The sequence below is a fragment of the Neopelma chrysocephalum genome, unplaced genomic scaffold, assembly GCF_003984885.1.
Source record: "Neopelma chrysocephalum unplaced genomic scaffold, ASM398488v2 Primary Assembly neopelma1_44, whole genome shotgun sequence".
NCBI lineage: Eukaryota > Metazoa > Chordata > Aves > Passeriformes > Pipridae > Neopelma > Neopelma chrysocephalum.
Window position 1 is genome coordinate 25,549,922 of NW_020897703.1, and position 143,396 is coordinate 25,693,317.

The following is a 143,396-nucleotide window of genomic DNA, read 5'->3' on the forward strand; positions in this document are numbered from 1 at the left end:
TGTCTTCAATGTTTACTCAACTTTTTCCTCAGATTGTTTGAACGGATACCTCAATCTGTCCTTTCCCACCCCTCCACCACTGTAGCTGGATGGAGTTTCCCAAGCTTTTCCACAAAAGGCTTTCCTAAAACAAAAGTTTTTTACAAGTATGTGAACTGTGATTTGTCCTCTGAATAGGACTGATTTAAGATTTGTTTTCTAAACCCAAAGTCTAGTTTAGATGTAAAAGCATGATTGCATGCTGTAAGGCACAGTCTGTTTCCCATTAGGGTATGGTTTTCTTATGTTTACTTAAGATGTACATTAAGATACATACCTTGTATCAATTACACTTGCATTTGCAGCATGCACATACTGAATTTTTTCTGATCCGTATCAGTGATATGATGGAAATATTTATGTGAGGCTCATGCAGGATATCATAGTTCATACTAAATATTTTTATTATGGAAACAACATTATCAATAAAGTACAGTAATATTTTGTGGGTCTAACATTCTATGATTTCAAAAACTATTTTCACCTTTGAATTTTCTTTGTAGTAATAAAAGTTGTGGAGAAGAGTTAAAACACTATGGATATAGAAGGAGGATAGTGATAGAAGTGCCCAAATCAAGTTGATCAGCAGTCTGGGTAGCCCTTATGTACATTATAGCCTGGGGAGCTTTAGAGGAGAGTGAGATGTCCTGAGAAACTAGTGTGCAATGGAGAGGTCTTCAATAAGCACCAAAGTCTCCAGCAAAGTGCTTTTCCTCAGCCACATTTTCCTACCTCAACCTGCAAAGTGGGCTAACAGTATTTTCTCATAGCACAGTATTGCTCTCAGGAGAAATTCCAGGACTGGTGCTACTTTGGTCAAAATAAGCTTTAGTGTTTTCCCCCTAAGCTAGGCACAACCATTCATGCAGCCAGGCCCTCTTTGGATCCCCTCCGGTCAGGATGTGAGTCCAATTTCCTGCAGGTCACTCTAACCAGGACACTCTCCTCCTCTTCAACATCTTCACTAGGCAGCATAACCCTTGTTCTTCACCCTTAAGAAAGCAAACTCAACTTCCTACCTACAAGTCCCTTCAGTCTCTGAAGCTGTCCTGACTCCCGTCACAGCCTCTGTAAAACAGGGAGCTCCATCTTTTTCCATCCTGAAGTCTGTTCTTTTTAATATTACTGTTACTCTGGATAAACTGCTTTTTGGCAGAAGATAGCTAAGGAAGGTATATTACCTTATAAATTAGATTCCTAGTGCTTTTTGTATGGTTATGTGTGTTTCCTTTCCTTGGATCTTTTGACAGTCTGTGTTGCTCTAGCAAATAACACACCTTAAACAAACAAACAAACAAAAAGCCATATTAATGGGAAATATTTCACAACAACTTTGTCACAACACTATTTATCAGTATCTTCACTTAGAGTTCCTCATCCCTTCAACCTCTTAGAAGTAGTTAGAATTAAAAGGCAATACAACTACCATCAACAACCATCACTTTGCTACTGAGAACTTAAATGAAAACACCTAAAGCAGTGGCTCTGCTTTGCATCTATCCTGCAACACCCATGGCCTTTCAGTAACCTCAGGAAGAGAGAGTAAACCAGCCAATATTCCTTCTCACGAGAGTCGCGTATCCTGTGCAGTGTCTGGCTGTGCTGGCGCTTGAAAGCAATGGGGTACAGTACAGAGTAGATTCATGGAGCAACACAGCTGGAGCTGGGGACCCACCATCCACACCACACATATTTTAGCTGATGATTTTTAGGGTGCCTCTAGCCCACTTCCAGGAGCTGGCCACCCTTCGCACCTTCCAGTTTGGCTGCTACCAGAAAAAAAAAATCAGTGTGTGCCCTGCCTTAAGGCTGCCTTGTAATGTAAGCCAAAGCATTCCTTTGGCCAGGAGTTTCTCTTCAAAAGCACATTCCCGATCCATGGTTCAGGCTCCTGGATCCTTTCATAGTTTTACTACTACTAACAATAGTACAAAGATCATGAGTCAGGCTGTCAAACTGCTCCTACGGGCTAATTCCTCCAGAACCAAAGGTGTTTGCTATCTGGAGGTGTCTGGCAGCTGAAGTGATGCCTGCTTGTGCTGTTGGTCTTCAAAGGCTGATCCTCACTGAACACCCTGGCATCTGTCTGCATGTGATGTCCTCGGTATGATGGATGCAGCAGAAAACAGTGCTTGCTTAGGATCCTTAAGAAAACACAGAAGAGGAGTGAACATCAAGGAACTGTCAGTAAAATGCATGAGTAGCTGCTTCAGCATGGAATACTGCAGGAGGAAAAGTAGGTGAGTTCAGGCTCCTCATAAACATATTTCTATCATCTAAATATCTGTGTGAAATGATCACTAAACAGTAGGAAAATCAAAATTTTGTTAATTTTTCAGAAGAAAAAAAGCTCAAGGGCAGATAAGCAGAGAGTGGAAAAGAAATATGGGTGCAGGAAATCACTCAATTCCACTCAATCTGAAATTGGTAGCAGTGGTTTCCATCCATTTCAGCTACGGCAGATCGAGTTCCACAAATACAAACACAAAGGCCAAAACTAATCCACATTTTTGAAAGAATCTGTACAAACACATCAATAGTATGAATGAAAACTTAATGAAAGTGGCTTCAAAAGCAGCTTGAAGTGAGCTGTGAGAAAAACTCAAAACTTCAGAGGAAGAAAGCCAGAAGATTTGGTACAGCATTTAAGAGAAAAAACCCAACAAACCAACTCAGTAACATTGTAAGTTATAGAGGGGTACACTTTTACTTAATCTTGATGCAGCATTGATCAAGGAACCTGTTGCATGCCATCTGTGAGAAGTTAGAAGTTAGGCCACTGTTTCTGGACTATGCAAAGACTCCAATAAAAGTCAGGTATCACAGAAAGTGCAATTATGCTTCATGGCTACCAAAACGAGCATTAACTGAGAGGCAGGAGCAGGGGAAGTTGGCAGGGCTGAGGAGAATTGATTGAGGCAATGCAGACAAGGCTACCTGTGGCCAGAGAAGGTATGGCCATGTCCCTCAGGATGCAGTGCTGGCTTTGATTGCTCATGCTCCTCGTGCTATCTGACCATCAAAGGTTGCCACACCATCCCTGGGACAGGCTGTAGCAAGAGAATGGAAAATGCCAAAGGTATTTTTCATAGTATTTTTCCTTAGGTGAATGCAGGATGGACATGATGGCTGGATTGGATCCACCCCACAGGATGCACATCTTTCTCAGGCAACTGTTGCTGATGGCACAGTGAAACCAAGGTCATGCTTACATGATGCAGAAGTGATGACATTTCCGGAGTTTAATTAACTGCCAGGATAACTTGAGAGAAGTTCAATATGATCACACAATAAATGCACATAAATTAAGAGTACGGATTTGTGCTGCTCACAGGTAGAAGCTAAGTCCCAATCCTATCAGGTAGCTGTTTTCCTTAGACCTGTCTTTTAATACTTCAAAGTATAAAATTGATTCTCCTCATGACAAAACCACTCATGGAACTCATCTAAAGCCCAATATAACTACTGATATAAACAGATTAATAAAGAACAATGTAGAAGCAACAAATATTAGTCCAGTCATGTAATGTGCAGGAAATCAAGAGGGCCAAGGGAACATCTCCTGATTGCACAAGTAAACCCAACACTTTTTGTTGTAGTCAGTCATTTTAAACTCAGTGCTCCTACTATGATCTCTGGGGTCTAGAGGGCATGGAGGAGGCCTAGGGAAGCTTGGGAGCACTGGCCCTTGCATTAGCACTGTCTGGGGCATGGTTACATAGTTGTCTTCTCTCCCTTCACATTCTCTATCACATGAAGGTGATCTTCATCCCTGGGAAGAATAATAAGTTTGACTCACCTGGGTCCGGCACATGTTCGTTGTGACTTTACCCTGCACAGGGGTATTTAGTGCTCATGTTGGAGCTTCAGATCTCTTGCTTGATTGCTGAGCGTTGCCTCCCACGGTGGAAACCCAGGCTGTTTGCAACCTTCGTTTAAATATATGTTATATTGTTTCAGGTGTCCAAAGTTTTATTTTACTTCTCTAGTAAATATCTTCAGCTCCTAAACGAGATCTTTGGGAAAACTTCTCCCACAATGCAACTTAAAAATCACCCTGCAGAGACCTTACGTTCCTCAGCTTAAATCCAGCCTTCAGTGTGCCTTGAGTTATGAGGCTGTCCAGACCACTAATAGAGGAGCAGGGGAATTTACACCAAAAGGAAAAAACAAGCCAACAATAAAAATAACCATTTATCTCTTCTTCCTCCCCAGTGTCTTACTCAAAAGGTCACTGTGTTCTTTCGTGGAAGCAAAGCTCTATAATGTGAGTTTAGACACTTTAGGCTAAGCCCCAGAGTTCTTACTCACTTTCCCCCGAGTAACTTTGGCGGATTTTTAGTTTGAATTTTTTCCTTGGATAAGATCTAAGAAGTAACCAGGGTCTCCAGAACAGAGCTGTTAGTCAGAGAAAAGCCAGGTCAGTGGGGCACGTGCTGCAGGGCTCCCCGCTTAACTCTGCATGACTCACGGCACAGTGCAAGGAAAGAAACAAGCTCCTAGCCTCCCTTTCCTCCTATTTTGCAGATGAGGTTTGCTTACAGTAGCCTCAGCTCAGTGGACTGAAAATGCAGGCTACAGAAGGGTATATCTAGCTCTGTGCAGTCTTACACAAGGGCTGAACAGACAGGTTCCCCCTGTGCAGAAAGCAAACTCCTGCCCATGTCATCATGGCACCATGTTTTACCAAGCAGCAGGTCTAACACGATCTAGAAATAAGTACAACTGTTTGGAAAGAGTGGGACATGCATTGCTTCGCAAAATTTTCCCCTTGCACAGCTTCCTGTAGAAACCCCACTGTCCTGTAAAGGTGTCATTGCATAGGACATCTACTGCTTTTGTTCTCATTTCAGGGAGGTCTGGCCCCAAATCTCTCCCTGAGATTATTCTGCAGAAAGGATGAAGCATTTTACAGGGTTCAGTTTGGCCCAAAAGTTATTTGGGATTGCCTGGAATTTTGGAAACTGCAGCTCCCACAGCTCGGGGTCCCTGGCTGCAGTGACATTGTGCAGGTTTCCTGCTGCCTTCCCAAGTTCTGCTGCTAAAAAAATAATACCCCATGCTTCCCTTGCACTTCCAAATCATACAGTATGTTTTGTCAATGTCCACCATTGTTTAAAGCCCCTCTGGGCTCCTGCTGGGGACATTATTTCTCTCCAAGTTTTATAGGCAGTGGGAGATTCTTCCTGATTTTAAAGAGGGCTCCCATGGATCATGAATAATCTGTGACATTGCTAACACAAGCCTTATCCAGTTGTCTTGTAACTCACAGAAGGGCTCACATCTGAAAATCCAACTGGCAGCCTGAGCATCTGTGGGCATTTTGAAATGCTCTGAATCCAAAAGAGGAGAGTTGGCAGGTCATCCCAAGAAACCACTGTGCACACAGCAGTTCCAATATGCTTATTGGAAAATAATGTGTTTCTGAAAGTTTGCTGAACATCTGCTTGTCCTTAGTCCTCCAAGGCCGTACTTCATCTGTGGTAACTCAGGCCAGCCCATCTCTTCTTGACTAATAGTACATAACACACAACAAGTTGCCCAGTTGGATGCAAAGACAGATAAGTGAGGGAGGGCATTGTCACACCTTGCCTGGAGCTGGAGCCAATGTCCTGTGGGGCTGTGGGCACAAGGCAGCTCCCCTGGTCAGGCAGACCTTCCTAGGCTTGTTTTTCCAATACATTCTCTGTGTACCCCTGGTGGTATCTTCCCTTGGGGTATCCACCTAACTTTCTGCTCTGTTATCCCAGGGATATACAGCCATTTCCCTGTGGAGGACAGGCTGAGCTGACTTGCACCTGGGCACCCTGAAGCAATCAGTAGCAGACCAAGCATCTCTCTGCAGAGGCCAAGCAATTCTCTGCCATGCTTGTGTCGCTAAGGCATAGGAGACACACTTTATGTTTATCAGCTGTGTCTGTACCTCATCTAATGTCTCCCCTTTTTCTTTTTTAAACATGGAAGGGAAAAGAGATACCTTATTTAACTCCATAACAGAATAGTTTATATAAATATTTTACAAAACAACTGGGTGCAGATTATCAGAAAGGTGGATACAAAGAAAGGGCCTTCAAGTCCAATGGAACAAAAGTTTCACCTATAATGAACATGCATGCACACAAGCATGTATAGATACACAACATATCCACCAGATACTGATTAATGAACTAAAAGATGAATTGTAAAATGGGTAAATAAAAAGCTGGAGATTTACTGAATTACAATCCAGTCTATATATTAAAAATTAGTCAATGCATTTATCAGTACCTATAAAACTTTTTTTTTCCTGCATAAAGCCTTAATAACAGCATCTCTTTCTCTGCCACACTCGAATACATTGATCTGAAGGATTGGGGTAGATCATAGGGCAAGAGTTTGAGGATTTTACTCCACCTTTTGCCACTGATTGATTGTGTTAACAACCAAGGCAAGACAGAACTCTGCTACATTTCACAGTTTCCCTTTTGCAAGTGGGATAATATTTCTTACAAGTTTTTTATAGCAGTTTGGATTTTGGGGAGAAATGCTCTATGTTATTATTTTAGGCCCTGCTTCAGGAAAACATGTATGTTTAAATCCTGCTGCTTTAATGGGTCAAAAGCACCTACTTTAGGCTAAGCTCATATTGATGTGGTCTTTCTGAAAAAGCGCCCTAAAACTTCTAATTATTTTTATTAAAAATGTAGCCCACTGAAGCTTACTTAAAAGATAATTTCTAAAAGAGAAAAGTAGTGAGTTAATTGCAGCTCAGCATACTGGAGCGTTACCTTTCGTGCTTTATTCAGATGAAAGAGTCGTGCAGGAGTACCCATGCCTTTTTGATTAGATGCACACAGCAAACTTTATGTCCCCTTCAAAGATCCTTGGGCCGTGTGAAGCCAGGAGCAACTCCGCATTGTCATCAGAAAAAAAAATCAAACTCTTTTTCTCAGAGCCTGACTCCTTTGCCCAGCTCCCCCCTCCCATATTTGTATATATTTCGAGAGGAGAGTCAGGCTTAGTTTGTTCATAAACTGCAGTTCCTGGGCGGACCCCACGCACAGCTGGGCTTTAGCGGCTGGATCCGCCTTCCCGGCAAGCCTGGCTGGGAGCCTCGCAAACTCGGGGCTCCGGGCTTGACAGCAGAATTGCAGGAGACTGGCTCCACCGAGGGAAGATGAATTGGTCAAAGCCGTGAAACCGGGTTTCTTGTTGCTAGTGGGATCCAGAAATGGGTTACCGAAGGAGTCCGAGTCTGCTTCCCTTACTGCTGCTCTCCTTTTGTGAGTAGAAAAATGTTTCTGGTTAGGCAATGTTAAGCAACATACTCTGAGAAGTCATTTATTTTTCCTTCCTCCAGCAAAACAGCTAATCTTTGATTTCTCCCCTGACAGCAATTAGCCAGAGGATTGGAAATAGCTGAGAGTTTAGTAGAATACGCTGCTGCAACTGCATCAGCTGTGTGTTGCTCTTATGGCGAAGGGCGAGCGATCTCTTGGTGGAAAGTGCTGCGTGCTCGCTTGGAGCAGCTCGCAGATGTCAGTGTTTACAGTGCAAAAATATATATAGGTCAGCATTACTTGTTGGAAGTTTTTATTTTATTGTGGGAGATTAAAAGCAACTGAAGTGCGCCGCTGAACGATCTGGCTTCGACAGTGTCCAGATGTGGTGAAGTTTGCAGCTTAGAACTTTTATCAGACCTGGTTTATGCACGGAATTAATCGAACTATTAAAGAAGGGAAGAAGTGGGGAGAGGGGGAGGAGAAGTGTCTTTGCAACAACATCTGGTTATTCGGCAAACCTTTCCAGCACTTACGTAAAGATTTCTTTGTAATAAATGCCCTGTTTCAGTTTTGATAGCACTTCTTCAGTACCGTAGATAAAACCCTCCAGCAGCACTTGAAAATGTGCCCATCCGTGGTTTAACTTTTCTTGTTTATATCTTGATGATTGTTTCATAATGGGGAATGGATTTGTGTATAAGTGAGTGTTATATACACATCTCCTAAGTATGTGTGTGTGTCTTTCTGTATATACAGAGCCTATGTATGTGTATACACGCATATATCCCTATATAGTGTATATTTATATATTTGCATGGACACTGACACTTTTTAAAGTGAACTCTGACCAACACAGACCTGTTCCCCTTGTTATAGAAATTTCAAGGCAACTAGAATTGCTTTTTTCTCCAAGCAATGAAGTAGGAGGATTACAACACCAGTATTTTTGCATCCAAATGAAATAACTGGGGGCAGGGATCTGTATCTGTATTCACTTTATGTGGGTCCCCCTATCTACAAGAACAGGGAATAAAAGAATGATCGGTGAGTAGTTTGTGTGTAGGCAAACACAACCCTGGGAGCAACTGTTGAAGCAGAGAGAACCAGATGGGGAGATTTAGGACACAAACTCTGGTTGATTTTTCAAAAAGTTATGGAGATATATAGTATTCATTATTGTAGATAATACCCAAAAGTATGGTTTGAAATGTAGGATGCTATACCGATAACATCCTGCTAACTTAATTGCAGTTGGAGCAGGAATTACTACAAGGTATTATTTAAAGCACAGTCCTGAGTTGTTTTTGGTAAAAAAGAAGACCACTAATTATCCTTCAGAAATACCTAATTTTGGAGTTATTTAACTTATGGTTTCCTTTTTCTGAAAGGCAAGGTTTTAATCTGAAAGAAGCCAAACCAAAACATATCATGATTACTAAGTTCATCTGAAAGGTTATGTGAGTGATATGATGACAAAATTTGCCTCTGCATGGGAAAAAAAAAATAAGCCAAGGCTTGTTCTCTGTGATTCAGTTCATCAGTGATAGATGTTTTCTGAGACTACATCCACTTCCCTTGCATTTAGTGATAAGGTTGACCCTACAGTCATGTTGAGACAGTAAAAGTACCCTGGGAGCCCACTTTGCGTTGACATTAAAAGAGAAGGGAACAGCAAGTTCCCCAAAGAGACAGAATATACACATTCAGCTGTTCTTCAAGCAAAAACCCATATCAGCCTCTCTTTTAAGAGTGACAGTGCTAGCCTGATGACAGCAGCAAAGTTGCTTCTCTTAGCACAGAGATTTAAGACTTGCCATAGAGAACATGGTTCAGACTCCAGCTGAGCATCTTTAGGAACTTTGCTGCTCTCCCTAAGAGTTTACACCAGGGCAGCAGAGACCCCAGTCTGTGCTCCATGCTGCCTGTCTCTATGCCTTGAATCACCAACATGGTGAAGTGGCCATCACACAGCACCTCTGACCACTTTGGTCCATACACGATGGAATAAAGGGCTGTAGTCTGACAGACCACTGTATTTCCCTAATTCTCCCCGGCCAGCCCCAGCAAGGCTTCAAAATATCCACCCTTAAACTCCTCCCTGGTGGCAGTGGCTGCTGGAGGGCAGCATTTTTGCATGACTTTCTCAGCAGAAGGTGCAGACAGGAGCTGTAGTTGCACTGCTGCTGACACAAACCCTCACACAGGTGAGCAGAGAATCCTTCCCAGGCAGTCCTGGACTTACCTGGCCCGGGACAAAAAAAATACAAGGATCATTCAGAACTGGGAAACTGTCTTACGATGTGGGGGACTGAGGGCTCAGTTTGGCCAGGAGGGAGCTGGAAGGTGAGTGAGCCATCTACAGCCAGGTCCCAGGGAGATGCTTTCTGGCAGAGGGCTTCCTCTTCTATGGAGCAGTGGAAAAACAAGATGTACACACTGGAAGCTAAAATGGGGTGCATTTGTGTTGGAGCACAACACAGTAAAGTTGTTCCAGCAAGTAATTACTCAGGCTGGGGACATGGTGGATTTTTGTTGCTCAAAGCCTTCAAGACTACAAGACTATCTGCTTGGAACTATAACCCATACAGAAGCTACAGACTTGATATCAGGATTACTGTATTGTGCACATGGAAACACTCTGGCCTTAAAGTTAAGAATTGGGAGTTTTTCTGCCCTGTTTTGTATCAGTATTGGGAATGTCTCCCTTGTGCTCCATCTGTTAGGAACAGGACTCACATCTGGACAAGCAGGCATGGGGCTGAACAGTCTCATCTCACAGAGAGGACAACAAAGCACCACAACCCTCTGACCTGTGGAGACAACCTCAAGAGCGTGAGCTAAGTGTCACTGGTGTGACGACAGCTCTCAGGACGTGAAGAGCCCCGGCAGAGTGTCTTTGGGCATCCAACCTCCAAAAGAGGAGATGAAACTCAAAGTCTGCCGAGGCACATAGGACTTCCATGGCAGAGCAAGCTGTAAGAGAAAGAAGATTTTTGAACTGAGGGGAGGTTGCAGGTCTGCTGCCCCAAGTCTAGATCTCCCAGTTTCTGGGATTTGGGTCTGCTTCCCCATAACTCAGTCTCCTATTAAAATGCTGGTCTACTAAAATATCCTAACATTTTTGCCTAGTCTCCAGGGGTCCCTTTGTCATGGTCCCTCATGGAACTTTGATGGCTCCACAGAGAGTACATTTGAGGGTTATCTCCTGGTAGATGGTGGCTCTCTGAAGCCATATGCTCTTTCCTGCCTACACAAACTGTTCCCCCAGTGAGCCTCTTCAGCTAAATATATAGAGTGTATATAATTCATAAATCAGGACAGGGAGCTCCAGGGCTGTCAGAAAAACATCTCTGGCTTTTGATCTGCCCAAGAAATCTCTGACCTATCCCAGGCTCCTTAGGCAGCTTGTTCAAGAAGTTGGCTTCCTATTTCTGAGGTCAGCAGAGCTAAAACCAGGAGTCATAGTGCCACCAAAATGCCAGCCCACTCTTTGGGCAGGGGAGCTGTTGGAATTGCACCCCAACACTAATGTATGCACAATTCAGGAACACGGGGTCAAATGTGAGCTGGTGAGGGGATGGGGGAAGAAATAGGGCAAAGGAGGAGTCACCCTCCATTTCACAGGCAAATACATCCTTTTGCAGAAAGGGGCTTTGCAGGTCCAAGGCTGAGCCGGGGCAGCTGAGCAAACCTCTTCTCCCAGTCTCTGCAGCGTGTGGAGGTGGGTGCTGCCTACCCCAGGACGCAGGACTGTGGGGTTGGTTGTTAGAGTCCTTCTCAAGTAGCACTATGTTTTGCTTTAGTGTTGATTTAAGCCAGCCAAAACACCAAGGAAGAAATTATTCCCTCAAAACAAACCAAGGGGCTGCAAGAGCCCCACATTGGCTGGGTGTAAGTAGCTGGGTTGGGAGCAGGCAGAGCATCCCACTGCCTGAAGGAGAAACTTGTGTGTCCTACCATGAGGCTAAATAAGAACAAAGCTGGAACAAATTCTCCAGCTAGGAAATGAAAGGGGAAAACACAAGAAAAACCCTGACAATGCAGAACTGGAGTCCTCTGCAGTGTTGCAAGTGGCAAGAAACTGAGCAAGGAAAGCAATGTATTATTTTGAATTCAGCTTTACACTTCTCCAAACCCAATACTACTGTTTCAGTCTGGTGTAACTTAGATTAACTGAAGGTTAAGAAGATTGGCAGCGTACAGCTTTGTCAGATTTACAAAAACTGGCATTTCCTCTCCCCTAGCACCTCCAGCTTTTCTCAGACTTGAGACAGGCTGGTCATCATTAAAGCTGCTCAAATCTGTGTTTTGGTGGGAGCTTTGTGGAGGAAAGTCCTTTTTGAAATATAATTCCACAACCCCAAAAAACTCCCAAACAAATAAAACCACAAACCAACAGTAAAATTGATGCTTACTGGTGTTTTACTGGTGTTATCACTATTTATTAATGGTCACAAAGACATTTTTGTGTACCAGTAGTAAATAAATTCAGCCAGCTGCAATCATGATACTTGTTACTCTCATTAGAGATGGAGTTCTGGACAGTTGTATCCCACATATTCCCTGAATATGCAGAAAGCAAACACTGGTATTAAAAACAGGTGACTGGGGGCTTTTATTCTGAGAAAATATTCAGCTCTACTGCCTGTACTCCATGGCTTTATATTGTTCCGTGTTTTGCTCTGTCGAGTTTATTTCCTCAGGACATTGTTTTCCTCTCCCCTTAGTGATAACTCTTTGCAATAACATTTGCTTTCTGTCGGGCTCCACAGTGTTACAACTTGCCATAAACTAATGAACTCTCCCATAGATTGTCGTGTTTTCAAGGAAGTGCAACATCTGATCTTTTTATTAAAAAAAACAGTCCCACCAAGGAGACAAAATCAGCAGCTCCCACACACTTTGCTCTTTCACATCCCATGTTTAGAGCTGTGTGCCAAGTGAAAGCCTCGTGCTGGAAGGGGCCTCCACGCAGAGGGGAGATAACACCACTGATGGCTGGCTGCCCTATCAAACCTGGGGATTACAGCTACATTATCTCTGTGCTGGACCCCAACTGTGGGATAACATTTCCTTAGGGATCTTCAAGGGGAAGTGAAGGGATGGCTGAAAGCTGTCTTGGCCCTGCTTGCATGCACATCCCTGAATTCAGAGTCAACTGTCGTGATCCTGCCTCCGGAAAGGATCTGTAGCGTCCATCAGAGTCTTATTTCTTCTTCATCAGTTGGTTCATCTTTTTACTACGGTCCATGTAGGGTTGAAACTCTCCTGCCAGCTGCTAGTAACTGTCAAAATTTTAGGAGAAGTGGGAGTGCCTGCTTATCATGCGATCCCCTCTGCAGCCCATGCTCCCGCCAATTACACCGCTCCAGGACTTACCCTTTCATGGAGCTGTTCCACTGCAGTGTTTTCCTTCCCATTGATAAGCCAGGAACATGCCTGACAAACGACAGCTGATTTATACTACAGCAAATGCATCCTGGCGTTGGGGTAATTAATGTGTCCAGCTGTGCACTGCAGCCCGCCAGTCTGCGCTGGACGGGGGGCTACCGCCCGTGTGAACTCCAGCAGACCAAGGACATGCCTCAACTCAGTGCTACCCATGACTACACAGGGTTATTTGGACTCGAGACTGAAACTTTTTTTTTTTAAAGTACCTTTTCAGCATTTGCACTCTGTGATTAGAAGCTGTCGTGGGGACCTGATGTGCAGCTCCAGCGGTGGCAGCTGCCAAGTGTCACTTTGCAAAGCCCTGCGCTCCAGTTCCACCCCTGCCACTCTCAAAGCAGGCAACAACTCTCAAAGTGGTTGAAGCAACATCATACTGGACATGCTCTGTCTGTGGGAAGACCTCTTATCTTGCCACATTGGGGATGGAAATGTTCCCTTTAGCTCTATGTCATTTACTCTCCACTGGATCCAGAACTCCAGTCCTTCTAAATAAGTAGATGTCCAAAGAAAACTGTGCTCAGCAGCTTCCACGCTGGCTCCAGAATCAGTTCTAATGAGGCCTGAAGGTTTCTGAAAGAAATGCCAGCCTGCCTTCATTCAGCCTGCAAAGAGCTGTTGTCCTGCCCTTGCAGCATATGATGGCACGTCCTCTGGCCACGCCTGGGAGCTGGAGAGTCCAGGACCATCACACACACCCTAATGCATGCCCTGCATGCAAAACAGTACAGATGGGTTTGTACCAGCAATGGGAACTAGCACAACCATGACAGCCAGCAAACAGGGCTGGTTTATTACCATGGGCTGGGGTCCAGGCAGGGCTGAGCCCTGAAAAACCCCCTGAGAGCTAACACTGACTGATATCTCTCCAATATCTGAGTCTCTCCTAATCTTTTCAGTTCCTCCAACACCCCTGTGAAGATGTTCACTCTGTGAATAACACTTATATCTTTGCATCTGGGAGGCCCAGAGACATCTGCTGAAGTTCCTGGCTACTAAGAGGGGACTTTTCCTTAGATCAGCAATGCAAAACCCTGGGATTTTGATACTGACCCCTTCTAATTTCAGCCATCCCAAACCAGAAGGCTTGGCTGTGTCCTGCATTGCCATAGTGCACCATGCACCCCATTAGAAAGATGCTATTGCCAACGTGAATTCATGCTGTGTCCAGCACTGAAAATCCAGAGAAGAATTTCTCTTATTTTCCTGCAAAATCAGTGGCTCAGACCCCTTCCTGGAAACAGTTTTTGGGAGTGCCATGACTGCAAGTGCTTCTGGTGTCTTTACAACTAACACTGGTATAGCTATTTCTTTAAAAAGATCCATTGCTGTTTTCAGGTGGATTGTTTAGTAAAATGCTGTCCATGGAGAATGAATGCCTGTGTCCCCAGTGAGTGTTTGACAGAGCAGGTTGCCAGTCAATGCAGCTGGGACAGGATGAGGAACATCTGTTTGATGCTGCTTGATAAAACTTCCTGCCTGGGAGACTCTAAATATCAGCATCCAGCATGGAAGAAATGGAATCAGCTGCTGTCTTGCTGTGTAAAGCATTTTTTCCATACTAGATCTGTCCCAAAATTAGCCCCAACCAGTCCATGATAGAAAACAAGACCCTTCTTCTTACAATGGGAAGTGACACACAGAGCCATAAGCTCAAGAAGTTGAATGAATCATCCTTCTTCAAATAGACCCAGGGTACAAGCATCCACAGAAATAAGACCAATGGATCCCCTGGGAGCTCAGTTCCTGCCATGTCTTTAATATGTCAAAAGGCACTCGATGGAAGAAAATGGTCGCAGATGTTCCCACCAGAGGCAGAGGCCGTTCGCTTGGGGGTGCGATCTCAGCACGCGTTCACTGTGGGTTTGTGTCTTTGCCCTGTGCTCACCTGCTGTAAAACAGCGTCACAAGCCTCTGAGCTTTCCTTTCACCCTCGCCAGGGCTATCAGCTCTGCAACAGGCTGTAGCTTGGGAGGCAGTTCTGGGGCAGAAGTGCTGTTCAGCAATATTCAGACTCACCATGTTTCAGAAGGTGTCCAGAGGCAGGATGCTGAGTTGAAAAGGCAGTGCACTATGCAAAATGATGAGATCTCGGAGCAGAAGATGGTGAATAGAGAAGCCACTCTTCATCGTTTCCTCCATGTTGGAGGAGCGGCTTTGCCCCCTGCACCTCATCCCCTCTAGCTGTCAAGTCTCTCTGAAGCTGTGCTGCAGCTCTGCTCAGTGGCTGGGACTTGTGGTAATCTTCTCCTTCTCCTGCAAGTGGGATCTCTTGAGAGGCATCACAAAGACAAGAAAGCTCCTGTTACTCTTATGTGCAGAGGAAAAGCACTTCGGGCTCTGTCAACAGAAACATACCTGAAAATTTTTTTCCATACCTCAAAAAAATTCCTTTCCAAACCCCTGCTCCTTCTGCCCTCCTACCATAGCTCTCTTCTGCTTTAGAAAATGGAAAATGTTCAAGTTGAATTCAACCCTATTGTGCAGTGCTTTTTAGTAGGTTACAACACAAGCTCTCTAAAAGATATTTTTAATAGATCAAGAAAGGCATGAAAGAGAAGAACACACCGTCTATTTACACGCTAAATGTGGGACACTTATGAGAAGGGAAAAAGTATTTTGTGTCTGTAATCCAGGCTAGCCTCAAGTTCAAGTTCCCTCTGACAGCACAAATTACTTAATTACTGCTAGATCCGATCTAAATGAGGGCAAAACTCAACTCTACATAATAATTTTAGCAGACATAAAGAACTGGCAGTGCTGGTACAAGTTGATGACAGCACATGGACGGAAAATTAACAGAGCATCCCTGCCCCAGCAGCTTGTCACAGAGTCCCTTGCAAACCCCACTTGATCTGATTCCTTGGGAATCAAAGTAATATAAATGCAAAAAAAAAAAAAACAAACTAGTCAATCACGAAAAGTCCAACCTAGACATGAAGAGCAGCTCCAGTCTAACGTCTCTTTGCGGGCTCATCAAAGACCTTCTAGCAGATGGCAAACCAAACGTGTGCCAGGAATTTCAAACACTCCTCAGGAAGTTCATCTAAATCATCAGTAAACCATTTGCACTTAAAACAGAGTGAACTCCATTGCCCAAATGTGACCCAGATAATGTTTCTGATGTGTTTACCTATTTGGATGATATCTTTAAATTTCAATTCCATCTATTCACAGAGATCCAGGATTCCTGCAGAGCTTGAAAAATGTACACAAAACTGAATTCCAGAGCATAATATGATGATAATGGTAAAAACCCCCTGACTGCCATGCAATAGTTTTACTTGAATTTGTAGGTTAGACAGAGCTATGTCTGCTACCTACTTGCAGCTCATGTGCTTATTCTCCTTGGTCCTTGCTGCAGCTTTTTAAGTGTAAAAAGGGGTACTCCTCTTTGCAACATCTTCCTGAGAATGAGCTGCAGAAGCTGCAGTTAAATGGGATATAAGATAGACTCTTGGTGCCTCTGCAGAAACAAGAGCAACAAAAATTATGGCAGCAGCAGTGTGGAGTTGGTTGACTCACCTTCTGCCATTCACCTCCCAGTCCTGAAAGTGCTCTAAAATACTCAGCAATTTCTGCAGCGACTTGTGACAAGATGAGCTCAAACCAGCTGCATGTGACCAGGCTGTGACTCCTTCTCCCAAGCAGTGTGGGAGGTGGGAAAAGGGACTTATTTTTAAGAGAAGAATTTAGTCAAAACTGGATCACTGCAAAGTGCTCTTCAAAGGGCTCAAATCTCAGAGCTCTCTGAAAACATGGCATGCAAATCCACCAATATCAGAAGGCACTTTCCACAGGGGATGTGGCAGCTTAGCCCTCTGCAGACCCCACTGGCAGCCCATGCACTTCATGCCATGACATATGCTAATGCATTGCAAAGCCCCAGACAAGCAGAGGTGCCGGCAGAGCTGCTAAAACTACTTATGAACTGCTGAAACTCAGCATTTCCCCACCTCCTCAGACCCTGAATAAGTTGCTTTCCATCTGACAAGGAGAAATGGCATGTTCCCATCACACGCTGTCTGGGCTGGTGGGAGTTGCTTGGGCCATGGGGCTGTGAAGTGATTCTGGTGCAGGTAACCACACGGGACTGCCTGAATACATGGGCTGACCCCTGGCTGTGGGATTTTTTCCTCTCAGACCCAAACTTGTTAGGCTGTGCTGCTGGCTTGGCTTGCTCTCTCAAGGCTTTTCCAATACAACACGTAGGTAGAAAGGACAGCAAAAGATAGGAAAAATAAAGGAATGGGGTCATAGGTGCAATGAGGGGGACTTGTTGCCAGCTGAGGTCTTGAGTTGCACCTTCAGGCACAGGATGGCCATGAAGTTTGGATTGTGTCATGGCTCCTCACATCTGACTTTCAAAGCCCAGTCTTTAACCAGCTGCTGCCAAACACCTGATGGGATAAGTACAGTTACTACTGGGCAAACTCACAACTGCTTTTGTCTGCCAGGGAAGTTTGTGCCTGGTGTGGTAATGGCTCTGGAGGTACCGGCCATAATTATACAGCGACCCACAACAGCCAGCACTCGGCACTGAGGGAGTGAAAAGTCCACTGTTAAGCTGATGTCCTGTGCAGTGTGAGGGACTCCTGTGCTAGCCTCCTGTCCTGTGCTAAACTTCAACCCTCCTTTGAGCCACCTTTCTAAGGCAGGATGCAAAGCATCCCTGCTCATCTACCAAAGAAGTAAACTAGCCTCTAGAACAGTGGACAAACCCCTAACTTCCCTGTTTGCTTTGGGACAACTTTGCTCGTCTAGAGAGTCAGCACAAGGCTGACACCCACATGGAGCTGTGAATTTGCACTTTCAGGGCTGTCCCATCCTGCCCTTTCACAACCATCATCTGACCCTGGATCATGACTTTGTGCCACTTTCTCGTTCAAATTGCAGCCCAGCAAGTGGCACATGTTCCATGTGGCAAGTGTCCCATGATCCATCAGCCCAGCCAGGTCTGATACAGCAATTCACCTTAATTGGGCTTAGCTTCTTCCCCAGGTGAAGCAGGTGCTTGGCTGCCATAGGGGCTTACTGAAAAATAATGCAAATAACACACAACCAGGAAACCCCCAGCCACCAACTTTATATTGATGTTTCAGTGAAGTGTGTTGGTGAAATGGATCCAGAAATACACAAAATTTTCAGGCATTGCTGAATGTTTCAGACACTGAGGAACAACAAATGAAATAGTGCCACTAGTGGCCACTAGGCCACTACTGTTTTATCCATTCCACATTCCCCTATCCTCAGCTCAACATCTCTGGGTGCAAACTGGTGTTAATGGGAAGGATGTTGCCCATAAAACCAGAAAGAAAGGGCTCCCGGGAGAGAGCTTGAGTTCAGAGTCTAATGGGGTATAATTTTTGTCTCACCTGATACTTCCAAAGCTCAGCAAGGGAGAACATCTTCCTGGTCATGTTGGGCTGGGTCCTGCTGGGCTTCAAGACCTCAGGATTTGCCGTGTTTTTCAAACTTTCATGCCAAACTTTCTTCGGTGAATAATTTTGACATTTGAAGGAGTTATCCAGCTAAAAGACAAGCAATAGGCAATAGTAACACATTTCGAGGGGCACCAGAAATCCACAAAGTTGCTTTAAAAATGTTTACGTAAAATAAGCTTCATCTTAATAATTTTTGCTTGTAACACACTGTTGTGTTCTGTGTGCAATTTTTCCATAACTCTTTTCTAATGGGTTGCATGAGAGCTTGGATGCAAAGTAGCCATGAGGAGATGGGGAAGATCCTCCAGGAATTACTTTGCATGTGGAAATGGATTTCAGTTCAGCCACTTCAGAGCAATTTTTTGTTTACTTTCCACTGACATGAAATCAGCCACGATTGCATCGCATGCGGGATTGGTTAGCCAGTTACATAATGCTTAATAAATCCAAGAGAAATAATATAAAACACATCACCCAGTCTGGAAAGTGGAACAGTATCTCAGTCAGTGTCACTAACCCGCCCGGGCCTGGCATCGCCGAAGCATCTGAACCAGTGCTGGGGGGGTGCAGGGTTGTGCTCTTGCATGATAGATGTGATTAGGAAAAATGCTTGCGGCATGTGTAGGAGCCTTGAAGACAGATAGATTGCGTGGGCAGACTGTGTGTGATGGTGAGGGTCTATCAAAAAGCAGAGGTCACACTCCCACAGGGAGGGCAGCTCACCGCATCCCGCAGGGCAAGGCAGGCACGTGCTCACCCAGTTCCAGCTGTATCTGCTGCTCATGTAAGGTATTACCTCACCCTAATAATTTTCCTCTGAGTACTTCATAAAATCATAACGACCCTGTAAACAGAGAGACCAAGATTAGGTGATTAATTATTTACCACAGATTATTTCTGCAGTGGCATGTGGAAGAGAGAGAACATTTCACTGGTGGTCCCCAGGGAGTGAGAGGGAAGGGAGGCGACCCAGGACAGGGTTGCCAGGCTAAACACAAAACTGTGGTGCCCGCTTGCACCCGAAAAATGGGGTGTGCAGGAAACTACAGGTACCTCAGGGTCTGCAGTGCCAGTGCCCTGGCTCTCTCAGAAAAGCTGTCCAGCCCATGGGTGTATCTCTCCAGCCACAATCTACTGCTCTGCACAGAGCAGCTTTTGGCCTCCTTTCCCACATATCCCTGCCCTCTCTGCTCCCCCGCTTTGCCTCTAGTCCCAGAGGAGACCTGCTGATGTCTTCACCCACGCTGTGGCTAACTTCCAACAGAGGAAAAGCTAGGGATGAAGGGGTTAATTACTACAGGCGCAGCACAAGCCAAGCCTGTAAGTGACTCCCTATTGCTATTTCGAAAAAAGGCTGCCTGGAAAGGGAAAGGAAAAAAAAAAAGAAAGAGAGGTTTACTTTACAACCATCATTATTTCATCTGCAGAGTTTATACAATGGAAAATAAAAGCCAGGCTACGCGAAGTCGAATCATTTCTGTTTCATTAATGGTATGGAAATCGTTTTGTTTTTATAGGGGAAAAACAAATGTGAACTTGATGTGTGTGTGTGTGCGCGCGCGCATGCAGCTCCCTTCATTGCAAAGGGCAGAGCAGTGGAATCCAGAAATAAAAAATGACTCAGAGGCCGTAGGATCTATGAGTCAGTTGAGCTGCTGTTGTTTTTAAACACAAGCGAGAGCACGGTATGGCAAATAATTGCCCCTGCAGCTTCCCCACCGCAGGTGTCCAGCCCAGCCCAGCCACCCTAGGGCAGTGTGCTGCTCTCTGCCAGCCCACAGCTGGACACCAGCTGGACCCGGGCTCAGCACCCCCAGAGCCCCGGGATCCAGGCAAGGGCCTTAAGGGATGGAGCAGGAGCTGTCTCCGCAGGAGCAGCTTTGGGGATCAGAAAGTGAAATCTGGGAAGGAAACTTGAGATCTTGTCAAGTGGATGGAGGAGACAAGTGGCTCTATGGGCGGACAGAGGAGCCCTGTCATTGCCCACAGGCACAGACATCAACTGACCAAAATCAAAGGGAAACTGCTCTGACCAAATTCTCCCTGCCAAGTGCCAGGAATCACCTCTCTGGCCCCTGGCACTCCAGCTTGCCTGGATGCTGCCAGCTTTGTTGAGGTGCAACCCTGGGATGTGTCTGTATGAAATGTCCCAACACCCCAAAGCAGAGTCATTGTGCTGACGCATAGAAAACTTGTGAAAGGGACCCAAGAAATGTCAGAGATTACCAAAGCAGAAGTATGGACAATAATCTGCAGAGCTCATCTCTCCCCAGGGTGAAGTTAGATCATGAGGTAATTTAAGCATCTGAAGGAGATTGGAGGAGCCTGCTTGGTACGATCCATACTCAATTTACTTTGTAATGGGACTAAGCAGTATTTGCTAAACACTTAATTTAAAGGGATATTCTCACAAAGGAAAAATAAGTGGTGGAATAAGTCAGTTACCAGCCTGTTTGAAGAAGGTCCAAGCAAACCAGAAATGTATACTGCATGTCTTCCTGGCACTGGGAAGCACTGATGTCTAATGCAATCAAAATCAGTCCTCTTTTATTCACCAGGAAACATTTCTGGCTCATTCCTTGCTCCATACTGTACTCTGCCAAGTACAGTATTTATAATGCAAGGAGATGTGGGACCACATACCTGAGGGCAGAGCCTGGTCCTCTTATCCGAAGGCAGCCTGTGAACTGCTGGGTTTCCTGGCAGAGCCCGTGGCTTACGCCTTGCAAAGGCAGAAAATAGGATAATAAGTTTTTTCAGCTCCATTTGGTCTGCTCTATCTCTCCTATGAAGATAAAGAGTAAAACACATGGCTGGAGAAGAGCAGCCCAATACTAAAAATGTCTTTGGTTCAGCAGCGGAAAGTAGCTCCAGACCCCACCACTGGAGAACAGAAGTGTGCTGGAGGAAGCCAAGCTGCTTCTGAAATAAAAGTACAGCATTTTGAGGTCTGGTTCTGGGGAGATTCTGCAGCACAGCAGGATGCCACAACAAGACCAGGCGCTTTCCAACAGCTCAAGCTGGACCTGACTGCAGGAAATATGGGACCTCTGATAAACAGGTCATGCCGGGCAACTGCAATGGGAGCTTCTGACCCTGTATTGGATTTCCTGCCAATAGGGACATAGGAATTACCCTGATGCCCATCCGTGGCACTGGGTGTTGCTTCGTGGAGGAGGCAACTCAGGAGTAAGCTGCTGATGGAGAACACCAAGGACCTGGTGCTCTCACATGGGTCAGCGAGAGAGCAGAGCCCATCAGCTCTGCTGTTGGCTTAGTATTATAAACAAAATACTGCATTTATGAAAGGGAAGGAATTTGTTTGTTCTCATAATAATTTTATGAGAGGCTCTGTTATTGCGTAGTTGTGTCATTACCCGTGGATGAAAGCCCAAGGTAAAGCCTAATCCTAAACTTGGCAGCAGACAAAGGACTCACCACTGATCCCAGGCTCACCAAGGTGGGAAAGCAGGTCCCAGCGCAGGCTGGATTTCCATCAGGACACCTACTCAGGTGTTTCCAGGAGCAATATGTCTGCAGCGTCGAGGTGGAAGTGCTCCCCAGTCCTGCATTTTCGTGTGTTGCTGGTTAGAGAAAGCTGCAGATCACCTCAACTAATCTCTGTGGCCTTAGTCTCTCCATGTGCAAAGCCTGGGGATTACAGGTTAACTGACCTGCATAGAAAACATGATGCAGAGAGCTCCCAGAGCCACCACAGTAACAGCAAGCTGGGCAGCCCTCTGTGACTGCTGAGTTAGTGTCAGCCCCATTCCGGGGTACTTGGAGATACACACAAAAGAGGGACTACGTAGAGCATTTATGACTTGAAAACTATCAATTTTTCTTTGTCATTGAGAAATACAGGCAATGTAAGGGTAATTATCATGGCAAGACAGAGCATAATCTGAAAGTTGTATAATGGAGGTCCTGGGTGGCAGAGGCCTTGGTCCCCTTCCACCTTGGGAAGGGGAAAGCTGGTGATCTTACACCAAGCACCTTTCCTTAAAGCCTGTATGGTGTTTAGGTGTTCTGAAAAAGCCTGTCAGGGAGAATACGTGAGAACTGAAAGTGTTCATTGCCTGCACATGCCATTGCTTGGGCTACAGAGCACTTTCTCCTGTGCTATAAAAATGCACTGTGCCTGCACCTCCATGCACCCCAGGCTTGCTCCTTAGTGATTTCCCCTCCGTGGGGACCACAGCATGCAGAAAGCTGGAGCCAGAGTTGGGTGGTGGATGACCTACCTGCTCTCTGGGAAGGCACTGGTACAGAGGGGCTCATAAAAGCCCCCTGCTGTATTCTTACAGCTGCAGTAAGAGCAGCTGAGTCCCTGGCAAATGAGCAAAGAGCTCATCTGTTGGGGGCTGACTACTTCTGTGGCTGCAGCATGGGACCAGTATGAAATTCCCTTGGAGAACTGTTTTCAATGACTCTTTTATGGGGAAAGAGGATGGGTTATTGACTACAGCAGTGGTGCTTCAATGGGCTTTGCAGGTGGCCAAGCAGAGAGTGTGGGCAATGAGAGGTGGGAGTGTTTCCCTGACACGCATGAAAAAAATATCCCGGTGTCCTTGGGTGGTGATATCACCCCCACTGCTCCTGCAAGAGAGACACAGGGACTTCTGGCGTCATTTTTTCTTTATTTCTTGACTTGAAAATCATCTCATATGCTCTCAGTAACCTCTCTGGGGTCCCAGTTATAGATACCAGAAGATTTGATCCCGCTGTCATGCACAGGAGAACAAGCCTTCCTATTGATGGTAAGCCAAGCTCGCTGTGAGCCCACCTATCGGTGACTTCAAACCATCTTTCCAACTGTTGTTCCACAGTAACTTTGACTAACTGTACTATTTATTGGCTCACATCACATCCTTATGGCTTCAATTTATTTTTGGAAAACTCAACCCACATTTAATTAGTTTATAGTTTGTTCCAAGTTTTGCTTATCCAGATTTTTTTTTTTTAGTTTTTTTTTCTTGAAGTTTGTATTTTGATGTTTAGCATTTGCCTTGGCAACATCTGGAACCCGTTTATGGAAGTGTATTGTTACTTTTACTGCTCGTGCAGCTTTATTAAATCATCTGACTATTAATATTGAAAGTGTTCATCTGGGTCTAATCAGGGCCAAGATGAGTGATGTGGCAGTTAAATTGTACCTACGAGCTAATGGTTCAAGGACACAAAGTCCTGAAGAAGCTTGTAGTGGGCTTTGTGCTCTTCTTTCAACTTCCTAGGAGAAGAATGAAGGGGGGGGCGAGAAAAAAGAGATATTCCTGCTCTGACCTTTCTTGCAGAGCAGATAACAGAATCACAGCCTGAGCTAGTTTAGAACAATTTGTCTCCAAAGAATTTTGTCCGGTTACCACTATATTTCTGGATCTCGTTTCCATATTTAACTCTTTCATCTGCCCTGGCTTCTCCGCTGCACAGCGCAGGGGGCTGCCAAGTCAAGATCCCCACCAGACACAGCAGTACAACACTGCTGGGGATCGTGTTTTCCTCTGAGATCTCAAGTAAACCCTTGAAATAAATAGGTAAATAACGTATCTGGTAGGTATAAATACATAAATAACAAACCTCATCCTGTACCAGCAGCATCCACAATCTGGATTTGTCCTTTTGCTGCTCCTCTGCAGGGCCCCCAGTTATCCCTAGGTGATGGTGCTGAGCCCACAGTCCTGCACAAGCCTGTTGCAAGCACAGCATGAGCTGTGGCATGGATGGGTTGAGCTGAAGGGGTGAAAGAAGAACCATGGCAGTGGCACCAGTAGAGCATAGACCTCGCTGTGATAGGGTTTGGGTTTGGGAGGGGGAAACCAATTTACCTTCAATTCCTTGTTCCCATGTAGAAACACCAACAGAGTTTGTAGGGCGTAGCGGCTGCTGCTGTAGGTTAAGAGCTGCACACAAATGCTTGGGCTTGATTTCTATCCCACCCCCAAAACTCTCATCCTCCAGAGGAGTTTTGCCTGAGATTCTGCAAACTTTGCCCTGGCAGAGTGAAGCGGGGAGTTGAGGGCAGCTCATGCTGGCTGCAAGTGCTTCAAATCCCAGCTGAAGCCATGGTTTTGGTAGCTAACCCTTGGATGGATACGGGGCATTGGATCTGTTGAGATAACCCACAAAATCACAAGGCACTTCAACAGGGCCAGAGAGGCCCCCTGGATAGGGGGATGCTGAACAAGAAGTTGTGGGCAATATCTTCACCCACTCTGCTCTCAGCTCCCCCACCACCTGGCACGATATGAACCCTGCTGAGCTGCACTTTAAGCCTGGCATGGGTCATTTAAACCAAAATTTCCTCCTTCCAGCCTTTGGATGTAACAGGCTTTTCCGCTACAGCCAGGTTTCCCCTCTGCCATTAACCTTGGCCCTACGTACGAGGCCACAGGAGCTTGTAAATGGTTTATTTCTGTGTGGGAGCCTTCCAGCAGCTCTTTACGAGGGTCGCAGGGAGGGGGGTCTGGGCCATTGAGGGAGGCAGAGCAGGCACATGAGATGCTGTCAGAGCAGGCTGTGTGCTCTGGATTTGGGGACAAGAGTTGTTAAAAACCCCTTTTTGCTATTGAGACAGTATTAAAGAGGGTCCTTAGGCTTGGCCGTGAACCACAGGCAGGTGACAGATGTGACCACCAAGGACACAGGAGGTCCTGCAGGTTGCTCACAGACCTGGGGGTGCCCGTGGGTGTGTTCCTGGATCAACAGGGTCCTGCTTGCAAGGGCTGAGGCTTCGCAAGCCACAGTCAGGGATTTTGAAATTTGTTTCTTCTTTAGACTAACAGCTGGTGATGGAAAACCCTGTGATGGCTGTTGCAGCACAGTGAGCCATGACTGGCTTTTCCATAGGGGCTGGGAGCACCCAGCACTGCTGGGTGCACTGGGGACATGGCAGAGAATAATGGATGGCCCAAACCTTCAAAAAATTAGCTGCTGCAGTTCAGGTTCATACCTGAACAATTTGGAGTGTATATATTTAAGTAAAAAAAGTATAAATATACATTTCTACATAAGCCACTTAGTGGCTTGTTTGGCTTTTCTTTTTTTTTAAGACATTTAGCAGCCTTAAAACAGGAAGTTTAAATTTAGCTGGGATTTATCCCTTAACCAAGCATGGTTCATGCGCCCTTTCTATAAAAATAGAGATAATGTTATGCCTGTGAGATACAGGCAGAGCAGCTCCCCACAGGCAGCAGTTATTCCTACTGCTGCAGCAGATCCATGGCTCTAGGGACAGGAGAGCATCTGATGCTGGGATAGGGCAGAGCAGGCAATGGAGGCCTGGAGGGAGCATCTCCTGTTGCCCCAGAGCTTGGAAAGTCTCAGCCCATCATTTCTTGCAAAAACAGTGACACTCAGTGTGGCAAACACGCTTCCCAGGTGGCAAACACACTTCCCAGCTTGGGCTCATTGAACAGGCAGAGGGAGGACGAGGAGACAGCAGGAGAGAAGGGAGCTATCCCAGACTGGCCATGCCTCCCTCCCCAGCACCTCTCCTCCTGCTGGGAGGGGAATAAATGAAGTCTTCAGGCGTGCAGAGAGCCGGGGATGTCCCTTTTTGAACACCGCATGTGATCAGGATGAGGGGAAATGCCAATCTGAGCCTAGGATGTAGAGGAAGAAGTAAATTTCCCCTTGATGATAAAGGGTACAGGAAACACAGAGGGAAAATGCGGCTTTTCTGCGGCTTCCCAGGCTCTGCAAAGCTCCTGTTCAGTGGGACCTGCCTCCGCACCAACAGCATCCCCCCATCTCCTCTAGGCTTTGGCATAATACAGAGCACATTTGACTGAGCAGTGGAGCAAAATTGCTCCAACCAAAATAGGTTGGATATTAGGAAGACATTTTTTATGGAGAGAGTAATCAGACATTGGAATGGGCTGCCCAGGTAGGTGGGGGATTCACCGTCCCCGGAGACTTTTAAAATGAGACTGGATGTGGCACTTTGTGCCATGGTCTGGTAACCACAGCGATGTTGGGTCAAGGGTTGGACTTGATGACCGTGGAGGCCTTTTCCAACCCAATTGATTCTATTCTATGATTCTAAAATGAAAGCTTAAAAAAAGTGCACAGAGAAATAGGGTCTGTTCAGACTCCTTCTCCACTGTATGTGTGAATTACTGAAAGTGCCTCACTCTGGGCCAGCACGGCCCCACTCACCCTCTGCCCCCTCTCTGCCCCTGCAGCCTGCAGTGCCAGCGCTCGCCGCAGCCTGAAGACCAACCTGTGCAAGTGGTGTGACTCCACATCTCCTGCCTGCGAGGAGAAGGTGTGCTACAGCAACTGCAACCTCAACTCCTACTGTGAGGACCCCTACGAGATCTGCGTGGCCATATGGTGAGAGGAAATGCCCGTTGTCAAGGGGAGATGTGGGGGAAGAAGGGGTTCGCTGGGTGGGAGCTCATGGAAATGCACATGCATGTGCCCCTCTGCTTGGATTATTGCCCACTGAACTAATTCAGGACTTTCTCTTCCTCTTCTTTGACTTTACTATAATTAAAATTACAATTCACTGTAAAAAACTATTTGGTCTGCCCTATAATTAGTACCAGTTTATTTTCTAAATAAATTAAGCATTTAAGTACCCGACACAAAGAGTGGCAAGTTTGCTGCGGGACCTCTAAAGCCCCATAAACCTCTGAATTTAGCTTTATGAGCTGAACCCAAGGGCAAACCAGCAACTCTGACCTCCAAACCTATGATGTCCTCCTGCATCAGGCTGGTAAAACCTTGGTTCACATGCAGGGGCGCAGCGGAGGTCTGTCCCCATCCAGCACATGGGTATCTGAGCTGACACCAAACTGGGGTTTAACACACTGGGTTTAACCCACCTCCTTCCTATCTCCTGGAAAAACCCTTTTCTGCTCCTGTGGGAGGTGCCTGGAAAGGAAATACAATCTTGCATTTCAGGCTGAGCACGCACTGCATGGTTTGGCCCGGAAGAGTGCCTCCCTCAGCTTTTTGGTCCTCATGAGCAAAACTAAAAAAACACCCATTTTGGGTCTGCCCAGAGTGATTTTCCTCTTCTTTCCCTTTTAATTTGGCTGCCAAAGTGAAAGCCAGCCAAGCACTTATCGCTAGGCTTTATCTCAACCTGCTAATTAGCGTGAATGCTGAACGCCAGCTTTCAGTAGGAGTTTGCCTCAAGATAATTGTTGCATTATGGACTTTTAAAAAAGCAAAACACAACAAGAAACCCAAACAAACAAACAACAAAATCCACCCCCTGCCTCAAATTCCCCTACACACATGGAGAAGCCACCTTAAATCCTGGGTAGGCAATCCAACATCTCCATGGGTTTTCCCATTGGCAGCCCACAGGAAAAAGCAGCATGAATCCCCACACCAGGAAAGCAGCCCCACTGCATGGGATGCAACTGCACCCTGCATCATATATCAGATGGAGTGAGGCAGCTACAGAGTCACAAATATCCTGCCTACCCCTCCCAGTGTCTCCCATCCCATTCTAAGGTCCACCCATAGAATTAGATCCCTGCAGACAGGACTCACCTCCAAGCCAGCCTTGTTGTTCCTTGCTCACTTGCAGAGGCATATTTGGATCATCTGAACTTGTCCTGTGTAGGGATTGCAGTCACAGCAGCAGCTTTGCCTCCATGCTCTTGAGCAATGTGCTCACATCCTCCAGGTGCCCAAACTTGGCAGTTCATAGAGAAGGGATTACACCCTCCTAGGGCTCTTCAGCTGAAAGTTCCTCTGTCAAATTACCTGGTAGCTCCAAGAAAACATGGAGAGCACTGAAACCAGTGGACTTCATCAGGGAGAGAGTGACAAATTTAGGTTCTTTCCCTGGCTTTTATATATGACTTCCCAGCTGACCTCAGAGACATTGTGAAACCTCTCCATACCTTCACCCTCTCACTTTGCATGGGCAAGTCAGAAAGCAGGAGCTGCCCCTGAAAAAGTAATTAATGGTTGTAATTTCCTTTGAACACCCCCAAGAGTAGCTGCACTGCTCTCCAGCCACCCATAGCCCGTGCAGGGCCAGTCATTCCCCATCACTGCCTTGGAAACATGAAAAGTGCTGGGTTACTCTGCCTCCTCTGGGGAAGGCTCCAATGGAAGAGGATGTCCTGTGTATTATCTGTGGCACAATTCCCCTTTTACTAACACCAGTCCACACCTCTCCACTGCACAGGGGAAATTTGGGCATCAGAGACCCCCAGCCTCCGCTGAGGCACAGGTGTTGTGACTTGTATTGCAGCAGAGGTGACATACAAAGTCATGTATGACGGTCCTGTGGGACCGTCATTTTGGTGGGTTTCCTTAGGACCATACAGCCCCAAAACCTACTGGTCTAGCAGCTGGTGTTAGTAAAAGGGGAGTTTTGCCCCAAAAAATGCACAGGGCACTCATCCTTAGCATTGGCACTACCTGATCCAAGATGCGATTATGAACCGGTGAATTATCTACTGGAAACAATCAGAGTCTCTGGCTCTCATCCTACTATTGGTGTGTGCCAAATGTTTCTCTTTTCAGCAAAGAGACAAAGGGTTTTAGCACAAGCCCTCCAAAAGCATGTGTAATTAGAATTACACCAGAGCTGCTGCAAACAAGTCATTCCCTATGCAGCTTAAAACAAATGATCTCAGAACCAGATTTAAGGTGACAGGCAGGTGACACAAAGGCTGAGCTGCCAGACTAATGCTGTCGGTTCATTTGTAACACGCAGGAGACAGGACAACGAGAGCATCAGGATCAGCACACTCTGCCACAACCCCCACCGCCCCATCGAGAACTTCATGGTCCCCAACTACAACACCTCTCGCTGCATCATGGCCCCCCAGCCCAGCGAGGACGGGGTCATGTACATCTGCGGCTGCGTGGATGAGCAGGAGTGCAACGACAAACTCATCTTTGAAAACCACACCAACGGTGAGTGCTTTCGTTCATGTTATTATGGGGGGAGCAGCACCCAGTGCCAATGACAAATCACTTGTATTTCCAGCAGAGTGGGAGATGCAATGGCAAAAGGGGCTCTTTCAGCACCTTCTTTGAGCTCCCTGTATAAAAGCCAGTTAAAATCTGTACCCCGTTACTGAGCGTAGCTTTTTGCCTGTAGCCAAAGCATCCTTCCATGCAATACCTCCAGTCTTTGTCTGGAAACATTAGGTGATGGAAAATCCACTGTATCTCTCGGTGGGCTGTGCCCTTCAGCACAGGGTGAATCAACTGGGGAACCCAAGGGCTGATGTAACCCAGTGTGAGTCAATGCTCTGAAAGCTTTAAATAAATCATGTTGGAGCAAATCTTGCCCCAGAACACACCCACGGGAACTGCTGGCATCCACCATGGCTGCAACCCCAAAAGGTGGAGGTGCCGGGGCACAGGGCTTGGCACATGGTGGTACCTCCCGTGCTGCTCTCCTGGGGATCCCTGCAGTGGAGTTTCTCTTGGGCAGGGACAGCTGGAGCTGCATACACATGTTAGTGTGGCTTGGCACGCCTGTGGATGCTTCTGCAGATGGCTGGAGATCCAACAGGAGCTGTAAATCCACAGGAGGGAAAACGAAGAGGCAGCCCATTTCTGTACCTCAGGAGGGTCATATACTTTGGAAACACTTCCAACCAGATCCTGAGCCTTTGGGGGCTTGTCCAAACCTCCCTCAGTCCAAATGAACCAGGTTTATCCAAGTGTCCATCAAGAATCTGACCTGTAACAAAAGCAAAGTAAAACTCCTCCAATTTTCCATTATCACAGAACAAGGAGATGCTGAAAATGAGCCTCAGCAGAACCTGCAAGCCAGCAGCATAGCTTTCCTGCAACACAAGGAAAAAAGAAAAACATCACATAAAATGCAAATTCTCTGAACAAACAAGCCACTTTCAATGGAGGCAAATGATGCTAAATTTGGCAGTTCTTTGCTGCTTCCCCAGCCAAACATAACAGGTACACACACTTCTAGGGAGAGATAGTCAAATCCCAAAGCTGGGATATGTAATTTCACACAAAAATGACAACTGGCTCATTGGAAATGCCACCCCCAGCAAAGGCTCCATAACCAGCCTTCTCCTGCCAGCCAGCATGGAAAAGTGCTGAAAGTCATAGAGGGAGCAGTGCAGGTCTTAAACAATTCTCTCCTCTTTGATTTGGGCCATGGGGCCAGCTTGGCAAGCCCCAGGCTCACAGACCCCATTCTTTACATCCTTTTCTTCTGCTTTAAGGAATCATTTGCATTTTAAATATTAACTTCTGATCATATTCAATAGTATAGATAACACCTGAGCAGAGAAATATCTAATAGAGACAAGCACTTTTTGGGTGGCTGAAGCAGGCAGGTTTTTTCCTGTTTCTTGATTCCTTAAGCCCTGCTTTCAGGCCTGGGCTGCTGGGTGGCATTGCCCTCACACTGAGGTTGCAGGGGACTCCATCAGGCCTCAGAGACCACCCTAATGAATACACAGAGGCACCATTTCCTAAAGCTGCACATGCAGGAGCCCAGCGGACACCCTGAGGAGGTGCTGGGCAGGGTGGAGCATGCCAAGTCCTTTCCATCTCTGCTCCAGCTGAGCCTGGCCCTGGAGCTCCATCTCCCCTCAGCAGGGATGAAAAGACCCCCGGAGAGATGCTCAACAAGATGTGAGTTTACAGACCTGTGGTTATTGCCAGAGCAGCTACATTTGCTCGCCGTAGAAGAGGTCTAAGCCCTGCTGCAACCTCTGTGTATCAAAAGACTTCCATCAGGATGGGGCATCCTCATGAAGGAATTTCCTGAAGTTGTGTTAACGTCCCCTTTTCAGGACTCGTGCATGCAACTCCCTTAAACTCTTTCTTCAGAGTTTCAAAGATGGGATCTGAAGCATCGGGTAAATCCATTAAAGCAGTAGGTGATATCCAGGCCTAAAGCTTTCCAAAATAAACATATTCCTGAGTTAGTTATTGATTTATATCAGTTTAGGTTGATCTTGTGGTTTAAACCTGATGCCTATTTTAGAAACGCTTTCACAGCCTCGCAGAAATTAGCTGCAGCACAATTTTTTGAAATTTGCCAAGGAAAATAGCTAAACGCTCTGTTTTTCCAGAACCTGAATTATGATCTGCACACACTGAGGTCAAGCAGCGAGAGTTTTGCTTATGGAATGATTCTTATCCCTCTTCCCCTGGGTTATTATACTTGGCAGAAAAACCTCTGAGTAAGATTTTACTTGAATATCTCTACTGAAGTCAGCATGCTTATTCCAGGAATTGTGAACATCAAAGGATCAGACAATTATATGTTGTGTGAGGGTTATGGCTTTGTGTGCATGTCACCCCCCACCACCCCATGAAAGGGTTTTAAAAGAAATAAAACAAAAGCAGCCATGCCCTGGCAGATGATGGGGTTAGTGTTGTGACAGAGTGAGGAAGGAGATGCCAACACTGGCAGACAGCATTGAAGAGATGCTCCTTTAATTATCGTGCAAAGCAGCACAGTGCTCTCCTGGGCCGGGTGGTCCTGCCCACCCCCAGCATCCCTTCTGGCTCTCTGTGTGTCACAGAGGTCCAGCAAACCTCCAGCCCCCAAACCCCCTCAGAGATTTGCTGTGTTCAAGGCTTGCCTTGGATTTATCACTGTTATTTCCACCCCAGCTCCCCATGCCGTCAGTGCAAGTGGTGCCTGGGACCCCCAAAAGGCAGCGGAGCCACTTAGGTGGCAGCAGCAGGATCTCAAGTGCTGCACTGCCCAACCCAAGCGATGCTGGCCTGCATCCCGGACCCTCTGTTGATAAATTGAGCTAAATTTGAGACCAAAACTAAGCATTCCCCTCACTAACTGCCTACATCTGGGTTCTGTGCTGAGATGGGTTTGTGCGGCCCCGCAAAGGGCTGCGCTTCATTAACAGCTTCGCATATTTTCCTCCTCTGCGTGATGAAAACGAGCTGTTGCAGACCCGCGGCAGCAGCAGCACCTCGCCTTTGTTTTCCTCCCCCCAGGCTACTCCATGCTGCAGAGCAAAGAGGTGATCCCGGTGGCTGCCATCAGCCTCCTGCCCCCGCTGCTGGTGGCGGTGATGATCACGGTGATATTTTACCTCTGCCGCACGCAGAAGCGGCGCAAGAGAGCCAAGGCGTGGGGTGGGAAACCGGGACAGCCCCCGGCGCTGCCGGAGCCAGGGAGGGCGACGGAGCGGGAGGAGAAGTTGTCCGTGCTGATGGATGAGAGCCCGGCCGGCGCCAGCCCCAGCTGCACCAGCAACCGCCCCACGGAGCTGCTCCCCATCGAGCTGGACGAGATGGTGGGCAAAGGGCAGTTCGCGGAGGTGTGGAGGGCCAAGCTGAGCCACAGCCGTTCGGGGCAGTACGAGACGGTGGCCGTGAAGATCTTCCCCTGCGAGGAGTACTCCTCCTGGAAGAACGAGAGCCAGATCTTCACCGACACCAGCCTCAAGCACGACAGCGTCCTGCAGTTCCTCACTGCCGAGGACCGGGGCACAGGGCCCCGCCGGGAGTACTGGCTCATCACCGCCTACCACAGCCGGGGCAACCTCAAGGACTACCTGTCCCGCCACGTCCTGAGCTGGATGGACCTGCAGAAGATGGCGGGCTCCCTGGTGAGTGGGGTGGCCCACCTTCACAGCGACTACACCACCTGCGGCCGGCCAAAGATCCCCATCGCCCACCGGGACATCAAGAGCACAAATGTCCTGGTGAAGAACGAGCAGGAGTGTGTGCTCTGCGACTTTGGCATCGCCATACGCCTCGACCCTTCCCTCACAGTGGACGACTTTGCCAACAGCGGGCAGGCAAGTATGGCTCACCAACCCTCTCTGGAGGACCCTTTGCAAGCCACCCCTGGTTGTCATGTGGCCACGGTCCTCGCCCACCCTGCTAATGTCTCTCTCTTCTTTGTGGGCAGGTGGGCACTGCCAGGTACATGGCCCCAGAGGTCCTGGAGTCCAGGGTGAACCTGGAAGACCTGGAGTCTTTCAAGCAGATGGATGTCTACTCTATGGCCCTTGTTTTGTGGGAAATGGCCTCCAGATGTGAAGTGGTAGGAGGTAGGAGCATTGCATTGTGGTTGCCATGCCCCTTTTTGCTCCCTTACTCCCACATCCCCACTGATGGCACAGGACCTGATTTGGGGTGGCTCAGGTCCCTGCAGGGGTGCCGAGAGCTGGTGGCAGATCCCTGCCACCTGGCTGCCTGCTCTGTGTGCTGTGGCTCAAGGGAGTGGCTCAGTGGTCAAGGAGCAGGATGGGTTCCCAGGGGTCACCTGCTCCAGGCCCTGCTCAAAGCCACTGTGTCACACCCAAGCCTGTGCCAGTGATGCAAACCAAACCAAGCAGGAAGAGCCAAAGGTGCCTCCACCTCCTCAACCATTTTTTTCTTCAGACAACACTAGAAGGTTTAGGTTGCAATGGGGACTCACAACAAGACTCAGGCACTTCCCAGAGCTGCATCCTGGCAACTGAAATTGAGTGTAACAAAACAGTTCATTAACTGCCCTGGTGTTGGCCCCTAACCTGCCTTCTGCCTGCTCCACTCTTTCTCTTCCTTCTGTATCCCACTTACCTGCAATACAAACCTACCAAGCTGCAAGAATCTCCAATCCTTGGCAAGAAAGCTGCCCCAGCTGCCCTGCACACCCCATGCCCAGTAGTGGGGGGCCCTTGCCTGGCTCAGATGGCCTGTGCATCCTTTGTTCCCAAGCCAGCATCCCAGCCATTCCTCCCCACTCATCTCTCACCTGCATTCATATCCAGGGAGGAGCTAGCAGAAACCAGGGTGGCCTCTCACCTCTGCAACAGGCAGTTTCTCCTTGGCCTCCCACAACATAGGGCTGATCTTCTGGAAGGGCCATTTCTCCTCTAAGCCAATCCGTGCCTGCAGCAGGAATCTAAATGCTGGTATCGTAGTCACTCCTCCCATCTTTCACCAGCCCAACACTTTTTACCTGCTCAAAATATGTCTCACCCAAAGACAAACTAGGTCCTTTGTAGTGCATCTCTTGAGTTCAGGGAGGTGGTCAGATGGTTCCTCAGTGCGGTCTCTGAAAACAACCTTTATGTGAAAACCCAGCACTATGTTTCTGTGTTCAAATTCTCAATTTTTTCCAGATCTGTTTATTTTTGCAGATTGCAAAAAACAAGCGTATTCTTATCCGGTGGACCATACCAAAACAAAGCAAGGAATGCACTAAAAACATCCTGTAATGCTGCTTTTGCTTCCTTGCAGAGGTAAAGAATTATGAGCTGCCTTTTGGGTCGAAAGTCCAGGAGCAGCCCTGTGTGGACACCATGAGGGACATTGTGCTGCATGGCAGAGGCCGACCCGAGATCCCGAGCAGCTGGCTGGTGCACCAGGTAAGCTGGGAGCAACGAGAAAAGAGCAACCCCTGTTGTCCCACTTGACCAAACCAGCCTGAAAAATTATTAAAGTTATAATCAAAGGAAAAGTGGGCAGAACTCCTGGGCTCTGCTTTCAGCTCCATTGTAGCTGGCTGGGCCCACATAAACCCCACTAGACCCATTTCCCTGGTGTATAAAAGCCACCAGCCAGAGGTACAGCAAAATTTGTTGATCAATAGCCATGATTAGGAAGCATTTTGAATGCCAGGAGATGGGTTCTAGTTACCTTGAGGATAACACCAAAATGGAGCACTTCAGTGCAGGCTCTTCTCACAGAACAGTAAATCATCTGAGTCCACCCCACTTCTCCCCTAAACACCTTATCCAGAAGGCTCTAGCTCAAGAAACATGCAGTCCCTGGCACACAGCCATTCACAGTAGGTACAGGGGGGAAAGGAAGCGCATCCAGCCTTCTGTCTGATTGGTTGTGGAGGTTTCAAGCTCAAAATCACCTCTAACATGAGAGAAGGATTTCCATTTCTACAAGGAAAGCAAACCAGGAAGCATCTCCTACATGTGAAATACCCAGGGAACACACATTAAGCTGAGAGCAGGGACCCTGCTAGGCTCAGGTTTTGCCAAGGGAAGTCTTTCATCAGCCTTCAGAGGGTCTGAAAGCAAAGTGTGTCAGCACAGAAAACATAACCCAGTGCTCTAGAACACCAGCACTTCAGCAATGATGAGATGTGCTCTGTTAAAACCACCAACAAGTACACCCAGACCAAACAGCTACAGAAACACAGTTCCCCCCTGGCCCTGACAGGACCCTCTGTTCCAGGGCCAGTGCCTTCTTCCAGGCACCAAGGACATGAGGGGTAACAGGCATGCCGGCCCATGACTTTAACATCTTGTGAAAACACCATGATCAACAATCCCATTCACCTGAAAAACAAGTTGAAACATCAAGCCTGCTGGCTTTCAGAGCCTTGCAGTGTTCAGTGCATCATTTTGCAATGTCCACCCATAAAATACACTGCCACTGCCTTCACTCTGCCTGGGTGGCACTCAGAGGCAGACTTTTGAAAGGGAAACATACAGTTTCTTGACCTCAGGAGGCCACGTGTTCCCTACAGTGTCTCCTCTCAAAACCATGTTTGTCCAAAGACTCGCAACTGACCTGACTGACCAAAGCTGCAAACAGCATCAAATGAATCCGTGGTTTCTGCTGCACCCCCAGGGAGTTTATCAGCCAGCTAGTCCATGTCAGAAGTTCACCCAGCCTGTTTCCCAATGAAGGCAAATACAGGAACTTCAAATCAGCACTGCCACATATTTGAAGCCTTTGAGTATTCATCTCAGACATTCACCTCCCAGGGTCTCTGATAAACTTTGAAACCACAGGAAAAATATACAGAGGCTTGGGTTGTGAAAAATCACACTCTGATAGAGCCTGACCATAACTGTGCTGTTCCCTGGGCTGAGGGGAGACTGACTGCAGTCACCTCCCAGAAACAACATTGCTGTAGTTGGGTTGGTTCAGCACACAGAGTAAGGCTTTTAAGGAGGGAACTTTTATTAGACCAGCTGATAGTCACTGGGGAAGAGGAACAGAAAAGTTATGTTGTCTTCCTGAAAGTTTGCCCCTGACTAATCCTGGCTAATCTAATAAACATCTCCTTTCAAGCCTGGCTTTACAGCATTTTCCAGGCATTTTGCAGCCGTTCTTCCCAGGATGAGGAATTGGGCAGCACCATCTGCTGGGAAGCTGCAGAAAGCCACCGGCTTGTGCCACTCCTGGGGTCAGCGCTGGCTTCCTGTGGGAGAAGGCAACGGGTGACACCAAGAAACTGTGACAAGTCACTTACCTGAATGGGCAGCACCCTCAGATGTTCCTAACAATGAAAATAAGTTTGCTGCAGAGATCCAGATGGTACTCCCATGTTTCAACCATCAGGATTGCTCTCAGTCAAGCGAGGACTTATGTGTCTAGCCATGGTTTGATTTTTAGCAAGAGTCAGCATTAACTTCCCTGACAGGGCTGAGTCACCCAGCAGCAGCTCCAGGGCAACTGTTTGCAAGTCTGCACAACAAAGACAGCTGAAGAGATTTATCCCAAAGTTTCCCAGATAACTCACTAATGCCTTACGCCCATGCTTTTACCTTGTTTCACACCCCAACACATTAGAAAAAAAAGGAAAAAAGAAAAAAAAAGAAAAAAGTTATTTAGGCCAGGTGAATTCCTGCATCTGGTTCACAAAGCAGCTGAAAAGACAGATGTACTGGCCACAACTGGAGGGCTGGTGCAGGACAGGAAGGAGCAATGGAAGCTTAAGTCAATATTGCCACTAAAAATCACTTGTACAACTCAGCAACCTTTGGAATCTTGGAAAAACAGACATCAAATATAAAAGCCAAACTAAGTCCATTTGTAAGTGAAACAAGATGCTCCAGTTGTACCATTCAAAAGCATCATCACGACTGACAAGGCAAACTACAAATAACTGTCTTGATTCCAGGGTAAAATAACCACAGAAAATCTAATGACTAAACCATTTGACAGTGCCATGCTCTGTTTGAGAACAGTCTTACTTTAAAAGCTTCGCCTAAGCTAGCTCATTTTTGCAAGTAATCAATTATCCTCAAATCCTTTCAACTAAGCTAATAAACGAGTGACGTCAGAGGTACTGAAACACACCATCTGTGAGTTTTACTGCACAATCCTGTTCTCTCCAATCTGTGTCCATTATGGAAGATTGAGTACAATGGACCTCAGGAGAAAGGTCCAGAAGGACAGATGACAGTGACCCTACATGTCTGTAGGACTTGCATTTTCCTCCTGTCTGGGTCCACATGACGACTTCAGGGTTCTCTCAATTGCAAATCAAGAAATACACAAAACCCACTGAAAAACGTGAAGCTTTATTTAGAATAATGATTTTTCCACTGTGTTCCAACCTTAGTTGACAATGATGCCAAAAGCAATAGCACATGATAGGAATTACATGGGCAAAGGAAGGTTCAACACAGCTTCTGGTGCTAGCTGTGTTACTAACTTGAGAGTGGGAAAAATACCAGCTGAATACTACCATTTATTTTGTTTCTAAGCCCAAAATATTGACTCTTTTCAGAGCACTACATAATTGGACCAAAAAAAATATATTTCTGGGAGACATAAGCATTGTAACTGAGAGGAACTGCATGTGTTCTGCAGCACGCTGGGAAGCACCCAACCACACCTCAAGCAAAACACTATTTTGTGATGAGAGAACAAGGTTCAGCTGCATAACGCAATGAGTATTTGGCACGGTGCACCCTTTCAGAATGCCACTAAAACAAAAGTCAGATCGAGGAAATTTAATTCCAAACTCACCTCACCCATACCCTCCCTCCAGGTGTAACAGCCAGGGCACAGGCTGGAACCTAGAGGCCTGGACTTACCCACCATCCTGCAGGTCACCATTTGAACCTCCCCTGTCCCTCCTGATTTTAGGGTGCTCTGAACGGGCAAGGCTGAGACAGGAGATGGAGGGCCTGTTTCCTTCCAGCCCTTATTTAAGTCCCACAGCCAACACAAGCCAACTTCCAGCAAGGATTTCCAGGGAGCTTGGGAAGTGCTTGGGAGCAGATCCTGGGTGAGCTGAGGCTGGTGCTCTAACACAGACAGTGCCAGTAATGGTGGAAGCACCAGCACTTGCCACAACTTACCAAGGCTGTTTCCTCTTGGCCAAAACCAGCCTTCATGCAGGAGGCTGTCAGAAGTTGCAGCAAAACACTGTTAGATCAGCTCCTCTTCCTCCTGCCTTCAGATCCTAATTTGAGCCCTTCTGCACGCAGGGGATGCGCTTTCTGTGTGACACCATCACGGAGTGCTGGGACCACGACCCCGAGGCTCGGCTCACTGCCCACTGCGTGGCCGAGCGCTTCAACCTGATGGCACAGATGGACTGCGACGACATCCTCAACAACAACATGGACAACGAGGCCAGCAAAACAGCTTCTCCAGGTGGGGAGCACCAGGACAGCGATGGGAGCACGAATATGCAGTGACACAGCAGGCAAAAACCCTCGTAACGAGGAGCAAGAGGATGAGGGAGAAGCATTTAGCCCATGAGGGGAAAAAAAAACCTCGCTGTGTTTTTCAAAATGGAACTAAGATCTAGTACATAACTTATTTATAAGATCTGTTTCCTCCCACAGATACAGTGACCTGTGGAATCAATACTTTGGTTACAGTGCAACATTATATATGAACTGATTTTGTACTTACTTTAAATGTATAATGATGCCAAAGCATTCTTTTTATTATTTTTTAAAATAATAATGTTTAATCTTTTATTAATAAGCACCTGAATTCCATGTCTATCTTTTTTAAGTCCTTCTACATTGCCCTCGTGAGTTTCTTTTCCAACTGCTTAATCTGCAGAGAACTAGACAATTTGCCTTTTTTAATGGCCTAAACACACACACACAAAACCCCTGTTGTAGCAGCAAAAAAAACCATCTTGAAATGTAACATACCCTCAATGGAAGAAACACTGGCACACAAGAAAATTATTCATTGATCAGAGTCCTTAACATTGTGCAAAGATACACAATAATCCACTCTGCAAAAGCCTGATATGCTGCAACTCCAACACACCTCTTCTCACTGGTGAATTCCTCAGTGTCCTTGATAATTCAGGTGAAGTTTCTTTGATAGAAATCTAAGTCATCAGTGTAGACACCGCTGCTTCACACTAAAACCTCCCCATGCAGGGTATCTTGACAACTCCCTCCCCCATCAGACCAGTTTCTAGTCTCCTCTAGCCAGATCTGTGCTACAGTAACAGTGTCAACACAAAAATGTTGGCTAATTCTTCTTGCAACTCTCGCACCCCTCTGCTGAGTTACCCCCCCGAGGATTCCTCAATAAGACAGAACTCAGAGCTTTATTCCCATAATCACCACACCAAGCCAGGCTGCCTCTATTCTGGAAAGCAATTAAGGAAAGGTAAGTCATAATTTGCTCTGAACCCTGGCACTGTGCAAATTCCTCCACCCTTGGGAGCAAAAGGGAATAGAAACCGTAAGTGATCCTAAGCCCTGCACGCCCATACCTGACACCTACACAGAGGTGTATCTTTCAGGATAGCACTGGAGAGGAATTCCTTGCTTGCCACCACGCAGCTGCATGGATCAGCCCTGAAAGAGGGGAAAGGAGCAAACTGTACAGCAGCCACGAGCTTTCTACAGCCGAGGTTCCCCAGTGTGGAGCAGGGAAGCAGATCTGCAGGGCTGGTTTGGTTTTCTAAAATGCTGTGACAGCACCAGCCCATACAAAAAGCTTTTCTTCTCTAGTTATTGTTTCCACCTCTTTGGACTGTTTCCACAGCTCCTAAATTAAAAGCCTAGAACCAAATTGTCCCTAAATCCTTCAAAGGACAGAAGGGGAATGAACTAGGTTACATGAAATTTAAATAACAAAAAATTTGCTTAGCTACCACATATAAATCTCCACCTGCAACTGTGACCACACCCATCATTCTCAGTAATCTTCACCTGGCTGCTACCTCCTGTCATCTTACAATTTTTCAAGTTAACCCTTTTCTCTTGAATCACATCATCCCCAGTTCCCCACAAATACACTTTTTCCACCCACCTAACTTCAGTCTCATTTCCTTAATACATTAACCACTGCTCTAGCCCATGGGGTAGCTTTTCTGTCATGAATATAAAAACCACAGGAACACACGGAACTCCCCTCAGGCTGTCCAATCTTTCCTTCCCATAATATTTCATGCAGAGTTTCCGTACCAAGTTTTGCATCAAGTTGTTTGGATACACTGATAAATACGTTTACTTGGTCTTCCAAGTTTGGCTCAAGAGGCTTTAAAAGGCACTCTGACCTGTTCTTCCCACAGATGACAGGGACAGAGGGACCAGCCTGTGCAAACCAGACACTGAAAGCTGCATCTGATTCTGATGGCTGAAATCCAGATTTTCCTGGGGAGACAGACTTCATCCTAGGCTTCATAGTTTACACTGTAAATATGCTGAAAACTTAATCTATTCCCCTCCCTTTTGCCTAAAACCTTGAACAACCCAATTTGCATATTGCATTTTTTTCCATAAAACACAAATCCATCAGGATCACATGCCTGAATGCCTGCATTAAATAGGAGTGACTTGTCACACTCTGTTTTCCATGAGCAGCAGGCTGCACAGCACCTCTGAAGATTATTTAAGCTCCAAGATCTGTTTACAATTCAGGGAGCCTAAAACCACTGAGATCAATCAGAATTTTGCTCTTAAATTCAGTGGAGCCCAATCAGGCCAAAAAGACAGAAGGGATCATAAGCCAAAGTTCTACATTTTGCCATGCTCCCTGTTGAACACACTGTGGTTCTAGCAAATGCCTACATAGGAAGCAGCAGTGAGCCCTTCCCTGCGCTCCAGAAGGTACAAGATGGAAACAACAGTAGTTATGCAAGAGAATCAAATCTGGTCAGAGTTAAAAATACATCTATTAGTCCACAGGGTGCTTGCAACTCCCAGAAGAATCACAATTACAATTTAAGCTGGATGTACGGTGGCTAGTTGTTTTTTTTGAAACTGTTTTCAACTATGTCCTTTGTTTTGAGAAGTAGAAATCTGCATCCTAACTAAATCCACATCAGGAACCATTCCAGTTCTGGTGATCATCTGAGCAAAGGAAGGTTTTACCTTCTTTTTTCTTAGCAGCATCCTCATGTTAAAAGAAATAATTTCATGTGTTTTATAAAGCTACTTCTTCACCATTGGGTCTATTTTTACACAACAAAATTAGTAACAGCTTTCCTAGTGTGAAACCACAAGCATACCAGATGAGGGAGGAAGAGAAATAACTTCACTAATAATGTTATATAAGGAACACGAATGGGTTTATGGTCAACATAGGAGCTTTTCAGTCTGATTTACAGCCATTACCTTGACAAATTCCCAAATCAAAATTTTAAGCAGAGCTCAGTGACTGAGTCATAAGTCTCTATTTTAGTAAGCACAAGTTTGATCCCTGGAGTATGCTCAGCTGAAAAAGGTTTATTTTTGCTCTGGTCACTGCAATATTAAAAGCTGGACCTTGCACCACAGCCCTTTCTGTTTGTTTAAATCAAATGTGCCAAGTGACACAGATAAAACAACTATGAAACATATATTTATTTTTTTTCTCTACCACCCCCAGTTTGGCGCAGGTACCAACAAACCACGGAAGAAATGATTCCTACCCCAAATCCTGGAATAGGCTAGGAGTGCACCCCAAATGTGCCACAGATGCAGAAACAAGGAGGAACTAATCCCACTGTTTTAATTTTTATTTTTATTCCTGGTTAAACATGAAAATGCCCAGTGGATATCCAAAACTATCATAACAGGATGGTTGGAAAGAATATCACAAATAAGACAAGTAGGGCCTAAAACATTCTCCTGCTGGAGAATATAGTTCCTACTTGAGCACACAGTGCCAAAATATCCCACTTTTGGGACCAAGGAAAGCCCAGACAGATCTCCAGCGTAAAAGATAATAACCACCTACTCTTTCCAGTCACCTGATCTCTAGGAAAGCAGACAGAACAAATGAATCATTTTGTAGCTTTATTATCCCCCCCCACTTCTCACAAACGGACTATGACTCGCATTGAGATCTCAGTGCATTTCACAGCAAAAAAAAAAAAAAAAAATGTACAAGAGGATCAAAACAGTTGTGCATAAACCCAACTCCTTTTTTTTTTTTTTTTTGCATGATTTACAGTTTGTGTTGAAAGTTAACATGGTTATTTCAACCTTCTGATGCATTCTTACACTTGCATCTCCTCTATGGAAAACATCTTACCAGATCACACACTTGTGAGTTCTCACGATGCTGGATCAGGTGCAGCCATTGCCATGGCTGGGAAGTGGCAGATAATGTTATATACACTGATTGGAAGACTACATCAGAAGAAAAAACAGAGTAAGGCACCACTGTTGGAAAAATTAAGGTAGCTTGTAGTTACAACAATAACGAAAGCCATAATAAGTACTATTCTTAATTGCCAGCAATTCTTAGACTTCAATAAAATAGTTATTAAAAAAAAAAAAGGATGTTTGTACCTGAATACAGTTTCCTGATATCTGATTGTGTTTCAAATCAATACCCAGTCCTCAGCATAATCAGTTGTTTGGTTTTTTGTTTCTATGGTAAGATGAAAAATCAAGACCTACAGTCCATGTATTCAAGGTCACATTTCACTGCTTTGCTCTGAACAACACCACAGGAAAAAAACCAAAACAATCCAAGGGACAGTTTGTAACACTGATACTTCATCTCTGAGATGATTAGACGGGCAGAAAAATTTAAATACAAAAATTGTACATTTTCTGTTCATTTTGAAAGCCTTAGTCCTCGGGAAGAGAAGTTGGAGGAGAAAAAAACAGGCCAAACCTCATTACTTTATAACTTGAGAAAAATCAGTCACTCAAAGAGATTTAATAAAATTAGAGTTGAAAAGTGTTCAAATTACTTTTCCAATTCAAGTCAATTATTTCAAGTATATTAAAACTTTTCAGAGGAAAAATTTCTCCATGGTTACACGTCTAATTGCTTTTATAAATCCATAAAAAAGAAAAGTAGTCTCTACATATATTCCATATTCCTCCAATGCATGCACACGTTCTCTCCGAAGAAAAGGTCGTCATGATCCAGTTGTTTCTTAATACTGATTTCGGGCACATCTTCCAAACACCCCTCCAGTTTTCGCCAAGAAGGTTAATTACTGGGCATAAAAGCAGCAATATTTTGTTGCTATTGTCTACATGGGTACTGAGAAGGTTTCAGTTATTAAAGGGCTTGATGCAGATTCCAAAAGAGTTCATATGTCACTCCAAAATCCAACAGGTCTCTCTTCTCTTAGGCAGCTTTTGCAATCAGATCTACTTAGAAGAATCTTACACAATGCAGATAAAATCTCTTGGGTCATACAAAAAACAAGGTGGTTGAATGTACCTGCCAAGTTTGTCTCTACAACTTGGATTTTTACCTTTTTTTTAAATAGCTTTAAAGTGCCCTAGTATAGTTATTTCTTTATGCTCATTTAAACTTGTACAATTACATAAAAACGGGACACTCAGTGTGATTACTGGTTTTTGAGAGACAGAGGAAAAGGAGAGGAAAATCAGAAAACTCATCTTAAAGCAGTTTTTTTTTTCTAGTTAGTGTCTGTTTGCTGAGTTTGTGCGGCAGAGACTGTTTTCCACAGGGGTTTATGATAAACCCAGCCATCTCCCTGCAATTTGAAGAGAAAACATGGTTATAATAAAGACACTGCCCTGAGAGAATTCCCTTCACATAACTATTAGGCTGATAACTGTGAAAACCAGAGAGACATAGCTTATACCTTCAACTCCACAGACTAAGGCACAGAGGTGAACACTGCAGGCTTCTGACACTACTTCAGAGCACGTGCAGGCTCTTGCCGAGCCACAGCACTCTCTGGGAGTCGACTGCACTTGTAATTGACCCAGTCAAAGAGCCACTCTTCTCCACTCCATGATCCAAACTACTTTAGGAAGCCAAATAAGCAGCCAGCAGAGAGGCAGCTACCCAGGATTGTCAGCTCTAACACAGACCAACTGCTCACCTAGAAATGAAGTAGCTCAGGATTAAGTTTAAACATTTTCTGAGTACGTCTGTGTCTTGGGTTAGCAACAAAATTTCATCTTTTCTAAATCTGGATACTAACAATACAACTATCTAAGTCTGAGCTAATTATACTAACACAGCTTTAGAGAACATAAACCTTTATTGGAGCTAACAGATAGTCCTGAACCTTACAAAACAGAACTGGAAGAAAGCCAAGAAAAAATAACTTTTTGGACTATGTTCTAAACCCTTACTAAATCATAGATATAGGAAGAAGAAGGTGGAATTACATTACTGCTGTGTTACAGATCAAGCTTTCATTGTAAGGAGAATCTAAACTACTACAGCATAAGTTTCAGTCAAGTCCTCCCCTCTTGCAAAGGGCTCAGCAAAGCTCTCCACACAACAGGATCTCATCACCTGGGTCACAAGAAAAGCCTGTTTTAAAGTTATCATACCAGCAACTCCCAATCCTCCTGGGCAGGCTGCAGTTCACCTTGTTAAATCTTACTATATTATTGCTACTAACATTGCTGAAGTACAGGCTAAGCCACAGATAAGCTATATCCAAAATCTAATGTAGAAGAACAAAAAAATAGTGCAAAGGTGAGAATAAACTCACATTCACTCTTTCTAGCAATATGCTGGGTGCATGCACACAGAGCCTAAGCAAAATTAGTACTACTGATTATTTTCTTTGGATATTTACTGTTACACTCAACTTACACGTCTATATGCAAAGCTGTTTTCTGTATGCTTGGTAAAGGAAACTGGACCACAAAACAGGCAAACATTTTGGTGCAAGGGAATCACAGAATCAAAGTGTTTGGGAAGTGAAGAATAAGGTCACACCCTTACATGTTTAGGACTCTTTATGCTATCTTACTCCTATGGATCCCATGGACCTAAACTATAAGATCTAAGGCCAAATTCTCTATTTGGACAGGACACAGACCCACATGTGCACCTGCTTTCATAATAGATCTGCTCCTGTCTTCATCAATAGCTAAATGCTTGGGAACTTACATCTTTAAGGAAGTATTTAGTACACCAAGGTGTTTCTGTTTCAGCACGAAGTCTCTCTTCGTTCCTCTGTCGTTCTTCAAGGGCTCGCTTGTGCTCTGTAGCCTTATCAATGTCTCCATCCCGCAGAGACTCTGTCACATGCTGCCACAGCCTCCTGCAAAACAAATGGGTAACTTTACTGTTCAAAAGTTTCCTCAGCCTGTCCCCTCAAATTACAGGATCACTGCAAGCAGTTCTCTCAGAACAGGAGCATTCCCTCCCCTTACACGTGGAAACCAGCCCAGGTCCGAGTGCAGGTAAGGGCTCACGGCTATGCCAGCAACTGGGAGCAGGTAGGAATGGCTCTGAGGTTTTGGCAGTACCAATCTAGTGTCTGTTTGCCAACCCTTTAAAGCTGCTATGGAAGTGTTATTCAACAAGCAGTTTCTTGTGAGGATGTCCCTTGTCAGGAGCTGCCCTGCTGTGCAGCTGACGGTTAAAAACAAAAAAAAATAAGGAGGCTCTGTTCTAGCAGGCACTTCTTGAACTCGAAAAAACATCTGTTCATGAATAAGAGACGAGATAAACAACTATGTGCCTGCACTTGGTTTTTGCACTTTTTTCTGTGCTCTTGACTTTTATTTTTAAAAGCATGAAAAATTAAGATCACTGCTGCTAAGCACTGTGCACAAATCATTTCTACATTTGCAGGTTTTCCTAAGGCACTCACCAGACTGCTTAGGGCAAAAAGGATCAAGCACGAGCAAGCACATACTCTACCTAGATTCAAAGGGTCCTTGCTTCTCCAGGGGCCGGACTCGTTTTCTTGTCACAGTCAGCTTTGTCAAGTCCACGTATTTTGTCTCCCCGTTGCTGTAGGTGAACTCAAGCACACTGTTCCACTCCCCCTGCACTCTGCACACCACTGTGTTCGTTGCATTCTGCTTCACTTCACCAGTGACTCTAGCAAAAAATTTGGTTTTAAAAGGCCACGTCTAAAGACATCTGAGGACTCTTAGTTGCATAATCACTCAATCCTGAATGAGTTTGCAAACTTGCCACATTGCCTGGAAAAATGTTAGTTCCATGAATTTCATTTGCATGGAGAAGCTGAAAGAGCAAAGTGACTTTCACTCACTGCTCTAGTTCTCTTCAGGTTACCCAGGAAACTCCATTTTTGGCTTCACCTTAAGCTTATTTCAAACCTTTTAAGGGAATTGAAAATGAAAAAGAAACTAACACAGGCCGGTTCACATGTAACAAGAAGTTGATCATTGCCACTTGAAACATCACATCAGATACATAGTTCAGATTCTTTTAATAAAAATTAAACTTTCTAGCAAGAATATATCTCATGACCTGCTGGCACTTTATCTCAAATCTTTATATTTCAATGTTCTCCATATGTAGGTGGTCTCGGTTTTATGTTGCTCATATAAGCAGCAGACACACAAAGGCAGAAGAACAAGGTAGGAAACTAGGAATCAGAACTGCTTTTGTTTCCTGTCTCATCCACAGAAACCTCTGCCAATAACAAGATATGAAAAATGTCTTTCTAACATGCACTATTTCATTCAAGGTGCTGCACAATGCTCAAGTATCACCATAACTAAACGCACAAATGCACATTTTTCTCCTCAACATCAAGACCTGTCCAAAGACCTTCTGACACCCACTCCATCCTGACCCGGTTGTGGAGCACTTCTCGGCAATTACCACCCTCAAACAGAACTTTTCTCCTAGAAAGAAAGAATCAAAAGGGTTTGCACATTATGCAAACCAGATTTGAGACATTCTCAGTTGTAAGGGGCTGCAGGATTCACAAAAGACACTATCTCCAGCTCCAATTAAACTGCAATTACCTGTACCCAAGCTCCCTAAAATACGCCACTCTCCAGCTCCCCTTCCTGCATTTCATCAGCACTCACAAAAAGCACAGGCTACATCCCCTTCCACACTTCCATCCTGAGCAGCTAGGAACAGCTGACTTGCACACCACAACTACATACAGGAGAGCAGGAAAGCAGCACTTCTGTGTTCCCACCCTGTGTGTGGTGCCACACTCAGAGGAAGAAGGGAGCACAGGACACCAATCCCACTTCCCTTCTTCCACATGCACTGGTCACCCCCTGCTGTGTCTGCACTGGCCTGGCATCAAAATAGAGAAATTAATCTCTCAAGCAACAAAACAAGGATAACAAGTCAGACCTTTCAGCACAGAGACATTGGATGCCAGTCAAATCAGAGCTGCAGGGAATCTCTGGGGCAAGCGGGGAAAGCTCACAGCCAGCTCACAGCAGGAGGCAGCAGTCAGGACTTCTGCCACATCATGGTCCAGCAGCTTAAACCTAATTTAACCTCACTAGAAATATCTTTAAAAAATCCCAAACAGACTGATAAATATGTGCTGCTCACACACAGTTTTCCATCACAAAAATTTAAGATTCATCATTTTAAGAATAAAAGCACATTTACAATTTTTGGGTTTTTGTGGAAGTTAACAAGCACTAACAATTACTGAAACCAACTGAAAGAGCAAGTGACAAGCAAGCAGCCTTCATTTTGTGCTGCTTTTCATCCTGCGACTTCCACACCTCACCAAAGCTACTACACATGGTGGAGTCCCTGTTCTCCTCCCAAGAGTTCCACAGGAATCCACAGTATGCCAGAGACCAGCCCAGTTTGACTCTGCAATTACATCTTCACGACTTTAAGACTTGATTTTTTCCAAGCATTGTGTGGTAACAACAGAACACTGACATCTACTATTTTAACATCAATCATAAAATTACTGTCTCTGCTCAGCTTAAAGTAAACAAAGCCATATAACTCACTACTAAGGTGCCGTGTTGACCTGCTCCATTAAACTCTCATTACAACTTGTATTTCTCCAAGTTGCTTTGCTCTGTGACACACATCCATTCCCAGCATTGCAGACCACAGTATCTGCCTGAACTAGTACTAGTGATAAAAATCTGGTAGCAGCTATTTGTAAGCTTGGCATGACTGATATACGTCTAGCTGTTCGTCATCATTATCCTCTACTTCATCCAGCTAAAGAGGTACAGGACCAAGGAGCCAATATCCAGCTGAGGTCTAACAAGAAGGGTCACTCTACAAAAAAATCTATACCATTGCCATAGCAACTCACTTGCACTCCAGGTAACCATGACAACACTGCTGCTTCCCCATCAAGAGATTCTTTTGGCAATGTCCAATCATCACCATGTCAAATTTTCAATAGTTACAGTACCTTGAACAGATCTCTCTTTAAAAAGCCTCTACATCTGTGACTAATTTCAGAGAGACAAATAACAAAACAGTTTCCAAAATTAAATCACTGAGGTAAAATTACATCCTATCACTCATTTTCTATGGCACAAGAGGAGCTATCCCAAGGTGGAAGATACATTGTAATCAATAGAAAAAAAATTCCAAACGATGTATCACTTTCAAATTGCATCAAGTGAAACAGAATTACATGAAAGCTTCAGTTCTCCAGCTGCCATTGGGACAGGGGAGCTATACTTCCAAGTTAAATTCCAAGCATGTATGGGAATTTATGGGGCAAGGTGAGGTTTTTTGTATTCTTTAAGCAACAAATACAGCCTTACTCTACTGTTTCAGGAAAAATGATTTAGAGAAGACTGCTGATTTTTTGCAACCTGAGAGAGCAACCCACATCTAAGAAATTCTGATGCTCTAGGCTGTTACATATTTCATATTATGATCTCCAACATTATTTAAATAAACACGATTCAGTAAACAGTTGAGGGCAAAATGCTCTGGATTCTTTGCGTTACTACCACCCAATTTGTTCCTTCCTCAATTAATTGCCTATATTAGCAGAAGAGTAATCTGCAGCAGTCTTACTACAAAATGTCAAAAAAAACCCTTTTGCACCAACTGTGCAGACACTTCCTAGCATTTGCTAGAAGCAACCCCAAACAAATTTCCCCGGATCTTCTTTCATTTACCTGTTAGTTTCAAAACATGTATACGAGTGAAGAACTACCATCAAAAGAATTACCACTTTTGTCTTCAAAAAAGGTAATTTTACCTAGAGATTTTCTGTAAGCTGCTTAAACTTGATAGCCTTAAGGTTCTTACACAGAAATCCTAAGACAATGATCCCTGCAGTGCACTTACAATGCATGTTGCAAACAACATGTAACCCTTTAAGACAGTGAGATCAATCTCAATTCAAACAAACAAACATTCTCACCGATGCAATTTGCCACCGTAGAAGGGTTTGGTGTGGAAGTTAATACTTGCAGAATACCCAGTCTTTGCACAGTTTATGCTGACTTTTCCTCCCAGTTCTACCCAGGGAACAGTTAAAATTGACCGAGCGTATGCGCAGGGCAGAGAGAACGTGTATTCTTCCCCATGTTCCAAGAGACTTAGGATACCTGTATGGAGAAATACAAGAATCCCTGAATCAGCATCATTTCAGAAAAGGCCAGGTTTTTGAAACATAGTCAATTCAACTTCTGACTACTTTTCCTCACAGCCCCTCACACCAAAATATAAAATAAAATTAAAAAAACCCACAGAAGTGACATTTATTAGATTCTAGATACAAGCATTTCCCTGAAAGTACTAACCTGAGTAACATGCACTTATGTTTCTTTTGGAGAAAAAACACTTATCCCAGCAATATTGCTCCATAAAGCACAATACTGTGCTGCGCAAACACTCCTCAGTAGTACATAAAAGGGCTGGTCACTCTCTTACTGATGGCTCTGGAGCACAGCAAGACAAGACTTGCACTGACAAAAGGAAATAACAAATGAATTCCCTGAACTGCAGATCCTGAGGAAGGCTAATACTCCCGTTTTACCTCCCTATAATACACCTTACCCTATCTGAAGGCAGGTAGCAGAGACAACTCTCTTTACCGCACCTCTGCCAGGATAAACCCAATTCTTGCCTGACAGTAGCTTTTGCAATAAATGTCAAGAATCTCATAAAATAGTAGAATTTTTCTTTGAGTTTTAAGATATGTTGGTTTGTGTCATTCCTATTAAAAAAAAACAACCAAAAACCACAAGGTCCACCTCTTGCCATCACAAGACTGTAGCACAACACCTGGTTGCTGCCTGCCTCAGCCTGTGTCTCCGGAGCACAGGATCACTGGGGCGCCTGACATCAGTAAGAACAACACGAGAAATTCTGAAAACATATAAGCTGATTTGAGAAAGGCCCTAGAGGAGGTATCAGCTTCAGAGATTACCTGGTACCGCCAAAGCATCGAGATGTGCCTTCCACATCCCCTGCCATTCCCTTGGTCATTCCCTTGTCCAGTGAGTAGTTTACATGAAAGTGCCTGGAATCCCCAGTTACTGGGCAATATACACAGGGGACACAGAATGGGAGAGGCTGTCTCATCTCTTGCAGTAAATACTAGTACTAAAGGGAAATTACAGTTAAAGGGCGGTTACCCTTCTCTGTCCCTAAAGGATCCAATTTTTCTAGTTAAAGAAAATCAAAACGTGCATAGTAAGATACATTAACATCAATGCAGGGAGATGTAGCAACACTTCTTTTAACAAACGTCTGATGCTAATTTATTCATAAATATCAGTTTACATCACAGTAACTGTCCTTTGGTTTAAAAGTCAAAATTTTATTTCCAAATATAATCCTGATTTTTGGCAAAGCATAAACCTATCTATTTTTCCACCCCATATGAAAATTCGGTGTTTACAATGATGACTTGCAGCATCTTCTGTAATATGTAAACAGTAAAAATAAAGGAAGACATCACCAATGATTATATATTAAGTCTTGCAGATCACAGAGATCAGAGGAAAACCAGAAGTATGTGGAAAAAAAAAAATCTAAAAACCCACTGACATTTTTTGCAAGCAGAGTATTATAATTTTTTTGAAGTCTTTGAAACAAAACTACTGAGCACTATTCCCCTACCAGAGGAATATAACATCAAATCTCCTATCAAACTAATATTTTAACAACCTTCTAAAACGAATAAAAGACAGAAGTTACACTTACCCTCGCCAACCATTGTCACTCCTATTGACATTCCTAAGAATTTGCTTTTTGTCCAGACGTGGGCATTGACACACATCTTTCTCTCTACACACTCAGCATAAAACCCTGAGACAGGAGGATGGTGGGACACTTGCTCGGCTACAAATTTTACTGTATAGTAGTCCAGCTCTGCTTGGCCTTCCACATCTTTAGACAGATTTACTTGTTCCGAGGGGGAGTGAGCAGGGACGTTACTGCCGGCATCAGCAGCTACGTCACTCTTCGGCATCCTCCAGGAGCAGTGGAACGTCTCCCCGATGATGGGATTGTAGGGTTTCTTTGCAATGGCTCCTTTGCGGCCCTCGTGGAACGAGGTGAGATAATACTCAACAAAGCGGATCATCCTCTCCTCAGGGGTGGTGCCGTTCGTGATTGCGATGAAGAGATCCGGATGGGACATGAAGTCCGCATACATCTCCAACAGCGACCGCTTCTCCAAAATAAATGTGGGAAGAACCACCTGGAATAAAAGAAAACACAGAAGGCTCTAGTAAGTAAAACAAAAGAGACAGGCATTTTATAAGGGAAGTTCTTGAGAGGAGGATTCTGTCCTGTTTTGGACACCACACGTTCAGATTGAACTTTGTTGTCCCTCTTGTAAGATGTGAGCAAAGTACAATGATCAGAGGTTCCAAAAACGCAATTTGCAAGGCAAAAAAGCCCAGTGAGTACTATTAGGACTGAAGATGTTGAAAGGGACTGAGCATCAGTAAATAAAAACAACCTAAAAAACCAAAACATAAAACAGCTACAAAGAGATAATGTGTCCCATATGTCTGTGGAGGAGAAAACAAGCATGAAGGAACTCAAACAGTAGCAACGAAGGTTCAGAGCAGAGGTTAGGAGAGGATTTGTCTAATGGAGAGAAAAGCAGTGAAGTTATGCCAGCTCTGGAGAGCTTGCAAATCTCTCTCACCACAGCAACTAAAACAAGCATCCATGAGAAGCAGCATAGTATAGGTTGATCCTGTACCTCTGAGCAGAGGCACCTTATACTTTCCCAGTTACATTCACCACTATAAAAAATAGCAGTTCTGTCCTTTGCTGAGCCAAGAGCAATACTGTGGAGTGAGAGCCTGTGGGTATCATCAGCCTTTTCCTTCCCTGTAGTGGGAACTAACCCCACATAACTAACTACTGTAAATAGCAATACAGGGTGTCTCAACCATGACATCAAGACAACCCATTTAAATCAGCTGCACTAAAAGAGAAAGAGCACAGACCTAAGATTCTTCATAAACATGCCTGTTAAACTGAATACACTCGCCATGTTGTCACAACACCAACTTGGAGTATTAAAGTGGCTTTTCACTTCAGTACCCTGATACTCTGCCTGCTCTGAAGTAAAGACAATTATACACATCCACAAGTCACAACTGGGAGATGGGCTTGACAATTTGTTCCAACTAAGAAAAAAGCTATCCCAAATCCAATCTTCAATATAAGTGAAATAATGACTTAATTCCTGGTTAAGCAGCAAGGGTTTAAGTTTGACCCACAAACAGAAGAGCCTGTTCATACCACCTTTTTTTCCCCTCTCAGGTTGTGAAATATAAGCTGCCCAGTACAAGTGTTTCTAGGGGCTATGTAGCTAGTGCCCAAAAAATAGCTTCAAAAAATAATTATAATGCAAAATTCCAAGAGAGAGAGTGTTTTCCTCGTTCCATGGCACTCTAAAATCCATTTTTTCTTTAAAAGTGCCTAGTGCTTATGGTAAGAAATCTTTACAGCAGTGAATTGAACTTAAGCTGGTAGCTGCCCAAGTTGTCTAGTAGGAAATGAGTGTTAATTTTTTCAAGCTGCTTGCTTTTGATATTTGCACTCAAGTGTCAAGTCCAGTTCTCTCCAGTGTTAATTTTTTTGTGTCTGCTTGTGAGGAAACACAGAAATGAGAATAGCAAAGAGGCATAAACAAGTGTCTGAGGATCAATAAGGAGGAACCAAAAGAAAACTTCTTTTCAGAAGTAGCATGAATACAGCTGTAGGGTTATGCAAGTTGTGTGAAAAAGCATTATCAAGACAGAAAAGAGATCATGGAGGGAAAGCAGAAAGAAAAATATGAGAAGGCTGCAGAAAACAGCAAGAAAAGACTCAGGTGCAATCACAGGAAAGAAAAAAGGCCATTACAGGAAAGGCAACAAAAACACAGTAGAAAACACAAAGAAAAGGTAATAGAAAAGATATTGTCAGTTGCATTAAAGAAAATCCACCTCCTCAGCCCATTTCTCTTAAACCTACCTCAAACTAGGACATCACATCTTGGGACCTGAAGTGGCTACAGGACACAATTTAATATAAAACACAACATTGTTCAATATAGAAGTTGAGTTTAAAATGATACTTCACTTCTACTGCAGCCAGTCTTCACACTTCAGTTATACTTACTCTTGTTAAGTCCATGCCAAGTTTCAGCTGAGACAAGAGATGCAAGATAACGCTGCGCTGCTCTTCCACCGCTCCTAGATCATCTTCTTTATCATCACAGATATCCTCCAGCTCCTCATCTGGGTTTATTTCTTCAGGTTCCTGGAATAAGAGCCATAAACTCAGCTCAAAGATGCGACTGGCCAGAGAGTATTCAAAAAGGACTTCAGATCGTATTTAACTGTCCATGTATGAAAAAAGACTAAATAAACCCCTGCAGAGAGCTACACAATGGAATCTACTCACAAGATAAACAACTGCTGAAGAATTTGAAGGGATATTAAGATAACTCAGTGCAGATTCCATCTAGAGGATACAGGCTAAGATTTCTCACCACCTCCCACAATGGGTCATGGAAAAAAAAACTTAAAAGAAATCATGACCTGTTTTCCTGTAAGTTTTATGAGCTCACAGAATGGCAAGAATCTGGCACATACACAGAAACAGCAAAGCAAAAACTACCAGAAATTCCAATCACCTCAATAACATCCCTCCACCTCCACACTATTTCAGCCTTTCCAGTGTTGCCATCATTATTTCAGAGGCTGTATCAAATGGTAGTTCCTAGTTACGACTACCATCCTGCCTGCTATCTCACAAGCTGCTCTACACAAGCATTATCATATTGCTGCTAGTGCCAATATGTAACAGTGAAGGAAACGGAAAAGTAACTTATAGTAGTTTTATAAAGCAACACCAATCCCCACACATACACACACTACATGTGCTGGTTGCCTGTATAACGAAAGCAGATAGATTAGTAGAAATTATATCAGCACCATTTTAACAACCCTCACACCACAAGCTGAGAGTCAGATGCTTCAGGCAGAAGGGATGGTGGTATTCCTAGGGCTCTGAGCCGCATCCTCGGGGGGCAAACAGCTGGAGGGAGTCAGATGCAGAAGGGAGAGGCTCTAAATGCCACAGGAAGGCAGCAATATGCCTCTGCCTAAGCAAAGCCATTTGTCCTGGAGCAGCTGTCCTGGCTGGAGGCAGATTTATGAACACTCAACTACCCAAAACAAGGGGCCAAGCCCTCACACAGCGCTCAAATCCTGATGAAAAGTGCAGTATCACAAAGGTGACTCGTTTCCAAGGATGCCATGCTGTCTACTATCATAACTACGGGAGGTGAAAATACCTACAGGCAGTGATAACACCAGTCATATCCCATGTATATATTAAGTACTCAAACTGTAACTTGCTTAATTATTGGAAGGAAGGAATTATGTGATTTAGTTGAAAGCTCCTAGCTTTGTTTCATCTTTTCTTTTTCTAACTTAATAGTAACTACTCTGAACCATTTAAAATACTATAAACTGCAGCAACTGAAAAAATTATTTTCCATTTCGATTTTGCTCCAAGACAGCCCAGTGCTAATGCAGAGACATAAACCAGCACATTATCTTTTCACAATGACACAGCCTCAGTCAAACATCTGTGTGAAACCAACTAGCATAAAGAGAATGTAATTATGATTTTCTAGCTTAGTTAGGAAAACATGTTCTTCATCATAATCCCTGCTGGTTTTTTACTTTAGTATTTTGCAATTCAAATCCATTTTGTCAGTTATAACGATTCAGACTGTAGCTGATAATGATACAGACTGTAGCTGTATTTCAAATACATTAAGCCATCCTGAAGTCAAGTGATGAGAGTTGTTCAGATTAAGAAAAAAAGATGCAGCAAGACCTAGGAAAAAAAGACAGGGAGATGTAATAGCTGGAGACCAGCAATTTTGTCTTTTGTCTGCTTAGGCAGTTCTTCTTGGGCCTATTTTGAGAGTGTCATGAATTGCAGTTAGGTTTTTTGCACTTCATTATTTACTTGTTTTAGATCAAAATGCAAGGCAATACTGCCTATTTCAACACCTTGCATTACCATCCCAACTGGCTCCCTCCACTTGATGCTTAATTATATAAAGCAGCAAAAAATTGTTGAAAAAACAAGGTGGAGAGTTTCATTTACTGCAACTGGACTCAATCCTCCTCCAGCACAGCTAATCAAAAGTATGAGAATAACTGTCATTAAATCATTTTTCCATAATATGACTGAAACATTCACAGATATTCCTCTAAATAATTCCCCACAGAAATGGGATGTTCACATTACCTTACCCTTGTTAGCTGGCAGGGCTCTGCAATGGATTGCTCTTCTCTGACAGATGCTGGTTTGTTTATCTCTGCTGGGAAATTCTGAGCTGCTCCATTTTTGAAGTGGTTTGCCAGAGAGATCTTCGGTTCCAACCAACTGATTGTCGTTCCTGAAGCAAAAGAAAGTTTGCGCTGAAACTTGCTCATCCCTCTGCAAGGTCAGTAAACAGCAGTTTTTCAAAAAAGAGCTATTTTTTTATGGAATAAGCTGAAAGCAGCCAATTCCTCCTGCAGCCAATGCCTCCAGCAGCCACTAAACAAAGGTGGTGCAATGAGACACCACCTTCAGTGATCATTAGCACAAACACTGCGATTGGCGAGCTGTAATACATGCAACTTGGACTGGAGAAACTAGTTGGTGTCATGAAAGGTGTAATCAGACACTACAGGAGGAACCCAGTATCACAGGAATGTTAAGTAACCCTTGGAATTTTCTTTAACTGGTACCAAAAAAAAAAAAAAAAAAGCTGCTTTTCACTTATCAGCTTCTCAAACCCAGCTCAGTTCTACATTAAAAAGAGATAAAGTTTTTTTGTCAGTGTTTTCTCTAGAGAAGGTGTTTGTCTTTTCTCAGCTGCAGAAAAGGTAAGCACACGCTGTTGAATAAATAATAGTTGTCAAAAAAAAAAAAAAAGGCTGCAGGACTTGGAAGGCTATTACCCACCTGATGATTCCAGCATCTCCAGTTACTCCCAGCTAATTTATCAGAACATATCGGGTTCCTCATTAATAATACAAATGTTCCATTCTTTTTCAAAGGATAATAAATGTACAGGTGATTCCAATCAGTTTTTACTGAAGAATACAGAAACTGACAAACCATCTTGGCTGTGTTGCAAACACAGAAATCACTAGGAAACCTGAATTTCTACCACCAGATAGAAGTTCCCTGTGCTTGGGAACCTATATTAAAGCATCTGTTTCCTCTTCCTATATGATACACATGAAGCTAAACTAATTACAGCTCTAAAATAATATGCCCTGGCAAAGCAGGTACCACTAATATGATAGGAATATGGGAAAGATAAGGCAAGAGACAACTCATGAGTATACTCTGTTACATACTTTCCATATCTACAGATCTGTTGTGCAAGAAAAGCATTTGAAAATCCTCAAAAGCTTTTTGCTCACAAAAAGCCACAAAGTAAACACATAAAAAAGGCACAATAAAATGTAGAATTTACAAACAACGAACACATTCAGTTCCATACACTGCACATGAATTAGGTAGAACAATCTGCTAAGATCCTACTTGCATAGAAGTGATCAATTGTGCAGACAGGGCAACATATTTGTCTGCTGTCTGTGAATGGACATACTCTATACCCATGAGCAGTAAGGTTTGAGGTTTGTAGGGGGTTTGTTTGTTGGGGTGGTCAGTTGTTTATTAAAAGAAATTTTCCTTTTTTCTTAACCTTTAAGCAATTTGCATTGGTCTACAAGTCTGTTCTGGTCTCAGAATGGAATGCAACACTTGTCTCAGGCCATGGTTTAGACTAGGACAGTAACTCAAAACAAGAATACTGATATATTAATGACATTAATAATAACCTGTGCAAACGTAGAGCTGTTTTAATGTTTAACTAGAAATGGAAGCTACACACATGTAAATGCTTATAATAGGTATTTAGTGTGCAATAAAAAAAACCAAACAAACCTATGACATTTGACAGAATTGTATGGGACACTATATATCCTAGTTTCTGCAATCCCACAAAATTCCCACTCTACTGTTACTTTTCCTGAGAGGTCAGTACATGCCTTTAGTCTTCGTGATGTGGCGCCTTGTGTAGTTTTATTCTGCTGCAAGATGCTGTACAACAATTAGATGTTATATTTATGCAGCTGCTGCCACAGACTTCTTGATAGAATATACTATACATATTAAAAAAAAAAATACATAATATGCATGGAGTTCCACCCAACACAAGCAAGTTAGGCTCTGGAAAAACCTCACAAAAAGCCAGTTTTCTTTGCCCATGTGAAAACGGATTCAGTGGAACGAACCTTTCTGCAAGAAGGGAAGGGTTTGTATTTGGTACAGAGTTCTGCTCTCTGTACGCACCTATACCCACCTGCTGGTAAGGATCCCTTTTGCTGAGAAGCATGTTGTAACTGGAGAATATGGAAACAGTCATTTAAGCAGTTCATGGTTGCCATGGAAGTTGCTTTGAGCATCAACAGGTCTTGATCCAAGGACGTAAGGTGACCGGAGACAGGAAGGCATTCTATGCTCCTGATCAAGTCTCTCTGCTGGCCCTCAGCCTGAGACATCATCTGCCAAACAAAACAGTCACTTACCAGGGGGTGGAAGTGCTGTGTGATACGTGTTCAGCTGTGCACACAGAGGATCCCAAATGATTTTATGACAATAAAACTACAAGGTAACAGATGTATGCCAAGGTAACTGTACTTCGTTTTCTTGATGCAGCTACTACAGAGTCATTAAATGCATAATGAAATTCCCATGGCAATACATGGCACCTTATTAACAAGCAAAAGAATAATCGAAGTCATTCAAAAAAGAAGGAATTTGAACATGATACTTGCTGCAACAAACATCAACACTTTCATGCCTAGTTGATAAGAATGAGGGGAACCCCACATGCACTCTGTGTGAGAAGTAATTAAACTCTGTGCTCTGCACAGACTGGAAAAGCCTCTACTATCTGTGGGTATAAAGACCTTTTCACTCCCTACAAGAAGAGATGCAGCACTTTAAAGGAAAAAAATACATTACTCATTTTGGCTCAAACCATAAAGGATTATCATTTATTGCCTGCACTGACACCGCACTCAGGATCACTATCTTACCATGTACTTTGCAGAGAGGGGAAAAAGCCAGCAGGATTTTCACCTTCATTATGTGTTCAAATTGCAGCTGTCCTGTTGTCATTGTCCACCTTGCTTTCCCCCCAAGCTCCTTTCCGCCCTCACACAGAGCTCCACACCCCTAAATCACAGAATCTGCAACACCACATTTGCCCACACGAAGTATAGGGGCAAAGCACACCAGCCACCAAGCAGCACCCACAGAAACAAACCTGATCCTTGAATCACAGGGATGAAAGTAAACTCCTACACATGCTAGTCCCCTTTCTGGGGCAGAACAACAAATATCAATGTAACTGGACAGCACTGCTCTGTAATCATTACGTGTTCTGGCAGTTGAGTTAAATGTAAAGTCAGATTGATTTAGCAAAGCAGCAGCAGAATTTCTTTAAAGAATCTAAGGTGCATTAATGCATTTAACTGCTACGGCACTACGTAGCTTTTTAATTCACCAATCCTAGCAGTATCTTACTGGATTTTTTTTTTTCAGTACTTCTGCCTGCAATCCCTTCTAGGAACTATTTTAAGATTTTATGCAATACTTAAGGAACATGTATTCATCCAAGGTCACGGTATGTGGTATTTGGAACACTTAAGGGCTTGGCTACGTAGCATGTGAATGTGTGAAGGTACAGAGCACTGGCTCTTTGGAAGTGTTTAAATGTGCAGAGTCAGCCTTAGAGCTGACAGGGCAGAAAGCTAGTAAAACAATTATATACAGCCTTGCCTATGCAAACACACCACTGCTATCACAACATGTGTCTCCTTTTCCTCCAGTCACGAACGTGATAAAAGTCTTCGTGTGCAGTTTTTTTCCAGTACTTCGAAAAAGTGTGTTGGATTAAAAAAACCAAAATCTATGGATAATCTGTTGACAAATTACAACAATCCTTCTGGTGATCTTCACTGTTAGTAATTTACTATGTGGTAGAACCCAAGCACTTCATTCCAGCATCAGGTCAGACAATAGGACAAGCCATGCTATGCTGAGCACTGCAGTTCAAATAGGCACATCTCCCCTTTCAACCAACACACTTTGAACAGTCCTAAGTTTTTTCCCATTTATACACTCAGATTTGGAAAAAAAATAAAATAGTGCAAGAAGAGGAAAAGCACTGTGACTAAAAATGCAATATCAATGAGAAGTTTACAGGCAATTGTTCTCACTTTGCAAACACATACACCTGCATTTAGTGCAAGTCAGCATAAAGATCCTCTTAAATCTCCTGCTTTGCAAGGTATTCAAGTCAGCAGCGTGACACATATTCAGCCAAGAACAAGGGGAAGTAAAAGGGAAAGAGACTGACAGAAGGCCCAGCTATAGTGCAATTCATAGGAAAATCAAAAAAGGTCACCATGCAGCCAGCGGATCCTTTGAAAGAGAAGTTGCTCTTCCCACAGCTTCTCAAACAGAATTTGTAAGTATTGAAGCTGTATCATGCTCAGGTGTAACAGGCACGTACCTGCCCTTGAAGTATTTCAACTATATCTTTAAATAAAAAAGTAGGCATTGTATCTAATAAGCATTTTAGCTTTAAAAAAAAGGCGAGCAAACTAACATTGAGAAAAGCTGTTACTACTGAGGATTCTTCATCTGTACAGCTCAAAAATTTTGAAGTTGGTAAATAATCATGCTGTGTCTCCCAACTCAGTAGCAATCAAGAGAGAGCATAAATAGTTTCCTGTGCTCTTTGCAATGCCAAGAAAAATCATTCCACTTTACTTCCCACCCAGTGAGAATCCCAACCAGAGAATGCAAGCCACTGCTTCAGTGCTCCAGCTCACACACACGTACCTTTCCTCCCTAAAATTTGAATGCCATATCGCCTTTCGAAAAGTCAAAAAGTGAAAAAGCCATTTCTGAAATACTACCTCATTTAAAGGCAGCTTCTCAAACACTCAAATACAATAACAACAAAAAAGAAACACTGCTCAGAGAGCTATTGGCATCAATTCTATAAATATTAATGCCATATTCTATATTGTCACTGTTTTCATGCAATAGGTAGGAAAGTGAAAGTATTATTTAAGTTCACCAAATGCTGTAAGTGTTGCATCACTCTACTAAGAAGTTTATCACAAGTAAGAGGTAACTTGAAAATCAAATTGAAAAACAACTGCCTGTAAGGCTTCAGTTCTAAAATGAATTTGGAAGACAAACTTCTCTTTCACAAGATAAAGCAGATGAAACAGCTTACAAAACACAGAAGCCAGAGGAATGCCAGAATTTTTCCTGAGTACCTGGCAGGATTTCACATGTCTCTGCATTAGTACTATTGGAGACTTTACTGCTATTAGAGGATAAAAACAGGTTGTCAGCAGTTACCCTTTTGCAAGACATCTGCAAGAACAGTCTGCTGTGGACACAGAGATTCACAGATTCTAAGGTCTAAGATCTACCCCGTAAATATTCACAAGTTCAATCAACCAGTAGTCCATCTGTTCTGTCACTCAAGACAGAAAAGTAATTATTTCTGTTTTGCCCCCCAAAATAGACTACACCTGAGTGTGTAGTGAAAAAAAAAAAAAGCAGGCTTCTGAATTGCTCTCTCTTCCCTAGACAATTTGTCCAGATTAATCAGCATACCAGAAAGTGGTATTAGTATTCTTAAACATCAATCATGACCGACTTCTCCTCAGTCATAGAAGATACAAGCACAGCTTAGTTCTTCTACAGCTTGACATGGGAAGAAAAGTGTATAATAGCATCACAGTACATGATGTCATACTTCCTCCTTAACGATATTCCCTTGTCACTTGTAGTGCCAGGACTTGCAAGGAAGAGAACATGCATAGTTCTATCTTCAGCATCAGGATGCTGTTGCAGAGCACAAAAATCACAGAATAAACACCACATACTTCTACAATTAGCCAAGGCAAGTTCCTTATCCTCATACAGCTGTGCAGTAATAGCTTAGGACATGCTACTGACAATACATCCAACTAAGACTAGCAGGTTTCTCCACAATCCTACAAATAAAACGACAGCTCTCTCAAAAAACTGTAAGATAATTTAAAGCATACAAACCTCTCTAACATCTACAAGGTGATCTGGCTGCATAATGGGAACTCTTTTTCCTGCTGGCAATCTGTGATGTCCAACATTGAAGAAGGAAACTGCATTTTGACTGGGTCTTCTCTGCACACCAGGAGAGTTGGCGCTTCCTTGGGATGCAAGAGAGAAGCTGCGAGATTTCAGAGGAGGGTTGTTCTAGTGAATAAATAAGCATATTGAGAAACATTTACAATTAATCCTAATAATCAACAAATGTTCTAATATGAAAGATACAGCAGAACAGCTTTATTCCTGATTCTTTAAAGAGCAAGGACAGATGACAAAGCCCTAATAATGTATTAGTAGCAACTGCTAAATATTTTGCACTGTCTGCTGCCAGTTGCCCTGTTTTACAGTCCAATTACGATCAATTTGTGAAATTGGATTGATCAATAAGTATCACTTCTCTGACTTGAAAATTAGTCCTTGATCTGCAACAGTACCAGAAATTGACTCCTAGGAGATCCTGCAAGGATAGAGCTAACATTTAAGAGAATGGAATTTTGTTTAGAACTACTAATTGAACTTATCTCTCACAACAAAGCCAGCTACAAGATGTTGATTGTAACTTAAAAGCAAGGATTTGTTCAGGTATCAGAACAGGTGTTATGGCAATCAGGAGGTTCTATAAAATACACTGTATTTGCAACCACCACATTGTTGGTTAGCAACAGTACCCAGATATAGTGTTGAGGACTTGCTTCTCAAACATGGGAATTCATCCTAAATTTATTTGTGGGCTGTTGAGTGGTTTTTAGAAGAAAAGTAAAGGTTAAAAAAAAAGTAAAGCTCCCAAAAGGGAAGGGCTCCAACAACATGAAGTCCTGTTTCCTCATCCATTAAAAAAAAAAAAGCACAAGGCCACTGGAAAAATACTGGGCTAATACTCTGATCTTTCATCTCTGCTCCCTGTTCAAACACCAGCTCAGCATCACCTGCTCAGAGAGGACCACTCAGCTCTTCAGAGGCTAATGGATTTCACTTTGTTCCATTCCTAGAGCATATGTCTATTACAAGTCATCTATTACACAGAAACACGTTCTTTGACATAAATTTCAAGCCCACCCATGGGCCCTTTCGTAATATTTGTCTTAGATGGCAGGATAGTTGTGTTTGCAACTACTTCTACCAGCCTAAATTATTTCTGCCCATGAAATTATCAGTCATACCTTTCCAATAGCTTCCGTGTGATGCTGTGTGCAGATCTGTAGCCTGCTAACCCAGTGCTGCCGTTCTTTAGCATCAGTAGCTAACAAAAGCAAACCAAAAGGATTATGATTGAAGACATTTCGAAGTAGGGACAAAAAAGACTGCTTCATTCTTTAAAACACTCACAAGATTTTAACAGTGCAAAATAATATGTTTTTAAATCTAAAACCTGTTCACATGTAATACCTATAATACTAAAGCAAGTTCAGCATAAACAGTATATACTTTTTCTTTCTTTCTTGTTGTTTTTTTGTTACAAAATTCATTGGGGGAAAAAAAATCAACAAACCATAACTCCCCTCACACATATCGTCATCTAACAACATGAAACACTTTCCTGGAATAAGAGTAAGGTACCCTGAATTAGAAAATGACAGCAAACCTACAAGGAAAGAAATACTAAAAGTTATTAGCCCAGATTTTTGTAGCCTACAAAATCAGAGAATGGGATTTTATAACCACCACAAGGCAGTTAACAAGCCGAACATTAGAAATAATACAGTTCTCTGCCAAGCATCCACACAGTGCTGTCACCTACAATGACTTAGAAACTTTGAATCAGGACAATTTAAGGACATTATACATGGAGATTAAACCCCCCTCTACACATATGAAGTTCCTGGTCTTCTGAAGGTCATGAAACCCAAATATTATGGAACTAGCCATAAAGACAGAGCGGGATGAAAGTTTTGCACACAATTCCCACTGCAGCAGTCTGCAAACAAGTTCTCCCTCCTGGGCCGAGCAGCCAAGGACAGCCAAGCAGCCACAGGTGAGAGCCAGGACTGTCCCCTAGTGGAAGAATCCCCTGCCCAAGAATCCAGGTCCTACCTCTTAGTTTATACTGCTCCCCACTGGCAGCGTTGACTGTGAAGGTGTGAGAGTCCTCGTCACTGGGTGAAATGACAGCCCCAGCCAGCTGCAGGGTACCCCTGGGCTTGAAATGTCTGGACTGCTCATTCACAAAGTACTCCAGCAGGCCAGCATCATTGTTTAACACAAAAAACCTGCAATGACAACAAAGCAAATACACTAAATAAAACCTGCTCCTTTTCCTTTTTTTTTTTTTTTTGTGGGGGTGGTGGTACTGGGAGAAGTCAATACTTTCATTACAAGTTGGCACAGATGGCATTGGGACTTAATGACTTGAGTCAGGCAATTGGCCAGTGTAGTATGCTAAGGTCCAATATTAATTTGGTTGCATTATGTTGGTCTAGTAACAGGACCAAACAGGAAACCTGACCAGAGAATTTCACCCGACATAGAAAATCAAGTTATTGCAGGTCAGACAGACATCCTGTAGAACTAAAGGGAAAAGCTTGTTTGAATTTGAATTTGCAGTAAAGAAGTCTATAATATTTTTTTTAATGATGGCATGACTTAGCATAAAGCTGAAGACTCAAGAGAAAACACAAAGACAATATTTTTTAATGGAAAAGGACAAAAAACCTAATGCTGTAAACGCTTTTTACACATACAAGCTTAGTTACAAGCCACCAAATGAGTTAACTGCTTCCTGCTTCCTATGCCTTTTTTTATTCATGTCTTAATACAAATATAATTCACGTACACATTAGCTTAATCTATACTGAGAAAAGCATAAGACTCTTGCAAAAAGTTTGTTTAAGAGAAATAGGGAAATCCAAGTACTATTAAAAAAATCCGAAACCTGTGCATTTAGATGCTGCAAAGACCAACATTACCAAAAAGCACTATAAAAGACTTACCGATATTGCCAACCAGTGACAAGATTGGTGTATTTCATTAAGTAGCCATAAATATTTTCCATGTGATCACTATCAAAAGAGAGAGAAAAGCAATCAGCCAAAAGTAAACATATTTTAGATCTTCCCAGCTTCTGATCATCATCATCTATTCTCAGATGAGAATTTTCATCTCAGAATTTTCATCTTCATTTTTAGAAGGGCACTATCATTTTAATAAAGCTACACTTAACAGATTTTCCAGTCTCGTTCCTAAAATAATTTCTTAAAGACACTTTAACTATATTTACTGAATTCCAAATAATTTCAAATCATAATTAGCTTCAGCAATACTTGTTTTATTCAACAGGCACTTCTGGACACATTTTTACAAGTTTCAGGTAATTAAAGACTTAGTATCCATGTTGCTTCTGGTTCTTGCTCCCTCTTCTAAGCAAGCTTTCTATTTTTGGACTCCTGAACAAAATTCACTTTCACAAGCTTTTCAACAGAACCTTGATCACCAACCCTAACGGTCACCAACCAAAACAGTCCATAGGTGGTCCTACACCAGTGTGGTGTTATTAATCCCTAGTGCCCAGCACCCTTCTCCCTGCACAAACAGTCACACTCCCAAACAGATGTTCTACAGAACACAACATGCAGGTGCAGGTCACATCAACATATTCTGAAATCTAAAGCAGGAGCCAAAACATCTCCTCCTCTAGCCTGACAGGAAAATCAGGTAGTTTCTTTTTCAAAGACTGAACTTGCAACATCCACCAAAAATGAGAATCCATCGGAATAATTTTGGCATTGCATATCGCTACAGGCAAAATACATCACTGCTTCTGAAAATCAGTTGCCCTAAATAAGGCTTACAAGTGCTATTGCTACAAACTACTCACTTTAAGATCACAGTTTAAAGACCTGTTTTTTGCTGTATGTTCCCACAGTTCTAGAAATGCCACCTCAATGCCCTCGCCTCTTACAGCAGGGCATAATCCTACAATGAAGAACACACTCTTGATAGACAATTCAGGTCTCTAGTATGAGGAGTTCCTATTATTCCAATGACGAATTGAAACAATGACCCAAATATCAGACATTATTTGCTTTTTTTTAAAAAAATTGTATTTAACTAATCTTATTTAGATTTTAAGTTAAAATTTTGGTAGTTCATACTATGTTGAAGATCAAATGAAATTATTCAGAGTCCAATGGAGCAGCAGCCTGTCTTGGTCATAAAAAGGTCAAAGTAGCCCCATATCAGCAAAAGGGAAAGGTGGGGAAAAACAGGATTGCTACAGCCAAGGGATCATCTCTATTAGTGGGTTTTGGTCGCAAACATAGTTTGACTAAGCATGGAAGTAAACTTCAAATAACAGCTGAAGCTGCTTTCTACACCTCACAGTGTCAGTATCACCAGATTTAGATACCTGACAATTTGATAAATGTAATGTTACACTGTTTCATCCTAAGGGAAGCCATTTAAGACTATGCTAATGAAAATAGCAACAGAGTAAATCACTCCCATTCCGTATTACTACTCAAACAAGAGATGCAAGAATGTATATTTTTTTTTAAGAAAAAACAAGTTGCTGATTTAAAAGCAAAAATACACGTTCTAGCTACAACTGCAGCAATCAGAATTGCAGCAATATCCTGCAGTGGAGAGCAGCCAGTAGGACTATCTAGGAATTTAATTTCTAATAACTCATTAAGTGTTACTAAGGATAAAAGTAAAACCAAGGAGAGCAGAGGGTGTTCAGGCTATCGTGTATTTTGAATGTATGAAAAGCTAAAAGAGACATAATCAAATTCATCCTCTGCAGACGCCTCTCATTTGTTATTATTGGCATACAAGGGAAGTACAGTTTAGACTTCCTCGCTGCTTTAATTTAACTGAAAGTTATGAGATTGCATAGTCATAAAAATGTATGAGCTTGGGTTTTAATAGTCTGAAAATCGTCCCTAGTCACAGCTAATTGTTTTTCAGTTTTAGTGAATGCAAGCTTCACTCCTGCTTTTCAATGAGACATTGTACACAACCCTGCAATTCAGGCTAGAGCCACTGTGCTCTCCCATTAACTGAAGTGCCTAAATCAGAGGAATCTTTAACAGAACCCAAGAAAAATTAGAAAACTAACTTCAGACTGCAATGAATACAGCAGACCTATGTGTATGGCCTATGGAAGTCCACTCATGTGACAACAGGAAATTAAACAGTCTTTGATTAAAATCATTTGACCATTTTTCTTTTTGAGTGTGACATATGAGATGGCTGATTTTGTCAGTCTTCAGAAAAAGGAAAAAGCCACTGTAGCAGGGAGTGCAGCTGTCCTGGTGATGTACTTCCACATCAAATGACCACTTGACTACATTTTGCCTTCATCTGCATGTTCCTCTTCACTCGGATTTTCATTTTGACTACACCCAAATTTCTCCCAGTTCCTCCTCTTCAATAACTTTTATCTCTAGCCTCATGAGTCCCAGAAGTTGGAGGGTTCAACTGAAAGGCTTTGAAAACATCCCCCCAGAGAAGTCTGAAAAAGTGACTGAGGACAAACAAGCCAGTCACGCCCAGACTGTGGGCACTGCCAATCTGAAAGGAGCACATTGCAGCAACTGAACACGAGTGTGCGATGTTAAACACACCGACCGCCTGTGTTCCAGAATCCCTGACTCTCTACACAGGGGATTCCCAAACCCCATATCTCAAACAGAAGAGCTATAACTCAATGGACAAGGTGAAGCCCAGAAGCACATTCAGCAGGTACCTCCCATTCACTGCCAGGGATGAGAGACTAAGCTGTGGGAGATTAGGAGGACATTAGAAGAGCCAAAGTCCAAAGAGATGGAGCATGAGAAGAGGTCTCTGTTAAATGAGCCGCCTCTTGGACAACAGTGATTGAATTATTTTCCTCCTTAATTGTGCTCATGCATCTGCATTAGAACTGCACAAACCCAAAAGACTGTATTTAGCTTTCACTCTGCCAAAGGCTGGGCAAACTTTTAGCACCCATGCCAGTAACAGACCGCCTGTCTGGCAAAGGTAAGGAAAAACTTGGCTGATACTCAAAACATTTCCCGTGACAGCATAAGGGCTGAGGGGTAAACAAATAACCAAATATAAAAGCACACCACGTTGGGCTGGGAATTTTCAACATTTAAACTAAGGCTTATTTTTAAATAACAATTTTATACACTGAAGAAATCTAAATCCAGTCCGCAAATTGCAATTCACAAAAAGTAATTCCATAACTGCACACAACACACGACAGAACTACAGTTAACCTCCTAATCTTCTGGGTAAGCACTTTCCTATGAATACTGGAAAATATTCTCAGTATTACTTATGAACAAGGCCAGGGATTATAACTAGAGCATTTCTTCAAGAATTTTAAGATGAGTGTCTCTGCAGCAAAAGTTAAACTAAGATATTTGTTGTTGCTAAAGCAGTATTGTAAGACAGTTAATATTCAAAAAAAAAATCCCCAAAAACAACCACAGAAAACCCAGTAATATTTCACTAGTATGGAATTAACAGCAAAACTCTACAGAGCAGTACAAAAGGTTTTAAGATGGTAGACTTTGGGAACAAGAGGTTGAGGTTCAGGCAGTGGCTCTACTCACAGATAATCACAGTTTGTAAAATAAGAGTAAGGTTTTCCTTACAGCCCTTATTATTGTTTCATTAGAAACAGTGCTGGTAAAACCTGTTTCAAAGTCACCCATGCACTTCAGAAGCCTTCACAATTCCCCACATTGGGGTTTTTGACTTCTAGGAAACAGATTTTGAAAGTGAACTTGACACAAAACACTGAACAACTTATCTCAACACTGTCACTGAAGCCTGGCTCCATTGGGATTTTTCCCAACCTTTGCATTCACAGTGCTGCCTACATGCATGTACATGCACCCATGGGTACGTGTATCTTTCCATAGACAAGATGCTGTTGTTGCTGTTCAAAAGGCTCACCACAGTCTCAGATTGTCAGAGGAACAGCAACAGCTCAGCAACGAGTCAACAACTCCTAAAGGCCCTATTTCTGTTGAAATTCACATGTCCTGTCAAAGAAAGGAAATGTTGCAACAGACATGTCATAGCCTTAAGGACTAAAAAAAAATAAAATTGATTTTAACTTTGCTGCGCACTACTTTAAGTGACTTTAGGTGAGGATACCACACAAATCACAACCCAGGAAAAAATTATGCAGAAACTTGTCTCAGAAATGTCTGAACTCCAGCCCAGCACAACCACCACCTCCTAAAATCTGGAGTTTTTTCCAAAATGTTGAACACCACTGAACTTGACTTCCCATTTCTCACACTTGTTTAGTTTATAAATATTATGAGAGGGACTGAAACTGTCCACCTAAGCAAATGACAGAATTCTATGAACAACTACACATCAGTTCATATTCTTTCCAGAAAACTATCCATCCCCGAAGTCAAAGATGTTTCCCACAAGCCAGATTTCTACATATCTACATGTCACTAAAATACAACAGGAATAAAGGACTCACAAAGGATCACTGTTAGCTTATTTATCCTTCTCTAGTTTTACTCATCCTTTTCTAGCGTGACTCTTTAAGTTGCAGCAGCTGCCAGTGCCTTGCAGGGTGGTCTTTTGTCCCAGGGGAGAAACCAGATAGTGACAGTCAGGCCAAATCAAATTCCCCTGTATCCTGTTTACGTGCAGCACCCAAGCCTTGAACAGATACTGAGGAACAGCAGTCCCACAATGACGTCTTTCAGCAGCTTCTGCCAAGACACCCAGGCTCACACCTGACATGTACTGGGACAATTTTCTCCTAGAAGAAACAGCAATGCAGAAGGTCTCTCCACCCTTTTTTCATACACCTCACATGCAAGTCTCCCCAAAAGCCCCACACAAACAAATCACTGCAAGCAGTGGCACAAAATTACACCCATCTGGAAAGCCATTACACAATAGTTCCAAGACTGCCCTTCAGATGATTTTAATTTTGCTGGGACTCAGACAGCACCACGTGGGATACTTTGAGCAGCCAAGTCTCTGAAGACCCAACAGCTGCTTGAAGAGCAGAGGCAGCTGCCAAAGGCTTCCCCACAGACTTGCGTAAGGCCTGACTACAAGCAGCATCCAAGTATGTGTGGATTTGCTTACAGCAGGAAGGATGACCAGGAGTCTGGAGCCCATGCAGATGTCAAGGAGGGCTCCTGAAGGAGGATCCAGCCCATGAAGATGTGAGGAAGGGCTCCTAAAGGGGGATCCAGCCCATGCAGATATCAGGGAGGGTTCCTGAAGGGGGATCCAGCCTCCAGAGCTGCCAGCACATGGTGCCTTTGGACCCTGGTCAAGGGAAGACACTTCTTCCTACTGAGCTCACAGCAAAATGCAAAACCCTGGTGAAAGAGATCATCTTCATATTAAAAGCTATCAAAGCATAAAGAAAAGCAAAGAAAGAAACTGGGATTGTAAGAGTGCAAACCAATTAGTGATTTTGACTATACAGTTTGGAAAAAGCAATAACCATTTTCACTGAACTTGTTTGTCTCTGTCTGCCCACAGGCTCACTGTTGGCAATAGCCTGCTTTTTGCTCACTGAGCACTGCAAAGTGCTTATCTACAATGCACTGATTCCCCTTTTCCTTACACAGAGGGGAAGTGTAGGGGAGAATAAAAAGGGGGAAAAAAATCCCAAACAACTATGTCAGCAATAGACAGTTTGGGCATATCTTCTGCAACTGCAAAGATCACTTGCCCCCAAGAAACCACCACCAAGTTAAGCACACTCCAGTCCCACAGCTCAGTGGTGCAAGAGCAGGCTCCCCAGTATACCCAACAAGGTAAGGCAGAAGCATCAGTTGCTTACAGAGTATCTACAGCAATACATTACCTCTGCTTTTCTAAACAGCTTTTGGAAAAAAGAAAAAAAAAATCTAACCTTGCTCTGCAATTCATCAGCAGTGCCCTACAGTGAACTGTAAAGTGGCAGCAGAGCTCCTGCTCTTCAGCTCATGTGTTTGACTACTCAGTTATAAATTTAGAAACCAAGAACACAAGTGCAAGGAAAAGAGGTCCAACGCTATCACAAGAACATCAACAGTAGACCCTGGGGATACTTCGGAACAGCACTTGGCTGCAAGCGTGCTAGCAACACACACATCCTCATCAGACATAAAAACTGATCGTAACACACACTCCTGTAAATCCTTGGGAGTACAGACATGCATTGGAAGAGCAGTGCAGGCTTGCCAGGAAGAAAGGGTGTGGCAGAGCCATCAGCTTTCCATGAGCCGTCATGACACAGCCCAGGCTTCCTGCCCAGGAGTAAAGGGGCTCTCCCATGGCCCAGCCTCCCCAACCCCTGTTATGAACACAGTAGTTGTGTTTGCACCTCAAGTTCTATCAATACTAGTTCTCAAGGGGAACGCTAAATCAAGCTTACAGGGTTTTTTTTAAAACCATCTTAACGAAACTTGTATTTGATTCTCCTCTTTTGTGCGTTAATGGCACAGGTCGATATACAATTGTAACACTTTTGCAGAGTAGCAAATGGAAAAAAGAAAACGGATAATATTTAATTAATAAGTAGCAAAGTGCTGCTCTCACTGAACAACCGTAAAACTGATTATTTAACTACTTCATAATTTACAGAGCTCTTTAGCTCTCACAATACATCTGCATGGAAAAAATTGCAGTGAGATTCAGCTAAGCAATTTGTCTCACACATAGATGAACTCCTCAAGTCAGCAAGAACTCCACTCACATACAATTTATTTGTGGATTTGCGTCAGCAGAACAGAACAGAACTGAAGGTGGACCCAAGAGTCAGTAGCCAACCCTGCAGATTTTTCTGCAATGATATAGCTGGAAAAAAAAAACTGTAGATTCAGCCAACAACATTTTAGAGCTGGAGCATACGAAAAAGCAGCACCTCTAAAGGTCTGAACTACCCACTTGATACCTCGGGCAAATAATTGTTGCCTGTACCTTTGCTACCATTTTTGTTACCAGTTCACATCAGCACACCATAATGCACAGTTTCACATATTACAAAATTCAAAACTTTCACCTGATGTCTAGTTTCAGAAAGCTCAAGCAGTCAACTTAAAGCTGTTCTCCCCCATGAACAGGACTGACATAACACAGACAAGGCAAACAGTGACAGATGAGCATCTTGGCAGTTTTTGACGATCTGCTACCTATGACACCTCAGAAAGCAGTGGATCCTGGTAAGCACTATCCACAGGAAGTGGTGGAGCAAACCTCTGTATCACTTAGTTACTCTCAGGCCCAGTCCAACATGGTTCAGCTTGCTACACGTTCCATCCCAGGGCATTTTGCTCTGCTTCTAGTCTACTAGCTCTTATCCTATCAGAAATATACAGGTATGCCTTTGCAGGTTTGAGATTTTTTTTTTATTATGACTTTTAAAAGATTATACTAACAAGTACACATTGCTGTCCTGGACTCTGCAGCAATAAAACACTGAAATGGAAGTTAATATGCTGATCAGCTACCTCAGATTTTTGCAACATTTCAGATTCAATACTGAGCATAACAATTTCTCACCACCTTTCAAGCAGGCAAGAACACACTTACTTGACTGTTGTCAATTAATGTTATCTAAATATTCAGAAATACAGACAAAAACCTGTGTGAACCACAAGTCTCAAGAAGCAATGGCCATTACTGTGAAGTCTAGCTGGCAAACAGTTACAAGTGGCGCATTTCAGGAGTCAACACAAGTAAATGCCTTCTAGTTGGCCAATGGACCAGCATGTGCTCTCTGCAACCTCTCAGGTCAGACCAAACCTAGGGGAGCAGTCAGGATGCAGTAATGTTGGCTGGCTTTCCAAATTATACTATAATTCTTGGACACAGAGAAATTAAACAAAAATATTCCTACATTTAAATTGAAGCATAAGATGTTAGGAGAGTTTAAACTCTAATTAAGAAAGCACATGTTAACCACCCATGATTATGACAATACATAAAGAGAGCAGGACTACTTTCTTGTACAGTGCTTTAAGCGATTCCCAGAGAAGAGGTTATTCAAAAAAGTGCTCCTTTTCATCATGCAATGAGCATCAGGTATTATTCATTTGTCACTTATGCACTAGTAACGAGTTTTCTTGTGGTTTTCTTCTCTTGTGCTTGCCGTGGACACTTATGAAGGAGTCATATACTGAACAATAAAAGGACGAAAACATTATCATTCCATTTTGCATATAGAGAACTGAGGCACAGTGAATTTTCAGCCTCTATAACTTTGAGACAGTTGCAGCCCAAATTTTACTTTATTCATACATTCAAACCATGGCTTCTGCTGGTTTCAGCTGCAGCCATGACCCTTTGAAAGTTTTGCAAAATCAGAGCCAACTGTTCCAAACCAGGCATTCAAGAAAAAGAGGAACACAGGGGATCGTGATCACAGGGGAAAAGCAGTTTTAATAATATATGAGTATTACCACAGAGGAAGTCGGAGCCAGAGTCAGAAACCAGCTCCTTCATACAGCATCCTGCAGTTCTGCCCAGCAGATCTCATGCTTTCTGATGCATCTCCATGCAACAAATGAAACCAACTTTCCCAGTGTGAACTGGGCTCTTTGGGAAACTGATCTGGCAACGCCTTAACATTAACCAAGATTAAAGATTTCCAGCCTCATTGAGAAACTCTAAAATTTACACCTGGAAAGAGAAAGAAAAAATGCATACCTGTAGCAAAAAGCCTTCCCCCTGACACTGACATTCCTCCTAAGCAGGCTGTCAGATACAAGACTGGCAGCTTAACACACATGAAGAAACAGTATTTTTCCTACCCAACTTCAGCCCGCCCTCCCTTCCCATTTCACCTTTAGATACACAGTGCAGAAAATCTGAAATGGTACAAGCTTTGCAAGCACCCTGAAAAGAAGGTTATCTGGCAACATTGGCAGCAGGCAGCGATCCCCTACAAGAATTCATCAGCACAGGCAGGTGATCAGAGGGCACGTCAAGGCACGATCCTTAAGTAAACAGGGGTCATCGCACTTGTGCCTTAATTTTCACAGCTCCGTGAGTAAGCACTTGAACCTTCCCAGGTTAACCTAACAGCAGCAGCTGGTGCTTTCTGCTCCTGCATTAAGCAATGCGATTAGGTCAGGCACATGTAGTTTGTTTTTCATCTTCTCTCTGGGGAGAGAATGTGTGTGGTGAAGCAGGATGTTAATGTTGTAGGCAATTCAATTAACTCTCTGATACTAATTGCATTAGAAAAGGTGAAGTTGAAAAATACTCTTTGCACTTAGTGATGGATAGACATTTGTAACAGCCATTACTCCCTGCAGAAACCTATTCCATGGAAAACACAAATTATTTGATATTTAGAAGCTACTCAAAAGTTTGTGCATCTTCAGTTTAGCTTAATTTGAACTCTAGATGAAATCCCAGCATGAACACAAGTACGTCATGATGCCAGAACCAACTCCCACATGTGACAGTGCTGCCTGTCCAACATGGGAATGCTCTGAGAAGCAGGAGAGGGACAATGCTCTTAAGAGTTGCTCACTGAGGAGCCACAGGGGCAGAGAAGGGAACCCAGATCTTGTCACCTGGTTCAGGAATTGAGCTCATATTCCCTACTAGAACACCAATCAACATAAAGCCTCTGTTTAAATTACCAAACCTGTTTCCCCAACTCTATCCACTTACCACCCCTCACACCAAGATTTACTTGTCTTAATTTACAACACATGTGAGCTTCCATCTGCTCCAACCCCATTATTCCAAGTGTAAATACATGTGTGAACACAAATGGCTCACTTGTCTTTTGAGAAGCGCCGGGAGCTTCAGCAACTGTAAAATCAGCTTGATAAAAGATGACCTTAACTTTTTAATAACACGGAATGGATACTGAGATGGATAAAACTGGCTGATCACTTTAAATATGAGCTTCTTGTCTATTCTAATGAGCAAATTATGTGAAGTGCAGCATTTCTAAATCAATGTCATAAGCATGGTATACTCTTTAAGCGAAGAGTCAAATGAGGATAAAGACATTCAGGCACCAGGTTTTTCAGCCAGTTCCCTCCAGTGTATCAAACAAATGTGACAGCAGTCCTAATCTAATTTTTAGTAATAAAAAGGATCACATAAAATTGCAGAAATAAATTCTAAAATTCACAGCAACCACTTGAGAAAATCTTCTTTTCAGCATTCAGAATCACACTGCAAAAGGTGAGCAACAAGTCAAAGTGAGCAGCATGGGCTTTCTGAAGGCAGTGCTGAGGTATCTCCATGGATCATCAGAAACAGAAGCAAGGAAGATCATCTGCTTTGACACAGGCTTAACATCAAAGCCACCAGCCAACCCAAAAGATGCCAACACAAAAGCCATCTCTCTTGGCAGCTGGCACCTCTATGTGACAATGCCAGCAGGTTCTTAGGACAGCAGGATACTGAGGAAGTGGGGTGGGCTGCAAGAGCAGGCGAAAGTCAAAACAGGAGCAGCCCTTGCCAGACCTCCCACCTGGGAGATGACATCGCAAAATCACAGCCTCTCTCCCTCTGCAGCTGTGCATCACAAGCAGGGTGTTTACAGTTATTGATTACAGCAAATATACACAAAATCCATGTAGGATCCCAAAGAATTTTGTTTCAAGTAGTGCAAAAAGAAAACCCAGAACAAGGGAGGTGTGTAATAAAAAGGAAGCACCAGGAGTACCAGCATTAGAGAGAACTGTCCTAGGATGACACTAACATTTACCTGAAGGTTTGGGAGGTTTTCCTTTTCTTCTACTTACCAAGTGATAGGGACTTTAACTTAAATTCTGGCCTGCTCTCAGGAGCCACTTAATTAGGTCAGTTCACACTCTCTGTTGCAGCCTAAGCATGAATTTGATGCCCAGACAAGAACAGAGGACCAGCAAGCGAGAGGTTTGCAACACCAAGCATTATTGAACACTGTGCTGCCATTACCTCCTGTATCTGTTTCTAACCAAGCTGTTTTCAGCTTTATAGGCCAAACAGGTGAAATTTATCCTCCCAAGATCAAACATTCATGGAAATCACTAGAAACACATAGAAACTAGAAACACTCAACACCTCTTCTTGCAACTGACATCAGCGACACCCCAAATGCAAAGAATCCTTATCAACGTCCACTCAAGAAGACTGTATCAGTTTCAAGACACTCTTTTTTATTACTAATTAGATCATTTTGGCAAGATAGCATAAATAAAAATCAAATACTTCCACAGTCTAGCTCAGTTTCACATGCTTGGCTTGTACGTGTTTAAGTGCAAAGCACCATCAGTCACCCTCAAAAAACTGGTATCAAACTCAGACATAAGCATTGTCTTTAAAACACATTTCATATGGGATCACTTTATGCAGAGGAGTTCATGATCATCTCGACATGCAGAATTAAAATATACCCATGTGTTCCGGTTACCAGTTCTTCTGTTACACTATCACATGCTGACCTGCTCAAACACAGAAGATTGAATTAAGGTCAGTAACTGTTTACTCCCTTATTTTAGTATTTGTGAAGAGTGCTTGCATAGTATCAACTGCAAAACAAAGCCTTTAAAAGAAGACTGGCAACCATTTCATTTGTTTCACGTCATCCATTTGCATTCGATGCAAAAAAAATTAGTGTTACTCTTCTGTCAAAACTCTCTCTCTGCTCTTATCTTCTCTTACTCCAGCCCAAAGCCACATGGAGTAATTTTGCAAGAGAATTCTGCCTTAACTTGATAACCTTATTAATGACAAGCAGAAGCCATCAAGCACAAGAAACCCTCTTACCAGCCATTGTCACCCCTAGTAAGGAAAAAAAAAATCCCAACTAATAAAAAGTACTGTCATCTAGGAAGTTTAGTCCTTGAAGCTGCTTTCATCCAAATGGCTTTATATACTAACTGACAACTGTGAATAACCCTGCTGAAGCACTAAAGTAAACTTTCAGGACCAGCTAACTAAAGTTAACTTGCTTCCTTAAAAAAAGAGCAAAAGACACAATCTGTAGCATTTTACAGCTATAAGTGGCTAAATCCGTAGTAAGCAGATGCTAAAACCATTTCTGAAATAAGGAACAAAGGCAGCTATCTACAAAAATACACGCAGAACTGAAAAGCAAATAGGTTTTGAAATATAACTTGTAAGCTTCAAAAACAGCAATCATTTGGGAAATGCATGAACATTTTACATGTATTTCTACCAGCAAGGGAAGAAATGTTGGGAATCCTTTTAATAGCAGCTGAATTGATTTATTTTTCTGAGAGCAGAACCGCTAAGAAAAACATAAGAGGACAGCACATTCGCATGTCTCCAGCTGGGAAAGACTACCCTGTTTCACTAGTCAACTACAGCACTTTGAACTTCTCATTTTGTAGATAAATGAGAACCAGTAATTGCAAGTCAATTCTCTCAAAATAATCTGAAAGCCCCTCAAGCCAGGCTGACAGGACTTGTTACACTTCTCTGGCACATATTCTGATCATTAGCTCATAGACAGAGATTGTGCTTTCTGTTTGAGACATTTTTTGTGCTATTTGAACGAATACAAATCACATGTCATAGACATACCTGCCAAACCTGCCACCTTTCTCTCAACTGCTTTGAAACTACTCTTGTTCATTTAACCTAGAGCAAGGCAAAACCCAAATGAAGATGGTCAAGAGTTAGAGCAGAAATGCTGAATGCAAATAATTCTTTATATGAGTAAGGCTATACTTACTTCTCAGCTTGGTTACTGTTAAAATAAAGAAAATGTTATAGTCTTAAATTACTTTATCAAGTTATCTTTTAATAATTTGAAGTTATTCAGAAGTCTCTCCTCCTGGTAACTGTTTTTCTAAATGAAAACAGGGTTAAAGACTTTAGTGTGCAGCACAACCTCTCAGGCTCTCTTTATCCACTTAAACCCAAGTTAACATTTGGGCTGTTCCTGACCCCAGTGAGGAAAATGCAGCCAAGGGTTGGTTGCTCTCAGACATTCTCCGACCCTGATTATATATATGCGCAAGAAAACAAGATCATTTCCTGTTAGATGGCTAAAAGAGCAGTTTCTTAAGAACTCAACTTCAAGTAAGTAAAAAAAAAAAAAGTATCTTCCTATCCTCTGAAGAAACCAAGCCCTTACAAGTTTCAGAAGAGGCACTCCTGTACTGGCTGCCTAAACTCACCAGTACACAGGCCACAAGCAGGAAGTTTGATGGGAGATTCAGCTGTATCGCAACATCACCTCAAGTGTCTGGCAGCCTCTGGTTGTTTCTTCTCCACGATGATAAATATTTGGTCTAACTCTATCACAGCTATTTAAAAATCTCCCTATTAGCTCTTACCAAAATCTAAAGTTAGACTTCCTGCTTCATTTTTTATTTTCTAGACTTCACTCTATGCTGAGGATGTGTGACTTTCCCCCTCTTTGAGAGATTCAGTTTTCATTATTTCAGGTTCCGGCAGTGCTGGAGGTTTATTTTTTGTCTATAGTCTTAATTCCCCTTTTGGAGCATTAAAGTATCAAGTACCTGTTTTCCCATTTGTCTGACAACTATGCTACAGCTGTTTCAACAAGATGCTTCACCAAGTAAAGAACTAAACTTCTGTACCAGAAGCGAGTGTGAAGCGAGTATTTCAGAACCGTACTTCTGCCAGGCTGTGTGACCACAACCTACTCTCACTCTGAGCTAGAAAAGTTAAAGATCAAACTTCCACCAAAAATTCCCTATGTCTAAAACCCATACTTCGGACACTGATTCATCATTGGGAGGGGTCTCTCTTTTGTCAAATACCTTTTAGTACAGAAGTAATTCACAAAGTGAAATCTAAGCTACAGCATCTTGTCCAGGAGAGCTTCCTACAGGGACAGGGGGAAAAGGTGATATTTTGTGGGTAATTAGATATAGAGACACATCTAGGAGTAAATAATTGATTCCCAAGACAGCAGGGATTAACAGCAAGGTATCTCAAGTGTCCACAATAATACCACTAGTACATTAAATCTGTCCCAATATTCTAGAAATAAAACAAATCAGAAAGACTAATTTGCACTAGAGTATTAGAGCAAATTAAACGAGATATTGATAGCTACAAGGAATAACATGGACAGTTACCACTTAGAGCTGTCAAGCTACCAAACTGACTCAGAGTCAGTTCAACTTTCATCCTACTAAAAGAAGAAACGAAAGACTTGGATGGATAATTTTAAAAAGTGGAATTTCACTGCACAGCACTAAACTGTGACCACCATCTCAAACATACTACAGCAAAAAGGCATCCAGGCAAATCAGGTATCTCATCCCTTTCATTGCCTCCAGTTCCACACAAAAACATAAAATACTTCCATTTTGATTGCATAAACTAAATCCTGTGTTTCACATGTGGAACAAGTGAACAGTAAGTGTGTGCTTGGTTACAGTAATAGCAATTTTCTTTAGAAAATTCAGTTCTACTTGAATCCAGAGTATTTAAAAAAAAAGTTTAAAAGCAACAGGAACCAGCAGATAAGGCAACCAATAACTAAATCCGACAATTAGCTTTCCCTATTTAGCAGCCTGAAATATTCACCCTGAAATCAGCACTTCTCTTCCAGACACTTAGTCACCAGAAAAGTAAATTACTCGTGACCCAGATTCTCAGCAATGACCGAGCTGTTCACTCCCTATTAAAAGCACCAGGCACTTGGTTCCTGCACAGCCTGGGCCTGGGTGCTCCTTTCTCTGAGCCATCCCATGTCCCTCTGTCCCGCTGGGCGCGGGCAGATGTACCACGCTCCGGCTCTCTCCGGCTCCCTCCGTACGCAGGGAACAGCAAGCCAGCCCATCTGGGCTGGCAGATGACGGCTTTGGGGAGTCTCCATTTGAAGGAGAAGTGTGTAAACTTCACGTAACAGCAGCACAGCAACATGGCAGAACTCCAGTCAAGGATGAGAGACCTAGGAGCAGACATTTGGAAACCTCTAAAGAGACGTCTTAGAGAGCCAGCGTGTGAGTGGAATATGTTCAAACAGAAAGCACACCGGGAAAAAATATATGGAACTCCCCAAAATCTCTCAAACATACAGGTGAATAATTCAGAGTAATGCTGCGTGCTCAGCTTCTCCGGCTTTCTCAGCTCTCTTCTGCTGTACTTGCTGTACCTCAGTAATCATCCTGATTTATGCTAAGCGCAGCCGTTCTTAAAACAAGTCAGATAAGACATAAAGTCCGTACACACTCAGTTTTGCTATCAGCAACAAACAGAAAGCATCAATAAAAAAATAAAAGACTGCCATTAAGTTGACACATTGAGCTAAAACTCGGCAGAAAGTTTGGCTTTTCTGGAAAGGCTGGAAAGCGACGAAGCGCCCCCACCCCCCAACAACTTTAAATCGCGCTCTGCGAGGGGAAAAGAGGATCCGAGAGGCGGGAGCAAAGGCACATCATCCCCCGGCAGCTTTGTGCTGGGATGCACAGGAGAGCGGGAGCCGCCCGCCGTCTCCACAGGGACGGTGGACACAGGGACACGGGGTGCCCGAGTGCCCCCGCACCGCACCCGGCGGTGCTGCGGGTGCCGGGGGGCTGCAGCCGGGGCAGCCGCGCCGCCCACCCGCGCCGGGGCAGCCCGGGCAGCGCTCCCGGGCCCGCCGCCGCTCACCGCGCCCCACGCCCACCTGTACTGCCAGCCCTTGCTGCCGCTGCCGCGGCCGCCGCCGCTCCTGCCGCCGCTCTGCCCCGCCGCCGGCAGCGGCTCCGTCTTGCCCTCGCCCTCCGGCCCCTTCATGGCCGCCGCGGGGTCCGCGCCCTGCATGGCACCGCGGCTGCCGCCCCTCAGCGGCGCCCCCGGCCCCGGCGCACGGAGCGAGCCCGCCCCATGCGGGCTGCGATGGCGGCGGCCGCCCGCACCTCCGCGCCCCGCTCGGCCGCGCCGGGATGGGTTGGGTTGGGCTGGGCCGGCCGGGCTCCCGCACGGCCGCGCCGGGATGGGCGATCCCGCCCTCCCGCTCCCTCACCCAGCCCGGCCCCACCGCCCCTTCCGGGTCAGCGCCGCCGCCATCTTTAGTGCGGGCAGTGCTCGCAAACCTGAGGGAGTGCCCCAGACTCGGGCGTCAGGGGAAAAGGGGGAATTTTCTCAAACCCTTCACGTGTGGTTAGGCTGTCAGCGCCCTTGAACAGATCACATCAGCGGGTTACAGAATGACAACCTTTATTAATAACACTGTGACAGGTTAAGGTTCGGGGATTGCTGGTGATAGTATCTGACCGCAAAAACGCATTCAAAGCAGTACGCTAATTCAAAGGACCATTCTAACAAGCTCTAATCCCTAACAAAAGTTAGCTCGAGATAATCGTTCAGTGTACGTAGAGTACGCTTCTTACCCAATAGGTGTTTCTATGGGGATAACACAGGTTCAGCCCATCCGCTGGTCCCAGAAGTTATTGATGGAGTCCTCTAACTTCCAACTCGGCATATTCTATTATTCTGTGATTCTCCTCATTTTTAACTTATATATGTTTTATATTCTTATATTTATATGCTTAACTTACATAAATTTTATACTACTTCTTTACATTCAGGTTTAGCCTGAGTGACTTTAGTCATGCACCTTAGTGAGGGCTGGTTGCACCTTGGAGGCAGGTATCTCAGGCTAGTCCAGACGTATGTCTGTCCAAGGAGAGTAATTTTGCCATGTTTGCTGATTCAACAGCAGGACATCTTCCATTATCTCCCTTGGTTTTAAGCTTCTGTGTGGCTCATGAGCTAGAAAGTACCACCAAGTTCCCTTCTCTGCAGGGGTTTTGACAGAGCCCAGCTGACGTGTCTCCCCTTTGCTCCAGTCTCTGTTTAGTCCCCCTAAGATTGTGCTGTGGGTGCCAAGTATGTTGACCACATTCCATCCAGGGAGCAGCAACCGTATTTTCCCCTATAATTTCCGTAACGATAATCTTACCGTAAAGGTAATCTTACCTCCAGTCATTTTTCCCACATCAGGGCTACAGGAATTCTCCCCCTAAAATGAGAGAGGACTGAGAGGGGTGAGGGATCTGAGCTGTGTTATATACAGTGGGGATGTGCCAGCTCGGATCTCCTGGCTGCTGTCACGGAGACCCATAAAGCAGGGTCAAACCGAGCACTTCATGCACCAAGTGATGCCATGGCATGGCCTCGAGAGGAAACACCTTTTTCCCTTCTATTTTTCATCCCAAATATTGCATTTTTCCTTCTTGGAATGACAGCAGAGCTAACTGGGAGAGATTGGTCTGGTTTTGTGTAATCTTTCAGGGCAGGGATGGCTTTTGGACAACCCAAACCTCCCTGACTGCGACTGTGTTATTTCTTAAAATCGGGGCAGAGAATCCTTGTTCTGGCTTTAATCAATCTGCATAGGAAGAAGAGGAAGGCAGAATCAGGCATGACTGTGGTTAGCGAGGTTGTGGTTCTGCTCCACGTCTCGTCCAAACTCCCTCCTCGGTTCTCCAGCTCTTATTATACACCTATAATACTGTAAACAACCATGACGCAAAAGATGCTAAAAATTCCCTGCATGAGAATCATACATAGAAGCAAAAATGTAAAGGAGAATATATTTCATACAAACAGTTTATTTTCCTACAGCATCTCCCCTAGTAGCAGCTCTTTACCCCATGAAAGCTGCCCTGGCCTTTCCATCTCCTACCAGCATTTTCCCAGTGACATTCAAATCATCTTTGCCTTTGGCCAGCAAATGGCAACAGCACCATATGAGCATCGTGTCTTTAAAATATATTTACAAGCTTTAATCTGACTCTAAATTAGCACATATCCATCCCTCCCTGCCAAGCACACAAATTCTGCTATCAGACAGCAAGTGCCTGTGGCACCTACATCTACAATTCTCTTACAGGGACATAAGATATTACCACTGCACAGACATAAAATCCACCACTTCTGCCTGTTCAGAAGTACACTTGTCACTGCAAGCAAAAAAAAAAAAAAAAAAAAGGCTTTCTCAGCTGCATTTTTCTCCTGTGGACCTGCAGGTAAACAGATCAGCAGAGTAATGTTGTCCATCAGAAAAATTTTGGCCAGAACTAGTCTCTTCTTCCCCTCCAAACATGTTGGTTCCTGCTCTGCCAATCACTTCACATTTGTATTAAAATTATAATATATAATCGCATGGTATCATAATGCATGCCAATAACCCTGAAATTTCCCACTGAAATTTTCCTGGGAAAATTTGAAGCAAAGGGAACTCAGGCAAGAATTCCACTTGTGTGCTTTATTTCCCCACTGCTTGAGGACAAGTGGTCCCAGCAGAGACAAAGTTTCACCCATGCTAGACCTTCATAACCATCACAGGTGGTCAGTGGATGTTCCTCCACCCAGAACCTCTCCAACACTCCAGACAGGCCAGCGATCTTTAGCGCATGTTTGTGCAGCCCCTGAGCACTGGGTGGTGAACTCAGCTTTTCTTACTCCATGCATTTAGTTTTTTTCTCTTAAAGAAAGGTGCTGCATGTGCAGTACCAGAGGCTCTCGTAAGATGGCATTGACAAAATGCTGAATAGCAAAGAAAGGCTGACAGCTCAACCATGTTTGCCAAGGGCTTACACACTTCAACCTGCCTTTTTTCTTTAGTTTATGGGTGCTACTAATTATAGCTTGTGTTCAGTTTACCACTCTCTTCACTTCCCCGGTTATAATTTAGTGGTTCAAAATGACCCAGATCCCACCCTGACCCTTGCGAGTGCAGCAGAGGATGAGCATCGGGGTCCCAGAGCTGTGCCCTGCTTGCAGCCTGCCAAAGCCTTGCCACTGGCTGGGAATTCCTGGTCTGGAGGAAGAAATGAGGAAGAGCTGCAGATCTGGAGGAGAAACGTGTGAATAGCATAACATACACTTACCAACATTTGTCAAATAAAATCCTTGTAAACCTGATTATGGCTACAAACTGAATTGTATGTTATTATAACTCAGGTTAAAACAAATTTGCCAAATTTTCATTCTGTTCATTCATCATTCTGTTAATTTCAGGAAACTGATCAGGATCTGATCAAACCTAAAACAACTCTTGTTGATTTCTTTCAAAGTTTATACTCTGGCTATACACAGAATTATAGAATCATAGAATGGCTTGGATTGGAAAGGACCCTAAAGATCATTTCATTGTAATCCCTGCCAGGAGCAGTGACACCTGGCACTAGACCAGGTTTCTCAGAGCTCCACCCAACCTGGCCTTGAGCACTTCCAGGGATGGGGCATCTACGACTTCTCTGGGCAACCTGTGCTAGGGCCTCACCACCCTCACAGTAAAGATTTTTTTTCTAATATCTAATCTAAACCTACTCTCTTTCAGTTTAAAGCCATTTAACATGCTTAGCATTTCTTCAGATCAGTATAACTTCTTCAGAGCAGCAAGGTCAATCCATGTTCAGAGTATAATCTCTAAATATCAGCATATTTCTCATCACTGTGTCCTTAAAAAAAAAAAAAAGTGTAATATTTTAAAAAAATAACGATACAAGTTTTCTACTACTCCCTTGTTGATCGGACAGGATTTTTTCCTGACCTAGTAAATATCTTTAGATGAGACCAAGTTTAACAGTTTTAAATCTGTGTTCCACTCTGGTATCTGGGCAACAGAAGACATCACTGTTGCTGTTCCTGTCTGCTAAGGGAGCTGCGTCCTCTACAGGCTTGCGGAGGAATGGCATCAAACCTGGGAAAAGAAAGCCAAAAGCGCAGCCTGCCTTTACTGCACGAGAAGTGTGACTTCTTATAATTATTGCTGAACTGGAGGAGGTGCTGGGCGATGAGAGAATGACACAAAAGTAACATTGCTAGCAAAGCCTCTCATCTGCATTTTTTTAATTGGACAATTGTTATTAGGGCAGATTCTTTCTCAAGGCAACTGATACTTCTGATAGTACTATGAACTGATACTGTTAATAGTCTGGGAAACAATGTTTTCTGGTCTCTTCTGGGTAATAAACATGAAAGAACTTCCTATTCTTGCCAAAAATAAAAGATACCTGCCTACTAAAACTGTAGGTGCCATGACACAGGAACAAGAAAGGAAATTTGGTTAAAATAAACAGCCTTTCTCCTTCAACACACTGAGCACATGGTTGTATTTTCCTGGCTGTAGGCAAAAATGGCCAGTAAGGTTAGGTGAATGTAACACAAACTATTTCACCTGCCAGAGTACTTTACATTGTGAATTTCTTGATTTTGGAGCTTTACAGATGTCACTGAGTTCCTGGGTCTGTGGATTTGCTGTAATTTGACATGTGTATGAAACACTGGATTTCTGGTGCTTGCTTTTAGTGGTTTTAATTAATCCTTCTGTAGTTTTAATGATTCAAAACCCTTTTTCATTTGGGCTTTTCAATCACTGTCAATCATCTCCTGATTTCCTTGTTCTTCTCAGTCCCTATCAATACTGCTGTAATGCAGGTGCAGCTGAAAGCAGCAAACTTACACAGCACAGCAGCTCACGTTGCCTACAAAATTTCCTTCCCTGTCCATGGCCCATTCACATCCTTCCCACTCACATTTGGCGCCGTTTTGAGCTGCACTCAGTGTGACTTTGCATTGAGTCATGCTCCAGGGTCCAGCATTGCCTCAATCCTACACAGTCCAGACATGGAAATGGAAATTGGGGCAGCAGCAAGGGCTCAGTCTGGCTGGAAGTTAGGAGTGTAATCGCAGTAGCTTCCACCCTGTGAGACTCCCTCTGAGGAAAGGACTGTGCCCTGGGAAATCAACAAAGAATGGGACTGAAGGACCTTGCATCTGCCTTCAGAGAGGCTTCTTTGGAGTTTTGCTGCCTGTGTAATCTTTCTTTAATGCTTTTGCTTGGAGAGCAGCGTGGCACAGCCTGGAGCTGTCATCCTCATCACAACAGCCATGGAGCTGCAAAAATATCAGAAGCGACACTGCTCCAGAGCCACCACACAAGACTGAAGAGCACAGCACCCCATCCCTCTCAATGCTGGCAAACTACAATCATCACACCTTTTATCTCCTAGACCTCAACAGCCTACGACTCTGCCCGGTGCCCAGCCCCACCACCTGGAACTGTCAAAGCACTTATACTGTCTTGGAGGGTCTTCCAACTCCCCACATAGACTAAAGCTTGTCCTGGAGAGGCAGCTCACCAGCACGAGCAGGACATAACTGTGTTACAATCAGAGTTCAAGACATTTCCATAGCCACACCATGGATGAGCACTGTGTTTCAACCCCTTTCCCTGCCCTTGCATCACTTCCCAGCATGCATGGCTTTAATCTGGCAGTGTGCTGGAGCTGCTGCTGACAGCTGCATATGTGTCCTGGGTCTTTCCCAAGTGCCAATCCTTTGCTTGCTCAAGTCACACAGGGATGCCTCCCTGCCCTTTTCTCTCCGACTTGTGTGCAGGCAGAGTTCAGGGTATTTCCTCACCACCCACTGTGGCTGAGTGCAGGCTGTTCTAGCACAAAGGGCAGTGGCTGGAGCCTGTCACCTCTGTCTGGTCCTTCTGCACCATGGAAGGGCTTTCCTTCTGCCTTGCCTCAAAATCCCTGGGATGATCCTTACCTGGACTCCTCACCTTGAGCTCAAGGGGATCTTTTCCACCATGTTACTCACCCCAACAGAGAGTGAAACGGGAACTTCCTCTAGATAGCCCCCTACTCAAGCCCTTTGTGTGGGAAATTCTGGGATTCAAACCCACACATTTGGCTGCTTAGGGCTTGACTTCTTCTTCAGAAAATGTAGCCACATGTGAGTCCATCACAGGGGAGTCAGCCCTGCAGCACTGGGGGACCATCCAGCAGGTTCTCTGCATGGGCAGAGTGAGCAGGCACCGAATGAGCCAGACTGGGTCACCTCCCAAGCATGTATGGACTTGGTGCTGGGAGAGGAGTCCAAGGAAAGCACATTCCCTTACCACCAGCTGGGTCCTGAGTGTACTCAGCAGGAGCAAGGTGTCACATGCTGTCGTTGTGTTTGAGGGGCTTCGCAGCTTTTTCATCCATCTCATGGCTATTTCCAGCCCTTCTCTAGAGACTTTTTCTGCCCTACACTATGGCACAACATGGCATTGCTGCCTTCAGCTGTTCTGCAGCTCACTGTTAGGACTCCTTTCCTCCATGATTCTCAATATCCTGAAAAACTAATGTGTTCTTATTAATGTGTCATCTAACCTTAAGAGCTGCTGAGTGAGTTCAGTCACCAGCCCTTTCTCCCAGATGCTTTTCTGTGCCATACTTTACTCCTACACACTTTTCCTGCACGGTTCCTATGGCAACATGAGTATCTCTCCATCTGCTGTAAATCTCCATTATCATGTTTAGATACCTGTTATCTCAGTTGCAAATGCCATTTCTAGGTGTATCATGTTAACAAGTTCAGTTTGGAAATCAAGCCAAAGCACTTGGTAATTTTTGTGGGCAAACCTACATAGTCCATAATTTGACTGCTGTGTTTCCATGTAAGCTCTACTTTAGGGATACTGATACCAAGCTGTTCTCATTACCAGATCCCCTACTTGTACCTGCACACACTGATCAATTCTGGATTTACTTCAAAATTTCCAAATGATATCCTTCCTTCTCACTGCAGTTTGTGCTGCCTACAGAGTGGGTATATTTGGTTTCCGGAAGGTCTTTGTAGTTCAGTTGCCTGGGGTTTGATATCTATTTAATAGAAAATTAACTCTAAGTTACCAGTACTGTTTCTCTCTGGCCAGTTCTGCTATAATCCTGTTGCTTCTCCTGAAAAACTTCTCTGTTGGATTACTGAAAGTCCTAAGGAGTACAGATGGTTTACAATTGGCCTCTCAGTCTGTTCTGCTTGAATTCCTTAAATTACTTGGAATTATGTAGATTTCTATAGGGCTAAAATCCAGTCGTTTTCTGCTAAGTACCTTGTTGGAGAACTAATTTAAGTGTGAAAAAAAAAAGTTCTTCCTATATAATCTGATCAGAACCTACAGCAAAAAATTCAACTAATGAAATAAGTGGAGTAAAAACTTCACTGTTGATTTGTTTTCTAGATCCCATGAGTCAATAAAAACAGATTGCAAGAAGTCCGTGTGGAAGCTGTAAAGCTGTAAGTATTTTGGGCTTTCAGCTCTTAGGGACACAAACTGACATTATTTATTTGTACCTAATATCCAGGAAAAGCTTTTTTGATATATTACATGCTACCTCAGTATAAATGGTTATTGTTTGCTATCAATAATTTAAATTAATTAGGCATACAAATTACATTTAAAACCATGCAAATCTTCCATTTAGAATATAATTCAGGGAAAGCATATGTGCAAAAATTTTCCAGTGGAAATGAAGGGGCCTGTAATGTCCAAGTGATTTTGAGGCCAGTGCAGTCCATCAGACTGTCTAGTGTAAGGTTAAGGTCAGCTGTGGTGCTTGCTGTTTGGGCAGAGCTGAAGTGGTAGGTTTTTTATGGTCTGCAGACCTCGACCAGGGAAAGGTTTTCTTGGACACTCACAACAGGTGAGCTCCTCTCACACACCCAGGCTGAAATTGGGAATCCTTGTTCTAAACTCCATACCTACCTCAACTTTAACTTTACCTATAGTTTCACAGGTGAGGAAATTAAATATTTGAGTCCTACTGACATCAGCCCACAAGGTTCAGGAAAAAAAAAAAAAAAAAGGAAAACTTTAATTTTCAGCTCCTCTTCCCCTAAACCCTGAAGCCTTCATTCCTTAAGATGCCAAGGAGTGTTACTGTCTGGTCACGACCCAGGGAGTGCAAAATTCCCGCTCTGCTTTGCTTTCAAGTAGTCACAAGACAGAACAGGCTCCTTGAATCTTACTTCACAGGATGCAGACAGTGCAGGACATCTCAGGAATACGCAGAAAGTCTAGAAAAAAAAGGAGAACAGAGCGATATGCAGAGAAAACTGTCATTCAAACACCCAAAGTTAAAGGCACAGCTCAAAATCAAAATAAACCCCAGACCTGCACAGGGAAACAAAACAGAAACATAAGGGGTTTAGCTGCATGATTGCAAAGGAAACAAAGGAAAGTATTGCCTACAACAACAGCACAGCAGATACCTAAAAGCTAAAGGAATATATTGCTTCAGACTCCAGAAGGAAAAAAATGTAACTAACCACGGAGAGCAGAGGCAGCACGATTAGTGGACTAAAGGGCATGGGTATGGAAATTACTGTGTGACACAGCCACAAAACTCAAGAGCTCTCTACCTTTCACTTCTAAAGACTGAATAATCTCTATTACTGAAATCTTTAAGCTTTTTTAGAGGAAATGTTAGCCATGAGTAACAAAAGACATGAAAGGAAGCAGAAAATGGGTTAAAGTGTAGTCTAGGCACATTATATGACATATTGATAAGATAATGGCATATATGAACAAAGGAAAAATAATAAATCTTATCAACCTGGACTTTGGTAAAGCATTTGACTTGGTATTACCTAGAAAATTATTAGTTAAACTCAAGAAGATGAGAATTAACATAAGCACTATAAAATGACAAAGCAAGAGAACTGGGAGTGAAAACTTCTGATGGGGCTGAGAGCAAAATTATAGAACTAGAGGAATCGGTCTTAGTAATTTCATTACTTGGCTTGATGCAAAAAATGACAAGTGAGGTAACAAAATTTGCTAATGGCAAAGTTGGATGATATTTTCAACGGAGAGGAAATCCTACAGGACAAATTATATGATTATTATGCCCTAATAAGAGACATGGGATGAAATGTAACAGCATACAGTACAGAGACATGTACTGAGAGACTGATAACATTTCTGCTGTAAATTAAAATTTATCCACTATGAACAACAGAAGAGGAGGAGCATGTGCAGGATGTAGTTATTAAAAAGATAAATGCAGTCTTACATGTAGCAAGCCATGTATTTTCAGGAACAGAAAGTAAATATATACAAAACACTGGCTAAAATTCAGCTGAAATATTTGGGCATCATTCAGGTTACTGGTGTTCAGCAAGCCTGAACTCATCCTGGAACAGGTACAGAGAAGTGACGTCCAGATAATCAGAGGAACAGATAGAGAGCATGTCTTGCTGAGCTTGGCAAAATGATTGCTGAGATGGGATCTGATTCCTCTCTGTAAATACAGTTGGGGTTTAGGCAGGCAGAGAGGGAAAATAAGCACCAGGGAGAATCACGCACATTTATAGACAGCGTTTGTGCTAAGAGCAGATGGGCATAAGTTGGATATGAAACAGGGAGAAGGGCTCTCACTGTGAGACGAGTAATGGTCTCAAACAGCTTCTCAGTAGGAGAAGAGGGGGCAAAAAACCTAACCAGTTTTAAGGTGGATACTGAGTTTGGCATTTCTCAGTCACGTTTTTCAGGGTGTTCAGAGATTGCATTGCCACCACAGAAAGAAGCCACACCTGGTATAGAAAAAACTCCCATCGGCTGCCCTGGATTTGCTGCACTGACAGTGAGGTTTTTCCATTTGCAGAGAAAAACTATTCAGCTGTGTAATCTCTGACTGCTGCGTGTGCATGACCCATTAGGTGCAGAAGATCAGGTGAGCTTGGGTGGGGTGGCCTTGAGAGAGTTGTCTATAGGCTCCTTGCTATGCAGACTGAGTTTTTATGTCTGCTACATACCAATGACTCACACTTCAGAGATAGCTTCCTGGGCTTATGTGAAAAACAAACATGGAGCCTTCATGGGAAAGAGCAGATCCTCCTCATTGCCTGATAAAACAACCATTGTCAGCATCCGCCAGTGTGTGCTATATGGCTCCAGGGCTCTGGAATCTGACAAAAGACCCATTTCTCGGGGCCATTCTGTGTCCCCACACAACACTGCTACAAAGACAGCCTTGACATCTGAACCTGAAAAGTAAAATTTGCTGCAGACCACCTGAAATGTCCTTTGGAAGTGAACAGTTCTCTATTCATCTCCATGGAGCAGTGACTGCACAAATCCAGAGGAGAGTTCAGCAGCAGCACAAGTTAGTGTCACAGATGGATAAGCTAATGCGTGCACTCACAGTCCCAGGCTGTGTCCTCTGCTCTTCACAAGTGCCGCCGTATCCATCTGCCTGCTTGTCCCCTGCCAGTCTCACCCCTGCCAGCTTCTGTGCACCCACCAAATGGTCAGTGCAACTGGAACGTGGAGGGCACATAAATCCATCAGTCCAGACACCACTGAACTGATACAGTTCCCCTTTGTAATTAAAAGCTTCCACATTAATTTAGATGAAACTGTTACAGTTTGCAATACTTATTTACTGTATAGAACAGGGACATTTTCTCTGCCATGCATTAGCTGCGGAAGCCAGTGCTCTGGTAAGTGTGTCCCCTCCATGGGGCCTGGGGACTCACCAGCACAGAAGAGCTTGCAACAAGCAAAGAAGTCTCAGGGGCTGAATGGGGCAAGAAGGATGATGGCCCCTCCTCACCTCCGCTTTACGTCTTCTTCACAAGGGGAAGGTGAGTTAAAGGGAGAAGAGAGTGAAGGGACACAGAGGAAGAAGCAAATCCTGGTGAACAAGCGGGAGAATGGAGGAAATGTACCTGGAACAAGAAAAAGGCTCTTGTGCCTTGGCTGTGCTCAAACTGTGCTTCCAGGTAATGCCTCCTCTCTCAGTCCCCATCAGGCTTCACATGTGCCCAGCGTCCCAGCTACACCTTCTTTTTCAGCAACCTCTCCCAGTAATTTTCTCAAAATACTGTTTTGCAGGATTTTGCCCTTTTTTTTTCTTTAAGTCCCCAAACACTCACCCCCATCAGGATGCACCAAATAGCCTAGCCATCGAAGCTAACAGCAGGCAAGATGAACATATGTGTACCTCCAGAAACACCCACAGGCTTCTCCAAAGCTGGCAGCCAGCCTCCTTCCATGAATCACAGTGTCAGGCGTCCGTGTCCCATGGAGCCAGGAACCCACTGAGCCAAGCTCTGGTGCGAGGGCAGCAGATGTGGTCACTGCTGAGCCTACAGCCCCCCGGTGGGGCAGGGAGCCTGGGCACAGCAGGATGAGGGGAAGCAGGAGTGCAAGGTGGCAAATGCAGCTCTTTGGCTCAAAAATGAGAGAGAAGGACATTTTGAAGAGGAGACAGGGTGTACTAAAAGGCTGAAAGGTAAAATGTGCTCATTTGTAGGGTGTTATGCATGATTAAACCGTTTAGGGGAAATGGACCAACAATCTGGTTTGTCCTTTCTTGCAGATAACTTATATTTGATGTCCCATGTTAGTGTGATGTAGTTGATGATTTATCAGCTGAATCTGGCTCTGCAAATGCACTCACCCCTTCCCTGGTGGGCTCCTCACATGTCAAAAGGATTTAAACCATTACGTGCCTGTGGGGCAGGACAGGTGGGACCTTGACATGTCTCTCACTGCCCCGAATGGCCCAGCTTGTGTCCCACGTTACCCACCCTGCCGAAACCTTCGGGGCTGCCGGTGGACGGGAAGGGCACACCCCACAAGAAGTGCCGGGCTCCCTGCCTTCCCCACGCAGGTCCTCATCCCCGTAAATTTCGGAGAAAGCACCATTTTCCCCATTCCCCCTTCCAGGGCACGATCGCAGGGCAGTCCGTCGGCGCAAGGACCGGCGCGGGCAGAGCATCCGCCAGGGCCGCGGGCGGAGCCGGGGAGGACGAGGCGCTGCCCCCGGGACCGCCGCCCGCTCCCGCCCGTCCCTCCCGCTCCGCCGGGGGCCGGGCCGGGCGGCAGGGGCGGTGCTGGCGGGCGGGACGGACCGACCCCGCCGAGCCGAGCCCCGCCGGGCGGGACGCAGCCCGCACCATGTCGCCGCTCCGCGTCTGCATCGTCGGCTCGGGGAACTGGTGAGTGTCGCAGCGCGGGGGGGCCTCTCCCTTTGCCCTCCTCCTTTTTTTCCCCCATTTCTTTCCTTTTTCTCCTCTTTCCTTCCTCGTCTTCTCCTCCCTCGCCCCGCCGCGGCCGGGGGTTTCGCAACAGGTGAGTGCGGGGAGCGGCGGGGCCGGGGCAGCGGATCATCTCCATGGTCCTGAAACCGCGACCCCGGCCCCGTCCTGCTCCGGCTTGTGGGCTCCTGGGGCAGGGACCGTCGTCCCCCCAAGATGCACCAGCCCGTGAGAGCTGGGAAGACTGATGCTCCTGCAACACCCAGGTATGCGAGCCTCTTAAATCCTGGCGACAGATTCCAGAGAGGCCCGGAGCTGCAGCTCTGTCGCTGTGTGTGCCTGCGGCAGGGCCCAGGCAGTTCAGGTTGTAGCATTCGGCAGTGAGGAGAGCGGTGATGCTGTTTGTGTTGCTCTGAAGGAACTGGGGCACAGGATTCATTTAAAGCCACGATGTATGGGCATCTTTCACTTCCATCCTACTCAGCATGTCCTTTTGCATCTTGGTCCAGACACAGTCTTGTGTTCAGGTCTCCCATTTATCCTTATTCCAATTTTTATGAACATGTTTGCTACTGCTCAGTCCTTTCTAGCCTGAACAAAAGCACAGCTCTCTAGAGCTCCTTGGGTCTGAAAGACCCCACTGAAGTCAGCAAACCCATCTCACAGGACTTTGCATTTACTTTTCTTACATCTTCTGTAAGCTGAGCACAAACAAACAGACCAACATGTATGTGCATGCATTTGGGATTAGCGAACCTAGCCCTCGAGGTAGTTCTGGGGATTGTTTTTGTACAAGGAGAGAAAGCTCCTTAAGATTTTAAAAATATCTGACAGCTAAGTGGAAGCAAATGTCAAAAAATCAATAGGTGAGGGAGTGGTTGCTTGTGAGCTGCTGAGAACACGGCAGAGTTAAAACACAGCTCTTTGCCTTCCTGCCTTGCAAAAGCAATCCACCGCTTTCTGAGCCCTCAGTGCATGCTCTTGCTGGATCGCAGGCTCTTTGGGCATGACAACTCTCAGACACAGCCTTTCACATGGAATTGCACAGCTAAGTCTTCTTCTGGAACTCATCATCACACATCTGGCTTTCTCTGGCCCTGTAATTTGTTTCCACATCATTTCAGGAGAGGCATCCCTCTCCCTGCCGCTGTCTTTTCCCTCACCTGCCTGTGCAGGCAGCTTATTGTTCCTTCCAAGCCCCTCAACAGCCATGACTCCATGTTTGGGAGTCAAATTTAGCCTTTGGTTAGCCCACAGTCACCTTCATCATTCTCTTGCTGCACTGCCAAGCAGGGATCTCCTGCCTTTCCCAGGCTGTCCCCTTCCCATAAGACATTCTTTAAAGTCGCTTAATTGTAATCCTTCAGATATGTACTTGAGAAAATTCTCTGTTTTTCCACATGCACCTACAAACTTGGAAAGAGCTACCACAGAGATACTGAGACCCCAGCTCATTTAGTATTATCTACTTACTCATACTGCATGTCTGCCTGGGCCCATCTCTTGCTTCCCACTATGTACATAGACTGTTAATTCCTCAGGGAGGAGATAAACATTGTGGTCTGATGTCTGAATCACATCTATTCATAGCCTCAAGTGGCAGAACAGGTTGTTTTAGCACAACGTAGAAATACAATGTTTACCTTTGGCAAACATTTTTTTTCTCATGCTCCTCCTGAATATTTGGGTGGCAGTTCAGATCTGTGCTCTTGAGGCTTTCCTGCAGCTCAGAATCGTGGTTGACACGTGATACAGAATGTTGCAAAAGCTCGTGTCAGCTGCAGAAGTTCAGCAGGTCACGGGGACTTGCTAAGTCAACACTGCCAGGAGGCTCATGAGTGATATGGTTGAGTGAAGCAAGTGCTGCTCTGCATTTTGTGGTTACCAGTCAGGTGCAGGAGGGTTTGTGGTTATGTTAATCATGGCTCAGTTATCTGCTTTTGAAAACAGAGGTTTAGTTCACTGCCTGGCCCTTCAGAATCCAAAAGCTGTCCCAGGATTAGATTCATTGGGACTGCAGAGTCCTCAATAAAGATCCAGCTTGAGCTGGGTTCTTGTCTTCAACATGGACAGACAGCCAGGCTTTTTATGGAGGTGCATGGAAGGAAAATGGGAGGCAGTGGTCATAAATTGAACCAGAGAAGGTTCTGACTCAATATCTAAAGAGAGGAGAAAATAAACAACTATGAGAACAATAAAGCATTGGGGCAGGTTGCCCAGAGTGGAGGTGGTCCTTGGAGAGTTTTCAAGAGTCGACTGAACAAAGCCCTGAGCAACCCATCTGAACTCAGTGATGTTCTCGTGCTGGAGACCTCTTGTGATCCCTTCAAATCTGAGCAATACTATAATTTCAAAAATTTTGTGTGGTTTTCTAAGGAAAAGACTGTAAGAAGACATAATCTTCAAGCATCTAAAGGAAAACAATATGACACCCTTCTAGAACAGAAATAGGCTTAAATTGCAGTAAGAAAGACACTAAATTTGAGGAGGATCTTTCTAATGTTAAGGATAGCAAAGTCCTGGGATGGGCTAGTTGGGGAAGAGACCTGCAGCCGCTGGGGTCTTTAAGACCTATTTGGAAAAACTATTAGGAATGGCTTAAGTATATTTGCCTGCCTTGTGCAGAGGGAAGGGACCAGCTGCTTCCTGGGCTCTGTTAAGCTCCACTTTTCACCAGATCTGATATATGCTACAAACACTTCCATGTTCACAGACGTAAATAATGGGTCTTATTTGAGTTATTCTATATCAAAGCTTTCTCATTATACTGATAGGAAATCTCCAGATAAAAGCTTTCTTTCTCTTAGCGATGTGTAAATCACTTTCAACATGAATTAACATAACTGAGGGGGGAAAATCTGATTGGCAGTTTGCACTTACTTTTTAAAATTATCCAGGTGGAGTTCTCTGCTTTCTATTAATCTTCACTGAATTGAGTTTTGGAGAAAATAAACCAAACCATGGCAAAGTCTTTATACATGAGTGTCCCTGGTTTTGTTTGCATAAGCAGCCCTCTTTTGCCAAGCCTGTGTGGTGTACAGAACACAGCCTTGACAGACAAAGCAATTTTTTTTACCAAGGCTGATCAGCGGTGACTGAATTCTAAATGGACTGAATAAAAGAGAGGATCAGGTTTTGAACTGTTGGATAGTTTTGTGGCAAGGTGTTTTCCCTGATGACTGCTCAATGCTTTCTAAACATTAAACCACTTCTCCCCCAAATCTTCATTCATCTAAAGAGAAACCAAAGGAAAATACTGCCATGTATGGAGCTACTTTTATGCCAGAGATGCCTTCACTGATGGCTTATCAATAGGTAAATAGTTGGGTGGCAACAGCCAAGCACAGTGGTAACGAGAGCTCTGCTAGAAGATCAGATTTATCTACTAAGAGTTGTGTGTCCCATTCAAGATTTCAGAAATTAGGGCTGGAATCCACAGCTTTAAACAGAAAATCATATGTTCTTGGTACATAGCTAGGAAAGTTATTTTTATGGATAAGCTTGAGGTCTAATTTCATCATCCAGGTTGTGCTGGACAACATGGACAATGAATTTAGATCTCAAGTTTATAAAAAACCAAACCCTTTTCTTATTAATACATATTTCTTGTGCAGAGCCACAATTCATCCTGACCTCAAGCTCTGATTGTGCTCTCTGTTGATAGCAGGGCAAGAAAACCAGAATATAAGTAATTTTATAAATAATATGAATATATGTCTATAAATAATATGAATGTATAATACAACTGCATGACTTTCTTTCAAAACAGCAGAACTCTTACAGTAAAGGTTCACCCCTAAAACATTTCCCTAAACATTGTAAAGGACCAAAACCAATCAACCCTTACAAAACAAAACAAAATCTGAAAACAAAAAGAAAAACCCCAAACTAACAAAAAACCTGCCCTAACTAATTAATTAACTAACTAAAGCATTATGACAGCTCCAGATATAGCATATAGTTATCACTGATCTCTATAGGATTTCTTTATCATTAAAGATTAAGATTAAGCCCTTGGGCTTTTACTACTTATTGAGCAATTCAACCTTGTGTAAACCTGTTCTATCAAAAATATGGGTGAGCCGAGGACAGACAGTTACAATGAAGTTGCCCTTTGAATCATTGACAGCACAGACATACCTGGACTTTGTCTTGGATACTCTCAAGACCTTTATGAGTTCCAGAAAACATACCACAGCTAAATCCTGTTCATGTTTCTCCTTGCAGGTGTGTTACAAGTGGGACAGAGGACAAGTGTTGCAACTGGAACTTCTCTTTCAGTTGTGTTAGTAAAATAAGCAATATTTGAAAAATTAAAGTAGCTTTAAAATGGAGAGAAGGAATAGAGGAGTAAAAATAATCACCCCTCTTCCATATATAATTTAAAGAGCATTAAGCAATAGTTCCAATATTTTCTGCGGGGTCTTTAATTCTCTCTTGCCAAGAAAATAAGTGAGTGTTTGCAAGGCTGCAGTGGTGATGGGGAAATAAAATTTTTGTCTGACTTGAGATTAAAAAATGTTCAGCGTGACTCCAGTAAACTGGATGGTTAAAATATCCTCAGGCTGCAAGTATTACAGATCCTGTTACAGTGATAATTAGAACAATAAATAAAGAGAAACCACCAGGTTGAAGGGTTGTTTGTTTTTTTTCTGAGGATTTAGCGCTTACGTAAAATCCTTATTGCAACTCCTTGGTTATGGATAGGAAAGTGGGATGCATCTATTTTAGATGAAATGCACAAAGGCTGTCACAATGAGATCACTCAGCACTGCTTTACCACCTGGATTATTTTACATTTCTTGGTCTTCAGGAAAAAAAGAATTATTTGAGAAGCGGGAGACATTTTAATCCCAGACACTGTATTTTTAGTACTGTTGTTAGTACATCACACTCCTGCTCTATAGCCTTTGATATGACTTCAGATCCCTTATTACAGTGATGTTTCCCCTGGTTCTACTTTATTTGTTTTTAAACTTGAGGGGCTTTTGATGAAGGGGAGTAGATAAAGCTTTCTGAAAGCATTCTGAAAAATGTCACAAGCACCTGAACAGCTGTATAGCACAGGCCTTTTATGAGTTATGATGTTTAAAGTAACTTGCATTTCCAATTCACAATAAAATTACTTTTCACCTTTTAATTGTTTAATTTTTCTTTTTTAAGGGGATCAGCCATAGCCAGAATCATTGGCAAAAATGTCCAGAAATCCAACAGATTTGATCCTACTGTCAAGATGTGGGTGTTTGAAGAGATCATCAATGGAAGAAAACTCTCAGAAATAATCAACCAGGAACATGAAAATGTTAAATATTTGCCTGGATACAAGATACCCCACAATGTGGTAAGTTGAAAAAAAAATTAGAAATCACTGAATTTTTTATTTTTTTTTTTTTAAATAAGGGAGGCATCATCTGAAAAAATTAAAAGTAGGAAGCAATCCACTGCTTCATTCTGGTTTGTCACCTAACTCATTCCAATATAACTCCCTGGAATATAATTCACTTCTGTGATTTCTCCTTGTCTCGTATGTCACATGCAACTTCAAACACTCGTGTCTGTGCCGGTGACGCACCATCCTCCTCTCTGGCAGACATCAGCACAACTCTAGAAATGGCAGGCAGAGATCTGTCTACACAGAGCTGAGATACTTCAAACCCACGGCATCTTCTGGAAAACAGGGAAAGCTACTGATCTCCTTTCTTCTGAAAAGGAAATCAACAGCACAGCTAAGGGCTGTGGCTTACAAGGAGATGAGTAACGCGCTATCGGCTCGTGGGTGATTTCAGGATAGCTATAATTAATAACACTCTAAATTCCAACAAAAATATAAGGTATTTAATTTTCATGGACATTTAATATACCAAGTTATGCATCTCTACTTAAATTATTCAGCTTACATAATTTACTGCTACTGAAGCAAGTGAGGTGAGGGGTTTTGGCTGTTCAAGGTTTTGCCAAATGCCACTGCTTTGTGAGTTAAAGAAAGTAGTGCCACGTTTCTGGAGCAGTTGCAGTTGTAAAGGGAAGTTAAAACCCTGCACGTGGTGGGTCTCCTTGCTTGGGAGTGGTTATATTTAGCACTCCATTTAGTGCTGCAAATTGCATATTTGCACTCCCGGTGCTTGAACTTGGCACACAGTTCTCCTGGGTTACTGTGTTTTTACAACAGTTGTCACTGTTGTTTTTACAGCCTTCTAGCAGATCAACAGGCTTGTCATCATCACTTGAGGTTAGCCTCACCCTGTTTAGAGCAAAGTCTGAGGCTTCACCAGCAGAAATGAACTAGTTGCAGTAGAGCCTGGAGGGACCCTCACACCACTTCTGGCTGAGAAGAAAAAATACCCAAACAAACAAGCTCACTTTTTCCTTACATTGCTTTGCGGCATTTTGGAGAGACAGGAGCCCTTCCTGCACAGCACTGCCTGCCTCTGCTCCGCTTCCACTTTGCTGTTTTCCCAGAGAAGAAGCCTGGCTGGCACCAGTTCTGATTCTCCCGCTGGGAATCGCGCTTGCTTAAAGCTGTGTGCTCCAAGGCTGCATCCAAGTGTGATGTTTTCTCCAACTGTAAACTGCTTGTTCCAGCAGGCTCAAATTCACCTGCCCTTGCCACTGTGGCCTGGCTTGAATTGTTCTGAGTAACACCAGTATTTGGAGAAACATACAGCCAGCAAGTCATTAAGCACATTGTAACTATTGGTAAAGTTACTATATATTTAAAACAAAGTCACATAACCCCCCAAAGGTGATGATAATCTCTGCCTTTTGATATAGTTTATTATTTATATTAGTTTTAATAATATATATTATGATTGTAAAGTTTATTATTGAACAGCCGTTGATGTATGGAAACTAAAGACTCTAAGAAGAGGCTCTGCCTCACCACCCCAGTTTGCTCCCCTGTGCTACCACTTATTCCAGAACCATATGGAGTTCTTCAGTATATTCAGGAATCACCTCCAGGAGCTGAACCAGTAAAGGGGCTTCCCAGGACACCACAAGTTTAGAAATTACATCATCTTCCCCAGATTATCCACACAGGGCTGGGATACATTATAAAAAAAAAAAATTATAAAAAATCCAAACCTAAGATAGTTCGGCTGCTTCGGATATTTCAGAAGAGATCTGTAGCTACTCACATAGAGAGCTGGCAGCTATGCCACAGGGCCATGTGGTTAAAATTAAGGATATTTGCACTGCATCTGCCATGGCTTTGGCATGTTGGTATCTTGCAAGGACTGAGGATTCCTACCTGGGGCTCATTTTGGTTGTCCCTCTTGTCCCAGGTGGCTGTACCAGATGTGGCTGAAGCAGCAAGTGGGGCAGATATTTTAGTGTTTGTTCTGCCACATCAATTCATTGGACGAATTTGTGAGCAGATTGCAGGACAGATAAAACCCGGGACATTTGGGATTTCCCTGATCAAGGTAAGTTGTTGTCTCAACAATACCCAATCTGTAGAGTAAATAAACAGCTTCAGCTTAAGGGTAGGAGCTTTAGAGTTAAATCTTACCTAGCTCTGCCAGCATTTCTGCTGCTCTCGTGGCTGTGGAGAGGGAAGGATGGGGCAACCCATCCAGGCTAAGAGTATCTGTCTTTGCCAATCATCTTTAGCCTGGATCAGTTCCCATTTGGACCAGCATGGAGGTGAAAATGGACAGAGGGAGAGCTGCATAAAGCTGGTGCTGCTGCCAAAAAAAATCTTCATCAGAATACAGCATCAATTAACTCTTAACTGAGAGTGCTGAATTGAAGGGCCTCTTCCAAGTACATGCTAAAGCTGTTCTTGGCAGCATTTAAACAGCACAATAACACTCATGATTTTGCAAAATTGAAGCAATTTCAGTCTGGCATGAACTAAGGAATCTCTTTTTAAGGTTAGAGGTACCAAATTATTGTAATCTTAAAAAAGAATTAATATTTTAAAGAGAATGTCAAACTAAAAGCCAGAGGCACGGCATAGGAATATAGTCTTAACACTTCTTTACAGAAAACACTGCATTACAGAAAATATCCCATTTAAAGTTGTAATGAAGGAAATGTAATTCAAGTTTTCAGACTGCAACACCAGCTCTTCCCTTTTCATATATAGAAATTATGTCACAAGCAGCAGTAAGCAGAGGAGAGGAAGATGGGAAAGAAAGGAAATTCCTGCAAATTTACTACCTTCTTTAGCCAAAAAACCCCCCAGATTGGTTAAAATAAATAAAAAAAAAAGACAGTTCAGTATACTCCTCAATACCAAAGAAGCAATTAGGTTAATACTGAAGAAGCCACTGCTCATAGGCTTATTTTAAAGATTTGATTCTGTACTACAGGAATTTAACAGAAAGGAAAAACACAGAACCAAAGAAAGCAAGCCTTGGGACAGCAGCACTGGATGTGAGGCCTCTTGCAAGGTTACCTCGACTGTCACTCCTTCTCCCTGAATTTGCCTTGATTTTGCAGTTATGAAAGTACAAACCCAGGGTATTTGTATTCATGGCTAACACTAGTGAATATAAGACCCCATTTTTTTCCAATTAAAACCAGAGAGCTGCAGGCAATAGAATACCTTCTACTTTACCAGTGGTCTGCTGCTGTCATTTTCCTATTCTAATACCTTGGCTTTGACTATTGTCTTTTATTCAGGGGATTGATGAGGGTCCTGATGGCCTGAAGCTCATCTCTGACCTCATTCGAGAGCACCTGAAAATAGAAATCAGTGTCCTTATGGGGGCCAACATAGCCAAGGAAGTGGCTGACGAGAAGTTCTGTGAAACCACCATTGGTAACTATTGCAAAGAGTAAATTTGAGCTGGTAGCTGGGGTTTAGTATCACCTGTGGCTGGGCAACAAGATAACATCTGGAGGAAGCAGGGGGATGTGACAAGTCCCAGGTGGTTCCAGAGTGGAGCAGTGCCTGCTGAGCTCCTTCAGGGAGGCAGGATTATTTCCAGAGAGTTCAGTGCTAGAAGGAACAGATTCAAAATGACAGTGGGTTTTTCAGTGCTAGAGCTAATTTAATCCATTAAAAAAATCACAGCTTAGTCCTGTTTCTGTAGGAGTTGGCAAGAGCCACCTTTTGTTTCTTAGAGCTCAACACTGAGTACATTGGCAGCTGATACACTACACAGTCTAGATAGAGAAGTGTAATCAGAAACTCCTATGTGCTCACACTCCCAGAGGTGTATTTCTCCATCTTCACATTTCTTTCTTTGGAAAAAATTCCCAGTAACATTCTGTTCCTTCCTCCCATTCAGACTGCTTGCCAAGACACGGCCTCAGATCCTCCCAGACCTGGGTCTGACCTGATTTGGAAAGTTCATCCAGTAGTTTTTAAAACCCATTGATTTTTAAAGTCAGTCAAAATTAAAGTTACATCCTTCTATAGCTGAGGAGGCAAAAGAAAAATAAACTGTGTTGCAATAGTGTTCCTTTGCCCTGCAAATGTTACAATAATAGCGAAAACTGTACCAGCTGGGTATTTGTTGCCAGCAGAGCAACTAGGCCCAAATAGGACCAGATATGATTAGGAGATCTGAGCTATATTAATTTTTCTGGGAGGAATTTAACTGCTGCTGGCCTGGTTTGAAGCCATGTTGTGATGATCACTGTGCAAAGAGCTTTGCCTCTTGCTTTTGTCCTCAGGGAAAGCCACGTAGTCCAGAAACAGCCACCGCAAAGAGAATTGGTATTGTGAAGAATGAGAAGCAAAGCTAAAGTTTCTCATGGGATGGGGTAGAAACCCCCCAGCTACCACACCGGAGTGCGGTGCCCCAGGCCAGTAAAATCATTGCTGAGCTCTCCCTCAAGGAAACCAAGCTACCTCCTAAAAAACTTAAGTGGAACTCAAATCAGAAATCTTTGCCCAGCAGGCCATGGGCTCTCTGGATCAAGGCAAACCTCAATCCTTTTCCCACTTGGGGCTCTCCTTGGGCAAGCACTGTAAAGACATGATATGTGGCCTCCGGAGAACTGGTAGGAAAAGGCTTCCAGCAGTGCACACGTTCAACTTCATTATCTGTGGATCCTTCTGTAATAATAAATAGGGCAATAATCATTTGTGTTCCATAACAGTACTTAGCAGTGACACGTTACATTTTCAAAGCAGAAATTATACCAGAAAGCACAGAGAGCAGTTTGTAAATAATATCTTTTGCAAGGTCTGTGGTTTTACAATGAATGCTGCATTAGGGGCCATCTACTTTCAAGCTCTTTAAAATGTTATTAAGCGATGATGGTCAATGCTCTGGGGCTTGCCTACATTTAACACTGGCTTCCAGCAATGGGAACTGCTGTTGCACAAACCTCTGGTTTAGCAACACCCAGTTACTGAGATCACAAAACCTGAAGTGGTCTCTGGAACCTTATGTCAGGTTAAGCTTGACTGTGTGCACTCTGAAATATGTGAAAATACTCTAACTTTCATCCTTCCTCCCCACAGGCTGCAAAAATGAAACACAAGGGCAAATCTTCAAAGAGTTAATGCAGACCCCCAATTTCAGGATTACCGTGGTGCCTGACTCTGATACAGTGGAGCTTTGTGGAGCCTTAAAAGTGAGTGATTTCGAACCAGAAGGTTCCACTAGGGCCAAATCCTACCCTCACCTGAGTCTTCTGTAAGCCAGGGGTTCTAATTTGACTTCTGTCACCATGTGACTGAATGAGTGCAGACAAGATACATAGTTCACGTGCCAGTTTTTCAATGTGGAAACCAGAAAATCAGAAATAATACCAAAACTACCAAGTTTCCAATGAGGGGGCACTTCAGTGAGATTCTATATGTGCTGAAAGTGACTTCAGACTGTGATCCTTTCTGCTTTTTTATTTGGAAGTGGAAGGTGGGAAGGGAGAGGTGCAGAACAATGGTGAGGAGTTGTTAAAGGTGCTTAGGATCCTGAAAAATATGTTTAGAGCTGTAGAAAAGGGCAATTCATTTTTGTAGGCAAGCCCAAAATTTGATCTACTGCAGCATCTGCATAGAACCCATGCCTGCTTAAATCAGAAACCCTCAGAGAAAACCTAGAAAGGTGTGGGATAGTTTAAATAGTTAAATAGAAGAAAGGTCAGTGAGTACTGACTTGGAACCAGCAGAAAAACAAAACATTAATCGCATACATGCTACATGATTGCAATATCAGTGTATAAAACAAGCTGCTTTGATTTTTGCCCATGGGAATAACTGTAGGTACTTTAGAAAAAATTTTCTAGAAGTCCAGCGACTTTTGTCCAACACTCACTACCTGGCCCCTTTCTTCATAAGATAAACTTGTGGCCATTGGAAATTGAACCTTGTTCTGATGAAGACAGAGTTGTGGGATTTTCTTAGAGCTTAGTGCACACCTTGCTTGACTGTTTCCTTCCCTCTTCTGTTTGTAGAACATCGTGGCAGTGGGAGCTGGGTTCTGTGATGGACTGAGTTTTGGTGATAATACCAAGGCAGCAGTGATACGCTTGGGCCTCATGGAAATGGTGGCCTTTGCCAAGATGTTCTGCAAGGGACCAGTGTCAATAGCCACTTTTTTGGAAAGCTGTGGGGTTGCTGATCTGATCACTACCTGCTACGGGGGACGCAACAGAAAAGTAGCAGAAGCCTTTGCTCGCACAGGAAAAGTAAGGAGGATTTTAAAATACTTTACACTAATGCATGAAGAAATCCTTCTGTGTTTTACAAAGGCATCATTAGCTGTTTATCTTCTTGATAACTGCTGGTATCACAGCAGTATCCCATCTGATCCAAGTAATCAGTCTTCTCTCTTCTAGTCCATTGAGGAACTGGAAAACGAGATGCTGAATGGACAAAAGCTGCAAGGTCCTCAGACCTCAGCTGAAGTCTACAAGATTTTGAAACAGAAAAATATGCTGGATAAGTAAGTGCTTTGATTTAAAAAAACACCTGAATCAACAGCAAATTATAAGTGTTTCATAGCCTCCTTAGCAGTACTTGTGTTTAATTATCTTGTTCATTTCTGCAACGACTATTTTCTACAACTTGGGCCACTAGTAGAGCCTGGCCTGACTCCTCATTGCCATGGTCAGCTGAATAGGATAGAGGCTGAGCAGCATTAGAAGAAACAAGTCACAGACATGGAGAGGGTTTAGGGGATACTGTTAGTGTCTAAGAAAAGACAGAGAAATGAGAGATCACATACTGGAAATGCAAGGAAAACAATCACAGAATACTCCGAGTTGGAAGGGACCTACAAGGATCATCGAGTCCAACACTTAAGTGAACGGCCCATACATAGGAAACAAAAGAAATAATAATGTAAAGGAGCCTCCCAGACATCCCCATCCCCCAAACAAGATTGAAGGCCATACACAGAGTCAGCCTGCAGATATGATGTGTGGGTTCAATCTGTGATCAAAGGGTTTCTTGTTCTCAGTGTATCACCATTGCAGCTTGCAGCAGTCCTGCTCTCAGTTCAAACCTTAACTTGGTTATCTCAGTACAAAATCTGGGAGGATACTCCTAATCAAAATTTTTACATGCCTTAAAAGGTAACATGTGCTGATATCAACGCTTTAGTACCACAAATACTGCTGAGATAAAAAGTACTTCTAATTGTTTGGGATGATATAAGATTTATAACTTGAAACCTTTGTCTCAGCTTACACAACAGAAAACCTAAACTTCCCTCCATCCTATTCCCTCCCATCCATTAGCAGTACTGAGAGGTCAAACACAGCTAAATGAATACTTAAAAAAAACCCAACCCTATTGGAATTATAACAGATACAGAAGATTCGAGTAGCTTTATCTTTCAAAAACGAGAGAGAAAAGGGAAGCTCATTTTCACAGAATGTGAACTTTAAATCACAACTTGATCCAATAATTATCCTATAATTGCACTTAGTTACATACTCAGCTCCAAGTCATTCAGTGGACTCATTTTTTACCACATAATGACTAATTCAGCTTATAAAAGGAAAAGAATCCTTTAAGCCATGAAAAGAAAATCATTAGACATTTTCATTTTTTGTAGTCCTTTAGATAGCAGTAATGACTGCAAATAATACATCCATTTTGCACACAGCAGGAAAAAGAGAACATGCAATTCAAGATTGTTTTTAAATAAAAAATATTGGATAGGAATTTTGTCTCCTAGATAGCTTTTCTCTGCTATCACTCCCAAGATTTGCCCCTAGCTTCTCTTCATTGGCCTATGTAGTCTTCCAGTAAAGGCACCTCCAAGTTAAAAGTATATTGCAAAGAGAGACAAAATTTTTCCACTTTCAATATAACAACAAAATTTTTTTTCCATTAAAATGGAATGGAAAGGTATATATATAAACTTTAACAACTTTTTAATTGCTATGTGCTTCTTTTAGGTTTCCATTATTTACAACCATCTACAAGATCTGCTACGAGGGTCGAGCGATCCAGGATTTCATCATGTGCCTGCAGAACCACCCAGAGCACATGTAGAGATCCCCTCTCCTCACCTGGCTGCATTGTCACCTTCCCGAGACTTCTGCCCACTCCACAGGAATTAGGGGAACAGGTTGTGTGACAACACTTGCTGTAAAGGCAGCAAAGAATGTATTTCATTATCCTTGTTCTGGGGTAAAAAAAATCTGCCTTTAATTTCAACATTATACCCAAGAAATAAGAAATGAATGTAAAATTTAACAGTATGAATTAATAACGTGGGCATTTCCCTAGAATTACTTACTTGTTGACTGAAAACAGTTCCCCTTCTAATTTCCATAACAAGATCTCAATATAGCTCATGAGAATCTCAACATTTTGCCTACAAATGCTACTTACAGAACAGCACAAAATACAGAAAAACTGAAGAAGTCATTCAAACAGACAAATTATAGTTTAAAAAAAAAAAGCTCCGACAGCAATAAGATGCAATCACAAGGGCAAATGTTGGGATTCCATAATTCCCCTCAAACACAAATAACATTTTTTATTTTGTGACATTTAGGCCCTCCTTGGTTTCATTTCCCAGTATAAGCCTCTCTGGAAAAATCAATATTGTTACTGTGCTCAGACACGCACAAGTGTTCAGCAGATGTATAAATAAAATGGTTTAAGTGTGGGGGAAAGGAGAAATAAGGGGGTTTGGATGGGGGTATTGTTTCAAATTTGGAACCCTAGGAGTCATCAGTAGTATTCCAAAAAAATTTGGAATAACCGAACACATTTCTGTTCGCATCAGATTTTCTCAGCAAGTCTTCGTCATGAATTGGTACCAGCTGAGAGGGGAGAAGTGGAGGTTGGCAGGGAGGATGGATGCACAGCTCAGCTTGCACCTTTTGCACTGCTGCTATTTTGAGGGTGTAACGAGTAACAGTGAAAAACCCTTTGTGATACTTGACTTTTATACAAGTATGAAAACGACCGCTATAGACGCACAGAAATCCATTTGAAACTGGGCTGCATTTTAACTCCACTGGGAAACTCCACTGGTCTGACTCCAGTGCAGCAACCCACGCCTTTCCAGACTGCAGAGTAATGCCCTGATCCTGATTAAGCAATGCACCTTACACTCCACAAGAGAGATCTCCATCTACTTCTGAATTTTAAACACAACCTGGTTCAGATGCCAGGTTTTTTTTTTATCATGCTACCAATGGCGTAAACCTTAGAACCATTGAAGTTTTTAAACCTTATAGTTGTACTTGGGTAACTTTACATACCTGATGTTTTTCATCTACAAAATGAATTGTGGTGCATTTTATAAGCTTTAATACCTTTTGAAAGACTCCTATTTTGAGAGAAGGCAAACAAAATGAAGAGTAACCTACTTTTGCTGTGTTTTACCTGATTTTTCAAAATAGCAGAGAGGAAGGCAAGTGGGTTTTTTTAAGCTATGTATTCACGGGTAGATTGCTTAGAGGAAAGAAAAAAGATTATAAAATCATTTCAACTCATTATAGAGGAATATTATCAGAGTAATATATATACGAATGTATTGTAATTTACAAATATATTGTAAAATCTCACTCCACAGCTAGCAAAGCTAGCTCAAGTACCAAACAATGGCTGCAGCATCCCTGATCCCTGCTGGACAGCAGCAAAGGTAGCTCAGCTTCTCCCACTCAGACTCCAGTCACAGCCAACGGCTCAAGGCTCAGAGGGCAACACCAACATTCCTTCCACTGAAATGGGAATCATGTGGCCAAATCCTTTTCACAAAGCAGGGAATTTATGATCTTCGATTTCAAGTGGGAAAATAACATATATTGCACAGTTTTAAAGTATCAAATACATGAGGATGGGATAGAGAATTCGGGAATCTCCTTACTTCACCGTCAGGCTGAATTTCTGATAAGTCATATATGAGCTAATAATAACATAGAACATTTTACATTCAAAGTGTATCAAATAACAGTTTAATAAAGTGATCAATATGCAGCCTTGATGTAATTCCATTTTTCAACATTATTACAAAATAAATGACTGTTGTAATAGTGGTCCTTTACTGCGCTTACTCTTGCAGTTAAATCATCAGCAACTCTCAAAGAAAAGGACAAAAAGAATCAATTTTCTACAGACATTTTATTGATGAACAGTCTTTTCTTTTTTTTATAACATACTTTTTTTAACCGGTAAAATAAGCAATTTTTTTACTCCATAAATAACACAAATTAGCCCTTATATCTCAATCCAGCCAAAATCAGTGTAAAATACTTTGTTCTATATTTACATTCTGTACCAAAATAGGAAACACATGTTCAAGGTCAGCCAGTTCTCTCAAAACAGTTGTTTTATCTCCAAGGTAAGCTTCATATTTGAAAGGTAACATTTGCACTTTGAAAGTCTGGTACTGTAAGATCACATTATTCGGTGTACAAATAGCCCCAAATCCTGAAGAGCAACACACACACATGAGCAGCACCCACACATCCAGACAAGCAAAAACAGGGGCTTCAATCTCACAGGGAAAAGACCTTGAGCTGCTCAGCTGGCTGAAAGTCACTCCTTGGAAATGAGGGGAAGAAAGGACATACCATTCCCTCTCTATTGGAATACAATTAAGCAGCAAGATTTCCAGTACAGGAAGATTTAAAAACAACTGGCCCTCATGAGGAATTGTGGAGATGTCTGCTCTTAAGAGACATAAGTCTTCCCAATTTACTAATGCACAGTAGAAAGAATGAGCTGCTTTGGACTGACAGTCAACTAATGGGGGACATGATTCTCTTTCAGTAATTAACCTATATCAAAGGCCATGACAGTTTCCCAAGACCTCAACTCATTTCAGGAGGAATGAATTGCTGCTTTTCAGTGTGGTTTTACCTGCTGCATTCTCCAGCCAAAAGCTATCATTATTTCTTGTAATTGAAACACTAGAAAAATGTGTTCCTAAAGTATGACTTCCCTCGACTTCTAATTGAAATGCTTTGAACTACTGGGGTCAGAAAAGTCCACAAGACTAATTTATTTCCCTAAGCAAACATGGAACGTTTTTTTAGAAATTAAAACTGTGGACACTATATATTGAAAATGTTTCCGCTACAGGTGAGCTACCTCATGTATCTCTTAGCACAACTTGCAGGGCTCCTGGTGCCCCATTTACTCTGGTAAGAACACAAAGGCTTAACTGGGCTACATTTCAAAGTTTTCAGGCATAAGAGATGCAACAGGATAGACTGGCCACCTGCAGGCAGGACACCTAACGGAGCTGCCTGCAAACTTCGTATTTATTTAAAAGCAATTCTGATTTTTACAGCATAAACTACACTTAAGGCTACACAATTGATTGGTATAAAGCTACATTTTTAGCTATGTTCTACACTCAAAAATGGCTTATGCTTCCTACTGTATTTACTTTATTCTTAGAAACCTGAGACATGTTTTTACTTAATTAATCTTAAGATTTGGAAGTTCACAGCAGGCTAGAAGCTGAACGCAAAGACAAACACAACTGAGGTAGTCAGCTTTACTCAAATATTCTTTATGATGATTACCAGTTTGTTGTCACTTTAAATTGAACTTGACACATTCCTTGGCAGTTCCCACAAGGCTACAGCTGCTAACAGCTGCTAACCCACTGATGGGATACAATACGTTGCATTTTTCTGACTCGAGTACTTTCCCCACTCGACCCCCCAAAGTCACATCCAGTTCTGCAGTTCACAGCCAGCTGAAGGGCTGCACACCAAAGAAATTACGACTGAAATCTCAGATTATTAAGGCAGTAGCAGTTTTACTTCACTGGATTCACTGATGCAGCTACTCAGCAGGTACTGGTGACCCTGACCACAAGAGCTCCAACAGGCCCATAGATTTTTCCCTGTCAGTACAAAGCACTACAGCCCCTTTCTTTAATTAATGCATACAGTTAGGAAGTAGGTAAGCATCGACTTTCTAAGCCATCTTTCAGTTAATTCTCAGGAAGAGAGATTAAAAGAAGAAAAACTCTCAAGATAAACAACTGTGTAGAAGATAAAAATATTCAATTAAATATAACAAATCTCACATTTACACAGACAGGAGACCAGCATATCAAATACTGAGCACAATAAATTAACACCAGTTAAAAAGTTTAACAGGTATAAAGTTAACCAGAAAGTTCAGACAGTGCAAATATTCCACAGTAAGGAAAAATAACCAGTAATTTTTTTTCAAGTATCAAAAGCATTGTTGTTGAGTGATACCATTTCAACTGTATTATTGCACAACAGAAAAAATACAATATCAACCTCTGGGACCTAAGATGTATTCTCAAACCTTTATGTTTTCAAGGAATCAATTTACATTGACTGTTTTGTGGACATATTAACATGATTAGAGTTCACTTATCAATCTTAGTGTTTTGTAATTTGAACTTGTACAAATTTAAAGCATTAGAGTCCTGACTTGTATTGCTTCTCTGAAACACTGGTTTAAGTCTAGCCTAGGCCTTGTATAATTCAAAGCAAACTTAACTTGCAGTCAAGAAGGGGACCTAACCCAGTGCAAGGTACTCTCAACTGCGATGCCTTCAGGCAGTTTTAGGTTGCACCTTACTTGCCTCAGCAGTGTCGTAAGAGTTTCTTTAAATAAAAAAAACCAACAAACAAGTCCAGTAGGCACTAAGAATTTCTTACAATCATGATGGAAGTCCTTTAATAATTTAAAGTTTAATTGTAGCTAAATAAATTTTACTCCACCTCCCTACCTTCCATTTTAGAAAGGGATCCAGTCACTGACAATTCTAATATCACAGCACATTTAAGAAGCAGAGTAACATCATCTTTGCACTTTTTTAGTGCACTGGGCATGTCCATTCCCTCAAGTTTAACACTCTTCCAAGTATGAAAACTATCCTAAAAGGACAGACAGCGGATTGAATCGTGTGACAGTTTCTTTTACTCTGAACGGGATTATTTGTTATAAATTATAAAAAATATCCTTACAAGGGTCCTATAGAGCAGCTCTCCTTAGCTTGAGATTTACTCCTTTCCTTCTTCTTCTATATTTTCTCATTATTAGTTTTGTAGCAAAGTGTACCCGCAAGTGTTTCAAAACGTCTGATTCTCAACTTATTGCAAATACTCAAATAATCCATAGTATTTACATGTGCAAGAAAAAGTGAAAAAGTGGAGGTGGAAAATAAAAAAAAAGGAAAACAGATTAGATTTTCCTTACACATTCAATATAGTTTTTGGTCTAGAGACATCATCATGGTCCTGTAAGATTATAGCTGCCATTGCTACTGGTTTGCCCTTCAACAAAAAGTGAGAACATTTGCAGTTATGTTCATACTATTTAAGAAACAATAATGCCATTATTCATTACTTAAGAAACAAACCAACAAAATAAAAAATGATCATAAATTCTATCCCAGTTTTACAGTCTGGATATCAGTACTGAAACGCATTTGCTCAGCAAATTACTCTGAGAATATTCAAATATTTGATGTACTAAATTTCACAGTAAAACTGGCACATGCTAAATGAGAATGGGATTTCTAGACAGTTGTCTTCATTACCATTCTGAAATTCCATTTTGTGCATGTAGGTATATGCAAGTGAACCCCAAGAATTAGCTGCTTTACCTAGTATGAATTCTGAGAAGCCTCAAAGCTGCAAAATCAAGTTGTGGTGACAACTGCTAACCACTGGTCTATCCCATTAAATTATTCCTTCATGCATGAATTGTAAGAATTGACAAAACAAACAAGTTCCCAACCTGTTCAGGCCCGGGTTATTAGCAGTGACAACAACTGATTTTTACATGGCTTTCGACTAAACCACTGAGGTATATTTCCAGTTTGAGGATGCTTTGCTACCAGTCACACAACAGACATAACAAAAAAAACCAACCCTCAGTTCTATTACAGAAGAGTTCTTGTTTCAGATCTTAACTGAATTGCCAGGTAGTCTAACACAGTTGGCACAGTGGATCTTGTTACTGAGTCAAAAAAACCAAAGGTTGCAATTCAGGAAAATACTGGCACTTATTGAGATGACAAGGTAAATTTTCCTCCTCTCAAAACTCTGGCTGCTTTTGTCAGCACCTCCCTGACTACTGTCTGCACCAATACTTGCCAGGAGAGATGAGGTTCAGCAGAAGACAGCTTCCTGCAGAGACAAACACTCTGTGCTCCACAGTAAGGAGTGCAACATAATAGTGTATCATCTCGGAACATCTTCTGGCCCCGAGCTTAACTCTATGCACAGAGGAACAATCCTGTTAGCAGGGGAATTAAGTTGGCCATCAGTAGCCAAAGGGTTACCACCAGGCTGGACGAGCAGGAGCACAAGTCTAAAATAAAAAAAGAAACAACAAAAAACCATAAAGCTTATAAATTTTATATTTAAAGAGAAGATAAAATAACAAAGAGAACACTAAAAACCACAAAAGAGCTAAAGCAAACTTCTTGACTAAACATTAACTGGTATTTAGTGAATTAAGCTTTTTACCTCCCTCAAAAAGAAAACTGACTCTGATCTTTCGTGTGCTGGATTACAACACTAACATTGTCAATGGGAAGTTACACAAGTGAGAACTCACTTTCCATGAGGTGACAGTTTTTCAGATTATAATAATGATATGGCCTTCAAAACACAGATTGGATTTCCTGGTAAATTCCCAGGCTAAAGCTAGATTTCTGGGATGATTGCAAGGAGACATGACATGAAGGACTCATGTTTCAGACACATTTCTCCTGTGTTAGCCACCATTCTGCACAACCGCACAGCAAAAAGCAGGGCACCTTTGCTATCTTCCTTTACCTCCTACACCTGGGATCTTTGAATAGCCATGGCTTTCCTTTCTTGTTCCCGACAGTCAGAGCTGACGCAAATTTTTGACGTTTTCAGATATCGAATATTAAAGTTTCACTTCAGCAAATAAGGCAACCTACCAATGGGTGCAGCTCTTGTTAGGTTAGAAGCTGGAGGATCCCGCTCTGGGGGACAGGAGTCACAGAAGTCCGAACAGGCTGGGCAGAGCAGATTCCCAACGTGTATCCAGCCATTCATCTGGATGCTCACAGTTAATACCTGACCTGAGCGGCTGCACAAGTATGCAGTGTCCTTGACCCAAACATGCAGCCCTTGTGGAGAACAAGAAACCTTAAAATAAGAGAGTAAGAGTCAAGTCCGTATTACAGTTTATCATAGTGGGGGTTTGGAGGCTTTCTCAATAAGTAAATAGGACATTCAGTAAACACCTGGTATTAGAGCACAGATGAACTGCAAGTATTTTAATGCACTCAGAGTGACTATTCGGTTCAGGAATGCTTTAAAGCAGTGACTGTACTCCTTTTGTGCAATGATGCAGATCATCAACTGAGAATGAGTAAAATTTGGCTTCTGCTCATGACTACTTTTTTAGAGTTGTGCAGCTGTTGAATTTGACACCTTTAGTGAGATAGTCCTGAAGAGAATGAGGATAATGAAAAATAAGTGACATGTGCACAGCGCTTTCCACCTCTGAAAAATCAGAGTGACTAATTAGCATTAAGCTTCAACAACAGAACATTTCACGTAATTATTCCTTCTTACCCCAGTGACACCTTCTCTTCAGCTAAGACAGATGATGTCCCTAGCCAGACTGGAAGTAACACACAAGCCATCCCAGAGGTCACACACTTAACTTAGCTAAATTACAAGCTTATGGTTGGAAGATAATTGTTTTCAAAGCATGTCAAATGATCTAGAGATTTGAGGTAGAGAAGATCATGTTCAATGTGCAGTTCTAAGTCATAGCTGACATTTTATGCCTGACTTTTCCTCTAAGTGTTACTTAAAAAAAAAAAAACCAAAACAAACCAACAACAAAAAACCCCAACCCAAACCAAACCAAAAAAAACACACACACAAAAAACCAACAACAACAACAACAACAACAACAACAACAACCAAAAGAAAAAACCCAACACATACTTACTTGGTAACATCCACTACCCCAGTCAGGGTAACTGAGTTTCCTCCGGCACTGTTCCATAACAAAAGCGGATTTCTGAATAAGACATACAGAGTTTGGTCCATATTTCTCTGCACCATAGTTTTTGGTAGGATCTAAAGTAGAAGGAATATACTGAATTGCAACTTACTAGAGAAACGAAATCCACATCAACTTAAAAGCCTATAATGGTCAATATCTCCACACGCAACTTAAAGTTTACTTCTGGAATATTTCAGGCCCTTAATCATTATCAATTTGGGAATTATACCATCTTGAAAATAAAGTGGGAAGAAACAAGATTTTAAAACCAAACAAACCAGTCAACTAACCACAAAAAAACCCCAACCAGCAAGCATTTTCCATCAGAACTATGTGGTTATGCTTGCCCCCAAGGAGTGCCAGCTGTGATTTCTGGCTTCAGGGCAGAGGGTGTGTGTTTGTTTTTGATACAACTGCACAGACAGGTAATATCCTCCAGCATTCTGGAGTTCTGCAATACTGAACATCCACGCACTACCCATATTCTAGTAATTTGCAAAGCTCCATGCCTTGAACAAAAACCCCACAAAGGTGGAAAGTGGAATTATGTTTCAGACACTCAAAAAACAAACAACCCACCCACCCTAACCCTTTGTGTTTTATCTGGATCATTTGGGGTTATTATCTGTTCTGCTCTCAGGCAATTCTTGCATTAGATGTGGGAGTTTGCCTCCTAGGTGTACAAGGTAGTTGTGCCATGCTTCTCACCCCAGCACAGTGTTTACACAGCTGGTAGGGTAAAACCTGACTAGTGAAAAAATTCACATCCAATTAGTTTGAATATACAGCAAGTCCATTTCAAATTAAGAAATGCAGTCTCTGCAATATCATACTGAAAACCTGAGTACTGACCTGGTTGGTTTTCAATTATTCTGCAGTCTGAACTGCGTTGAAATTCACCACTTAAATGCCAGCTGAATTCCTGACTAAAGGGACAATAGTCAGCAATTTCTACTGAGCCACCATAATAAGGCAATTCTTCTGCTGGTACTCCATTAAGATTGTCAAAGTACTGCAAAACAAAATACAGTAGTGAAGCAGTTTGTGCAAAGACAAGTGTACAACTGTTTTTAAACAGACCAAATCACTACACCTGTAAGAACATCTGCTGTGACACTCAGGAATGCAGTTAACAGCAACTTACAATACCCATGAACCAGATAAACCAGAAGTATTTAAGAATATGTAAATAATGCAGAGATTCACATTTGTATGTATCACTCCCCACTCCTGCTCCTGCCTCCCCTCTTTGTAATCAGTGCATTCCTTGGGATGTAAATAGAACACATTTCTTAGTGTGCAGTGACACAGGGCAGCAGACTGGGGGAAGAAATACCCCAAACAAAACATTCTGAGGGATTTCTTTTACGCAGCAACTTTTCCATCTGGTATTTGGTTAGATGGTCAAGAAACCTCCTTATTCTTTTATTAATATCACAAGGGGTTTTTTTCAGACTCCTTGTAATAAACTAGGCAGACATTTTTCACATTACCTACCCTCATCTACTAGTTCAGAAGAAAAAAAACCCACAAAAATATAATCATCTGGCTGCAAACCTCAACAATGAAAACACTTCAGTTATTTGTTAAAGTAAGATCCATTATACCTGATATTCCTGAGGTAACTGCTTTGGAAACTTTTGCAAGTTGCACACTGCTACTGCTCTTTGGTCCTGTCTGCAGGTTAATTGCAAAGGATTACTCCTCAAAGTGTCGCAGTATGGACTGATTAATTGCCTCCTCAAAAAAGAAAGAAAAAGAGAAGAATAAAAATCCCACTAGATCACTTTAACTGCTTTACATAAACAGTCTGTCTAGATTCTTTGTTCCCATTCTCCCCTACACTCACTCAATGACACAAAGAAGCATCAACTTCTTCTCTGGAGGCTAATTATTGTTATTTATCTGGTTATGACCTTTCGGAATATCAAGCCAGTGATCAAAATTACAATGCACTCACCTATTTAGTTTTAATGACACTGCTTTGTAAACTTTAAAAAAAATATACAAGCAAAACATGCCCACTATGCAGCTGTGTCTTAGGAATGTACGAGTATTGTAAGGAACAAACAAGGCAGGCTTTGTTTTGAAGATGCCTATCATCTCCCTTTGTTGCTTTTAGTACAGTCTGGTAATGCAAAATGACACAGGCTGCATTTCCAATTAAAAGGGACAAAATAAGAAGGCAAACACTTTTAGATTAAGTCCTACCCATTCTCTCTGAAGCACAGCCTTCTCATAGTGTAAATGCATTCTACACCCTAAGATATTTGGCTCTGTATTTATTGTATTGAGTGGGATGCAGGGCAGCATTCCTTGTTCATCTGTATCTGCCCCTACTTCTTTTCACTGAGTTACATTTAAAGGACAAATATAAACAAGCACCAGGGTTTCCTCTCAATTTTTTTTTAAAGACTGTATCCTTACTTTTGCCTCTTTTGGTCAATCCAGAATTTGCAGCTCTTCATTACAAAGTCACAGCCTTTATTGCGTCCCCAATCTAATTTCTCTGCCATGCTGTAATTTGCTTTATACCACCTGTAAAGGGATTTTAAAATGAGAATGTGAGGAATTGTGCGATGATTCATGTTAATAAAGAACAAGAAATCGAGGGTTATTCAAACTGCCAAACGTTAATATACTGAATATGCTTATGTAAATATGCTTATGTAATTTGCTTTTAACAAACATATGCCACTAAGGCCAAATAAGACTTAAAAATATACTGCTTATATATGCAACAAGTAAATATGCATGTGTAAGGAAAGAAGTTATCCAAAGGATAAGAAAAGGGAAACTTGACTGTTTCCCCTCAACCACTGATAAGAGCCTGCACGGGCCAGAGAAACGAAGCTGACATCATAACCAAGAAACGAAACTGGGTGGTGACTTTCCTAGAACAAATGTATAAAAGCCTGCAAAACACTCTGTAGGGTGTGTGTATTGCTGAGGCTGAGCCCCCGCTTGCACCCAGCACTGCTTTGCTCATTCATTATCGAATAAATAGCCTTGCTGCTAAGAATCCTTGATTACTGGCTTCATTTATAACAAGAATATAGTTACTTCAAAAATTAGTGTTCTGGTGAATAAAACTCAGTTCAAAGAACTTCATACTATGCCTTAAGGTCTTCAAATTAAGAAAAAGGGAAACTGCATCCCTTCCTGTAACAAAATATATTACGATTACACTGTTTTTCAAGTGCCAATGAACTAGAAGAAAATTTCATGATCTGCAAAGAAACAATGCATACAGAAAGATGACATTTTAGGCAATTTCTGCTTTCTATCTGCAAGAAGAGCTGGAAAAAAAAAATCAATATGTACTGTGTGCAACTAGAGAAGACTTAAATCAGGAAAAAAAGTAAACAGACTCTACAAACAGCACTATGCATTGCAATGCCTGTTTTTTTAAGGCTAAATTAAGAATGGGTTTTGAAATACATGAAGAAAAAATAACATACGGGGTCTAACTCCTTGTTTAGTGTAATGCCAGTTATGATGATTACCTGCTGTGCTGCAGATGGGTAAGTACAAATGCATCAATTCCAAGTAAGATCAAGTACAATGAAAACCAAACACAAATGAACCAAACCCCAACCCCTATTCTTAATTCCTACCCTGTGTCTTCCATTAATGCCAAGGTGATCCTGGAAAAGACTCGATTCTGAGTATGGGATCCAGTCATTGCTTCATTCTGAAAGTTACCAGTAACTATTAGTAAGCCACTAAAAATCATTATATAGAAAATCCTTCCTATGAAAAGGCATTTTATTTCCAGTCTCTTTTTACTACTGACAATCAAATCCCATCCTCCTTCATAAAAGGTCTGTCCTGAAGCATTTCCCTTCTAGTTTACCTCACTGCATACACCAGTGACTAGAAAGCGTACCTGTGCCAAAAATCTAACACAGCACAAAGTTATAAATAAAAATCAGTTTAAATGTCAGGAGGGAAATAAGTGTTTTCTTGATCAGACAAGGTTCTGGAAGACAGATGGCAAAAGCCAATGCCAGGGCACACGAACAGAGATGAAGCCAAGGTAATGAAGAATGAACACATATTTGATATATGAAGCAGAGGGCAACAAAGCTGAAATGATTCAAAGGACTATCCCCCTTTCACTAAAAAGGGAGCAAACCTCCTCAAAAGGGTAAATGGCAGACAGAAGTAAGAGACATTTAGTTTTTCAGTAATCATCTCAAACTCATACTCTGAGACTTAGATTTATCCAGAAATGGGACATTTATCTCTTAACCTTTCTGCTAAGTATTTAAGTATTAAGTACTGTTTGTGATGTATTTCAGTGAGGTTTGATACCTCTGCATTTTCAAGGCTCCAGTAGGTACCACACTAAACCTAAAAATCAAGGTGGAGGGAACAGACATTCCCACATCCCCTTTCATTCCTAATGTCAGCACTAACCTCCAACAATCTCTTCTCCCAGTGATTGAGCTCAGTACCCATGCCACCTTGATTTTCAAGCTCCATTCCCTCTAGAATTGGACAATTAAAATGTTTTCGAGCTTCTTCCTAGAAAGAAAACATTTACAACTCTCAAAATATTGAGATAGAGACCCGCATGCAGTCCTACTGCTCTATAATTATCTTTTAAAAGTATTTCAGCATTTCATTTTCTACTATTTTATTTTCTTCTCAATGTAAAACACTTCTACTCAGAGGCTGACTAAGCCACCAAGCACCCTAACAGAGAACCTAACACTCTGCCTACTCATGTCCTGGGAATAAATGAGCAAAACCAGGGGTAATTAATCCAAGTTTGCTCCATATACTGTGTTAGATTTAAAACAAACAAAAACATTATCTGTGGCCAAATATGATTAACACTACAACTTATTTACAATATCAATTTATTACACTTGAGTATATGTTCTTTTGATGGCACAGAGGGAGAGTCAGAGGCATGGGAAGCAAGAAAGATATCCAAGAAAACTCGAGGAATTTCTTTTTAAACATGACAAAACGTTAACTATATTATTTTGTAATCAATAAAATTAGAGAAAATATTAAAACAATGCTTTTAAAGAGAAAAGTAGAAAATAGAATGATCTTACAAATGACAAAAGCAATGACAATGCTATCTGTTAAAAGAACAGTAATACTAGGTGTCTAAGTCTGCAGGAAAACATCTAAAGAGTAGGATTAAGGAATCTCTTCAACATCAGTTTAGCTTAACCTTTCATAATTTACTTCCCAATGCCTTCCTTGTCTCTCAATATTAAGTCAATTTATTTATTTCATACTGTCTGCCACCCATGTTCCACTTTGGATCCACCCTCTCAACCAATTACACAGTCTTAACGGAGTAGGCTTTGCTTTCAGGGAGAGGGTATTCAATGTTAGGTTATTACTTCTTAAAGAGTAAGGAATATTTACGACTCGAGAACATGATGGGAACCTTGGCACACGAAGTTTAGAAGTTACTCCACACTTACGACTACACGAGGCGTTACCAGAAGGTGAACAGCATGGCGCAGCATTTTGCCACCACGTACATCCCATAACCTCACTGCTCTGTGCACGACTTTATTGCTCCACTGATACAAACCTAGGCTGCAATGAGAATGCTTTGGTTACAAACCTTTCCCACAAAGACTCGCTACTGTGAAAAGATTTTTCTCTGTAAGAAACAGAATCACAGATAATCTCTGTGCTCCCTCAAGCTTTCTAAATTAAAAATTTTATTATGTAACATTTCTCCTTTTTAAGATATGCGTTCATTATACATACAACTCTGATTTAACAAGGCAAAATAAGACTCAAGACATATTTTCTACAGTTACCAAGAGGGTAAGAAATGAAATAGAAATCCTCAGAATGGCTATTATAAAAAGGTGAACAAAGAAAGCTCTCTACCCTTCCACCGCCAAAAAAAACCCCTTAGAACATCTCTACCACATCAACTAAACAAAGAAAAAAAAAAAGCTAATTGCTCATTCTATAACAACTCAGAAAACTCACACAGCAGACTACACGCATTGCCAGTTCTGTATAACCATAAACCTTGAATGATATATATCTTAAAAAAAAACTGCACTGAATTAGGCAGCCTACAGAAAACACAATTCTCCATTTAGAGAGGTGTTCATCAGCATCAAAATTTAGGCACAGGTCATTGTAATGCTTAAGTTCAAGTCTCCCGATAAATGAAATCCTGTCTTAATTTGTAATACATGTGGATAATACAAGTGCTCAATAGCAGTGTAAAAAAAAGACTAAAAAACCACCACATACCAATGTTTGAACATAATAAAGGCAAAGTGCTCTAATAATGGAATGGAGTTGGATTTTCAACAGGCAAGAACACATCCTAAAAAGGCAACAGGAAAACATCCTTCAATGGGAGTACCAAGAAGTCCAAAAAACATGTAATACCTTTCATTAAAAGGAGGGAGTCCATCTGCATATCTTGGTGTCAAAGGTTTTCCATCATCATCACGATAAAATGCAAACAGTCCAGCAGAGAACCCCTTCAGGTTAAAAAACAAGCACATGGAAACCTTTGGTAAGACATTTACATCTGAAGTCAAATGCTATGAAAGAGTTCCCACCCCTGGCACAGATACACTGCAAGTAATGTGCTCCAAGGCAATTAACACATAAATTGAAGGAGGTAAAGCAAGAGCTTTCCTCCATCAAACATCCTCCTCTTGCAACAAGCTGGAGGCATGTGAGCAAGCAGGCACCAATTTCAGGGAAACACATTTTATAACATCAACCCTCACCAGTGCATGGATGATCTCATGTTTCACTGTAGACAACATGCCAATGAATTCCTGAGCTTGCGTTGAAATCATATTTGGACACAAGTTGGCATATCCTGCTATTGGCCTGGAAGACAGTTTTAAAGTTAAATAGGTTTCAGTAAAATACTAGCAAATTCAAATCATATTCACTTGAAGCAAAGGAGATTAAAGAAAATACAGACTAATGTCCTTCCAAAAAACTGCCCCAATCATTTATAAATCTGTTAAGAATTCAGTGACTACTTTACTGTTGGAATGGGGAGAGGTGGGATCAACCAATCTCTACACTCAGTGTTCTGCACAGGTGTTAGTGACAACAGCCTAAGAGATCTGAATTTAGGTAAGACCCTACAGAGGTACAAAGCCTGTGACAGTGACTACATTTGAGCTGGAAACAAGAGCCATGTAAGTAGTGCCACTTGCATTCTCCTTTAAGTCTGCGAACACATGACTCCATGAACACATGAAGCACTCCACCAGAAAGAGGATCTGGAGATAAAGTTTAGGCATTAACAGTGGAGGATTAGCTTTAACTCATGTGACTCAACTTTGCAAGTTAAGCACTATTTGATGGCTTTGTGGTTTTACATAAATACAGTGCTTGTCTATTTCAATAATGACTCCTACCTTGTTATACAACACAAGCAAACAATTAAATTCCACATCTGAACAATGAAAAAACTTGAAAGCTTAATTAAAAAAAAGAGTTTGCAACAGAGGGAATACTTGCCTGTCCATTTCAGCTTCCAGCTGGCAGTAGGCTGCATATGCAATGATATTTTCATGGCCACACCTTTCAGTAGTGAGAGCACTAACGTAGAGCACAAAGTCAGCATCTCGAACCCCTTCTTGGTCAGGTGAGCCAGTGGGCCTGCGGTGCCAGTCACTCTCGTTGTACACCCTGCATTGCTTTACAATGTTCAAACGGAACTATTAAAACACTTTATCTATGATCAAAATTTCGTATGACAATTTAATTAGCTTGAAGCTGAGAATAAATCCCATTGTAAAACAGCAGAAGGTAAGAAAACGCCCTATGAAGAGAGTAAACAAAACCAGAGCCAAGGAATAACTTTCAAGTGACTATCTCTTCTGATTTATCAGACACCATGACAATGGCAGCTTTAAAAAAAAAAAAAGAGTTAAAAGAAGGAGAGAAAGAAATCTACTGATCACATACTGTATCTGAATCAAAAATTCATGTAAGAAAACATGTCAGAAGCATTTCCTGCACTATGCTCTCGGGTCAGTGGATAACCTCTTCAAACAAGGACTTAAAAAAAAAAATCAACACTTACTATTAACTCTATGAAAATCCAACTCGTTGATCAAGTTGAATAACAAGCTGACTAGTAGCAGTCTAATAAGCTTCAAATCTCATCCTCTCTGTGCATGTCTTTACAATGCAGGCTTAGAAAACAGTAACCAGTCTAGTTTTATTTGACTTTTGGCTCAACAACATAAACTACAGAAACTCCTATTAACTCAAGTTGTTCTATTTTGTCCCTCGGATTTAGTGATCTCCCACAAAGAGGTCACTTATGCACAGTTAGCAATATTTACTTTTTCATTAATTTCCAGAAACAATAATCTTTCAAAGATTAGGAAGTGCTTGGACAGCTGAGCTTACCTGGAGGTGTTCCTCAGGAACTATAACTGGCCCACATCTCGTGTGGTCTGCGCAGGCTTTTTGGCAATATCTGTAAGGGTCAGCTTTCCTCCTTAAGTATTGGTTTGTCACACATTGCCTTCAATGAAACATGAAAGACAGTCAGCACTGTTTTATTATTAAAACAAAACTCTAGAATAGTCTGAAAGCATTATATTGGTATTTTAATAAAACTTTCACAGTGAAAATTGTTAGTTACCCTGCTAGGGAAGACATAATGCTTCCAGCTGTTAATGGTGTGTCCACAGGTTCAAAGAGAGATTAGGAACAGGTTCATAAATGGGGTACACGTAAAAGGGAACTGGCAGCATGTATAGCCTTCAACATTTCTGACACAACAAAATGCAAGTGTAGATAATGGAAGGTTGGCAGATTTGTGTACACTCCCTAAAAGAGCATCTGCTACCCCCACTGGGTCAGGTGGTCTGATTCAGGAGGGCGTTTCTTACACTCCTATTCTACTTCTAAAAGCTATACAACACAATGTTAAATATCAAATATAGCAAGTGATTTTCAACAAACTTTCACATACCTGCTAAGTAATATAGTACTTGTGGATTTGCGCACTTGAAACGTCTTCTCCAAATAAGATATAGCTTGGGGGAAGAGTTTGTTCTGAACAGGACAAAAAAAAATCAAAGTCACCCATTAGCAGTGCAGACACAACTCATCTGAAAGGCATTAGCTACCGAGTTACATGAAATTTGCCAGATGTTGTGGTACAGCAGAATAGGGGAAACCCAGACTCCCCAAGAAGTTCAATTACTATCAACATATTTAGGAAATATTTTGTTTCAGTATTCTCATATTTTGTTATTGGAATGACAAAATGGGAAGGGAGCCAGTATTAATTTCAATGCACAGCTTCAAAGAGGCTTTTAAAAACTATATACACATTTCTTACTGATACCTTTGCTCCCTGGGATACAGCAAACACCTGTCAAACTACATTCAGCAGAACACTGGAATTATTTGGAATAGAAGCATAATCTATACACAAAGCCTTGGTTTCCTCAACTAAAGGATATTAAATTGCTGGTATTCAAAGCTTCTAATTAAATTGGCCTTAAATTTAATTTTATGCATATAATAAAATATGTACACACAAAAAGGGGAAGCAAATATAATATACCTTTATAAGGTGTCGTTTCTCAGTCAGCAAGCTACATTTAAAAAACAAAACAATCAAGCTTCAGTTAATAAGGTTTCCATTCTCAGCCACAGAGACAAAAAAAAGAAAAAAGCTGCCACAATGTTATACTCACTTCTCAACACTAGTGTCATATACAATCTTAATTCTTAGCTGTTGATCCACGTTTCGCTTCGAGACATGATTTTCCTTGAGAGGAACTTGAAAGACAACCTGTCAAGGAGAGGTACGGGCCGCTGGATGAGGCAGCTCAGCGGGACAGACACAGCACCCCGGCCCTGTGCTCCTTCTCACCGCGCCAGCACCGCTCCATCAGTCCCTTCCAGCCCCTTCCCGACCCTTCCCTCACCGGGGAGGAACCGCCCCGCGCCCGCCCGCCGCCGTCACCGACCACACCCGGGGCCGCGGGGCCAGACCCGGCACAGCCCGCCCCGGGAAAGCCGAGGACGGACGGACCCAAACAGCGAGACCGGGGAGCGAGGTTTCGCTGCCCAACACCCCCCCACTGCCGCCTGAGGTGCCCCGCGGCGGCCGCACCTGGTCACGGCTGGGCACACGGTGGTCACAAGAGGAAGAAGCGGAGGGAGAAGGAAGCAGCAGCAGGAGCAGGAGCCCGGCGGTAAAGGCGGCGAGCCCCGGGCGGGAGCGGCGGGCGGCGACGGCGCGCCCGCCGCCCGGCTCGGCGGCCATCTTGGAGTGCCCGTCCGCCGCGTCGCCATGGAGGCAGCGCCGGGGGAGCGGCCGCCGCCAATGGGCGAGGGGGGGCGGGGCGGTGGCGGCGGACGCTGCTGATTGGGCGCGGCGCCTCGAGGGGCGGGGCAGGCGGTGAGGGGGAGGTGGCGGGCGGGGCGCGAGAGGGGGATCCAGGACCTCAGGAGCTCTGGGGTTGGGATGGACTTCCAACATCAACGAGTCCAGCAGCTAAGTCAGCACTGCTGTGCTCACCACTAAAGCATGTCCCCGAGCGCCACATCTACACGTGATTTTAGCGCTTCCAGGGACCGTGATTCCACCGCTTCCCCGGGCAGGCCGTTCCAGTGCTCGACCACCCTTTCTGTGAAGTAATTTTTCCTAATATCCAATCTAAACCGTTTGAGGTTTAAACCAATGAGGCCATTTCCTCTTGTCCTGGCTCTTGTAACCTGGGAGAAGAGACCGACCCTACCTGGCGACAACCTGCTGGCTGGTATTTGTAGAGTGATAAGGTCGCCCCCGAGACTCCTTTTGTCCAGGCTGAGCCCCTCCAGCTCCCTCAGCTGCTCCTCAAAAGACTTGTGCTCCAGACCCTTCCCCAGCTCCGTTGCCCTTCTCCAAAAATGCCCCAGCACCTCAATGTCTTTATTGTTCTGATGAGCCCAAAACTGAACACAGGATTAGAGGTGCCTCACCAGTGCTGAGCACAGGGTTACGGTCACTGCCCTGGTCCTGCTGGACACACTATTCCTGGCATTCTTGGCCACCTGGGCACATGCTGGCTCATATCCAACCATCTGTCAAACAGCACCCCCAGATCCTTCTCTGCCTGGGATTTCATTTTTCATACACAGCAGTCTTTTTTCAGCTTCTCAGTCCACAAACACTGTACAACACAGTATCCCTAAGTTTCTAATATGACAATGACTAAAGAAGCTTCTACCACCAGCACCAGGGATAAAAATCATCTGTGTTTTTGTAGTGCTTCATCTTGCAGCTCCTGCTGCTTTCCAAGGTGTTCAGGTATAATGAGGGCCACACAAATAGAAAGTGGTGGCTCACTCTGCAACTCGGTGACAGCAGCGAGAGAAGCCAGTGGATGGCTGCTGCTTTCAGCTAAACCGAGTTGCTCTGGTTGCTGCAGTGTTTCTACAGTACAGAAAAGCACCAGAAAAAGCAGAGAAGGGAGAAAAGCATCCTCACCTTTTCACAGGGAGCAAAATCTTTTAAACCAGGAGTGGGTTAAACTTTGTTTAGCTTTAAATGGGAATTTCTGCAGGACATTCATCTGAAGTGCTGCATGGGCATCTGCTGTGAAGAGCAGAAATTTTTTATATTGCCACCTACAGATACTGTAAGCCCTTTTCCCCTTTCCAGGCAATGAGAACATCACAGTGGGGTTTTAAGACATCCTGACAGCTATTTGCAGCGCAGGTCTTTCTTAGACTAAGGCAGAGTAATTTCACCTGGAGTTTGTATGCACAAACCTGTCACTTGGACAATACAGGAAAACAATTTTGTCTTCTAAGCCTTTATAACATCACTATAACATGTTCAAATGTAAAGCAACAGTCTAATTGAGGTGTGTTCCTTTGCGTAAACAACTCAGCTGTACAATGTAGCTGTTTAAAATTACTTTATTAAAACTCACGCATACAGCTTTGGATTGCAGTTGTAAGAGTATCACCTGATTAACTGCACAGCATGCAAAGATGTACAAATATCATTAGTTACTTGTTTTGGAGAACTTCAAAAATTTCAAGTTAAGCATGATGAGTTATGCCCTTGTAATTGACTCTCTGCAAATTGCGGAATAGATCTACAGAAAGGTTAATATTTCTGCACTGATAAGACAAAATTAAAAGTCCTTGTTTATGGTCTTGAAAATTGCAGAGGCAGTGATTTTGTACGTGGAAGCTCGATGTAGGTAATCCAGGGTACCATGGAGAATTCCCCTAAGAAACAGGTATGAATACCTGTTGAATATGGTATGAATATCAACGTCCAGTAATTTATACCTAGGGAATAATAAAGTATGCCATAACAGGGTAAGGGGGGTGAATGTGTGCAAAGTGAATGTAAAATATTGGAAATTTTTTTCTTCCAGACTTTCAGCACCAACAAGGGTGAGTGGATTCCTGAGAATGACTGAAAACTCTGCTGGTGAGTGAGGTTATTAAAATCATAGAATCATAGCACTGTTTAGGTCAGAAAAGACCTTCAAGAATCTCTCAGCATTTTGAACAAATCTTCACAGGGAGCCAAGCACTTGGTGCTGTGCATTGTCATTTCTAGAAACAGGCTGCTGTACCACTGCTAGAGGCAATGTTGTAAGATGCCTTCTGTATATGGCGAATACTGGAACATGGTAGGTACACTGACCTACCTTATGCCACTTACTTCTGGCCATAGGTAAGGCAGAGCAGCTCCCTCTCCTACCACTCTCCTCTGTCATGTACAGGAAGAGATTGGAGCTGTTCTCACAGCTCTTGCCTACATATCTGCATAACTGAATTTGAAATGTAAGTATTGAAATAGCATGTCCTAAAATACTGGCTTATGTTGGTCCTCATGTTGAAGACATTTAAACACATGGATAGATCAATAACTACCTAAAGAAACCTAAACATAAACAGGAATAAAGAATTGCCCTGTTAATTCCCACATGTAAAAAGGCACTAAAATTTTCCAGACTATTAAGGTTGTTCTATTATTTGAAAGTAATAAGGTATTCCGGATATGCCTGAATGTCATTAAAAATGACAAACATTGTTGGATTAGACACATTATCAACTACGCTGTCATACAGGTCTGTAGGATCTGCTGGGTTCTTTGGTGGTGGAGTGATTAGTCCAGGCTTCCCAGCACAGTACTGCCCAGTGAGGACCCGAGCCAAGTACATGTGTTTTTTGCCATTCGCATCCGGAACGGAATACTGATTCTGAGCAGAATAACTCGCATGAGCAGCAAAGTAGGTTCCGTTTCCAATGGCTGCAGCTGTTTGGAAAGACAACATTTTCAAATAGAGTTAGTGTTCTTATTCTCATAGGAATCTCTAAAGCTCCCCCCTTTTTTTTTAACTCTGCAGATGTTATAAATTTAGTGAGAGTTTTAAACAGAAAAATCTATAATAATCCTTTGTATCAGAATCAAATATGAACCCACATAGATATCAAGTAAGTATCAGCGCCTAGGTTTTGACTACCCCTTCCTATGGGGAAACGGGCTTCTCTATCTATTTAGCCTTGTTTAGCCTGCAATCAATCAAATTTCAATTCTTCAGAGACTTTTCTACTTAAAATTACTATATAATTGCCATTACAGTTTTCTAGTCACACTTCCCAGCAAGTTAGAGGAATCACATGTCTTTGTCCGAGACAAATTTCTTTTTTCTGACACTGGTAGAAAGCTGTTCAAGCCAGACAGGTCCTTCCTATCTGGCTGCTCTGATGTTTGGATACTTCTGCTTGGCTACCTAGCCTGACAGAAGGGAAGCTGCCTTTCCAATCGTAAATCATGTCTGAGATGAAAAAATGGATGTCAATACTGACAAGCAGAGAGAGAACACTGGGATCTAGCACTCTTACTTTCTGAGTAAATCCAACCTCCCGACAGGAAGTTAAACTACATCTCCACTGGCCATGTTTTAAAAAGAAATTGTGGCTGCCATTCCTACCTGTGCACAATCTGATATATTTTGTGTATGCTGGGCTTCATTTATTCAAGAAAATCTCAGTGTAAGGACCTGCAGAGGACCCGGGCAGAGAAATGTCTACTTTTGGATCCAGACTACACCAAAGTGTCAACTAGATCTGAGTTAAGCTGCCCAGCTTGCTCAAGATCAAGTCAGCCCTAGGCATGTACAAAGAAGTCTTAAGGGAGAAGACATTAAGAATAGAAATTAAGGACTTTTGAAGTAAGGTGATGAGGCCTCTAAGAGCAACTAGCACCTCAATTCAGTCCAAGTTCCACTTCTTTGGATCCTGTCCTTTGTCTTTGAATGCTAGTAAATAATAAACACAACATGAGTGTACTAGAGCAACTGGACAAAACAATCTTGGAACTAAGGCAGAGCGTCTTTATGCTAAATATTTAATAATTGTCTATTAAATAATTCCTCTATCATATAGATTATTCTTTGGAGTTATTTATTATTTTGTTCTCCAATTTCATTCAGTCTTCATGTTGTGCTGACAGCACTATAATGTTGACAGTCCATAACACCCATACATGTCTAGGAAATGAACTGATTTGAATAATGACTCACCATTCTTTCCAGCAAACCCGCGATTAAATCCACAGTGGTTGATCGTGCTCAGTGAGGATGCAGCTGTCCCATGAAATAGCAACTTCTCATTATTTTCCTTTTTGTTCTTTTTACAGATAGATTTTTTTTTTATTTGGTATGTCTGCCAGAGGAAGGGATTTTGTACTCTTTCAATCTGCAAAATTACAAAATTAACTATATTTACCCTGCTAGGAATGAATATTTATCATGGGAGGAAAGCATTAAAATGAAATCAAAGTGAAAGAATGACAGTCATTTTCACTGTGCCCTGTTGGTATGTGGTTTGGGTAGGGGAACTGAATATGTAAACCTCCTGAAAAATCAGAAACCAAAGCACATTACAAGAGATTTTCAAGCTTAGTAATTTTGAGCATACGTTTGTCTTGCCTCTCCAGTATACCAGGTACACAGCAATCATTGTGCTGTGCATTGTCATTTCTAGAAACAGGCTGCTGTACCACTGCTAGAAGCAATGTTGTAAGATGCCTTCTGTACATCTCAATCATTTTTACTGACGATTTCCTCACTAAAGGATAGGCTGTAGTGATAGCATTACATTGAATTTGTTTCTCTTCTAGATCTAAGCCTGAAAGTCAAACTTGCTTCCTTAAATGCATAACTTAGCAACTCATAACAAACTCCTATATAAAAATAAAGTGGTGGGAGGATAGACGTTGCTGGCTCCCTATGCCAACCATGTGAACATACTCAAGGAGAAGCAGTGTCTCTGCATCAAACTATAATCTGAAAGGCATTGCTGTAACATCTTTCCATTTTTATTGGAAAAAGACATCATGTCATTACACGATTTTTTTCTATAATACACTGATATTTTGTTCTGTTTGTGTTTTTCTGACCATACTTATTGAAGCTCCTAATGGAAGAAAATTTTCAAACACATTAGTCTCACTCTTATTTTTACTGTATTTTCTCCTATTTATCTCTTCTCCTGATTCAGAATGATTCCATCTTCTCCTGGCAATTAAGTCCCTTTGCATTCTGTTTCAGATTTCTTAACAAGCAGAATCAAATCTTGACACTTTGGTTAAAACCAACAGCTTAGTGAAAGGCTCTGGGAATGACAGGGAAGAAGTTGTAAAATAGTCTAAAGCTTTATGGTAAATCTGCAAGGACTTTATATTTTTCCTTGTGTTCTGAATGCGCTTGCTCATGCTTCCATTTCAATATAGAGTTTCATAACTGGAAACACCACATTAACTAGTGGGTACCACATTAGTTGAACACAGAGTCAGCCTAAAGACTGATAGTCATTGTTTTTGTAGTATTAGAAGGCAGAAATGGCAGAACAACTCACGAAATTTGCTTTGCTTTTTATCCACCCTGTAGAGTGCCAGGGAGACTGACATACGAAAGGTGTATTGGGTTGTAGACACCTTGCAAACAAATATTTAGAAGGTATATTAATGTTTCTAGCCTAAGCATGGACATTTTCCCCCCTCCAGAGGATTTCACCTTCTCTATGGTAAAGTTGGCACAGGTTGTCCTAAACATCTTCTCAACTGTTCTATAATCCAGATGTGATGGCTTGAGATTCACCAGTCTGACCTGTTCATTTTGCATGTCTTCCCACTCCTTAGGGAGCTCTGTTGATTGCAAATATGTTAAACAGAGATTACATTATTAAGATAGACAACTAGCTCAGCTTCACAGGCACATCTTAAAACCAACTGCATAGAGGGGGCTAAGAGGACAGTACCGTTCACAATATTTTATTCTACAAGTACTCTCTCTCTTCCAAACATCACTGGCTCTGTAATGAATGCAAAGTTAAAATTTTACATTTTCTCTAGTCCAATTATCCCCATAGCAATATCTAACTAAAACAAACTGGAAAACCCCACTTCATTCACCACTTCCTTTGTCAGACTTCAGCACGAAATCTGTGCTCACTAGTCACGTATGTATGGATAGTATTTGGTTTTAACATTGACGCTCTGATTCCAGTCATACCTGCCACTACTTATGAAAATCAAAACTGCTGGCTATGGCATGTCCAAGAAAAAAAACCACCCACGGAATACCTTACTTTTTCTAGGATACCTGAGATTGCATTTATCAGAAGCATCATTCATTAATCACTATTACAGTTTTTGTTATTTAACAAATAACAAATTTAATTCACCTTCATTCTTTGACACACGCTGAATGTTTATAGTTTTTCCTTGGTCATCATGAGCCTGTAGAGTATTCAGATCCACCTTGTAGTTCTTCTTGTTAATTTTGACATTGAGATATGGTTTTTTAGCTAGTTTGGCATCCTCCAGCTGCATATTTGTCCGTTTATCAAAAGCAACAAAGGTATCGTTGCTTCCTAGATACCTCCATTCTACCAGATTAGAAAGAAGTTCTGCCTTGGATTGTTCTTCTTCAGCATCCTTCATTTTTTGGATCATTGTCTGAATTTCTACCAAAACAAACCAGACATCTCTGCTAATACCAGAAATAGTAATTACTGGGGGAGAAAGTTTATTGTCAAGTTGAATGGTGACATGCTTTCTTCTCTGGAGATCTGCCAAAGCAGCAATTTGCCTCTCACCAAAACTTTCAATTAGCTCATTTGTAATAGTAGTTTCACTCTGTTCCTTTAAAATTAAATCCTTTATCCAGGACTCAGCTGCATCCACATTTTCTTGGCTTTCTCCACAAATTTGAAACGTGACTAAATTGACTTTCTTCTCCAAAATCATGGGCTTTTTCTTCTCAGTAGATTGTTTTTTGCCCCAAAGGAAGGCTGAAAATAAATATATGTCCCTTATTAGTTGTAAACAGAAGAACTTCAATTTGCCCAGGCACATGGAAAACCCACCCACTTACATTTAAACATAGAAAACCACGAATCCGCCGTGGGTGACTCCAAATCTTCTCTTTTCTTCATGCTTTCATAGAAGTCCTTCAGCATATTTGTCTGGAAGATGACGATTTTAATTGTCTGTAAATGCTGTACTGATTTTTTGCTTGCAAATTCCACTATGGCATCCAACATTTCATCAGCCACCTTTGCTGGACTCTGTCCTGCTTGACCTAAACAAAAATAAAAGGCACGTAGCAGGGAACAGTTTCTTATACAAGTCTACTGTTACCCACATTAAGTTTGTCCCAGTTTCTGAACTATCCCCATCACAGCCCTCATTGCTTCCCCGAGAAAACACAAACCTGTTCCAATTGCTGGGAAGGCAACAGATTTGTACATCCTTTGCTCGCACTCGTGAAGCACTTTGGAGACCTGACTCTTCACGTCGTTATTGGAAAACAAATGTATGATTTTACTGCACAACAGATTTCCACCTTGTGTAGTAATAAAACCACTTTGATGCTGCCCAGCTGGAAGAGAGAAGATAAAGAAGGAGACATTTTCAAAGGGGCTATGTCTTCTGGTAAGACAGCTGGCTCTACTGATCCTAGAAGAGAACATGAAGAAGTGGAAAGAGATCTACGGTGAGCTATATTATCCTGGGTTTAATTAATTCTCTGGTTTTCTCTGTAAATACTCTGCAGAGGCTCTTTGAGGAAGCAGTTCAAGTAAATGTGTGTTTTTCAATTCCCTGAGATCTCTGCTACAAAGTAGTTTCCTATTAAGCACAATTTGAGAATTTAAGATGACTTTAAATACAGCTCACTTGTATTTAAAAGCATGCCAAATTCATTTATATGAGAAATCCTTTCTTACGCCACTTATTTTTTTTATGCAACTAGAATGTGCCTTTCTGTGCTCATAGAGGCCAACTCCAGGGAGCTGGAATTTTACAGCTCTACTGTTCTGACAGAACGCAGAGAACAGAGGAATTATGATCAGGGTTGTCCTGGTTTCAGCTGGGATAGAGTTAATTTTCTTCTTAGTAGCTGGTACAGGGCCGTGTTTTGGATCCAGGATGACAATAATGTGCATAACACACTGATGTTTAAGTTGTTGCTAAACAACCGGGAAAAGAAAAATTCTCAAAGTAGGTGTCAAAACAAGAACGGGACTTTTCAAAATTCCTAAAAGTGAAAGCTGTCTTCTTCAGGTGAAATAATTATGCCACCAGAGTAGAGAATTATAAAACGACTGACGTTTTCAGAGAGAACAACAACAAAAACTTAATCAAACCAAACAGTGTGCATCAACATACCATATTGAGCACATTCGTCTACCACCTGGGAACCAGCAGCATCCATAATGGCTTTGGAGACCCCTTAAATCACACAACAAAAGCATACACATTTGTTAATTCAAGTCAATACTCTGCCCAACTTCTGCACTCTACAAATGCCCTAAATTCTCGTATGGCAAGATCCCACTAAGTGCAAAACCTTGACCGTTCCCCTAAGTTCCCTCCACGGCACACTGCACTGGCTGCAGACAGAACACTGCCTTCACTGCTCATTACAAATCATTAAGAACAACTCCTATGCATTGTTTCACCAGCCAAACCCATATGGCCTTCACCAAACTCTCCCATGGCTTTGAATTTTATCATTTGGTGTCTTTCATGCATCTAATTCACAATGTCAGAACCCTCTGCTTCTTACAGGTCAATTTACTTAACCAGGGCTTTGGCTTATAATGAAATGTTTTAGGACAAGAGCAGTTTTTCAGAATTCTACTTGATCTAAAAATTCCCTTTTATTTAAACATTTTTGGTTTCAAGCAAGAAAAATCCAGTCAGATGCCTTCTGTTTGGAAACTAAATTGAATACTCAAACCACATAAAAAAGCTATTGAAGATTTATTTTGGAATTAATCACAAATCCCTCTCTCTCATCTGAAAAATATTTCATAAAAGTTTCTCATATGGACAATTCTTTCCTCTACCCGCTTCTGAAAACTAGCCCAAATTTATCTCTAAAGAACTACATCTTCAATACAATACCTGTTTTGGCATCAAATGACGGATTTGATATGTTTACAATAACCTCTGTATCTTCCTTGGTAATATCTCCACTAATGACTTGGAGCGTGATGGAACCAATCTTCATTTCATGCACTCCCAATACTTCAGTAGAAACAGGCCTAATGAAACCTGCAAGGGAAAGAAAATATCTTCAGTCACTTCTCCTCTAGCTTGGGATATTATTCTCTTCCACTGATGGAAACTTCTATTTATCCTTTTAAGGAATATGCTCTAGATCAGTTTGATGGATGTACACTGTCTCTGCTTTTCTCTTTACTCTATTTCTGAAGGCTGGAAGGCAAAGTATTCTTCCTGCTCAAAGGCTGTCAAAGTGAAACCATTTTCTATTCCTGTAAATTCTTGCAACATGAATTCAGAAAATGGCCTCAGGGTTTGTCTGATCTGACAAGCTCTGTAACACAGTTTCCTGAATTAACTCCTACAAGAAATGGAGTATCCAGCTTAAGCATGGCCAATAATGGCGATCCCATCACATCAGTTTTGCAAGTGATTTCATCTTTACCTCACAGCTATAAAACTGTTCCTCTACTTCTAATCTAAACTTCTCTAAGTCATATTTTATCTGCACACTCTTAATTCATCTCCCTGGTACTCAGCAACTGAGAAGAGTGAGCTGTATATCCTCATGAATAAGCCTCTGCCCTTGGTGCAGTTCACTCAGATGCTTTTGCTATTGGGTCACATCCATTCTGTGTATATATATCTCTATAGAAGAGATTAAAGATACAGAAATACATGTCATTCATGGCTGATTTGGCAAAGTTCTTCCACTTGGGTTTCCTATTGGGACACTCTCTTCCATATGATAAAATTGGCCTCACCAAGAGTTGAGCACGCCCTCAACAAAAGAAATTCCTACAGTTTTTACAAATGGCATTTGAGAAGGAAAGTCCATTAGGAGGAAGAAAAATGCCCTGTGCCCTGATGATATTTTCTCTTGTTTCCTGATACGTATAAAACCACTCCACAGTATTTACATTCTCCCCCCTTCCCCACCTCCTGCCCCTACACAACTTACTTGGCTGTGGTGCTGCAGCATTGCAACTTGCAGCTACCCTACATTCGAGTTCAGTGGTAAAAGCCTAAGGAGAGAAGAAAGGTACCAAAGACAGTATTTCACAGTTTATCCATGGAATGTTTCTATAATTAAGATTAACAGCCACGTACCTCTTGCTGAGCCCCCTAACGGAATTTACAGTCGTATTTAGGTGTCATTAATAACAGCAGAAGATCCAGTGTGGACAGTGTGATAAGAGATAATGTCTCTGAATTGCCAGATCTCCTCTGTCAAAAGACGAGGGAGCATCTACAGGCATTTACAGCCAGCAGTGAGGCCAATTTTGTCTGCAGCTTGTGCTTGCTGAGAGTTATATTTCAGAGACACTGCAGAGAGATCCCACTGTCAGTGGCCCACAGCAGTATGAAAGTGCTAAATTATTCCCTCAAGAAAGCAATATAATTAAAATATACCAGTAAGGCATAACCAGAACAGGATGTAACATAGACAGCTTTGTCCTGAGAAAAACTACCTGAATGTTATCAATGTCTTTGGGATGCAAGAGAAAATGAACTTCCTGGAGATTCTTCGGAGTATGACTACTACTGAACTCAAACACCACATCAAACATTAACTTAGAAACAATGTTTTTAGGAAATCCAAATCCTCCGGTCCCAATAGCTGGGAAAGAGATTGATTTCAGGCCAAGTTCTTCAGCTTTCTTCAAGCACAAATTGATTACATCTTCTAGGACCTGAAAAACACAGCAGAGATACTTTTATTAAGGCATTATTTATTATCAGTTCCAAAGGGAGTAACCAGTAGGAGAAGAAGCTCTCAGTGCATCAAGGCACCTTTAAGATCACTCCAACAGAAGCAAATGGAGTCAAGCCATCTAAATTAACTAAGCTAAAACCTGAAACTTCAGGACAGATTGCAAACAGATCTGTTTTCAAATTTATTTATTTTAATTTAATATTTGAAAGGTACCTTCTCTGTCTCTGCTCCATTCCACCCAGGTAGTATGGTATGAAACACGGACTTGCAGGCCAGAGCATGTCCACTGGTGCAGACCACACTCCCTGGACCAGAAGCCTGACTTTGTTTTTCTTTGTCAAACTCTACTTGGAGTGCTGGTCCAGCTCTTTCCAGCAAGGCTTTGCAAAGAGGCCCCACACCAAACTGCAGATCTGAGCCAACACTGTTGACAACAACATCCGTCTGCAACAAGATTACAGCAAAAATATCTGTAGCCAGACTTGGAGTCAAAATATGCATCAAGACAAGCAGCACTACCAAAGCCACATATGGCATAAGAAACAAGATGCCCCTGGAGCAATAACCTGGTTTTCAGCACAGCGTCTGGACACTGAGTCTTCCTGGACTTGCAGGAAATCTGTGGTAGGCAGCATCAGACCCACTGTGAATACCAACGCCACAGGTACTACATGTGAGCAGGTCATCCATTCATCCATCCATCCACCCATCCATCCATAGCTCTCAAGGCCTCAGCGGTGGTAAAGCTGTGAATCACCTTATCCTGAGTGGATGCCAATGTTTGGGCAGGTGAAATAAACCCATCCTCTGCCATTTGTCTCATCCCCTCTCCCCAGATCCAGACTTTCCTACATTTCCTTGTGAAGAACCACTGCATCATTGCTCCTTCTTCTCCAGCATCATCACAGGATGCAAAACATAGGTATTGTATAAGGTACACCTAATGTCGAAAGTTTAATGTCCCTTTCCTCCATTTCACTGATGTGGGACTGTCTACACCTTATCAGAAAAGCAGCACCTCATGAACCAAAATGAGGCGAAGGGAGGTAGTTCTGCTGTCATGAAGTCAAACAGGTGAAGTCCTGAAGTTTGGTGATTGCTTTGCTTTTTTCCACTGGAGATGTTTTAACTACAAAGTATTTTGACATGTGTGTCATACTGAGGTTTTTTTCATATCTCATATTGCTTTCTTGGAATCAGCTTTTATAGGCACCAACATGGCCACTGAAACAGCAGGATAATTATAATAATAGTAATTTAGGGATATTTTAAACTCCAAAATATGAAAACCAGCAGTTGCCGAAAAAGATTTATCCAGATGCATTCTACAATATTGAAGAAAAAAAAACATAAGGGGAAACCTACATCAGAGGTGTAAATTGGTTCTTGATGGTATATATGAGTAGCAGTTAAACCCTTTGTTAGCAAAATGAATAAAAAAGGAAAATGGGAGAAATGTGGTCTAGACTTTGGTAAAACAATCTGAACATGGATTCTTTCATAGAGTCTCTTTTCTAGAACTCAGTAAATTCTCCACAGGCTGTCGCTTTCACCCATCCAAAGAACAGGGAACTAAAAAAAAAAGCTCCAACTTCCCTGTTAGCCTTCCCAAAACAGCAGCCCAGGCAGGTACTGATTTACCATAATATCCAACCAAGATAGCTGCAGATCATACAAATAATTGTAGAAGGTATTTCAATATTTTCCCTTTGGGAAAAAAGCAAACTATTTTACATGTTGGCCTTAGATCTGGAAAGAAGAAAAACAGAACCTTACTGAGAATAAAACATCCTGAGATTCACAGCTGCCCTCTAGAAACGGCTGCAGAGGGACAGATCCCAACCTGCACTCAGTTTTGCAAGCTTGCATCCCTGTTTAGCTAGCACACAGCTCTTGATTCCTTATGTAGCAAGTGCCTTGTAAAACAGTATGACCTACTGTTCTTTTTTTACCTAAATTTAAAGAAGATCTTTGCCATAAATTTAGAGAGCAAGCAGAAAATCAAAGACCTACCGTAGCTTCCTGAGTGTTTTTCACCTCTATCTGGACACATAGTCCTTCATTTGTTGTAACCATCTTCACACCCTCTTTTGTCTTCTTCTGCCTTTTTGTCATCTTACAGCTTTCCACATGCGGTGTTGGGGAGGATGATTTACCTGAAAACACTTCTTTTACTGTCTCACTCAGAACTTGAACGGTTTCTTCTGCATTATCCACAAGATGGACCTCCTTCAAGCTGCTGTCCCCCATGGATCCTTCCAAGGTCTCCTTGATGGCAGATGCAATTGAATCTGCACATGTCTGCAGTGGAAAGCCAAAAATCCCTCCGCTTATAGCAGGTAGAGCTATGGAACAACAATTGTATGTTTCAGCTAGTTCTAGACTTTTCTTCACTGTCTTTTTTAACAACCATATACACTTTTCTGGCTCCTCTTTCCTCCACCTGGGCCCAACAGCATGAATGACGTTCTTGCAGGGGAGTTTCCCAGCGCCCGTGATAACTGCGCTCCCGGGCTGGAAACGCCCGGTCATCCGCACCCGCTCATCGCACTCTTCTTGCAGTGCTGGACCAGCAGCTCTTAGCAGTGCCCCAGAAACGCCACCAAGGAGCTGTAGGTCTTCGTTAGATGCATTCACCACAACATCAACAGGATAAACACTTAAGTCCCCTTTATACACTGCTACTACAATTCCATGTGGCAGTCTTGTTTCGTAGTAGAGCTTTCTTTTCACTTTATCACCCTTCCATTGTTGTTGTTGTTTTCCTTCTTCTTCTTTGATCCTAATGAAACATCTAAATTTCTGCTTTGCCTCAAAAACACATGAATCTTGCCTCTCAATGAAGAACTCTTTTGCTCCTGGCTTATCAATTGGCACGTTTTTTGAGTAAAGGGATGAGACAAGTTTTTCAAACATGTTGACTGCTTCTGGCACTTCTGCTCTTGGTCCCCTCAGGGAAATACATGGTGTCTTGATGTCAAAACGTACTGTCACACTTTTCTTCCTCAATTCACAATAAGCACCAGATTTCTCCTTCTCTATGAACTCTACCACCACTGAATTTGCTGGGATTACTTTTTCCACAAGTGTGTTTTTATCTATAAAATCATTAAGCTTCTGATACACCTCTGTCACAGCCTTAGAAAAGCCAGCAATAATCACTTTATTTTCTTTTCCAACAGACTGTTCAGTGATTACAGTTTCCTGGGAAGAACTGTATGTCTTATGCAAGGAGACAAGAAGTTTCTTCCACTGCTCTTTTCTCATGACCTCATCGTCCTCCACATTGATGCACTTGGATTCTAAGCTGGTTTTTATTTGCTTTTCTGCTTCTAAAAGCTCTGTGGGAGTATCTCCATACAGCCACACAGTATCCTCCTTAAGTTCATAAAAAGTATTAATTTTTTTCTGAAGGAATAAAATATCTGACATTTTTTTATTATCCAAACCTTGTAGATACTGGAAAACATGGGGATCAATGGACACCGATGTATGAGGCATACTAGACACCTTTTCCAGCAAGTCAGCTTTGATTTTATATACTTCCGCAGGTAATCCACGCAACTGAACAGCCTCTTTTTTCTCATCATAAAAGATCTTGAGGCACGGATATTCCTTGTGAATATTCTCTTCTAACCCAGCATTGTGTAGCACAGCATACTTCCCTGGGACCACTCCCACAGAAATTTCTATGCTTTGTTTTTCCCTTTCACTTTGCTTCATGGCCTTTTCCATGCATTCCCTCACTTCTTTCTCTGCGCTCTCCACTGCTGCTCTGCTGCCTGCAATCGCCACCACGTCCTCAGAAATATCAGTTATGATCAAAGAAACATCTTCCAACAACCTGTTTTTCACATCTCCCCAATCTGCTGACTTGACTTTACATTTTATAGCTGTGTAATGTGCCATGATACTTGAAAACTCCTCAGAAGCATCTTGCTTCCACGTCTTGATCAACTTAATCATTGCCTTGTTCTGCTCGGAGAGAGATGACGATGGGCACAACGTGACGTTGGGGTTTGCAGGGTCTGCCTGGGGCCATTTGAGCTCACAATGGCAAACTGCCATTTCCTGGTTTATGCCTTGGATCAGTTTATCATGGCTTCGTAAAAACTGCCAGACATACGGGTCTAGTGGCACCCCAATAGGGTCTGGCATCTTGATAGTTGGTCTTTCTCCTCCATAGAGGGCTGTTCCCAGGGAGTGGTAATAGGGATGCACAGAAATCAGCGTCTGTTCCAGCAAATGCTGCTTTTCCAAGACCATCTTCACATCTGAAAGGCAGTGCACATATGTACAAACATACAGGTGTCATTAACTTCAAATCAAGCAAATGTCTCTGGTTGTAGAACTATTACATTGATTTTTTTTTTCTCTTTAATTTCAAAGAGCTATTTTTATGTCTCTTGGATTTCCAAACCACTCTGTAGGGGACAATGGAAGAGGCTTGGCTCCTACTAGTTGGGTAAATATGCTTGTGTCTGCATTTACATGTAGAGCTACACCTTGCTCTTGTTTCCTAAGGAAACTCCACCACAGAGCAGGGCCATATCAACATATGCTATGAAATACTCCTTAACTTCAAATGAAATTCTTCATGCCGGTGAATTTTACCTTTTTTTTTGCCATTTTAGTTGGAATGGACTAAGCAAAGAAATCAGAATGTTGGCAGTGACTTAAAACCACATTATAATGATCCAAATTATGTATTAACTTCATGTAAAAAACATTCTTAAGAAAATTCTGAGAGTCAGACAACAAGGATTCACTTGGCAGATAAATCTTTAACTAAAAGGAAATAACTTCACTAAACCAGGAGTCTCCTAGCACAGAGATATTTACCAGAGGTTGCACAGCACAAAAACAGGACAGTGATTCAACACAAGGAATAGTAACAAGATTGTTCTTTAGCTCTATTCTTGCCTGAAATGAAGATATTTCATCCTAATTAGTTTCTGAAAGTGAACTGTGAAAGATGAAGTCATTGACAGATCCTGCTCTCTCAACCTGTAAGTACAATTAGTGTTGTATTGCAGATAAAACCCTCTGCAAATGGGAAAAAACACCACTGCGAACAACCCATGTACAAAGCAGGTATTAAAAGGAATCTTTGATAAGATAAAGAAAAGTAAACACCAAAAAGAAACCAAACCCAGGAAAACCACAAGAGATTCTGAAACCCTAGACATGCAGCAGTATTTCAAAATCCAGAGCACTCAGGAAAAAGGCAGCATATGCTGACTTTAGTGACAGCAAGCCAGGCTTTCCCTAATGAAAAATCTGCAGTGATTTGCTTGCAAGTTGCATGCTTGTGAGCACCTTGGTCAGGCGAAAGACAGTGTTACCTTTGCGATCACAGAAAGTAATGATGGCTGAGTTCTCCTCGGGGAAGAGCTGGACATCTGACACGGGCCCCCCTCCGTTCCGTGCACTCTCAAAGTAAACTGTGATATAATCTGGGGAAATGCCATCCGGTAGGTTTTCGGCCTTGATGGTCCGGGTCAATTCAAGAACCCTGGCAGTCATTTTGAATTCTCTGACCCTCTTGTGTTGTAAACATGTTTTCACAAATTCTTCAGTATCTGTAAAGAGAAGGGCAGGATGAAGGGACCATGTTTTCCTGGGTCATTATCAGCCTCAGCTATCCATCCTGGAAGAGAATGAGCCCAGTCTACTTATCTCTGTACTTGGAACAAAAGTGGTTATTTGGGTGCCAAATAACTCTATGTTGTAATAATAAAGGGGAAAAGCACACAACCGTGTTGCTCTCTGTTATTCACTACCATTATGTCTCTGTTCCCATCTCAGAAGTATCCTGTCTTCTCAAAAGGAGACTTTATATAGCTCAACAACTGGCAAAGCTCCCCACACTCTGTGCACTTCCAATTCTTCTTCATCTAACCCAAACCGAGATGGGAACAATGAACCATTCTCATCCAATTTCGATGAATGGAGGCACCACCATTTTCTTTTTTCAGTGTAACATTTGGGTGACAGGCACTTTTGCGGAGCTGTATGTAAAACATCTTTCTTGAGAGACTGCAACCCAGGTACTTCTATAAAACAGTCTGGATCTCTAACAGGAGAGGAATCAGGCTCTGAAACCTGTTACTCGTACATATACATGGCGATGAATGATGGTGTCCCCCTCTCTTACCAATACTTTGTATAAAGGTAGCTACAGCAACATTTATTTCAGGTATCACTTCCACAGTGAAGTCCTCATCTACAGTCAGGTCACTGATGTTCTCCAACAGCAAACGTAAGCAGTTTGGACTGCATTTTTGTATGTTCTCAATCACCACCGAAGGTGAGGTCTCTGCAGAGCCAGCTTCTTCCTGGAGTTCACTGCTTGGAACAAAACTCTCTGCAGCACAAAGATAAATAAGTCACAGAAAGTATCGGTACACATTTCCTGGAATAAACAGATTCTTCTTACCCTTACTCTCCTTTCCTTCCCCAAGAAAAGAAATTGCTAACCAAACAAATACTGCAGGGTACCCCTGGACATTTTGGGATCCAAAACAGCCCAGATGCAATATTCTGCAAGCTGCAGGCACCTTCTGTGGTGGCACAAAAGTAGGCATGAGTAAACAAGTCAAGGTCTCACTGGGTCAGAGACTAAACTCAACTAAAAGCCATTGAGATAATTGGCCACAGCTGCTCAGGTGTCAGTAAGGGTTGGGAGAGACTCTGCAGCCTCTGCATCTGTTTCTTAGCCCTGGTGCAGGTGTAACAAGCCTGAACATAGCCCAGGACATCCACAGGCACCAGAGGCCACTGCAGTAGCCCTGCGTGACTCGATGTAAAGCCCCCTGATGACCACCGTGCCCTGCCATCAGTGCAGCAGGAAGCTAAACCAGGCCCATTGTCCGAGTGTGGCAAGGTGAACTCCATTCGTGGTGATCAAGTCTGCAGTGTCACTGGCCAGACATCTTTCCCTCTATCACCTGAGTCACACTACCAAACTTAGCAACTTTCAGAAAAACTCCCCCCAGAATGGGAGCCACGTGTGGAGAAAAGCACCAACATCTTTGTTTTAGGAAGGATGAGAGAGTGATGGATAGCATTTTACCTTTTGTTTGAAGGTTGCTCATGGCATCCAGAGCCTAAAATAAAGTGAAAGCTGAGTATCAGTGACAGATTTCATGCTGCCACCACTGTTTCAAAGCTCTGGTTGGGATTATAATTTTTATTCACCTCTGGGGGAGCTAGTTTTTCTTCAAGTGTCTCCTCTTCAGTAGCTAGTGTGGTTTCAGGCTCTGTGACAGTCAACTTCACTTTTCCTTTTCCTTCCAAATGCAACTCATGAGGCTGTCTCTGAAGAACTCGTTGCTTCACTAAATAAAACCAAAACACCCCAGTGAAAATCAGAAATACAGCTTTGGATTACATAGCGCTTTTCCACCATTACGTTAGGACACTGTTGTGGTTTGGAAATGGTATTCCACAATCCATTTTCTCACTGAAACACCCCACATCACGTGCCCCTTGCTCACCACCCCCCACCCCTTCACCCCCTGGTGATGGGATGGAGAGGAGAACTGGAGGCACAAAAAATTAAAGGTCACAGGGTGACATAAGGACATTTTACTAGAAATCAGAAAAACGTGCAGTAACATCCCCAATCCTAATAGCAGAGTGTGCAATAGGGGCGAGCACTTCAGGCGCCATTGCTCACCCAACTGCTTATTTCGCCAAACACTGGAAAACCGCCCTCCCTGCCCGCTCCCCCTGTGCTTGCTGAATATCCCCTGGGTCCTGGCTGTGCCCCTCTTGGCTGCTGCAAAAGTTATCCCTGTCCTAGCCGGACCCACGACAGACACATATGCTGTCCCATGAAATGAAAGAGCTTCCAACTCGTAACTAACACAGCACGCACAAGGCTTTCTGCCTGAAAAGAAACGGAAGAACAGCAAGAGGACATTATTTCCCCAAAGAAACCCGAGAGATGCAAAGCTCAGCTCTATCACGTTTCATGGGGGTATCCGCTGAGTCCCGGTACCACCCCCAACCCCTTCACATCCTCTTTCAGCTGGTGCCAAAATGGCTTGTGGCTCTATGTCCTGAACTTACCGGCTCTTTGAGTCAGCAACTGGGAAGCATAAGGCAAGGAAAAAAAAATCTCTCTGTGTGTTTATGCACATACATGCATATGTATGTGTACATCTAACCTAACTGCAGCTGAATCCTTTCCATGTTGCAGCAAGTTTAGAGAAATACAGGCATGTTATAGATGTCATATTTTATACATATATATCTGTAGCTATTACATATATTGTTAGATTAATGTAACCTTTATTATCCCAAGAGCAATCTGGAGAATACTAGTGTGCATCCATATTAATATATATGGACATATAGCTCGTAGGATATATTTATGAGCTTATAGCCTTTCTGCAATACACAATCCAGAGTTCTAAACACCACATCTAAGCATAAGATAAGA

General features: G+C 42.6%; 6 protein-coding genes across 11 annotated transcripts in view; 3 read left to right on the top strand and 3 right to left on the bottom strand.

The window, feature by feature from the left end:
* Nucleotides 1-7,135: 7,135 nt before the first annotated feature.
* Nucleotides 7,136-38,827, top strand: LOC113965509 (TGF-beta receptor type-2-like). The gene is made up of 7 exons (XM_027679037.1): nt 7,136-7,301; nt 26,377-26,527; nt 28,881-29,083; nt 32,123-32,931; nt 33,045-33,186; nt 34,364-34,491; nt 38,311-38,827. Exons 1-7 carry the CDS (start codon nt 7,250-7,252, stop codon nt 38,521-38,523), a joined length of 1,698 nt encoding a protein of 565 aa, XP_027534838.1. The 5' UTR covers nt 7,136-7,249; the 3' UTR covers nt 38,524-38,827.
* A 3,244-nt stretch (nt 38,828-42,071) lies between these two features.
* On the bottom strand, nt 42,072-80,379 carry OSBPL11 (oxysterol binding protein like 11). Of its 3 annotated transcripts, none has more exons than XM_027679034.1 (13): nt 80,175-80,379; nt 64,570-64,638; nt 63,674-63,849; nt 62,803-62,882; nt 61,607-61,789; nt 57,822-58,023; nt 55,711-55,856; nt 53,555-53,695; nt 51,131-51,629; nt 49,341-49,527; nt 45,896-46,078; nt 45,137-45,290; nt 42,072-43,754 (listed from the first exon to the last, which is right to left on the bottom strand). In XM_027679034.1, exons 1-13 carry the CDS (start codon nt 80,309-80,311, stop codon nt 43,677-43,679), a joined length of 2,235 nt encoding a protein of 744 aa, XP_027534835.1. In that variant the 5' UTR covers nt 80,312-80,379; the 3' UTR covers nt 42,072-43,676. The 3 variants fall into 3 exon arrangements, with proteins under 3 accessions (XP_027534835.1, XP_027534836.1, XP_027534837.1); XM_027679035.1 differs by lacking the exon at nt 80,175-80,379 and adding an exon at nt 79,291-79,453; XM_027679036.1 differs by lacking the exon at nt 80,175-80,379 and adding an exon at nt 73,009-73,076.
* Nucleotides 80,380-92,120: 11,741 nt separating this feature from the next.
* On the top strand, nt 92,121-106,360 carry LOC113965511 (glycerol-3-phosphate dehydrogenase [NAD(+)], cytoplasmic-like). Its single transcript, XM_027679039.1, has 8 exons — nt 92,121-92,284; nt 97,487-97,664; nt 99,607-99,747; nt 100,952-101,090; nt 102,747-102,859; nt 103,682-103,915; nt 104,066-104,172; nt 105,635-106,360. Exons 1-8 carry the CDS (start codon nt 92,244-92,246, stop codon nt 105,729-105,731), a joined length of 1,050 nt encoding a protein of 349 aa, XP_027534840.1. The 5' UTR covers nt 92,121-92,243; the 3' UTR covers nt 105,732-106,360.
* A 1,437-nt stretch (nt 106,361-107,797) lies between these two features.
* LMLN (leishmanolysin like peptidase) lies at nt 107,798-123,969 on the bottom strand. The gene is made up of 17 exons (XM_027679038.1): nt 123,817-123,969; nt 123,395-123,492; nt 123,262-123,292; nt 122,662-122,744; nt 122,091-122,208; nt 121,191-121,369; nt 120,440-120,545; nt 120,090-120,184; nt 119,150-119,267; nt 118,119-118,226; nt 117,314-117,390; nt 116,124-116,234; nt 115,304-115,436; nt 114,549-114,708; nt 113,640-113,770; nt 112,612-112,822; nt 107,798-112,010 (listed from the first exon to the last, which is right to left on the bottom strand). Exons 1-17 carry the CDS (start codon nt 123,967-123,969, stop codon nt 111,916-111,918), a joined length of 2,007 nt encoding a protein of 668 aa, XP_027534839.1. The 3' UTR covers nt 107,798-111,915.
* A 146-nt stretch (nt 123,970-124,115) lies between these two features.
* The window catches only part of PARP9 (poly(ADP-ribose) polymerase family member 9), a 64,889-nt gene continuing 45,608 nt past the window's right edge, over nt 124,116-143,396 (top strand). For 2 of the 4 annotated variants that reach the window (XM_027679045.1, XM_027679046.1), the window contains exons 1-2: nt 124,116-124,340; nt 126,080-126,135. The gene's annotated coding sequence lies outside the window, so the exon portion shown is untranslated. Of the gene's footprint in view, nt 124,341-126,079; nt 126,136-131,521; nt 131,717-143,396 lie in introns of those variants that run through there. The other 2 variants (XM_027679047.1, XM_027679049.1) reach the window with 2 other exon arrangements.
* Nucleotides 125,592-143,396, bottom strand: part of PARP14 (poly(ADP-ribose) polymerase family member 14) — an 18,371-nt gene continuing 566 nt past the window's right edge. Inside the window, exons 2-17 of the mRNA XM_027679041.1 lie at nt 142,148-142,287; nt 142,023-142,056; nt 141,105-141,314; nt 140,293-140,529; nt 136,961-139,221; nt 135,161-135,391; nt 134,703-134,924; nt 134,192-134,255; nt 133,132-133,281; nt 132,391-132,453; nt 131,435-131,602; nt 131,096-131,302; nt 130,404-131,012; nt 129,734-129,864; nt 128,240-128,414; nt 125,592-126,969 (exon numbers count right to left, since the gene is read on the bottom strand). Of these exons, the coding sequence (XP_027534842.1) occupies nt 126,683-126,969; nt 128,240-128,414; nt 129,734-129,864; nt 130,404-131,012; nt 131,096-131,302; nt 131,435-131,602; nt 132,391-132,453; nt 133,132-133,281; nt 134,192-134,255; nt 134,703-134,924; nt 135,161-135,391; nt 136,961-139,221; nt 140,293-140,529; nt 141,105-141,314; nt 142,023-142,056; nt 142,148-142,287 (5,189 nt within the window). The 3' untranslated portion in view covers nt 125,592-126,682. The remainder of the gene's footprint in view (nt 126,970-128,239; nt 128,415-129,733; nt 129,865-130,403; nt 131,013-131,095; nt 131,303-131,434; nt 131,603-132,390; nt 132,454-133,131; nt 133,282-134,191; nt 134,256-134,702; nt 134,925-135,160; nt 135,392-136,960; nt 139,222-140,292; nt 140,530-141,104; nt 141,315-142,022; nt 142,057-142,147; nt 142,288-143,396) is intronic.

Coding starts and splice junctions, on each gene's coding strand:
- LOC113965511 (XM_027679039.1), top strand. CDS start 92,244: ATGTCGCCGCTCCGCGTCTGCATCGTCGGCTCGGGGAACTG. Junction 97,665..99,606: donor ACAAGATACCCCACAATGTG/GTAAGTTGAAAA, acceptor CTCTTGTCCCAG/GTGGCTGTACCAGATGTGGC. Junction 99,748..100,951: donor TTGGGATTTCCCTGATCAAG/GTAAGTTGTTGT, acceptor TCTTTTATTCAG/GGGATTGATGAGGGTCCTGA.
- OSBPL11 (XM_027679034.1), bottom strand. CDS start 80,311: ATGCAGGGCGCGGACCCCGCGGCGGCCATGAAGGGGCCGGAGGGCGAG. Junction 62,883..63,673: donor GGAGCAGTATAAACTAAGAG/GTAGGACCTGGA, acceptor TGCTTTTGTTAG/CTACTGATGCTAAAGAACGG. Junction 58,024..61,606: donor ACCTTGTAGATGTTAGAGAG/GTTTGTATGCTT, acceptor TTTGTTTGGCAG/ATGATGTCTCAGGCTGAGGG.
- LMLN (XM_027679038.1), bottom strand. CDS start 123,969: ATGGCCGCCGAGCCGGGCGGCGGGCGCGCCGTCGCCGCCCGCCGCTCC. Junction 119,268..120,089: donor CTCCCTCCTTTTAATGAAAG/GTATTACATGTT, acceptor TTCTCATTGCAG/CCTAGGTTTGTATCAGTGGA. Junction 112,823..113,639: donor GGGGTAGTGGATGTTACCAA/GTAAGTATGTGT, acceptor TCTTATTTTAAG/GTTTCTTGTTCTCCACAAGG.
- LOC113965509 (XM_027679037.1), top strand. CDS start 7,250: ATGGGTTACCGAAGGAGTCCGAGTCTGCTTCCCTTACTGCTGCTCTCC. Junction 26,528..28,880: donor GAGATCTGCGTGGCCATATG/GTGAGAGGAAAT, acceptor TGTAACACGCAG/GAGACAGGACAACGAGAGCA. Junction 34,492..38,310: donor GCAGCTGGCTGGTGCACCAG/GTAAGCTGGGAG, acceptor TTCTGCACGCAG/GGGATGCGCTTTCTGTGTGA.